Raw genomic sequence first — 143,174 nt, forward strand, 5'->3', positions numbered from 1 at the left:
TCTCCTGCCTCTCCTGTTCTTGTTCTTTTTACGGTCTCTGTGATTGTGGCCTCTTTCATTGCATTGTTTACACGGCGCCTCACAATCTCTAGCAAAATATCCTGGCTTGCCACAATTGAAACATTTGATTCCCCCTTTCTCTCCTCCCCTGCTAGTCCGTCATCCTCTGTCACCCATACCCTTCCCTGCAATCTCTCCTCGAGTAGCCTTTAGATACTCAGCTCCCTTCTGTTCCTTTTTTGCTCTCTCACTTTTCCCATGCTGCTCATAGTGAACAGCATATCTCTTCACCTCTCTCAGCTCTGCTAGCCCCCACCCTACCAGGTTCTGTTTTATGGCACGGCTTATCTCGGGACCCATTACACTGAGGATAGCAATTTTTAATTGCTGATGATACGGGACATTAAATCCCTCCTCTGCCTGGGGTTCTATTAAAACTTCTTATGGTTGCAATCTCGTTAATGGGAACGATATGACAACAGCTAGTCAAAGTGTAGGGCGCCATTTTCAAAACATCAAAAATCTCATAATTAACATTCCTCAAACATACGTGTATCTCATACCATTGGAAAGCTATTCTTGTTGTTAACCCTATTCTATTCTTGTTGTTGACATCTAATGGAAGCCATAGGAAGTGCAACTTGACCCCATAGACACTGTATTCGGTAGGCAAAGCTTTGAAAAACTACAAACCTCAGATTTCCTGTTTGGATTTTTCTCAGGTTTTCGCCTGCCATATGAGTTCTGTTATACTCACAGACATCATTCAAACGGTTTTAGAAACTTCAGAGTGTTTCATATCCAATACTAATAATAATATGCATTTTTTAGCATCTGGGACAGAGTAGGAGGCAGTTCACTCTGGGCACGCTATTCATCCAAAAGTGAAAATGCTGTCCCCTATCCCAAAAAAGTTAAAAGATTTTCAGTCTAGAGCACCAATAAAAGAGATTTCAAAATGGGAGAAGTTGGGAGCAATATATAGAAATGATATTTGGTATCATGATAAGTTGCCCATATTACCTAAGTCATTGTTTAGATATGCAGCAATATTGATACATGGGCAGAGCGATGGTGGAGGGATGGTGGGATGGTGGAGATAATAAGGAAGCACTTCATAGCATACGGGATCACAAATTACTTAAATGTGTTATTTGTGCACAGAATATTCACCAGGGTAGACAGAAAGTACCACAGGGAGAATATCCCCAGGCGAAATATCCTTTCCAACAACTAGAAATAGATTTTCTAGAACTCACTAAAAGTGAAGGAAAGAAGTGGTGTCTAACTATCATAGATAAATATACTAAATGGGTGGAAGCTTTTCCCACCTCCTCTGCAGATGCAATAAGAGTGGCTAAGGCATTATGCCAAGATATTATTCCTAGATTTGGTCTAGCAGAAACCATTTATTCAGACAGTGGGTCTCGTTTTTCTAATCAAATTATAGACAACATTGGACAGAAATTAGGTATAAATATGAAGAAACATTGTTCCTATCATCTGCGATCAGCAGGTCTGATAGAGCGCATGAAAAAAAGCAGGTTAAGAAAGACTCACATGAGCACAGGTAGAAATTGGGTGTAGTGCTTACCCATAGTGTTAATGACCATAAGGATAACCCCTGATAAAGATTGATTATCTCCATTCGAGAAAGTGTTCGGGAGGCCTTATAGGATGCCCGAGTCAGGAGAGCCCGAACAGGGTTATGCTGAATCAGAAAATACCATTACAGAACACATGAGGAAATTGTTTAGTAACCACACCCGTATGTCAAAGATTCTATGCCCAACAGGAGAGTTGCAGAGTAAGGTGACACACAAGATCCAACCAGGAGATTGGGTCTGGGTCCAATGCCTCAAGAAAAAAGACTGGAAACAGCCACGGTGGGAAGGACCATACCAGTTGCTACTTGTGAAAGCCTTTGCAGTACGAATAGCGGAAAGAGCCACCTGGGTCCATATTACACACTGCAAGAGGGTAAGACACGCTGACACTGTCGAACAAACCGAGTTAGGAGAAGAACCGAATACCAATAGGGTTCGGGGGTCACCTCTCAAACGGTGATTCCCTAACCCGCCCGATCCTCACTGTGTGCGTTCAATAGAAGTGGAAGTATGGGTTGGCCTCTAGCCAGTGACATGTTCTCTGGAAAGGGGTGGGGCTTTACAGGAGTACTGATCGGTCTGAGCTGTCTAATTGTGGGAGCCATTTTCCTAATACACCATGAACCACTCGAGAAGGTAGAAGGTGGTAACTTAACCCATAATGGGAAAGAAGAGGATTTAGCATTACCAAGATACCCGAGGTCACTTAATCTGGATAGAAAGGAGGTGAGAGTAGAGTTGGGGAAGGATGTGTCCATTGAGTTATATGTAGACCAAATAGGGTTCTTAACCTCCTGGCAGTCTAGGACTTTGACTTTTTGGGGAAGATATCTGTGTAGATCCCTGTGTAACTCCTGGAATCAGGTCATAGCTCACACAGAGAGAGAAGGCTAAGTAAATCCACATTCCCAATATACAAACAGATGGAGTATAGTGAAGGTCAGGGTTTTTGACTGCAATCCGGAGCAAGGGACGTATTGCATAAAGGTACAAATTACCATTAAAAATGTGAAGAAAGAGGATCTCGGGTTATGGTATGTTGGCTTTGACCAGAAAAGCATTGACACTAAGGTACCATTCCGGGTAGTGGAGGTTAGGGCTGGTGATAGATCTACAGCCAGCCAGGATACAAGCAATACCTCTAATAGAACGGACGTCACCCGTGGAGTCATCCAAAGTCAAGGACCGGTGAGGATAGTACAAACTAAAGATCTCAAAGAAGTTATAGAGGTAGAAACAGGGTTTGTGGATTCCAATTTGTGGATGGAGTGGATACAATATATAGCAAGGTCTATGGCTAAGGAAGAGTGTTATGCCTGTGGAACAGCTAAACCCCTGTTAACGACCATCCCGTTCCAACTTGATGGAACTAATTCACCTAGAGGGGTAGCGTGTATGGTAAAGCTTTTCATGAAAGTAGGAACGCCTGACAATGATAGCTGTACTGCTCTACATTATTTGTATCAAATCAAATCAAATTTATTTATATAGCCCTTCGTACATCAGCTGATATCTCAAAGTGCTGTACAGAAACCCAGCCTAAAACCCCAAACAGCAAGCAATGCAGGTGTAGAAGCATGGTGGCTAGGAAAAACTCCGTAGAAAGGCCAAAACCTAGGAAGAAACCTAGAGAGGAACCAGGCTATGTGGGGTGGCCAGTCCTCTTCTGGCTGTGCCGGGTGGAGATTATAACAGAACATGGCCAAGATGTTCAAATGTTCATAAATGACCAGCATGGTCGAATAATAATAAGGCAGAACAGTTGAAACTGGAGCAGCAGCACGGTCAGGTGGACTGGGGACAGCAAGGAATCATCATGACAGGTAGTCCTGGGGCATGGTCCTAGGGCTCAGGTCCTCCGAGAGAGAGAAAGAAAGAGAGAAGGAGAGAATTAGAGAACGCACACTTAGATTCACACAGGACACCGAATAGGACAGGAGAAGTACTCCAGATATAACAAACTGACCCTAGCCCCCCGAAACATAATCTACTGCAGCATAAATACTGGAGGCTGAGACAGGAGGGGTCAGGAGACACTGTGGACCCATCCGAGGACACCCCCAGACAGGGCCAAACAGGAAGGATATAACCCCACCCACTTTGCCAAAGCACAACCCCCACACCACTAGAGGGATATCTTCAAATACCAACTTACCATCCTGAGACAAGGCTGAGTATAGCCCACAAAGATCTCCGCCATGGCCCAACCCAAGGGGGGGTGCCAACCCAGACAGGATGACCACATCAGTGAATCAACCCACTCAGGTGACGCACCCCTTCCAGGGACGGCATGAGAGAGCCCCAGTAAGCCAGTGACTCAGCCCCTGTAATAGGGTTAGAGGCAGAGAATCCCAGTGGAAAGAGGGGAACCGGCCAGGCAGAGACAGCAAGGGCGGTTCGTTGCTCCAGAGCCTTTCCATTCACCTTCCCACTCCTGGGCCAGACTACACTCAATCATATGACCCACTGAAGAGATAAGTCTTCAGTAAAGACTTAAAGGTTGAGACCGAGTTTGCGTCTCTGACTTGGGTAGGCAGACCGTTCCATAAAAATGGAGCTCTATAGGAGAAAGCCCTGCCTCCAGCTGTTTGCTTAGAAATTCTAGGGACTATTAGGAGGCCTGCGTCTTGTGACCGTAGCGTACGTGTAGGTATGTACGGCAGGACCAAATCAGAGAGATAGGTAGGAGCAAGCCCATGTAATGCTTTGTAGGTTAGCAGTAAAACCTTGAAATCAGCTTTGAATTGGTTAGCAGTAAAACCTTGAAATCAGCTTTGAATTGCTTTGACAGGAAGCCAGTGTAGAGAGGCTAGCACTGGAGTAATATGATCACATTTTTTGGTTCTAGTCAGGATTCTAGCAGCCATATTTAGCACCAACTGAAGTTTATTTAGTACTTTATCCGGGTGCCGGAAAGTAGAGCATTGCAGTAGTCTAACCTAGAAGTGACAAAAGCATGGATTAATTTTTCTGCATAATTTTTGGACAGAAAGTTTCTGATTTTTGCAATGTTACGTAGATGGAAAAAAGCTGTCCTTGAAATGGTCTTGATATGTTCTTCAAAAGAGAGATCAGGGTCCAGAGTAACGCCGAGGTCCTTCACAGTTTTATTTGAGACGACTGTACAACCATTAAGATTAATTGTCAGATTCAACAGAAGATCTCTTTGTTTCTTGGGACCTAGAACAAGCATCTCTGTTTTGTCCGAGTTGTATCCCTATGTGTCTATTAGATCTAGGCTTCCCCCCTTCATAGTGGCAGGAGGAGACTATTATTGTTTGGCCCGGTACAATCCTCATGGGAAGGACTTAGGGGAGGTGGCTAGATGTAACAAGACTGAGAATGTCACAACTGATGTGACTATGAGGGATCTGACCGGGTGGTTGAGCTCCGAGGATTTCAGTCAAATAAAAAGACAGAGAGCTGATGTCTGGTGGTTATGTGGGTGAGTGGAATTATGGCCAATTCTACCTTCAAATTGGTCAGGCATATGTGCTCTTGTACTGTTAGGAATGCCTTTCACCCTCATCCAACATCATGACCTCATGCCAGTAAAGCGGGCAAGAAGAAGCTCTCCATCTGGGTCTTTTGAGGACAGAGTATACATTGACAATATTGGGGTTCCATGTGGGGTGCCAGATGAATTTAACTTCTTATTGCTGGGGGCAGTATTGAGTAGCTTAGATGAATAAGGTGCCTAGAGTAAACTGCCTGCTACTCAGGACCAGTTGCTAATATATGCATAGTATTAGTAGATTTGGATAGAAAACACTCTGAAGTTTCTAAAACTGTTTGAATGATGTCTGTGAGTATAACAGAACTCAAATGGCAGGCAAAAACCTGAGAAAAAAATCCAACCAGGAAGTGGGAAATCTGAGGTTTGTAGTTTTTCAAGTCATTGCCTATCGAATACACAGTGTCTATGGGGTAACATTGCACTTCCTAGGGCTTCCACTATATGTAAACAGTCTTTATAACCTTGTTTGAGGCTTCTACTGTGAAGGAGGGGGGAATGAGAGCTGATTGAGTCAGGGGTCTGGCAGAATGCCATGAGCTGATCACGTGCGCTCACGTGAGAGTTAGCTGCGTTCCATTGCATTTCTACAGACAAAGGAATTCTCCGGTTGAAACATTATTGAAGATTTATGATAAAAACATCCTAAAGATTGATTCTATACTTCGTTTGACATGTTTCAACAAACTGTAATATGACTTTTCGTCTGAACTATCGCCTGGACTTGCCCGCGCCTCGTGAGTTTGGATTGTGTACTAAACATGCAAAAAAAAGGAGGTATTTGGACATAAATGATGGACTTTATCGAACAAATCAAACATTTATTGTGGAACTGGGATTCCTGGGAGTGCATTCTGATGAAGATCATCAAAGGTAAGTGAATATTTACAATGCTATTTCTGACTTCTGTTGACTCCACAACATGGCGGATATCTGTATGGCTTTGTGCGCTTACTCAGATTATTGCATGGTGGGCTTTTTCGTTAAAGCTTTTTTGAAATCTGACACAGCGGTTGCATTAAGGAGAAGTTTATCTAAAGTTCCATGCATAAGACTTGTATTTTCATCAACATTTATGAGTATTTCTGTAAATTGATGTGGTTCTCTGCAAAATTAACAGATGTTTTGGAAGCAAAACATTACTGAACGTAACACGCCAATGTAAACTGAGATTTTTGGATATAAATATGAACTTTATCGAACAAAACATACATGTATTGTGGAACATGAAGTCCTATGAGTATCATCTGATGAAGATCACCAAAGGTTAGTGATTCATTCTATCTCTATTTCTGCTTTTTGTTACTTTTTGTGCATTCGTCGTAAAGCCTTTTAGAAAACAGACACTGTGGTGGGATTAACAACAAGTTTATCTTTAAATGGTGTAAAATATTTGTATGTTTGAGGAATTTTAATTATGAGATTTCTGTTGTTTTTAATTTGGCGCCCTGCACTTTCACTGACTGTTGTCATATCGATCCCGTTAGCGGGATCTAAAGCCATAAGAAGTTTTAAAGCTAGAAACCAGATATTAGCAGGGTTGGAGTCTAGCATTTTCTGGTGGTCAACTCTCAAAAATTAGATTATTTATATCTATTATAATCAACAGCGTTTCATCAACTACACCAGGGATGCGATAAAAGGGTTAGCAGAACAAACAGATGCACCTAGTGGCAAGGGGAACTCCTCCCCCCCATTCAGCTGAAAAGGTGGTGTGGGGAATTCAAAAATATTCTTTAGAAACATTTAACTTTCACACATTAACAAGTCCAATACAGCAAATGAAAGATAAACATCTTGTTAATCTACCTATCATGTCCGATTTTTTAAATGTTTTACAGCGAAAACACAACATATATTTATGTTAGACCACCACCACCACCAAAAAAAAACACATCCATGTTTCCCAGCCAAAGATAGAGTCACAAAAGCAGAATTAGAGATAAAATGAATCACTAACCTTTTGATAATCTTCATCAGATGACACTCATATGACATGTTACACAATACATTTATGTTTTGTTCGATAATATGCATATTTATATCCACAAATCTCGGTTTACATTGACGCCATGTTCAGAAATGCCTCCAAAATATCCGGAGTAATTACAGAGAGCTACGCCAGATAACAGAAATACTCATCATAAACTTTGACGAAAGATACATGTTCTACATATAATTAAAGATACACTCGTTCTTAATGCAACCGCTGTGTCAGATTTTTTTAAAACGTTACGAAAAAAGCCTACCATGCAATAATCTGAGACGGTGCTCAGACGTAAATATATTTCTCCGCCATGTTGGAGTCAACAGATATACGAAATTACATCATAAATATTCCCTACCTTTGATGATCTTTCATCAGAATGCAGTGCAAGGAGTCCTAGTTCCACAATAAATTATTGTTTTGTTCCATAATGTCCAATACTAGTGTCCAATTAGCTGCATTTGCTAGCACTTTCAGCTCACGTGCCCAAAAGCTGACGCTGGTCCAGGAGAACTCGTACGAAAACTTCAAAAATATATATTCCAGGTCGAATAAACTGGTCAAACTAAGTAGAGAATCAATCTTCAGGATGTTATTTTCATATATATCCAACAACCAGAGCATACGTTATCATCTGCAGCCAAATGGAACGATGGGGATATCTACAGACAAAGGCGCAACAGGGAAATTGCATTCTGCCAGGACAGTGACTCATTCCCCTCCCATTCGTTCAAAGTTCACACTAGAGGCTCCATTCCACGTTCTACTGAATGAGGACATCTAGTGAAAGGCGTAGGAGGTGCTAACAGATCCATATCTTATTTGGAAGTGAAGAGGCGATGACTTAAAATTAGACCCGCATTCAGAATTTCACTTCCTGTTTGGAAGATTGCCTGCCCTATGAGTTCTGTTATACTCACAGACATAATTCAAACAGTTTTAGAAACTTCAGAGTGTTTTCTATCCAATAGTAATAATAATATGCATATATTAGCAATCTAGGACACAGTAGGATGCAGTTCACTATGGGCACGCAATTCATCCAAAGTGAAAATACTGCCCCCTATCCCCAACAAGTTTTAATGACATGGCAGAATAGAATAGCATTGAATATGTTACTGGCCGAGAAGGGTGGTGTGTGTGTGATATTCGGATCAGCATGCTGTACTTACATTCTTAAAAACACACCTCCAGATGGATCAGTGACCAAGGCCCTGGCCGGTTTAACATTTGTAGGCAAACATATCAATGGAGCGTTATTCCTCTCTATGTTTGAATAATTCAACCATTTGGATCGCTAAAAGATTCTGTTCAAGTTTCATATCCAAGCTTAAACAATACTGTGGTGATCCTTGATCGAATACATGTCCGACTTTTACAGATGGAGCTGCCACCTCGACCAAAACTCTTTGACTTCCATGGAGTCTCCATGACCAACTACTTCACCGGCAACTGGGACAATGTACAGAACTTCCAGGCCAGACCAGATGACATTCTCATCGCTACCTACCCCAAAGCAGGTCTCTCTCAGTCTGAGGTTGATGTTTCATTAAAGATTGTGTTTGGGTTTGTGAATGACTGTGTACGTTTCCCCTATCTGTATTCCTCTCTTAGGAACCACATGGGTCTCCTACATTCTAGACCTGCTGTATTATGTCCAGACAGCCCCTGAGCGTCAGAGACCCATCTTTGAGAAAGTTCCTTTTCTGGAGTTGCTCATTCCTCTTTACCCTCCAGGTTAGAATAGAGCATTGTAAAACATAATCATACCACTCCCAATTTGTAATTCTTATGTAAAAAATGTATCTGATGTCTTCAAAGCAGTAACTAAAATCTTCAATATCATGACAGACACTGCTGAACAGTGATAATATCCATCCAACATTATTTTGCATTATTATATTGTTTGTCCTAGGGGTGGAGGTGCTGGACAAATTAACCACCTCTCCTCGGCTCATCAAGAGTCACCTCCCAGTCCAGTTGCTGCCCAAGTCCTTCTGGGAGCAGAACTGCAGGGTGCAGTATTTGCAACTTGTCCTCTGTTTCTCCACTATATAACCACTATATACACTGCTCAAAAAAATAAAGGGAACACTAAAATAACACATCCTAGATCTGAATGAATGAAATATTCTTCTTAAATATTTTTTTCTTTACATAGTTGAATGAGCTGACAACAAAATCACACAACAATTATCAATGGAAATCAAATTTATCAACCCATAGAGGTCTGGATTTGGAGTCACACTCAAAATTAAAGTGGAAAACCACACTACAGGCTGATCCAACTTTGATGTAATGTCCTTAAAACAAGTCAAAATGAGACTCAGTAGTGTGTGTGGCCTCCACGTGCCTGTATGACCTCCCTACAACGCCTGGGCATGCTCCTGATGGGGTGGCGGATGGTCTCCTGAGGGATCTCCTCCCAGACCTGGACTAAAGCATCTGCCAACTCCTGGACAGTCTGTGGTGCAACGTTGGTGGATGGAGCGAGACATGATGTCCCAGATGTGCTCAATTGGATTCAGGTCTGGGGAACGGGCGGGCCAGGCCATAGCATCAATGCCTTCCTCTTAGAAGGAACTGCTGACACACTCCAGCCACATGAGGTCTAGCATTGTCTTGCATTAGGAGGAACCCAGGGACAACCGCATCAGCAGATGGTCTCACAAGGGGTCTGAGGATCTCATCTCTGTTCCTAATGGCAGTCAGGCTACCTCTGGCGAGCAAAGAAATGCCACTCCACACCATGACTGACCCACCGCCAAACCGGTCATGCTGGATGATGTTGCAGGCAGCAGAACGTTCTCCACGGCGTCTCCAGACTCTGTCACGTCTGTCACGTGCTCAGTGTGAACCTGCTTTCATCTGTGAAGAGCACAGGGCGCCAGTGGCAAATTTGCCAATCTTGGTGTTCTCTGGCAAATGCCAAAACGTCCTGCACGGTGTTGGGCTGTAAGCACAACCCCCACCTGTGGACATTGGGCACTCATACCACCCTAATGGAGTCTGTTTCTGACCATTTGAGCAGACACATGCACATTTGTGGCCTGCTGGAGGTCATTTTGCAGGGCTCTGGCAGTGCTCCTCCTTGCACAAAGGCCGAGGTAGCGGTCCTGCTGCTGGGTTGTTGCCCTCCTACGGCCTCCTCCACGTCTCCTGATGTACTGGCCTGTCTCCTGGTAGCGCCTCCATGCTCTGCACACTACGCTGACAGACACAGCAAACCTTCTTGCCACAGCTCGCATTAATGTGCCATCCTGGATGAGCTGCACTACCGGAGCCACTTGTGTGGGTTGTAGACTCCGTCTCATGTTACCACTAGAGTGAAAGCACCGCCAGCATTCAAAAGTGACCAAAACATCAGCCAGGATGCATAGGAACTGAGAAGTTGTCTGTGGTCACCACCTGTAGAACCACTCCCTTATTGGGGGTGTCTTGCTAATTGCCTATAATTTCCACCTGTGGTCTATTCCATTTGCACAACAGCATGTGAAATGTATTGTCAATCAGTGTTGCTTCCTAAGTGGACATTTTGATTTCAAAGAAGTGTGATTGACTTGGAGTTACATTGTGTTGTTTAAGTGTTCCCTTTATTTTTTTGAGCAGTGTATAAATGCAATCTCTCTCTCTCTGCAGATAGTGTATGTGGCCCGTAATGCCAAGGACAGTGCTGTGTCTTATTTCCACTTTGACCGCATGAACAGGACACAGCCAGAGCCAGGAGACTGGAACAACTTCTTACAGAGATTCATGGATGGAAAGAGTGAGTAAATGAGAGAATAATGGAGTGATTGAATGAGCAAGTGATAATAGTCCCCATTCACACTATTAATTTGTCTACTCTGCACTTCCTCAGTGGTGTTTGGTTCATGGTACGACCATGTGACTGGCTGGTGGGAGAAGAAACAGACTCACTCAAAAATCCTCTACCTCTTCTATGAGGACATGGTTGAGGTGAGTAGAATACTGATGCTAGTTGTGTGTTACAGTAGTATTAAGATGCATCTAATGAGCTCAGTGCACACATATGCTCAAGAGCCATTTTAACTGCTGCTCTAGGAGGTTAGCTGTTTTTCCATCCAATGTGTATGTGATCCTACAGGATACGGGGAGAGAGCTGGACAGGCTGTGCTCCTACCTAGGTTTGTCTCCTTCAGCAGAGGAAAAGGAGAGGGTGAGAGGAGTAGTGCAGTTTGATAATATGAAGAAGAACAGCATGGCCAACTATTCCACCCTCCCAATCATGGATTTCAAGATCTCTCCATTCATGCGAAAAGGTAGACTTCTCCATTTCTCCCCTATACCTCTCTCTCTGTCAGTCGTTCCCTCCTCCCCTCTCTATATCCACCACCTTTTCTTTGCTCATGACTCTCTCTCTCTCCCAATCTCCCACTCTTCAGGAAAGGTTGGTGACTGGAAGAACCATTTCACTGTAGCCCAGAATGAACAGTTTGATGAAGACTATAAGATGAAGAACACCACCGTACAGTTCCGCACTGTAGTCTAGGGGTTGTGGTCAAGTTGATTGTCTGATTGTTTGCGGTCAGGTTGATTTATTGTTTATTTGGCGCATATGGACCTACGATAGGCTCGGCTGGGAGAATAGAATGGAGAAGAGCATTATTAAGCATCAAACATTGTTTTATGCTGTTTCAAAAATATACATACTTTGAAACTAACAATTCCTATTTGTATACTGTATACAGTACGACTAAACGTAATACATTAATGTTTGTTTGATTGTATTTATTTTTACAGGGACAGTGCACATGAATCAACGTTTGAGTAAAAGTTCTGGTTTCAGCCAGCCGGCTAATTTTCAACCGCAGTCCCTGGGCGGTTAAACACAATTACAATGCATACAATCAATGAGCACACGCAGAGCAACATAGGACAAGCAAGACATAGCATACAGATATTGCAACAATGCACAAAAAAGCAACAAGACCAAATCCATAAAAGCAACAAAGTGTTTCCACACCTCACAAGCTACAGACAACAGCCAAAATGGAAACCGGTAATACACAGCTTGTCATGGCCGTCGTTAAAGAAAGACCAAGGTGCAGCGTGGTGAGCATACTTTTTATTTTGTAAAATGTCATCAACAAAACAAGAAATAACAAAAAAAACAACCGTGAAGCTTACAAGGGCAATAGTGCCACTAACTCAAGTCAACTTCCCACAAAAGGAAAAAGGCTACCTAAGTATGATTCCCAATCAGAGACAACGAATGACAGCTGTCCCTGATTGAGAACCATACCCGGCCAAAACAAAGAAATACAAAAACATAGAAAATAGAACATACAATGCCCCCCCAAATCACACCCTGACAAAACCAAAAGAGACATAAAAATCTCTCTGAGGTCAGGCCGTGACACACCTAGGGATTATGTTCACAAATCTGATTGACCTTTAGCCATGTCTTCATGTTTTTTTGTGAAAGTGTGATACGTGAGAGTCAATACAGTAATGAATATGTAAATGGAGAAGAGCATTATTAAGCATCAAGCATTGTTTTATTCTGTTTCAAAAATATACATACTTTGAAACTGTAACAATTCCTACTCGTATACAGTATACAGTATGACTAAACACAATACATTGATGTTCATGTACTTGTACTTAAAATATTATGAAATGTCTATATGACCCAAAGCGGTCAAAGAGCCAGTAATTTGCACATACACACACCCTCCACGTTTCACAGCTGTATGTTCACTATGCCTGTCACTTGCACTGTAAAAAGTGGGATGGCGCTGTTGTTCATCTGAAGTGCTTCTACTGTTTAGAATGATAGAAAATTACACTTTGTATCTTCCAACCTACTTTATTCAATTTGCCTGAAATCAAATAATGTATTTTTTAGATCAGTGTGATTTTTGTTATTTAACGAAAGCTTCTAAATGGCTTCCAACAACTCATTCGCATGCACATTGAATAGCGGCAGGGGCAATGTAGTGGTGACAGCTTATCAGAAGAGTTGGAGGTGTGGCTAATGGGGGCTTTTTTTCCACACGTGAGAGTGAATGTCATTCCAGTAAATGTGGTCTATTGTATTTGATATTAAATGTTAAATTTCTACACTGCCAGCATCTGTAATGATACTTAAATAAATGCATATGGTACTATAAGTTCCTGATGAGGCTTTATGTTGGGGTAGCCAATGCTTGGTTATTATCTCCTCAACTACTGTATGAACATTTACCTGTGACATGACCTCCTCACCAGACCTCCTTACCAAGTAACATTACAGAGTATCTTTTTGTATTGATTGTGGTCGTCTAACAAGCAACCTGGCACTAAAAAAGGTTGATGCAGTAGGTGAAAGATGTGTACACGCCTCACACAGTGCCCAGGCACACACTCTGCAGCCTAGTCTCTGGTCAGGTTAGAGTTAGACACACATACACTGTTGAAATGTTATTTAGACAGTTTGTTGAAGACAATGTAATGCAGGATGTTTAAGGGCACAGAAAAGACAAATACACTATCTACCCCAGGACACTGCCCATTCAGTAGCCTATCAGGTGAGTGTGTGTGTGTGTGGTGTGTGTGTGTGTTTTGATGGAAGGTGGGGGATTGAATATGTTTGGGGTCAGGTTTGTAAACTCTTCATTCTTAGTGCTTGGTTTTATACAGTTTTACCCTTACATAACATCATCACTCCACTTTGTGAATCTTGTTGTCTTACTTAGTTTCCATTCTCTGATTAGCTAAAACATTGAGGCATAGATTCTATTGGTGGAGTGACATGCATACTCCTACTGGTGCCTAATCACTGATTAGCTAATGTTCCTGTCAAAGGTCTTCACATGTTCAGGCCGATGTTGTCTATGTATGATTAACCCATGTGCATGTCCAGTAGCCTTCATAAGATCAGACAAGGCCCAGACCAGTCACGTCTTGTTAGTCTACCTTGCCTCATCCACAAAGATTCTGCTTGCGTTTCAAGATCTCTACATTCATACGAAAAGGTATGAATGGGTATTTCTCCCCTATACCTCTCTCTCTGTCAGTCGTTCCCTCCTCCCCTCTCTATATCCACCACCTTTTCTTTGCTCATGACTCTCTCTCTCTCTCTCCCATTCTCCCACTCTTCAGGAAAGGTTGGTGACTGGAAGAACCATTTCACTGTGGCCCAGAGTGAACAGTTTGATGAAGACTATAAGAAGAAGATGAAGAACACCACCGTACAGTTCCGCACTGTAGTCTAGGAGTTGTGGTCAAGTTGACTGTCTGATTGTTTGTGGTCAGGTTGATTGATTGTGTATTTGGCGCACATAGACTTACGATAGGCTCGACTGGGGTGTCAGTCTTCCATTGGTCCACAGTTAACTGGATTATAGTGTTGAATATACAGGGTGAGGATCATATCGTATCATATCCTGGAGTGTGAATGAGAAAGATCATGAAGTGTCTTATAATATCATTTTTTGAGAATGATTGATGCTACTTTGAGATATGAGCTATAGGTTGAGAACTAAAAACAAAAGTAACATGAGGACATGCTGCACAGTACATTCTTAGCAATGTGAGCTATTTGTAAATCCTCTTGCCTGGTCTGTTTTTCAGTGTCTGAGAAAAAAACAGTGAGAGTCGATACAGTAATGAATATGTAAATGGAGAAGAGCATTGTTAAGCATCAAGCATTGTTTTATGCTGTTTCAAAAATATACATACTTTGAAACTGTAACAATTTTGTTTAACAAAAATACTGAGTGGAGGGGGAGCCAGGCCATTTAGGATCTTGAATACAAGACAAGCTTCGGTGTATTGCACAAGATTTTCCCAACTCAGGAGCTCATGCTTTCTGAGGATGTAACAGTAATGATAATGATTGGGCTTCCTATCAAGCACTTTGAGAGACTGTTTGTTATAGTCAGTTATAGGCAGTTATAGTCAATGAACTAATCACTGATCATAATCTTGATGTGATTGGCCTGACTGAAACATGGCTTAAGCCTGATGAATTTTACTGTGTTAAATGAGACCTCACCTCCTAGTTACAGTAGTGACCATATCCCCCGTGCATCCCGCAAAGGCGATAGCAAATTTCAATTTCCCCCCCCAAAAAATAAGTTTTCGTCTTTTGAGCTTCTAGTCATGACATCTATGCAGCCTACTCAATCACTTTTTATAGCTACTGTTTACAGGCCTCCTGGGCCATATACAGCGTTCCTCATTGAGTTCCCTGAATTCCTATTGGACCTTGTAGTCATAGCAGATAATATTCAAATTTTTGGTGACTTTACTATTCACATGGAAAAGTCCACAGACCCACTCCAAAAGGCTTTCTGAGCCATCATCGACTGAGTTTGTCCAACATGTCTCTGGACCTACTCACTGTCACAGTCATACTCTGGACCTAGTTTTGTCCCATGGAATAAATGTTGTGGATCTGAATGTTTTTCCTCATAATCCTGGACTATCGGACCACCATTTTATTACGTTTGCAATTGCAACAAATAATCTGCTCAGACCCCAACTAAGGAGCATCAAAAGTCGTGCTATAAATTCACAGACAACACAAAGATTCCTTGATGCCCTTCCAGACTCCCTCTGCCTACCCAAGGACGTCAAAGGACAAAAATCAGTTAACCACCTAACTGAGGAACACAATTTAACCTTGCGCAATACCCTAGATGCAGTTGCACCCCTAAAAACTAAAAATATTTCTCATAAGAAACTAGCTCCCTGGTATACAGAAAATACCCGAGCTCTGAAGCAAGCTTCCAGAAAATTGGAACGGAAATGTCGCCACACCAAACTGGAAGTCTTCCAACTAGCTTGGAAAGACAGTACAGTGCAGTATCGAAGAGCCCTCACTGCTGCTCAATCATCCTATTTTTCCAACTTAATTGAGGAAAAAAAGAACAATCCGAAATGTATTTTAGATACTGTCGCTAAGCTAACTAAAAAGCAGCATTTGTCACACCCTGACCATAGTTTGCTTTGTATGTTTCTATGTTTTGTTTGGTTAGGGTGTGATCTGAGTGGGCATTCTATGTTGGATGTCTTGTTTGTCTGTTTCTGTGTTTGGGCCTGATATGGTTCTCAATCAGAGGCAGGTGTTAGTCATTGTCTCTGATTGGGAGCAATATTTAGGTAGCCTGTTTTGTGTTGGGTTTTGTGGGTGGTTGTCTCCTGTGTCAGTGTTTGTACCACACGGGACTGTTTTGGGTTTTCACGGTTCTTGTTTTGTAGTTTATTCATGTATAGTTTCATTATTAAAGAACCATGAATTATAACCACGCTGCATTTTGGTCCGCCTCTCCTTCCCAGGAGGAATCCCGTTACAGCATTGCCCAAGTGAGGATGGCTTTCACTTCAGCAGTAATAAATTCATGAACTTCTTTGAGGAAAAGATCATGATAATTAGAAAGCAAATTACAGACTCCTCTTTAAATCTGTGTATTCCTTCCAAGCTCAGTTGTCCTGAGTCTGCACAACTCTGCCAGGACCTAGGATCAAGAGAGACACTCAAGTGTTTTAGTACGATATCTCGACACAATGACTTGACTTGCTGCACCCTCGACAACTACTGTGATTATTATTATTTGACCATGCTGGTCATTGTTGAACATTTGAACATCTTGGCCATGTTCTGTTATAATCTCCACCCGGCACAGCCAGAAGAGGACTGGCCACCCGTCATAGCCTGGTTCCTCTCTAGGTTTCTTCCTTGGTTTTGGCCTTTCTAGGGAGTTTTCCCTAACCACCGTGCTTCTACACCTGCATTGCTTGCTGTTTGTGATTTTAGGCTGGGTTTCTGTACAGAACTTTGAGATATCAGCTGATGTACGAAGGGCTATATAAATACATTTGATTTGATTTGATTTGTAGACAGACTGAATGAGTTTTAATGTTGTACAGCAAGCTTGGGCCCAACTAGACAAGCAGTATGTTAAGTGAGGGAGTATTATAGATTTGAAGTACAGTTTTGCTACCTCTGTAGTCAACCAATTTTGTATAAATCGGAAATGAGCTGGGTTGAATTTGGTTATTTGAATTACCTTTTTCATCTGCTTTTTAAAAGAGAGGTTGGAATAAAGTATGATGCCAAGCTACCTAAAATCAGATACCACCTGGAGCTTCTCCCCTGACACTTAGACGTCTGGCTCAGTAGGATCTGTTGCCCTCTTTGTGAAGAACATGCAGTTTTTTTTCACATTGATATGCAAACACAAGTCACTGAGCCAATTTGTAACCTGGACCATTACAGTAGTGAGTTCTTGTGCAGCTTGTTGTTTGCTCTTTGCATGCACATATATCACTGTATCATCTGCATATATTTGAACTTCAGACCCAGTACTGACAGAAGGCAGATCATTAATGTACAGGCTGAACAGGAGGGGCCCCAGTATTGACCCTTTGGGCACGCCCACATCATAGCTAAGAGTGGGCGACAGCTCATTGCTCACTCTGACACACTGAGTTCTGCCTTCAAGGTATGATTTCATCAATCTTAAGGCATCGGGGGCAAAGTTGAACTTGGACAATTTTGTGATGAGAATCTCATGGTTAGGCCTTCCTTAGGTCCAAAAACACAGCCCCAACAACGCCCCTTTTGTCCATCTTGGACTTCACATTTTCCAGAAGAAAGCATTTGGCCGTTTCCGTTGAGTGTTTCGCTCTGAAGCCAAACTGCATGGAGTGTAATGTGAAGGGGCTGTTGTTGAGGTGGGCAATCAGTTGTTCTGCTACACACTTTTCAACAACCTTCGACACCACAGGTAGTATACTAATGGGCCTGTAGTTACTCACGTCAGCAGGGTCACCCAATTTAAAGATAGGTGAAAGATATGTACACGCTTCACACAGTGCCCAGGCACACACTCTGCAGCCTAGTCTCTGGTCAGGTTAGAGTTAGACACACATACACTGTTGAAAAGTTATTTAGACAGTGTGTTGAAGACAATGTAGGAGGCACAGAAAAGACAAAGACACTATCTACCCCAGGACACTGCCCATTCAATAGCCTATCGTGTGTGTGTGTGTGTGTGTGTTCTTTGATGGAAGGTGGGAGATTGAGTATGTTTGGGGTCAGGTCAGGTTTATAACGGCATTCACAAACATAGGTTTGGTTTGTTCCTAGAAGAACTCGGCAAGGCGAAGCAAGCCTCGCATACTCCCTTAAAAAGCCATTCGCTTGAAAACAAGAAACAAGCAGAAATTCTACCGTCTGTCCTCTTGAGACGTCATATCAAAAACATAGCCAGTCTACTTCCTCAAGAAAGAATGTGTGCTTCAACAGCACACAAAAAAACATTGAATGCTGTCCAACACCAAAACGAACAAAAATTACACAAAATGTTGTCATAATATTTGCGCAAACTGTTTTGACTGGGAAGCATATGGTAAGCTTAAGGTAATAATAACTTCACTCAATTCTGTGTCCAGCTGCCACCTAGTGGTGAATTTCTGGTAATGTAAGTGCCCCTGGTAATGTAGTAGTGACACATGAGATACCGAGAGGGAGAGCAGAAATGCCCATCAGCTCTGTAGTAGATCCAGAACAAACCAGACCCTTTCCCTCAAGTGAAAAGAAAATGATGGAAGAGAGAATGGGGAGGAGATAGGAAAGGAGGAACACAGAGCACAAATTACCATTTGAAAGGAAACACTTTGAAGCTTGTGGGAATGTGAAATTAATGTAGGAGAATGTAACACATTAGATCTGGTAAAAGATTATACAAAGAAAAAAATATATATGTATTTTTGTTCTGTAACATCTTTGAAATGCAAGATAAAGGCCATAATGTATTATTCCAGATCAGGCACAATTTATATTTTGTCCACTACATGGCAGCAGTGTATGTGCAAAGAACCATTGCACATCTGTTCTAAACGTTGTATCAACACTCCCCAATTGTGCATAATTTGTTAATTAATACATTGTCAAGTTCATAATTGTGCACTCTCCTCAAACAATAGCATGTTATTATTTCACTGTAATAGCTACTGTAAATTGGACAGTGCAGTTAGATTAACAAGAATGTAAGCTTTCTGCCCATATCAGATATGTCTATGTCCTGGAATTTTGTTTGTGACTTACAACCTAATGCTAATCACGGTAGCCTACGTTAGTCTCGTGGAGGACACACCGATCCCGTAGAGGTTAACAGTGACAGGAACACCAATAAAAATGGTCTGGAGTTAGAGGCATTATCAGAAGCATGTCAGTTACCCAGTAAATTAACAGTGGGGAAATGTGAAGCTCATACTAGTCGTACAGATAAAATCGCCACAAGTCATCGTAAAGCAGACAAAATGACAAAGGCGGCTGCCTCTGTAAGAGAAAGTGTTAGAGAACCATATGTATATATTGTGGTTTCCTTACGATGAGAAATTGGCTAAATTTGCCACAGTAAAACATATTTTGGGTTGAAGATTCTTGGCGAAATGCCAGGGGAATGGATCCTAAAGGTAAAACATTTAAACTATTTGGCCAAACACTCCTTGAAAATGCAGAAGGCCTTAGGGTTTGTTTAAATCATTCAACATTTTATGTGGTTTTATTTTTAAATAAATTTATGTTTGATTGTGTCTTATTCTGGAATGGAATTCTACAATGTATAAAAGAGTGGAGGGGTCACGAGGAACTAGTATAGGGCTTACTAAACCTAAAATTAACTTTACATTTTTTATGTGGTGTGGTGGTTATGGAGAATCATGGGGAAAAGGAGACCAGTGAATCGTTAGACTCAGTGGAGAGATACTGTCGCCGTGTTGTGGGATGTATTGGATGGGGTCTTCTCAATGCAGTTAAATTGGGTATGCAGGAGGATGGAAATGTTTTGAAGAGGTATTTAAATGGTTTTCGGAGGACAAGGAAAGGAAGGCAGAGGAAACGTTTTAATGGTGTAGAAAGCCCTGTATACAAAAAAATCCTAATGAGAATTGATCACCCTCATTAGAAATTGACGGAACAGGGGGATTTCATTATAAAATTCATGAGAAACACCATTCTCTAGCCAAATTGTATCATTACTTTAGGAGATTATTATTAATTCCATAGGGAGTTATAAAGAGTTGCAATTCTAAGTTGATTAGTTATTCAAATGTGTTTATTTTTTATTTAACATGCTTTTGTTTAATCATGAGGTCCTTGGTCTTTGGGGTACTTATACAGTGGTACTGTGTTCAGGCTTCATATAGAAAGGAAAATATATGTTAACCTTTCTAGCGCAGGCGGAACCCCTCGACAACATTCCGCTGAAAAGGCAGCGTGCGAAATTCAATTTTTTTTTTAGAAATATGTAACTTTCACACATTAACAAGTCCAATACAGCAAATGACAGATAAACATCGTGTTAATTAATCTACCCATCGCAGAAAAAAGCACAACATAGATCAAATGAATCACTAACCTTTGATGATCTTCATCAGATGACACTCATAGGACTTGTTACACAATACATGTATGTTTTGTTCGATAATGTGCACATTTATATCCAAAAATCTCAGTTTACATTAGCGCCTTACGTGCAGTAATGTTTTGATTCCAAAACATCAAGTGATTTTGCAGAAATACTCATAATAAACATTGATAAAAGATACTAGGGTTATTCACAGAATTAAAGATAGACTTCTCCTTAATGCAACCGCTGTGTCAGATTTCAAATAAACTTTAAGGAAAAAGCATAATCTGAGAACGGCGCTCAGAACACAAGACAGTAAAAGGAATATCCTCCATTTTGGAATCAACAAAGTTAGAAACAACACCATTGTAATGATCTTCTTCATCTGATGAGGAGTATGAAAGATCGGACCAAAATGCAGCGTGGTACGTGTCCATGTTAATATTTATTTTAACTCAGAACACTAAGACAAAATAACGAAAATAGACCAACACGAAACAGTTCTGTCTGGTGCAGACAACTAACCACAAATCATAGTGGGAAAACAGGCTGCCTAAGCATGGTTCTCAGAGACAACGATTGACAGCTGTCTCTAATTGGGAACCATACCAGGCCAAAACCAGAAATACAAAACATAGAACAAAAACATAGAATTCCCACCCCAAATCACACCCTGACCAAACTAAAATAGAGTCATAAAAAAGGAACTAAGGTCAGGACGTGACAACCATAAATATTCACTTACCTTTGATGATCTTCATCAGAAGGCACTCCCAGGAATCCCATGTTGACAATAAATGACTGATTTGATCCATAAAGTTCCATCATTTATGTCCAAATAGCCACTTGTTGTTAGCGTGTCCAGCCCAGTAATCCATCTTCATGAGGCGCAGGCACTTCATCCAGACAAAAACTCGAAAAGTTTCATTACAGTCCTTTAGAAACATGTCAAACGATGTATGGAATCAATCATTAGGATGTTTTCAACATAAAACATCAATAATGTTCCAACCGGAGAATTCCTTTGTCTTCAGAAAAGCACTGGAACGAGAAGTAACACTGTCGGGAGCACGCGTCATGAGACCAAGGCTCTCTGCCAGACCACTGACTCAAAGAGGTCTCATGAGCCCTTCCTTTATAGTAGAATCCTCATTCAAGTTTCAAAAGACGGTTGACATCTAGTGGAAGCCCTGGGAAGTGCAACCTCATCCATATCTCAATGTGTATTTGGTAGGCCAAGCTTTGAAAAACTACAAACCTCAGATGTCCCACTTCCTGGTTGGATTTTTCTCAGGTTTTCGCCTGCCATATGAGTTCTGTTATACTCACAGACATCATTCAAACAGTTTTAGAAACTTCAGAGTGTTTTCTATCCAATAATAATAATAATCATATGCATATATTAGTATCTAGGACAGAGTAGGAGGCAGTTCACTCTGGGCACGCTATTCATCCAAAAGTGAAAATGCTGCCCCCTATCCCAAAAAGGTTAATTGAGGATAGGGGAGACGCTAGCGTCTCAACTGGCTAATTTCCAGGGGAAATGCAGAGCGCCAGATTCAAAATGCTATAAAAGTCAAACTTTCATTAAATCACACATGTAAGATACTCAATTAAAGCTACACTCGTTGTGAATCCAGCCAACATGTCAGATTTTTTAAATGCTTTTCGGCGAAAGCATATGAAGCTATTATCTGATAGCCTGCAACCATCCTCACTAAAAGGTAAACAAAGGGGCTAGCGTAGCAAGCGCTACACAAAACGCTGAAATAAAATATAAAATATGCATTACCTTTGACGAGCTTCTTTTGTTGGCACTCCAGTATGTCCCATAAACATCACAATTGGTCCTTTTGTACGATTAATTCCGTCCATATATATCGAAAATGTCAATTTATAAAGCGAGTTTGATCCATAAAAAACAGCTTAGAAAAACGCAACGTCACTACAAAATATTTCAAAAGTTGAAAACTATAATTTTTGCCAATATATTTGAAACTACTTTTGTAATACGTTAGGTATTTTTAAACGTTAATAATCCATCAAATTGTAGACGGGGCAATTTGTATTCAATACATGAACAAAAAGAAAAAGCTCTGCTCCCCACGTCTTGTGCAACTCACAAATGTGTCCCCTGTTCCGAGTTGGCCTACTTCCTGTTAAAACCTCTTAAAGCTAGGGGGCAGAATTTTCACTTTTGGATAAATAGCGTGCCCAATTTCAACTTCCTGCTACTCATGCCAAGAACATAAGATATGCATATTATTCATAGATTTGGATAGAAAACACTGAAGTTTCTAAAACTGTTTGAATCATGTCTGTGAGTATAACAGAACTTATGTAGCAGGCAAAACCCAGAGGACTAACTGTTCAGAATTATTATTATTTTTTCCCATCTCTCTTCCCTATATTGTCTTGCCATTGGAAATTTAATAGGAACATACTTGCAGTTCCTACCGCTTCTACACGATGTCGCCAGTGCATGGAATATGGCTGAGGATATTTCTTTGTCTTAATGCATGGTGGGAATAATTTGACCGTAGACAGTGTGTGTAAACCTCACAACCCTCCCTAACCAGCTGAAGAAATAGCGACAAAGGCGTGCAATGTGAGACAGTGACTTTTACCACTCCTATCTGAGTCCGAGCCATAAACCAGGGCCGGGGTGCTGAGAGCTCGTGTGGAGTGAGCGTGGAGAGAGAGAACAAGCTCAGGTGAGAGACTCGTGTATGTGGGAGAAACGGAGGTATCTACATGGATATTAAAATTGGGAGATTATCAAGGGCCATGAAATGTGTTTGGCAAAAGTTACATGTGCCGTTGGGAAAATGAACTGTATACGATACCTGAAGAATACACGCTGGAATGATGTGACGGGTGAAGGAAAGGAGGGGTGGGGTTATACGCCATGTTAACTCTTTTTTTCTTTGTATTGTTTTTGGTGAGTTGCATATTTATTAAACATGTGGAACACTAAGTACGCTGTGCCTAAGTACGCTGGCCCCACACACCAGGCTTCTGCGACGACCCCTAGTCCAGAGCCTCCTGCGAGGGTTCGCAGTCCAGAGCCTCCAGCGAGGGTTCGCAGTCCAGAGCCTTATGTTATATTTTGTGTGTCTTTTTGTTGCTTTCCAAATCTTGTGCTATCACTCTCTTAGGAACCAGAAGGGGAAAGTGGAGAAACTAAGGCTGCGCCATCTGCCATTGAATGAGACCGCAGCTTCAGCTGGAATGGCATTTCGTTGTGTGATCATAGTTCGGAGGCCATAAGTTTCTGAATTTGTACACCTCGCGGTGACTGTTCATTCTTTGTTCATTTGTTTGTTTGTTTAGTTAACGTTTTATAATAATTTGTTATTTTTTTATTCATGTTTTATTGTCATTGTTTATAGATTTATTAGTAATTTCCATGTTTATATGAATTGAACATTAGGATGCTATTGTTCAAGAGGAGGGACAGTTGGAATCAACACTTTGAACATTGAGATATTAAAGACATGATAGATCAGACGCATAGTATATTAAGTGGGATATATATATCTGGATGGGAGAAATGTTGAGTTGTCTGAATACAGCTGTACAGAACATTTGGGAAGAATTTAACTTGGTTAACAAAATGACATTTCCCTCTTGTTGTCCCTAGTGTTAGGTACTTATTTTTCTAAGTAAATAACTCACAAACACTAGAGAAGCTTTAAGCAAAACAAGTTTTTTTTACATTTTATAAAATGTATTACAAATAAAAAAAACTGAAATATCACATTTACATAAGTATTCAGACCCTTTACTCAGTACTTTGTAGAAGCACGTTTTAGCATCAATTACAGCCTCGAGTCTTCTTGGCAATCAAATCAAATTAGTCAACTGTGCCAAATACAACAAGTGTGGACCTTTCAGTGAAATGCTTACTTACGAGCCCCTAATCAACAGTGCAGTTTTAAAAAATATGGATAAGAATAAGAGATAAAAGTAACAAGTAATTAAAGAGCAGCAGTAAAAAATAACAATATATACAGGAGGGTGCCGATACAGAGTAAATGTGCGGGGGCAACGTTTAGTTGAGGTGGTACATGTAGGTAAAGTGACTATGCATCGATGACACCAGAGAGTGGCAGTGGTGTGGAGTGGGGGGGGGGCAATGCAAATAGTCTGGGTAGCCATTTGACTAGATGTTCAGGAGTCTTATGGCTTGGGGGTAGAAGCTGTTTAGAAGCCTCTTGGAACTAGACTTGGCGCTCCGGTACCGCTTGCCGTGTGTGGTAGCAGAGAGAACAGTCTATGACTGGGGTGGCTGGAGTCTGACAATTTTTAGGGCCTTCCCCTGACACCGCCTGGTATAGAGGTCCTGGATGGCAGGAAGCTTGGCCACAGTGACGTACTGGGCCATTCGCACGACCCTCTGTAGTGCCTTGCAGTCGGAGGCCGAGCAGTTACCATTCCAGGCAGTGATGCAACCAGTCAGGATGCTTTCAATGGTGCAGCTATAGAACCTGGATCTGAGGACCCAAATCTTTTCATTCTCCTGTGTGGGAATCGTTTTGTCGTGCCTGCTTCACGACTGTCATGGTGCGCTTGGACCATGTTAGTTTGCTGGTGATGTGGACACCAAGGATCTTGAAGCTCTAAACCTGCTCCACTGCCCCGTCGATGAGAATGGGGGCGTGCTCGGTCCTCTTTTTCCTGTAGTCCACAATCATCTCCTTTGTCTTGATCACGTTGACTGAGAGGTTGTTGTCCTGGCAGCACATGGCCAGGTCTCTGACCTCCCTATAGGCTGTCTGGTTGTTGTCGGTGATCAGGCCTACCACTGTTGAGTCATCGGCAAATTTAATGATGGTGTTGGAGTTGTGGCTGGCAGTGCAGTCATGAGTGAAAAGGAAGTACAGAGGGGGCTGAGCACGCACCCCTGAGGGGCCCCTGTGTTGAGGATCAGCGTGCCGGATGTGTTGTTACCTACCCTTACCAACCTGGGGGCAGCCCGTAAGGAAGTCCAGGATCCAGTTGCAGAGGGAGGTGTTTAGTCCCAGGGTCCTTAGCTTATTGATGAGCTTTGAGGGCACTATGGTGTTGAACGCTGAGCTGTAGTCAATGAATAGCATTCTCACATTGGTGTTCCTTTTGTCCAGGTGGGAAAGGGTGGTGTGGAGTGCAATAGAGGCTGCATCATCTGTGGATCTGTTGGTAGGGTATACATATTGGAGTGGGTCTAGGGATTCTGGGATGATGGTGTTGATGTGAGCCATGACCAGCCTTTCAAAGCACTTCATGGCTACAGACCTGAGTGCTACGGTTCTGAAGTAATTTAGGCAGGTTACCTTAGTGGGCACAGGCACTATGGTGGTCTGCTTAAAACATGTTGGTATTACAGACTCAGACAGGGAGAGGTTGAAAATGTCAGTGAAGACACTAATTAACCTGAAAGCGTTGCTGTATCTAAGTTAATGTGGAAAAGTTGAATTTTGTCTCATTGGTTGGAACAAATCAGTTTGTGTATTATCCCAATTAACGACCCAGAAAAGTAGGATGGCAATTTAACATATTTATTAGATTGAACGAGAAAATGATATCCAATCAGTTGAGATTGGGTGGATACCATACAGTGTAACCTGAAGTATTTAAAAACAATTACTGGTGATTCTTCACCACCAGAGGTCACTGATAGCACAAGCTGAAATCATACGGGATTTCCACCCGGCTCGCGATTTCACTTTCAACAAAGGGGAAAACAAACATGTCTGCTCCCCCTTTTGTTAGCTTAGCATTTGGTGCAATGCTTAGCTTCACTTGTGCGGGAATTCCACTTCCCAGCACAAGGAAATTTCCCTCCAACAATGGACCAGGTTTACTAGGTGACGTCTCACATTTCAACGATATGTTTCACGATGTTGACCGGAACGCGCAGAGAACAAAGAAATACACCGTTGGTCTGGAGAGATATTTAACTGCTTCGGTGAATCCATATATGGGGCGGCAGGAAGCGTAGTGTTTAGATCGTTGGTCTTGTAACAGAGAGGTTGCAAGATCGACTGCCTGAGCTGACAAGGTAAAAATCTGACACTCTGACCGGCAGTTAACAAGGCAGTTAACCCACTGTTCCCAGGCCGTCATTGGAAGTAAAAAGGTGTTCTTAACTGACTTGACTAGTTAAATAAAAGGTAAAAAAAATATATATAAAAAAAACTACTCATATTTCCATCGGCTCGCCCCATGTCCTCCCTTAAAATACTACTAGCGAAGACAGAAATAACACTACGTTGTGGCCCAACGCGTCTATTCCTTTAGAATACCTAAACATCGGCCGGTTCATATGCACTAGCTCGTAGTATTCGTTAAAACCCATACAAACTGACTTCCGTCAGATATACAACACAGGAGTGGTTCTCTCCCTACCAGTATCTGGGTGAAAAGGAAAAACCACACACATTACCCTCTCAACAATTATCCTGCCAAAAGCTTTTATTGGTGTAAACACATCTTGCTACCCAATTGCTATGGAATGAATTCAAAAGTGAGGCCTAGTTTTATCTTAGATTCCTCACAGGGGGCGCCAAATATGTTGTAAAGTAGTGTCATTAATGTGATGACTGCTGTTTATCGAATAATTAGCTATGATTAAATCATGTAATCAGGTAATCATTAACTCAGTAACCTGGGGCACCATGGGAAAAGTCTGTTTAATGAGTTTCCGTTTGCCAATATAACTCAAAGAATATCAGAATATTGATTTTACAGCCTAATTAATTATTTTCCTCTACAGTCTCATCCTGAACGTCGCATAATTTGTAAATCTGCACCAACCCGGGTCTGACTAAATCATTCCGTACCACAACAAGCTAAATGATAATATAAGATAGACAAACATACAGTCTAGACTATTGATTAGAACTTAGTACAATGAAACAGGTCCCTAACGGACCAACACAATATGACACGTTACACAAGATGGGGATTTAGAAAGAGACAGAGAGAGAGAGAGAGTGCACGAGAGAAAAGCACACTTGGATACATTTGTAAACTATGCTTAGTTTAGCTCGAACACCTTGCCCTGAACTGCCGCTCTTATGGGTCAGAATTATAATGATGTAATTACTTGTTGAAGGTCTCCATTGCATTTCTCTTCCTGGACTGAGTTCATCTTAGGAGGTATAGCCGAAGACCTCCTTCTCCTATTTTGGCACCTTCTTCGTTACTGGGTGTAAGTCTCTGATTGTCCACACAATGTCAGTGTCCTTTCTCTTAGTGGTCTGTTCCCTTGCACTCGTTCTGTGAGAGTGGACTTCTGAGGAGGCTAATCAGTCGTGTCGACCCTCCTAGCTTGAATAGGAGGACCGTGTAGACAACCGATGATTTGAAGAGAATAACTGGCTGGTTCGTCTTGAATTCCCCTTCTTAGATACAGTAATCAACCATAGCCTAGATTGTTAATAGGTTTCTTTGTCCTCTTCCTCGTGTTGCGTTTGTGGGGTCGCGACTATCTTAGATCACAATGCAGCTGTGGTCCGTTTTAGTGTGATATGTGGGTCACAAAGGGGTGTTTCCGTCTTTACGGCAAATTCTCTGGGGCACATTCCAATCCTCCACACTGAGAGGACAAAAGATGTGTCTGCTGTCTTAAGATTTAAAATGGGAGTGTGGTGTCATAACCCCCCCATCAATCCCTCTATACCTCTCTCCCTCTGCGGTGGTGAGAGATCTCTCTGTAGGACTGTGATCCACAGTAACCTGACCCGCACATGCCAGTCATGGCAGGTGGCAAGTACCAAATTTGCCCTGAACTCTGAGGATGCAGAGCCACTCTGTAAAATCCCTGGCCCAGGAGTACCCAGACAGGGATTCTTACACATGCCGTCACCCGTACAACTCAACTCTTTTATGGTCTGAGGTACGAATTGAGGGCTCCAATCAAAATGAGTGTATTATTTGGTATTTTATTCGGATCCCCATTAGCTGTTGGAAAAGCAGCAGCTACTCTTCCTGGGGTCCAACACAAAACATGATATAATACAGAGGACAGAACTATGTAAAACATTATTAAAATCACACAGCCTACATAGCAATGCATACGCACAAACTATCTAAGTCAGGGCTGCCCAACCCTCTTCCTGGAGATCTACAGTTCTGTGGGTTTTCAGTCCAACCCTAATTTAACACACTTGATTCTACTAATTAGCTGCTCAACAAGACCTTAGCTAACTGAATCAGAACTGCTAAATTAGGGTTGGACTGAAAACCTACAGGACAGTAGTTCTGTCACGTTCTGACCTTAGTTCCTTTGTTATGTCTTTGTTTTAGTATGGTCAGGGCGTGAGTTGTCTATGTTCGTTTTTCTATAATTTGGGATTTCTGTGTTCGGACCTAGTATGGTTCTCAATCAGAGGCAGCTGTCAATTGTTGTCCCTGATTGAGAATCATACTTAGGTAGCCTGGTTTCACTTTTGAGTTGTGGGTGTTTGTCTTCTGTGTCAGTGCTTGTTGCCACACGGGACTGTTTCATTTATTCACATTTATTGTTTTGTTCCAATGTTCTGTTGTGTTTTGAATAAACATTATGGACACTTACCACGCTGCGCATTAGTCCTCCGATCCTTCTCGCTACTCCTCAGAAGAGGACGATATCCGTTATAAGACTTCCAGGAAGAAGGTTGGGCAGCCCTGATCTAGGTCAAAGAGTGGTGAGGCATTGTGCTGTGAGGTGTTGCTTTATCTGTTTTTTGAAACCAGGTTTGTGGATTATTTGAGCAATATGAGATGGAATGTAGTTCCATGCAATAAAGGCTCTATGTAAGACTGTACGCTTTCTTGAATTTGTTCTGGATCTGTGGACTGTTAAAAGACCCCTGGTGGGGTAAGTGTGTGTGTCAGCTCTGTGTGTAATTTGACTATGCAAACAATTTGGAATTTGACTGTTTAAGATAAGTGATGCAGTCAGTCTCTCCTAAACTCTTAGCCAAGAGAGCCTGGAATGTATAGTATTTATCAGCCCTCTTACAACCTTCTTTGGAGGGCTTTTCAGCCCATCTCTTCCAAATCCCCAAACCAAAGCCAGGAGCTGCCCCAAATGTGTCCCCTCTGAAGTTGCCTGAAGATTTGCCAAAGCAGTAATAAAACTGCTGCTACATTTTCAGTACCATTTGGGAGATTTTTCAGCTGCAAGTCAGTCAAGATATACACTACCTTTATGTACGTGAGCTACATATGAGCTACATAATCTGCAAAGAGGTCAGAACCTTTATGGCACAGGAGGTAGTTCTACTCACCTCAACCATATCCTCATAGAAAACGTAGTGGAGTTTTGAGTGAGTCTGTTTCCTCTCCCACCAGCCAGTTACATGGTCGTACCAGGAACCAAACACCACTGAGGGAAAAAGCCATGTGGACATGAGATGTTAGAGAGATATACATAGTTAGGAAAGAATTACAGCATCAGTACTCTCCGTCTTATTCATTATAATGTATTTGTTCACTTATTCATTCACTAGTTCATTCTCTCCTTCACTCACTCTTTCCATCCATGAATCTCTGTAAGAAGTTGTTCCAGTCTCCTGGCTCTGGATGGGCCTGGTTCATACGGTCAAAGTGGAAATAAGACACTTCATTGTCCTTGGCATTACGGGCCACATACACTATCTGCAGAGAGAGAAATCATTGCAGTTACAACATGAATTGATGTAAGTGTATATTTAAAACAAACAGAATGAAATGGAAAAGCGAAAAATTAGGACAATAACTTTTTCTCTAAAGAGTCTTCAGTCCACAAGGAGTCCCAAGCTGGTTCTGGAAATGTTTGAGATCGTTAGTGTACTGTGTAATGCTATGCTGCCCTCCATTGGGTCATTAATTAAGTCCACTTACTGGTCAAAAAGCAGCACAGGAGGTTTGAGGATGCATAAATGTTAACCATATGCTACACCAGCAGACATGAGCAGAGTCAGATGATTCACAGACTACACAGACAACAAGCAGAGAGTTACATATAATGTACCCTGCAGTTCTGCTCCCAGAAGGACTTGGGTACCAACTGGACTGGGAGGTGAGTCTTGAGGCGAGGAGAGGTGGATAACTTGTCTGCCAACTCCGTTCCTATGTGTACAGAGGGGTGAGGATCTGGTTCGGTAATTTTTTGGAGTTAAGGATGACTTTACAGTAAAACTGCTTATTGTCATGTAGCTGGAATATGTGATTGGCACAACTAATCACAGTATACGATTTCAAGCCATGAAAATGAGCCTTCAACTTTGTGACAGTAAAAAGCCTGTTGATAAGGACTTTGGTATAGTGCATGGTGTTTTCCAGATTCTGTATTCAAGTATGTCAAAGATTTGATCTACACAGACACGGATGTGTCTTGTAAGTGCAGTCATTATCATCTGATCAGTTATTTATTTGGAGTACACAGTGCCCTTCACACTTTATTGATGTGTAATCAAGATAAAGGCTTCACAGTGTGTAGAGTTATATCAGGGTTGTATTCTAACCTGGAGGGAGAATATGGAAGTCACTCTCCAGGAAAGGCACCCTCTCATAGATAGGCAGTGAAGTCTGACGCTCAGGGGCTGTCTGACCAAAATACAGCAGGTCTAGAATGTAGGAGACCCATGTGGTACCTGGGAGAGAGAAAGAGGGGGAGAGAATATGGAGAAATGGTGAGAGAGAAAGAGGGAGAGAGGCATGTCAAAGAGCTGCATCTCTGGTCATCCATGTATCCCTACAAAATGTCGGCAACACACAAACACAGACCTGCTTTGGGGTAAGTGGCGATGAGGATATCATCTGGCCTGGCCTGGAAGTTTTGTATGTTCTCCCAGTTGTCAGTGAAATAGTGGGTCATGGAAACTCCATGGAAGTCAAAGAGTTTTGGTCGAGGTGGCAGCTCCATCTGTTACAACACAGTCCACCTCTGATCAGAGAGATATTATCAGGGAGAATTACAATAATCAACTATTCACTAATATTCTTGCTTCATTCAAGCATATTCTCCAGGTGACAAGAGATCCCAGTTTCCACATATAATTCCTTGCCAGTTCCCTTGTCAAAAGACAAAGTACAGAAAATTATAGACTGCATACAGTCATGATGACTTTGTAAACTACAACTAGCTGACTATGACCATAAGGTTCTATCTGCATTTGTTAAAATTAAGTTGCCATAGCTTTTGTTTTGTTCATTGTTCTCTTCCAAGATATTACTCTAAATACACCAATTCATGTTGTCATGTTCAAAAGAGTACTAGATAAAAATAGCTGACTGTACTGACAGACGAGAAACAGGTACAGGGTGTGGATTTAACAAATAGACATGAACAAACAAGAACAGCATCTGGACAGGAAAAACATAACATCAATGCTGACTCAGGAAAGAAACTGAGGAAGTGACAGATATAGGGGAGGTAAATGACGTGATGGAGTCCAGGTGAGTCCCATAATAAAGTGCACCAGGTGAGTCCCATAATAAAGCTCACGTAATGATGGTGGCAGGTGTGCATAGTCAGGAGTGAACTGGTGATCTCTAGCACCGGAGAGGTCAGACTTGACGCTGACACTATTTGGAACTTTAAAGCCAATTATTTCAGAATCATCCTTTTGCAGATAGAACCTCATAGTCCCAAGTTCTCACATTCTCAAATGTAATGTTCCTGACACGTGGTCCATAAAAATAGGTCTAAAACAGGCAATTTAATCCTGTCTCTGCAAAAGTAAGAAGCTTGATATGTTACATTAAGGGGAAAAGGCCTGCAGGTTTCCTGGCATAGCATATTGTCTTTACAGGTAGATCTTTTTTGGGTCAAGAATTTATCTGTACACACGTCAAAACGAGCACAAGCGCTATGGGGCCTATTTAGACTTGGGAAATTAGGCATTTCTTACACAAACCATTCCGACACATTTCTCAGTAGTTGGTATTCAGACTTACCTTATGCAGGTGTGTAACGGGCTTTGCAGGCCTGGTTACTTTGTGCGCGCTGAATAAACTTCTGTATGTAATGGAATGGAATGATGCAAAATATAAGGAAACTAACACTAAAGTGACAGCTATAAATGTAGGCTTATGGACATTGGACTATTTAACATGATACAAATTGCTCACAATACAATGAAAGGTCCTGGCATATAATGAAAACATTTTAGAAATCAAAAATCAACTCGGTAGGGTTGGCAATATACTATCATTTGTGTATGGCTACAGAAGCCTATAGGTTGGGTCTCCAAATGTCATCCTTGCAAGTTAATAAAGCCAGCATTTCATAAACTTCACTGTGGAAAAGGGGATGTGTTGATATGCTTCAGTTTGCTGCCATAAAACTAGTTTCACGTTTGTCTCCAGCAATCATATGGTAAAATAGATTTAAAACATTTGTTATTTATAATCTCCTTTCCCAAACGGCTTACCCATTTACCTAGCTCTTATCAGTAGCTCATACCAATTTGTAAATTACAGTGCATGGGGAATGGTGTTATTTCTATCAGGAAAAAAGGAAAGCAGATGTTGTTCTACTTATTAATCGTTTCATCGCGTAAAGGTGGTGGAATTATGAGGGAATTAAGTCAAGGTCAGAATACGGGTTGTGTGTAAACACACCTCAGCCACACCTTAATTTCTTTGATCTCCACCGCAAACCAATAGCGGGAGTTACAGTCTTGTCTCATCGCTGCAACTCCCGTACGGGTACGGACTCCTGAGAGGCGAAGGTCGAGAGCCGTACGTCCTCGGAAACACAACTCTCGTGCTTAAATTCAAGGTCAGAATGCACGTAGAGCGAAAAGTCGATAAAAAGGGAATTAGGTTCCATTTACAGGCGCTTAACTTAATTCCCTCCATTCAGACTTAGGCATGTAAAACTTTCGTCAGTCTCATTGAATAGTTGGAATAGGTCAGGCAACAATCTCTTCGATTCTATCGAATAGTAAAATGTACATTTGAATACATTTCATAATATTTGCATTGGTGTCAGTAAAAACTTTGAATAACAAACAACTTTCTGCTTTATAACAACTTCCTTTTGACCCTTAATGAACTTAATGTTCACCACAGTCACATTTATTCATGTTAAATTACAGAACCATCATGCACAAATAAACAATAGAAATCAATCTGCAGTAAGACAAACCAATTTGTGAGCAGAGAAATAAAAAATGTCACATTACACTCAAAATGTTGAAAGATGTAAATAAAATCATAAGATATATCAGCTACTGGCACAGAACATTTGACAAAAAAAAAAAGCTAGAGACTCACATTTTCCATGTTGAATGGAATTCAGTAGTGTCCTGTTTGGACAGTCTTCTCAGTCTCTTCTTGTCTCTGTCCAAGCGTTCCTTCTCTTTCTCCTTCCCCTGTTCCCTTCTCTTCCCTCACTAAAGGCAAAGTTTTTTCTCTCCTGCTTTGGTTTAGATTTTCCAACCCAGCTTCACATTCGTATCCTACCTCCACTTCTTGTTACATAAGTTCAGAACTCTCCCTCTATCTCTCTCTCTCTGGTTACTACAATCACAGTGACATCACAGATGTATTGTGTCAAGCCACCCCCTCCATATCCTTTTATTCCCCTGTTAGTGACCACCCTCCTTCTGCTTCACATGCACACATACACTCACTCTGATACTTCTTTCTTCTAATGGGTTCTAATTCTTCTTTCCAGTGTGTGGGTTGGATTTTCTTTTGTGAACACATGTATGTGTGTATTAGCACTCTCACGATTTATATCATGAAAGGGGTAAAGCAACTCACTTCAATAAACCCACATGACCCTGAAAACTGGTTTTCACATGAGGGTTTCTGTTCTTTCAAAGCTCCCTAGAAACAGAGCAATATGTTGTCAAAGACACTGAAGAATTAGCCATCCTCTCAGTCCTTGATTTATTCCATGCCGGCTCTGATTGGTCAGCATGCCTACCACTTTGAAGAGGCAAAATATTTTTTATTTTGAAACAAACAAGAAATAAGACAAAAAAAACAGAAAACTTGAGTGTGCTTAACTGTTCACCCAACATTTTGCTGCAATTGCAGCTGCAAGTCTCTTGGGGTATGTCTCTATAAGCTTGGCACATCTAGCCACTGGGATTTTTGTCCATTCTTCAAGGCAAAACTGCTCCAGCTCTTTCAAGTTCGCTGGGTTCTGCTGCTGTACAGCAACCTTTAAGTCATACCACAGATTCTCAATTGGATTGAGGTTTGGCCTTTACTAGGCCATTCCAAGACATTTAAATGTCTTAAACCACTCGAGTGTTGCTTTAGCTGTATGCTTAGGGTTATTGTCCTGCTGGAAGGTGAACCACCGTCCCAGTCTGAAATCTCTGGAAGACTGAAACAGGTTTCCCTGAAGAATTTCCCTGTATTTAGCACCATCCATAATTCCTTCAATTCTGACCAGTTTCCTAGTCCCTGCCGATGAAAAACATCCCCACAGCATGATGCTGCCACCACCGTCCTTCACTGTGGGGATGTTGTTCTCGGGTGATGATGGGTGTTGGGTTTGTGCCAGACATAGCATTTTCCTGACCAGAGACCTTCTTCCACATGTTTGGGGAGTCTCCCACATGCCTTTTGGTGAACACCGAACGTGTTTGCTTATTTTTGTTCTTCAGCAATGGCTGTTTTCTGGACATTCTTCCGTAAAGCCCAGCTCTGTGGAGTGTACGGCTTAAAGTGGTCCTATGGACAGATACTCCAATCTCCACTGTGGAGCTTTGCAGCTCCTTCAGGGTTATCTTTGGTCTCTTTGTTGCCTCTCTGATTAATGCCCTCCTTGCCTGGTCTGTGAGTTTTGGTGGGTGGCCCTCTCTTGGCAGGTTTGTTGTGGTGCCATATTCTTTCTATTTTTTAATAATGATTTAATGGTGCTCTGTGGGATGCTCAAAGTTTCGGATATTATCTTTGAGATCATTGTTGTTTTTTAAAATTTTCTGAAACAAGTCATTATTTTCATTTCACCAATTTGGACTATTTTGTGTATATCCATTACATGAAATCCAAATAAAATTATTTTAAATTACAGGTTGTAGTGCAACAAAATAGGACAATCGCCAAGGGGGATGAATACTTTTGCAAGGCACTGTAGCTCACAACTGGATTTCAGGGAACGAGGGAATGTAGACGACAGGAGATTTCACCTCTCTTAGGGGTCCCTCAGTCTCTTCCTCTTGGTTATTCAGCCCACAGTGACATGATGCCTCCTCGCCAACACAACCATAGCTTGGCTTTTCCTTTTGGCCTTTAGGCCCACAAGTCCCCACAGGAGGGTGCAGATGCTCCCCGCGCACTTGACGTGGAACGTCTTGACAAAATCGTCAAAAGCTTCCGCATCTTTGACCCCGTCCCAGTTAAGCTAAACAACACAGAGACATTCTTAGCAGACATTGAGGACGCCTTGGATTGTTACCCAAATGCTACGAATGCCGACAGGCTCTACCCGTTGAAGCGATTGTCGGGTAGATTGTTAGGAATTTTATGAATAATGACTAAACAATATCTACATTTAAATATAACTATAACTAATTGAACTCTACCCTGTTGTATTATATCTGATTAATACTGTTAATTCACAAGGAAGGGATTATGTAGCATGAAACAGGAGGTAATTAATTAATTAATTAATTAAACATAATAAACACCATTCCAACTAGGTTGGGGAGGAATGGGTTGTGGGTTTTTAAGTAAGCAAAAATGATCGTTAACCTATGGTTGAACTGACTCAACTTAGCTCTGGGATGTTTAGATAAGGCAGTCGAGTGCCTCCCCAGGTTTTCCATTATCTGGAGCTGTCTTCTGAATAGTGATAGATGAAGGTGAGACTTCAGAAGTTCATCTTGATATAGTGTGTGTCTGGAGTGAGCGAGCTAGGGGGTTGGAATAAACTTTTGAACCAGTTTTGTCTTGGTCGATAGGAGGAAGGATATGTTATAACCTATGACGTCATATTTTGTATATAAACTGTTGTTCGTGGTTCCATGGCAGCGAGCTCCGAGAATAAATACTATTATCTAATTTTGATAAGACTGGTCGCTGTCTATTTTATGCAAAAATAATCTTACACATTCTTATAAATAGACTGAGTGATTTAATTAATGTACACATATAGGAATTATGAAATTCCTGTGACAACGTCCAACAGACACATGACAGGGTTCATCCATCTACAAGAGAAACACGTGCAAAACAACTAGCCTAAACTTGCAACGATTGTGAAAATAGAATTCAGTGGTTCTGCGACTCTGGCTAACAATATCAAACAAGCTCGAAATGAACACCCACAAGCCTACTATCATAGGCTTTGTTCAGATCACTTTGGCATGCTCACTGAAACAGGAATGGAAGAGCTATTACCATTCAAACAACTGTTTCTGTCAAACATGTCTCCCAACTTCATTAACTACTTGGGCCCTACTGCTCATGTTGGTTTGCCGATCTCGACAGTCCAAGAGCTTGCGAGCACAGCTTTTGAAGCATCAAAAGCAAGCTGGGCTAAGAGCCCAGACAGCTCGATTTTCGAGCTTGGTGCCGTACCCTCCAATTGGAAGGTGCGGCATCAGGGACAGGTGCGGTAAAAGATGACGCACAAAAGTGGTGTGGTGGTTACCAAGTAACCACCACACCGATAACCACCGCAGTAAAGATAGCAAGACGTTTTTAACAGTAAAGATAGCTAGACGTTTTTAACGTCTGCCTAAGTTACTGCCTAGATCCACTAGCCGGCACAACCGGACAACTGGCCAGGATGCAGAGCCACAGCCAGACATCCCACGTCCATTCTGGTGGTGGTCTGCAGCTTGCTGAAATCCTACCAGGGTAAAGCACCAGGGGGGTGCTTCACTTCCGGCGCCGACAGAGATGGCCGCCTCGCTTCGCGTTCCTAGGAAACTATGCAGTTTTTTGTTTTTTTACGTGTTATTTCTTACACTAGTACCCCAGGTCATCTTAGGTTTCATTACATACAGCCGAGAAGAACTACTGAATATAAGATCAGCGTCAACTCACCATCAGTACGACCAAGAATATGTTTTTCGCGATGCGGATCCTGTGTTCTGCCTTACAAACAGGACAACGGAGTGGATCCCATGCAGCGACCCGAAAAACGACTCAGAAAAAGAGGGAAACGAAGCGGTCTTCTGGTCAGACTCCGGAGACGGGCACATCGTGCACCTCTCCCTAGCATTCTTCTCGCCAATGTCCAGTCTCTTGACAACAAGGTTGATGAAATCCGAGCAAGGGTAGCATTCCAGAGGGACATCAGAGACTGCAACGTTCTCTGCTTCACGGAAACATGGCTAACTGGAGAGACGCAATCCGAAGCGGTGCAGCCAGCGGGTTTCTCCACGCATCGCGCCGACAGAAACAAACATCTTTCTGGTAAGAAGAGGGGCGGGGCGTATGCCTTATGACTAACGTGACATGGTGTGATGAAAGAAACATACAGGAACTCAAATCCTTCTGTTCACCTGATTTAGAATTCCTCACAATCAAATGTAGACCGCATTATCTACCAAGAGAATTCTCTTCGATTATAATCACAGCCGTATATATCCCCCCAAGCAGACACATCGATGGCTCTGAACGAACTTTATTTAACTCTCTGCAAACTGGAAACGATTTATCCGGAGGCTGCATTCATTGTAGCTGGGGATTTTAACAAGGCTAATCTGAAAACAAGACTCCCTAAATTTTATCAGCATATCGATTGCGCAACCAGGGGTGGAAAGACCTTGGATCATTGTTACTCTAACTTCCGCGACGCATATAAGGCCCTGCCCCGCCCCCTTTCGGAAAAGCTGACCACGACTCCATTTTGTTGATCCCTGCCTACAGACAGAAACTAAAACAAGAAGCTCCCACGCTGAGGTCTGTCCAACGCTGGTCCGACCAAGCTGACTCCACACTCCAAGACTGCTTCCATCACGTGGACTGGGAGATGTTTCGTATTGCGTCAGACAACAACATTGACGAATACGCTGATTCGGTGTGCGAGTTCATTAGAACGTGCGTTGAAGATGTCGTTCCCATAGCAACGATTAAAACATTCCCTAACCAGAAACCTTGGATTGATGGCAGCATTCGTGTGAAACTGAAGGCACGAACCACTGCTTTTAATCAGGGCAAGGTGTCTGGTAACATGGCTGAATACAAACAGTGCAGCTATTCCCTCCGCAAGGCTATCAAACAAGCTAAGCGCCAGTACAGAGACAAAGTAGAATCTCAATTCAACGGCTCAGACACAAGAGGCATGTGGCAGGGTCTACAGTCAATCACGGACTACAGGAAGAAACCCAGCCCAGTCACGGACCAGGATGTCTTGCTCCCAGGCAGACTAAATAACTTTTTGCCCGCTTTGAGGACAATACAGTGCCACTGACACGGCCTGTAACGAAAACATGCGGTCTCTCCTTCACTGCAGCCGAAGTGAGTAAGACATTTAAACGTGTTAACCCTCGCAAGGCTGCAGGCCCAGACGGCATCCCCAGCCGCGCCCTCAGAGCATGCGCAGACCAGCTGGCCGGTGTGTTTACGGACATATTCAATCAATCCCTACACCAGTCTGCTGTTCCCACATGCTTCAAGAGGGCCACCATTGTTCCTGTTCCCAAGAAAGCTAAGGTAACTGAGCTAAACGACTACCGCCCGTAGCACTCACATCCGTCATCATGAAGTGCTTTGAGAGACTAGTCAAGGACCATATCACCTCCACCCTACCTGACACCCTAGACCCACTCCAATTTGCTTACCGCCCAAATAGGTCCACAGACGATGCAATCTCAACCACACTGCACACTGCCCTAACCCATCTGGACAAGAGGAATACCTATGTGAGAATGCTGTTCATCGACTACAGCTCGGCATTCAACACCATAGTACCCTCCAAGCTCGTCATCAAGCTCGAGACCCTGGGTCTCGACCCCGCCCTGTGCAACTGGGTTCTGGACTTCCTGACGGGCCACCCCCAGGTGGTGAGGGTAGGCAACAACATCTCCTCCCCGCTGATCCTCAACACTGGGGCCCCACAAGGGTGCGTTCTGAGCCCTCTCCTGTACTCCCTGTTCACCCACGACTGCGTGGCCATGCACGCCTCCAACTCAATCATCAAGTTTGCGGACGACACAACAGTGGTAGGCTTGATTACCAACAACGACGAGACGGCCTACAGGGAGGAGGTGAGGGCCCTCGGAGTGTGGTGTCAGGAAAATAACCTCACACTCAACGTCAACAAAACTAAGGAGATGATTGTGGACTTCAGGAAACAGCAGAGGGAACACCCCCATCCACATCGATGGAACAGTAGTGGAGAGGGTAGCAAGTTTTAAGTTCCTCGGCATACACATCACAGACAAACTGAATTGGTCCACTCACACAGACAGCATCGTGAGGAAGGCGCAGCAGCGCCTCTTCAACCTCAGGAGGCTGAAGAAATTCGGCTTGTCACCAAAAGCACTCACAAACTTCTACAGATGCACAATCGAGAGCATCCTGGCGGGCTGTATCACCGCCTGGTATGGCAACTGCACCGCCCTCAACCGTAAGGCTCTCCAGAGGGTAGTGAGGTCTGCACAATGCATCACTGGGGACAAACTACCTGCCCTCCAGGACACCTACACCACCTGATGCTACAGGAAGGCCATAAAGATCATCAAGGACATCAACCACCCGAGCCACTGCCTGTTCACCCCGCTGTCATCCAGAAGGCGAGGTCAGTACAGGTGCATCAAAGCTGGGACCGAGAGACTGAAAAACAGCTTCTATCTCAAGGCCATCAGACTGTTAAACAGCCACCACTAACATTGAGTGGCTACTGCCAACACACTGTCAATGACACTGACTCTACTCCAGCCACTTTAATAATGGGAATTGATGGGAAATGATGTAAATATATCACTAGCCACTTTAAACAATGCTACCTTATATAATGTTACTTACCCTACATTATTCATCTCATATGCATACGTAGATACTGTACTATATATCATCGACTGCATCCTTATGTAATACATGTATCACTAGCCACTTTAACTATGCCACTTGGTTTACATACTCATCTCATATGTATATACTGTACTCGATATCATCTACCGTATCTTGCCTATGCTGCTCTGTACCATCACTCATTCATATATCCTTATGTACATATTCTTTATCCCCTTACACTGTGTATAAGACAGTAGTTTTTTTTTTGGAATTGTTAGATTACTTGTTCGTTATTACTGCATTGTCGGAACTAGAAGCACAAGCATTTCGCTACACTCGCATTAACATCTGCTAACCATGTGTATGTGACAAATAAAATTTGATTTGATTTGATTTGATTTGATTTGCTTTGATTTGCTACGTTGGTCCACAAACCAGGACATCCGATGGTCATTCTTATGGTGGGTTGCAAAATGCAGAATCCTTCCAAGTTCAACCCACCAGAGGGGGACTGTCATGACTAACCTGTTCAGGTCAGGTTTCCATGGATTCCAGTCCTACAGAGACATCTCTCACCCCTGAGGGGTGAGAGAGGGGGAGAGGTATAAAGGGATTGATGGGGGGATTTATGACACCTCACGCCCATTGTAAATCTTAAGGCAGAAAACAAATCCTTTGTCTTCTCAGTGTGGAGGATTGGAATGTATGGTGGGCCTATGGAGAATCTACCTGCAACATGTAAAAAACTGACTTTGGGACATTATATTTCATCAGCCAAATGGTGGTAGCAATGATAGATGGAATCTGAAAATGTATGTAGTTTTTGTTATGTTATTAAAAGTTAAATGACGGAATTAAAACAAAAATATTGTAACTTGAAGAGTTTTCATAATATGTACATAAAATCTAATTAAAGTTTATTTGTCACATGCGCCGAATACAACAGTGAAATGCTTACTTACATTCTCCAACCAATAGTGCAAAAAAGGTATTATGTGAAAAATAGGTAAGTAAAGAAATAAAACAACAGTAAAAAGACAGGCTATATACAGTAACGAGGCTACATACAGACACCGGTTAGTCAGGCTAATTGAGGTAGTATGTACATGGAGATATGGTTAAAGTGACTATGCATATTTGATGAACAGAGAGTAGCAGTAGTGTAAAAGAGGGGGTGGTGGGTGGGACACAATGCAGATAGCGCGGTTGGGCAATGTGCGGGAGCACTGGTTGGTCGGCCCAATTAAGGTAGTATGTACATGAATGTATAGTTAAAGTGACTATGAATATATGATAAACAGAGAGTAGCAGCAGTGTAAAAAGAGGGGTTGGGGGGGCACACAATGCAAATACTCTGGGTAGCCATTTGATTATCTGTTAAGGAGTCTTATGGCTTGGAGGTAAAAACTGTTGAGAAGCCTTTTTGTCCTAGACATGGCACTCCGGTACGGCTTGCCGTGTGGTAGTAGAGAGAACAGTCTATGACTGGGGTGGCTAGGGTCTTTGACAATTTTTAGGACCTTCCTCTGACACCACCTGGTGTAGAGGTCCTGGTCTGGGGCAGCTTAGCTGTACTGGGCCATACGCACTACCCTCTGTAGCGCCTTGTGATCAGAGGCCGAGCAATTGCCCTACCAGGCAGTGATGCTCTCGATGGTGCAGCTGTAGAACCTTTTGAGGATCTCAGGACCCATGCCTAAAAATTTGTGTCTCCTGATGGGAATAGGCTTTGTCGTGCCCACTTCACGACTGTCATGGTGTGTTTGGACCATTCTAGTTTGTTGTTGATGTGGACACCAAGGAACTTGGTGAAGCTCTCAACCTGCTTCACTACAGCCCCGTCGATGAGTATGGGCCTCTATGAGATAGCACTGACAGAGGAGATTTACAATGTCATTAGGTGATAAAACCTAAAGAGCATTCCAGATAACATGAAGTAATGGTTCTGTGCTATGAAGTACCAGGAACGAGATTAGAACCTCGTCTTAGGGACCAAACTGAACGATAATTTATAGCGAATGTTATATGGCTAAGGGATACTCCTTTCTCAATTATAAAGTCCCTTTGTGAATTGTTCCTAAGATCTGTGGTTCGTCATGTAAGTTGAGAGGGGTGTATCTTGGCTATAAAAGATCTTTGTACTTTTCTGTTGGTACTTTCAATGGTTCATTAGAGATGGTGCATCATTGAAAGTCAAATTGCTATTGCAAAGCTCTTGTTATTACTAAAGATGTAGTTTAACTATAACTCTGACTGGTGTGTGAAGTGTGTAACTCTCCTCATTTGGTAAAGCAGAAATAAGACACCACACCAGCCATGTGGTCAAGTTCTGCCAAGAAATACCTAGTTAACCATATCAAAAAAATGAGAAAGCTGTAAATCCATTGAATTTAGCTTTGTCACAATTCTTTATATATATTTTTTTTTTTTACAAATGAGTTCAGAATAAAGTCCTCTTTCACCAAAGTGGCACCTAAATCACCACTTGTTATCACATGGGTGCAATAGTCTAGGACCAGCTTCTCTGACAAATAGTTTGCTAACTCAAGCTGATTGTTTTCCAGTGCATTTGCAATTTTCTGTGCCTGGCGAGCAAAACCAGAGTCAAGAGGGAAGTCAGTCCTCACAGATGATTATGTACCTGTAACGGTTTTCTTTAGGTGTTGTAGAGGCGGACCAAAATGCAGCGTGGTGGTTATTCATGTTCTTTCATTTATAAAGACACTACACATGAGATAACTAACAAAAACAACAAACGTGAGAAACCCTAAAACAGTCCTATCTGGTGCTGGTACAAAGACAGGAACAAGGACAATCACCCACAAAACCCAACACCAAACAGGCTACCTAAATATGGTTCCCAATCAGAGACAATGACGAACACCTGCCTCTGATTGAGAACCATATCAGGCCAAACATAGAACTAGACAAACTAGACATGTAACATAGAATGCCCACTCAGCTCACACCCTGACCAACCAAAACATAGAAACATACAAAGCAAACTATGGTCAGGGTGTGACAGTACCTAGGGAAAACAACAAAAGACCGAAATGTAATTTTGTTAATAAATTTTTGCATAACGCTTGTGCCACTTGTTAAATCTTACTTCACAATAAGCCTTCTTTACACTTGCTACATGCATTGTAATTATTATCAAAACAATGTATCAACCAATATACAGTGCCTTGCGAAAGTATTCGGCCCCCTTGAACTTTGAGACCTTTTTCCACATTTCAGGCTTCAAACATAAAGCATTCAGGTGATAAAGTTGTATTCACCTTTTTCCAAGGTTAGTGCAAATTCCCTTAATACAAATTTTGGTGCAGTTGTTTTCAACCTGGTTAAGCTTAATGTGTTGGTTGTCAATGGATACTTGGATACTTGGTCAGTGGACTCTGTGATTAGGTGAAATTCATCACCCGTCCCATGTAAATCACCTCCAATACCTGTTTGTCCAGCTTTGTGCGACACTCATGAAGCCCACCGTTGGAGCGGCCAAGGGGGTGAGGACCTGTCACGCCTTGATCTATTGCATCTGTATTGTGCTTGTCTCCACCCCCCAATGGCTGTCTCCCATTTGTCCCCATTATCCCCTGTGTATTTATACCAGTGTTAACTGTTTGTCTGTTGCCAGTTCGTCTTGTCCCGTCAAGTCCTACCAGCATGTTGTCTCATTTTCAAGTCTGTCTAGTTACTGTTTTCTAGTCTTCACGGTTCTGACCATTCTGCCTGCCCTGAGCCTGCCTGCCGTTCTGTACCTCATTGACTCTGCCCTGGACTACTGACCATTCTGCCTGCAATGAGCCTGCCTGCTGTTGTGTGCCTCTTTGACTCTGCCCTGGATTAATTACCTGCCTGACCTCGACCTGCCCTGGCCTGTCCCCTTGTACAATACATATTATGAGAACTGTACTATCCGCCTCCTGTGGCTGCAACTGGGTCATATCCTGAGTCTTGATAGGGCCACACACTTTGAGAAGCATAAGAAGAGTGACAATGAACAGATCCATGGCGTTAACATATATGAGTGCTATGAGCCAGCGTAAGACAATTTATATCAAACTCAGTCTGGGCAGTTGATGATAACATCTCTGGCATTTAAATAAAGATGATTGTTTGAAGAAATGACACAGTCTCTCTCAGTAGGAATTTCCACGACACTGGGGCAAAGGTTCACCTTTCAATAGGACAACGAACCTAAGCACACTGTTTTTGCTTCGTCATTATGGGGTATTGTGTGTGGATTGATGAGGGGGGGGGGGAACGATTTAATCAATTTTAGAATAAGGCTGTAACGTAACAAAATGTGGAAAAAGTTAAGGAGTCTGAATACTTTCCAAATGCACTGTATGGCAGAACCAAATCGGAGATAGGTAGGAGCAAGTCCATGAAATGTTTTGTAGGTTAGCAGTAAATCCTTAATCAGCCCAAGCTTAAACTGGAAGCCAGCATAGAGAGTCTAGCACTGAAGTAATATGATAACATTTTGGGGGTCTAGTCAAGATTCTAGCAGAGATACAGTATTTAGCAATAACTGAAGTGTATGTAGTGCTTTTCTCCAGGTAGCCGGAGAGTATAGCGTTGCAGTAGTCTAATCTAGAAGTGACAAAAGCATGAGCTTTTCTGCATCCTTTTGGGGCAAAAAGTTATGATTTTTGCAATGTTACAAAGACGGAAAAAATCTGCCCTTGATAGGTTCATCAAAACAGCGATCAGGGTTCAGATTAACGCTGAGGTCCTTCACAGTTTTATTTGAGACGACTGTACAACCATCAAGATTGTCAGATCCAACAGCAGATCCATTTGTTTCTTGGGACCTAGAAATAGCATCTTTGTTTTGTCTGAGTGTAAAAGTTAAACATTTGCTGCCATCCACTTCCTTTTGTCTGAAACACAGGATTCCAGGGTTGACAATTTTGTGGCTTCACAATATTTCATCGAAATGTACAGCTGTGTGTCGTCCACTTAGCAGTGAAAGTTGACATTGTGTTCCCGAATGACATCACCAAGGGGTGGAATATGTAGAATGTATAGAATATAATATCTCTCTCTTTCAGACAGATAAGATCTAAAACAGGCAATAACTTGTCCGTGTAGCCGTATTAGGGTTTTCAATCTCTCCAAAAGAACGTTGTGAATGATGGTGTCCACACACACACACACACACACACACACACACACACACACACACACACACACACACACACACACACACACACACACACACACACACACACAGTATTGTACAGCTAACCTTGTGGGGACACTAACCTTAACCCTAACCTTAACCCAAAAGCCTAACCCTAAAACTAACCGTAACTCCTGACCCTAAACCTTAACGTAATTCTAACCCTAACATTAATTTTAAACCCCATAGAACTAACATTTGATCTTGTGGGGACTTACATAATGTCCCATGTCACACACACACACACATACACACACACACACACACACACACACACACACACACACACACACACACACACACACACACACACACACACACACACACACACACACACACACACACACACACACGTTGTTCATTATGCCTGTGAGAACCTTAACACATACCTTACTAAAGGTGGATTTAATTTACTCTGGATCTCCTCAACTACTGTATGAACATTTACCTGTGACATCTGACCTCCTCACCAAACCTCCTTACCAAGTAACATTACAGAGTATATTTTTGTATTGATTGTGGTCGTCTAACAAGCAACTGGGTGATCAAAGGTTGGTGCAGTAGGTGAAAGATGTGTACACGCCTCACACATTGCACAGGCACACACTCTGCAGCCTAGTCTCTGGTCAGGTAAAAGTTAGACACACCCACACTGTTGAAAAGTGATTTAGACAGTGTGTTGAAGACTGTGCAGGAAGTTTGAGGTCAAAGAAAAGACAAAGACACTATCTACCCCAGGAAACTGCCCACTCAGTAGCCTATCAGGTGAGTATGTGTATGTGTGTGCTTTGATGGAAGGTGGGTGATTGAGTATGTTTGGGGTCCGGTCAGGTGTGTAAAGGCATCCGCATACACAGGTTGGGTTTGTTCCTAGCAGAACTTGGCAAGGTGAAGCAAACGCCATTCACATGAAAAACAAGAAAAACGTGGCATATTTACCGTTTGTATCTCTTGAGGCGGCTTGTCAACAACATAGCCAGTGCATTTCCTCAAAATAGTGAGAATTGATCTAAGCTCATTCAAGAAATCTGTAATTCATTTGGAAGTTTTTGCCGAGGAGGTCTTAGTTGAGTAATCTAACTAAGAGATTTGGTGCAGAATTTCTCAAGTGAAAATTTGCATGAAAACTAGTCTTCTGACATTGAATGACAACAAGACAACAAAAATCCCAACTGTTGACCAATCACAGAAAAACGTCTAACCTCAAGAAAAAATGTTTGCTTGAATAGCCGGGAAAAAAATCTGACGGTACGGTGTTGAACACCAAAACGTACAAAAACGTCACAAAATGTTGTCATAATATATGCGTGGATTGTTTCGACTGGGAAGCATATGGTAAACTTTAGGTAAAGTTTGTTTGCTCAAACCTGTGTCCAGCAGCCATTGCAATGGTCAGCTGCCACCCAGTGGTATATTTCTGGTAGTGTCAGTGCCCCCTGGTGATTTAGTATTGACATGAAATACTGTGAGGGAGAGCAGAAAAGCCCCTCAACTCTGGAGTAGATCCAGAACAAACCCGACCCTTAAAAGCAAAAGAATGAAGAGAGAATGGGGGAGGAGACAGGAAAGGAGGAGCACAGAGAATAAAAGAGGAGTCATTTTGTAAGCAGTGCATTCACCCTGAGGTAACTTACTCAGAGAGAACAGGGTAAGTAAATTATTTTGGTTTGTAGGAATTGCTTTCACGTGTAGTACGTGTAGTTTTAACTGTCATAATTTGAGAAATATTTAGACTTATTAGTCTTTGTTAATATTTGTAGGCGATCATATCAATGGAGCAATATTCCTCTCTATGTTTGAATAATACAACCATTCAGATCACTTAATATATCCAAGCATAAACAATACTGTGGTGATCCTTGATCAAATACATGTCCCACTTTTACAGATGGAGCTGCCACCTCGACCAAAACTCTTTGACTTCCATGGAGTCTCCATGACCAACTACTTCACTGACAACTGGGACAATGTACAGAACTTCCAGGCCAGACCAGATGACATTCTCATCGCTACCTACCCCAAAGCAGGTCTCTCTCAGTCTGAGGTTGATGTTTCATTAAAGATTGTGTTTGGGTTTGTGAATGACTGTGTACGTTTCCCCTATCTGTATTCCTCTCTTAGGAACCACATGGGTCTCCTACATTCTAGACCTGCTGTATTTTGTCCAGACAGCCCCTGAGCGTCAGAGACCCATCTTTGAGAAAGTTCCTTTTCTGGAGTTGCTCATTCCTCTTTACCCTCCAGGTTAGAATAGAGCACTGGAAAACTTAATCATACCTCTACTATTTTGTCATTTCTTTGTAAAAAAAATGTTGCTGATGTCTTCAAAGCAGTAACAAAAGTATTTAATATCATGACAGAATCTGCCGAACAGTGATAATATCCATCAAACATTATTTTGCATTATTATATTGTTTGTCCTAGGAGTGGAGGTGCTGGACAACTTAACCACCTCTCCTCGCCTCATCAAGACTCACCTCCCAGTCCAGTTGCTGCCCAAGTCCTTCTGGGAGCAGAACTGCAGGGTGCAGTATTTGTAACTTGTTCTCTATGTTCCTTCACTATATAACCACGATATATAAATGCAATCTCTCTCTCTCTCTCTGCAGATAGTGTATGTGGCCCGTAATGCCAAGGACAATGCAGTGTCTTATTTCCACTTTGACCGTATGAACCAGGCCGAGCCAGAGCCAGGAGACTGGAACAACTACTTACAGAGATTCATGGATGGAAAGAGTGAGTGAAGGAGAGAATGAACTAGTGAATGAATGAGCAAGTGATAATAGTCCCCATTCACACTATGAATTTGTCTACTCTGCACTTCCTCAGTGGTGTTTGGTTCGTGGTACGACCATGTGACTGGCTGGTGGGAGAAGAAACAGACTCACTCCAAAATCCTCTACCTCTTCTATGAGGACATGGTTGAGGTGAGTAGAATGCTGATGCTAGGTGTGTGTTACAGTAGTATTAAGATGCATCGAATGAGCTCAGTGCACACATATGCTCAAGAGCCATTCTAACTGCTGCTCTAGGAGGTTAGCTGTTTCTACATCCAGTGTATATGTGTTCCTACAGGATACAGGGAGAGAGCTGGACAGGCTGTGCTCCTTCCTGGGTTTGTCTCCTTCAGCAGAGGAGAAAGAGATGGTGAAAGGAGGAGTGCAGTTTGATATAATGAAGAAGAACAGCATGGCCAACTACTCCACCAACCCAGTCATGGACTTTAAGATATCCCCCTTTATGCGCAAAGGTGTGTGTGTGAGAGAGAGAATGAGAGAGAGAAATAAACATTAAACTGCTGGAGCTCAGCTCTTCCAGCTATCACAACAGACACACATGAACACACTGAGAGACACAACATCGTCACAGACACCAACACATACAGTGCCTTGCGAAAGTATTCGGCCCCCTTGAACTTTGCGACCTTTTGCCACATTTCAGGCTTCAAACATAAAGATATAAAACTGTATTTTTTTGTGAAGAATCAACAACAAGTGGGACACAATCATGAAGTGGAACGACATTTATTGGATATTTCAAACTTTTTTAACAAATCAAAAACTGAAAAATTGGGCGTGCAAAATTATTCAGCCCCCTTAAGTTAATACTTTGTAGCGCCACCTTTTGCTGCGATTACAGCTGTAAGTCGCTTGGGGTATGTCTCTATCAGTTTTTCACATCGAGAGACTGACATTTTTCCCATTCTTCCTTGCAAAACAGCTCGAGCTCAGTGAGGTTGGATGGAGAGCATTTGTGAACAGCAGTTTTCAGTTCTTTCCACAGATTCTCGATTGGATTCAGGTCTGGACTTTGACTTGGCCATTCTAACACCTGGATATGTTTATTTTTGAACCATTCCATTGTAGATTTTGCTTTATGTTTTGGATCATTGTCTTGTTGGAAGACAAATCTTCGTCCCAGTCTCAGGTCTTTTGCAGACTCCATCAGGTTTTCTTCCAGAATGGTCCTGTATTTGGCTCCATCCATCTTCCCATCAATTTTAACCATCTTCCCTGTCCCTGCTAAAGAAAAGCAGGCCCAAACTATGATGCTGCCACCACCATGCTTGACAGTGGGGATGGTGTGTTCAGGGTGATGAGCTGTGTTGCTTTTACGCCAAACATAACGTTTTGCATTGTTGCCAAAAAGTTCAATTTTGGTTTCATCTGACCAGAGCACCTTCTTCCACATGTTTGGTGTGTCTCCCAGTAGGCTTGTGGCAAACTTTAAACGACACTTTTTATGGATATCTTTAAGAAATGGCTTTCTTCTTGCCACTCTTCCATAAAGGCCAGATTTGTGCAATATACGACTGATTCTTGTCCTATGGACAGAGTCTCCCACCTCAGCTGTAGATCTCTGCAGTTCATCCAGAGTGATCATGGGCCTCTTGGCTGCATCTCTGATCAGTCTTCTTCTTGTATGAGCTGAAAGTTTAGAGGGACGGCCAGGTCTTGGTAGATTTGCAGTGGTCTGATACTCCTTCCATTTCAATATTATCGCTTGCACAGTGCTCCTTGGGATGTTTAAAGCTTGGGAAATCTTTTTGTATCCAAATCCGGCTTTAAACTTCTTCACAACAGTATCTCGGACCTGCCTGGTGTGTTCCTTGTTCTTCATGATGCTCTCTGCTCTTTTAACGGACCTCTGAGACGATCACAGTGCAGGTGCATTCATACGGAGACTTGATTACACACAGGTGGATTGTATTTATCATCATTAGTCATTTGGGTCAACATTGGATCATTCAGAGATCCTCACTGAACTTCTGGAGAGAGTTTGCTGCACTGAAAGTAAAGGGGCTGAATAATTTTGCACGCCCAATTTTTCAGTTTTTGATTTGTTAAAAAAGTTTGAAATATCCAATAAATGTCGTTCCACTTCATGATTGTGTCCCACTTGTTGTTGATTCTTCACAAAAAAATACAGTTTTATATCTTTATGTTTGAAGCCTGAAATGTGGCAAAAGGTCGCAAAGTTCAAGGGGGCTGAATACTTTCGCAAGGCACTGTATGTGCCTGTACCTGGTGTGGAGACATTGGAATACTTTACCCTGGATCTACTGAATGATCAAACTATCAATATATCTGTCTGTCTGTCTGTCTGTCTCCAGGAAAGGTTGGTGACTGGAAGAACCATTTCACTGTGGCCCAGAGTGAACAGTTTGATGAAGACTATAAGAAGAAGATGGAAAACACTCAGCTGCGGTTTCGCACAACAATTTAGGACTGTCTTCATTATCTAAACCACTCTGCAGGTCTTAAGAACGTGACTGCATGTAAAAATGTAATAACACATAATACTGTAAGTATGAGCAGCAAAGACATACTGTCTAACTACTGTAAATAAACAACACCTGATTTCAATGTTTATTTTATTTCTCATGTTTATTTGAAACCAGATAAGAGGCAGCAGCACAAAAATAATACAACTTCATATATAAACCGAGTAAATGAGCAAATGAATATTTAATATCTCTACTACTGTACCTCTGCACTGTCACTACTGTATGGAGAGGAGAACAAATTGGTTTACTGTAGTATGGCACATACCGCATTGGTGGAGGAAACACCACAAACATCCCCACAACTGTCAGTCACTGATGAAGGTTCTCCTCAAACCCATAATGAAATAAAGGAGGCAGAAGTTGCCCCAGATCACTGATACAGGGTCAAATATTCTTCACCCACCCTAATGGTTAAGGATAGAATTGGAGGTAGGGTAATCTGATCCTGGACCTGTGGTTATAAGGATGATTTCTACAGTACCTCGAGAGAAACAGCAAAGTACACTGAAATCAGACGGGGTCAATGAAATGTAGACAACAACAGAATCCCACTGGACTGTACTGTAAATACCACACAAGTCAACCATTTCACATCACAGGGAGAGACTGCACTGACCCTGAGGAAGGCAGGAAACAGGAAACACGAGATCCTGTCACACAAGGACCCGGGTTGTGTTCAGTAGGACACGTTTGGAAGGATTTTGAAACAGAAAAAAATGCATGAGTTTCTTATTGGACGGCTTCCGGTAGTACCTCCCCATTTCACACCGTTTCAAAACATGTTCTCTCATTTTGTGCCTATTTTACTCAACCCGGGTCTCAAGTGGAAATATGGGATTGACTTCTGAGCTCCGTTCAAGATCACTGAACAGTTTTGAAATGATGCAGCTCCAAATGAGGACATGCCATTGCCACTGCTCTTTAACCACTAAACATTAAACACTAACCCTTGTAGCAGTTCCAGGTACAGTTGTGAAACCTTTTTCAACACTTCTATCCCTGAACATCCTAAATTAGGGCTGGACAGTCACTGTTTCCAATATTCCTCCCCAAGCCAGCCCCATTTATCACTCTCTTAGTAGACAACTGTTCTATACTTCAGCAAGACCACTTTCGATTGTCCTCACAGTAAATACCTTTATTTACAAACAGAAAAAAAGAACCGCATTTACATACCTTCTTATGTCACATAATATACTTATGATTTTTTTCTGTAATAAAAATACTTCAGTCTAGAGTGCTCAGGTCTAGGCTTATAGACATCTGTAAAGTACTACTATAGTACAGGAGCATTGTGCTTCACAGTAGGTCAGCGTTGTGTAATGCAACACAGCTTAACTGTGTGATGCAATGAGTACAGCTAAAAATAACTCACGTCCACGGTATACACTGATATGCTGCAACTGATCAAATGTTGTGGATATGTTTACACTGTTGCCAGGATTATTGAATGTTAAAATGCAGTCTTATCCTTTGACGGGCCGTGATGATAGAATGTACCAGAATCAGCAGGCGAAATGTACCAGTGTCAGCGTTCAAACAAATATGTCTTAGAATGTCTAGTTTTAGCAGGAACTATTTTAGCTAGAGCTCCAGGCATCAGCCACAGCTACACAGGTCAACTTTCTTTCTGCAGTAGTATCTCTAGGCTGTTGCTTTCCTTATGTAATAAACATCACATTTACATACAAGGCAGACTGCACTGAAACAGCAACTCAATTATGAGCCGATAACTAGCAATCCTATGTTTTTGGAGTGTGGACTTCTACGCTACTTTCCTGCTAGAGGAACTACGGAAAGACACCATTGTCAGTCAGGTAATGCGTTATTAATGTATTTTGAAGCATAACATCAAAACAACCACCGACATTATCAATGTTTATGGCACATATCCTAAAAACACATTAACGTATGTATGCATCAAGTTGACATATCAAGGACAGCAGATTAATACTATCAACGCAAACAAAGTCAATAAATTGATATAAAGACATTTTCACAGGGAGCACCATGGCTTTCATAAAAGTAGGAGCTACCACGTTCATATTTGACATACATCCATAAAACATGGTATCTAAGAAATGGATCCTCAGAGGGAATTGTAGGGATGACCAATAGATATTTTAAGGAATCCCTGGTTTGTCATCAATATGAATCCTGTGCCCATTCCTCTGTTCTCTCAAGACCACCTTAAATAGAAGTGTTACAAAGAGTGAATGTATGCGCTGTAGTATGTGAGGCTTGAAATGTAGCGAGTGCATCAAAGGTACACAGGTGTGTATCTGTAGGCATGAGTGTGTGTGTGTTCTGTTGTTTGAACCCGTGCTCTATGCCGCAGAATCGGATTCCGGTTAGCAGCCATTGAACCACTCTGATTTAGAGCAAACACTGGATAATGTCCCATATAAGACAACTATTTTAGTCAGGGGAAGCTTTTCTGTATTTTCCCTCAGTTTCTTAAAATAAGTCCTCTGTCCATGATTCCCATGGCAGTTTGAATGTAGTTGAGTCAATGTTTATGATAAAGTCTATCTAGTTGACAAGATATAGTTAAAGTTATCACCTAAGAGTTAAGGTATTACGTAAGTTTGGTTCTTGATGGTTTTGTTTGGGGCTTGGTCATTGGTCCAGATATCCTGGGTTGGAGTTGAGGGTTCAGAGGTTAATAATCTCACTGCTGACGCTGGCAGAGTCATCCTGCCTGCTGACCTCCAGGTAGCTCTTCCCATCCTCCCTGCCTGCCCTCCCACTCTGTGTCTCAGAGTCTGGGGTGAGGAACGGCCTCGTGTCGTCTCCTCCCTCGTTCCCGAGATGTCCCGTGGAGGTTCTAGAGGGGCGCAGAGAAACGGGACAGGACACTGAGGAAGGGACACTGACCCCCCCATCCCCGGCCCAGCGATGCCCCTGGTTAGAGGGCGTGGGAGGAGCAGTGACCTGCCTGCTGGGAACACTGCTGAGCACACTACCCCCCAGTGGCACAGAGAACTCTGTACGGGCTGAGCGGTCCTCGCTGCTGTCAGAGATCTGGGGGTCGCTGTTCCTGCGGAGCCAGGGCCCCCCCTGGCTGACAGCTGAGCCTGGTGAAGGAGTGGGTGAGGGGGCACACAGGGGCTGGAACAAGCTGCCCCCATGGAGAAGGTGCTCACGGTGCAGGGCCTCATCGATGCTGCGGCCCAGATCGATGGGGGAGGGGGGTCGCAGGTCAAAATCATACAGAGACACCCCTGACTCTTTCTCCTGCTCCAGGCTGCCGCTCTGAGAGTGCTGTAGTGGCCGACCTAACGGCTGCAGCCGCAGCAGTGACCCTGTGGACCCGTCAGACATACCCCTTTCTGCAGACCTGCCCCTCTGGTTGCGGCCTCGGTTGCTGTCCTTGACACAGCGCGGCTGTGAGGGTGGAGCCTCACGGTTTCTGATCAGGCTCTTGCTGATGTCTGCCCCCGAGCGTTCCTGCCCTGCCCAGTTATTAGGCAGCTCCCCTGCCCCTCCTCCTACTGATCCTCCCACTCCGTTACTTTCTGACTTCCCACAGGGCTTTCCTGTCAGGCTCTGGACTATCTTGGCCCAGCAGGTGTGTTTGTGTGTCGACCCAGAGGACTGTCCAGGGGAGGGGAGATCTACTCCCGCCCTGCCCTCCCCTGCTCCTCCATCTCCTCTGTCTTGGGCCCCCCGGGGCCTCCAGAACACCCAGGATCCCAATAGGAGGAGAGAAAAGGCCCAGGCCAGCTCCAACAGTCGGGCCCAGAAGTGCACCAGCCACCAGCCCCAGCAGAAGCGCCTCCAGTCCCCCAACATCCCGTATAGCCACAGGGTGGAGTGGACATGGAGGCCACAGCACAGCACCCCCAGGAGGGCACACACTGCCAGCACACGACCCAGCACCAACCCTGCCCTCCTACGCCCCGGCCAGGCTTTAACGGCCCTCCCCTCCTCTAGGACAGGTGGCTGGGCAGTGGGATGGCGGAGGCGGGGGAAGATGTAGCACAGGTAGCCCAGACAGAGAGCCAGGCCCCAGCAGAGAGACAGGGACTGCAGGGTGACAGGCACGGCTGGGGACAGGGCTGGGGAGAGCAGGTCAGCAGCCAGAAGCAGGGTGCACTGTAACACAGCCAATACAGCTACCAGAGGAGGGCGCTCCAGAGCAGAGGGCAACAGACTCACTCCTGTCCCCTTCATGGCCAGCAGTGCCAGGGCAGCCTGCGTCCACACCAGTAACGGCAGAGGGAGGTTATAGAGAGCAGTCACCGCAGGCCGGGGAAGAATCTTCCTTGTTCCGTAGGGGTCAATCATGAACAGGGCTGCTCTTGCTGCGCCCACCAGGAGTAGGAGGGCATTAGCCAGGGTCAGGGCACCGCGGTGAGGGCAGTGCATGCTGGGGGATAGGGCCAGGCCCAGGGCGGCTCCAGCCAGGAGGAGCAGGAAGAGGCCAGCAGAGCCGTAGACATGGAGCTCCCAGGCGAAGGACAGCGTCCTGCTCAGGTCATCCCACAGCAGAGAGGTGCCGTTGGGGGAGGGGAAGGAGCTGGGAGAGGGGGAGGGAGTGGAGGATGGGGGGAGGCGAGGGCGGCCCACGGGGATGGAGTGGTTCCTCTGTGCTAGGCGGCTGTCATTTTTGGGGACGTACCGCCCTCTGACAATCTGTAGAGTAGGAGTGATGAGGAGAGGGGTCGTCCCTGGAGGCAGAGAGAGAAATTATGTTAATGAATCCTATTGAACTTACCCAAAACATCTGACTGAAATGATTGACAATAATAATAAAAAACATTTTCTTTAACAGAGCAGAACCTAGCTATAACAAGTGGACACATACAGTGGAAAATCTACCCCACTAGAGGAGGCTAATTTCCTATGAGAAGTGTATTGAGAGCGCAGCAGGCAGCAAATAACCCAAAGGGAGTTGATTATTTTGACCTTCTATTCTCATACCAGGCCAAAGGACAACTCAACAGTTGTTTTTCTCCAATGAGGGCAAAAATCACATAGAGCAATTGTGAAATAGTTTACCTCTCTCAACCCCACACAAGTCTCACCTACATTCCAAATAGTAAAGTATGTCTCTCTCTCTTGTTATCACCCCCTCTGCTCCTCCCCTTCACCCGATAGTGTGTGTGGCAGGTAGATAGTATGTCGATATACACTTCATATACAAAAGTATGTGAAAACCCCTTCAAATGAGTGGATTCGGCTATTTCAGCCACACTTGTTGCTTACAGGTGTATAAAATAAATCGAGCACACAGCGATGCAATCTCCAGCGATCTCCATAGACAAACATTGATAGTAGAATGGCCTTACTGAAGAGCTCAGTGACTTTCAACATGGCACAGTCATAGGATGCCACCTTTCCATCAAGTCAGTTCGTCAAATTTCTGCCCTGCTAGAGCTGCCCTGGTCAACTTTAAATTGTGAAGTAGAAACGGCTAGGAGCAACAACGGCTCAGCCGCGAAGTGGTAGGCCACACAAGCTCATAGAACAAGCGCTGAAGGGCATAGAGCTTAAAAATCCTCTGTCCTGGGTTGCAGCACTCACTACCGAGTTCCAAACTGCCTCTGAAAGCAAGTTCAGCACAATAACTGTTAGTCAGGAGCTTCATGGCCAAGCAGCTGCACACAAGCCTGAGATCATCATTCGCAATGCCAAGCGTCGGCTGGAGTGGTGTAAACCTCGCCGCCATTGGACTCTGGAGCAGTGGAAACGCGTTCTCTGGAGTGATGAATCACGCTTCACCATCTGGCAATCCAACAGACAAATCTGGGTTTAGTGGATACCCCAATGTACAGTACTGAAAGTAAAGTTTGGTGGAGGAGGAATCTAGACAATTCTGTGCTTCCAACTTTGTGACAACAGGCTTGGGAAGCCTGTTTCAGAATGACAATGCTTCCTGTGCACAAAGCAAGGTCCATAAAGAAATGGTTTGTCGAAATCGGTATGGAAGAACTTGACTGGCCTAGGCAGAGCCCTGACTTCAACCCCATTGAACACCTTTGGTATAAATTTGAATGCCAAATGCGTCCCCGTAGCAATGTTCCAAAATCTAGTGGAAAGCCTTCCCAGAATAGTGAAGGCTGTTATAGCAGTGTATGTTGGTCATGCAGTGTATGTGTGTGGAGGGTAGATTGTAGAGGTTGACCGATTATGATTTTTCAACGCCGATACCGATACCGATTATTGGAGGGCCAAAAAAAGCCGACGACACCGATCGTCCGATTTAAAAAAATAAAAATGTATTTGTAATAATGACAATTACAACAATACTGAATTAACACTTATTTTAACTTAATATAATACATCAATAAATTCAATTTAGCCTCAAGTAGATAATGAAACATGTTCAATTTGGTTTAAATAATGCAAAAACTAAGTGTTGGAGAAGAACATAAAAGTGCAATATGTGCTATGCAAGAAAGCTAACGTTTCAGTTCCTTGCTCAGGACATGAGAACATATGAAAGCTGGTGGTTCCTTTTAACATGAGTCTTCAATATTCCCAGGTAAGAAGTTTTAGGTTGTAGTTATTATAGGACTATTTCCCTCTATACCATTTGTATTTCATTAAACTTTGACTATTGGATGTTCTTATAGGCACTTTAGTATTGCCAGTGTAACAGTATAGCTTCCGTCCCTCTCCTCGCTCCTCCCTGGGATCGAACCAGCAACACAACGACAACAGCCACCACATCGAAGCAGCGTTACCCATGCAGTGCAAGGGGAACAACCACCCCAAGGCTCAGAGCGAGTGAAGTTGGAAACGCTATTAGCGCGCGCTAACTAGCCAGCCATTTCATTTCGGTCACACCAGCCTCATCTCGGGAGTTGATAGGTTTGAAGTCATAAACAGCGCAATGCTTGACGCACAAGGAAGAGCTGCTGGCAAAACGCACAAAAGTGCTGTTTGAATTAATGTTTACGCGCCTGCTTCTGCCTACCACCGCTCAGTCAGATACTTAGATACTTGTATGCTTGTATGCTCTGTCAGATTATATGCAACACAGGACACGCTAGATAATATCTAGTAATATCATCAACCATGTGTAGTTAACTAGTGATTATGATTGATTGTTTTTTAATAAGATAAGTTTAATGCTAGCTAGCAACTTACCTTGGCTTACTGCATTTGCGTAACAGGCAGTCTCCTTGTGGAGTGCAACTAGAGAGAGGCAGGTCGTTATTGCGTTGGACTAGTTAACTGTAAGGTTGCAAGATTGGTTCCCCTGAGTTGACAAGGTGAAAATCTGTCTTTCTGCCTCTGGACGAGGCAGTTAACCCACCGTTCCTAGGCCGTCATTGAAAATAAGAATGTGTTCTTAACTGACTCGCCTAGTTAAATAAAGGTGTAAAATAATAATAACAATAAAAATAAATCGGCGCCCAAAAATACCGACATCCGATTGTTATGAAAACTTGAAATCGGCCCTAATTAATCGGCCATTCCGATTAATCGGTCAACCTCTAGTAGATAGTAGGTGTTTGTTGACAGTCGTCAGCTCTTACATAAGGCACCTCCCGGCAGGGCCCAGCATGGGGCCTACCGACTTAACCTGGATACAGAGTGTCTTCTCCTCTCCACAGGTAGAGTCTGGACCACAGATTAGATAACACGCATCAAAGTGGTGCGCGCATCACACACACTAGCATGTCAGACGCACGCACACACACCGCACAATTAATTGGAGGTATCTTGAGGTAAAGACACACACACACAATACAAACTCAGAGTGACATTAAGCTGGTAAGGAGGGCTGAGTCATCAGCCATTTATATAATGTATTTTAATTGGAGCTTACTGCTCACTACTAGATGATGTAATTGATGAGAACATCTCTTTACATAATATAAAAAACATATAGTGCATTAATATATCTGTGGGAATGGAAAACTGCATGAAGCACGTGACACATACTGAGACCATCAAAGACCTGTCACGTGGAATAAATCAGTTATCTACATATGACTGTTCCTCCTCCCTTCTCTGTCAATCAATCTCACTCACTCTCTCACACACACGCACGCACACACACACACACACACACACACACACACACACACACACACACACACACACACACACACACACACACACACACACACACACACACACACACACACACACACACACACACACACACTCTGCATTTCAAGGCAAAACAATCAAATGAACAAAGATCCCAGAGCGCTCCACCTTAAAGCCAACAACACTCAAATCTCAATCCCATTCATCACCTCCAACAGCCAGAGCTTTAGCACTAAGATAACACTGAGAGGGTGAACTACTATAACATACCACAACTTATACTGTCCAAACTGGAAATGTATTGGGTTTGGTTAAACATTAATCCCAGACAATTTGTAACCGTACATTCTCTGTCTCCCCAACCCTCTTTAAAGACTAGCACACACGCACGCACGCACGCACGCAAACACACACACACACACACGCATACTTGGAGAAAGAAATGAATGGTGATCAATAGTGGAACAGGATCATCTGAAGTAAAAGTTTGACAGAAAACACTCCTAACTCACCCTGAAGAACACACCATAAACCTGATGTACTGACTGACTGAAGGCTGACTCCAACATGTGTTACACGTCCTGGCTCTCTCTCTCTCTCTGTGTCTCACTCTCTTTCAATTCAATTTAAATTTAAAAGCTTTATTGGCACGGGAAACATATGTTAACATTGCCAAATACAGTCTCTCTCTCTCTCTCTCGTCTATCAAACACAATATTTGAGGCACGTACATACGCTAACTCTCACACCTACTCAGGAAAAACCACACACACATGCGCAAACACACACTCACACACCCTCTCACATGTGTGTAACTTCCTTCTCCAAACTGCACTCCCTAAGCAGCAGGACTCAGAACGTCCCAGATGTGCTGATCACATTTCACAGCTGGAGGCACTTGGACGTCCCCACCCTGTAACACACAAACCCCAAGTGTTGCACACACACACACGCACACACGTGTTCTGACATACTAACGAGATCAACACACTTGCCAATACACACAAAATCGTTCAGTTTCAGTACACTCCTGGCAGACCAAATGGAGGGTTGTTTCAACGTGCTTCAAATGTTTGTCCCGATGGTATCTAAGAGACCAACTCCTGATGGCATATAAGAGACCGACTCCCGATGGTATCTAAGTGACCGACTCCCCATGGTATCTAAGAGACTGACTGCCGATGATATCTAAGAGACTGACTTCCGATGGTATCTAAGAGACCGACTCCCGATGGGATCTAAGTGACCGATTCATATACCCCATGTGACGCTTTTCCTTCTCTGTCTGCTTTCCCTCTCTCCCACTTCTCTCCTTCCTCCATCACTCTCTCCATCCATCTGGTTTACATTATTCACCCTGTGTACTTTATCTGCCTCACCTCTCCTCCTGCCTCACTTTCTCTTTCACTCACTACCTCCTTACTCTTCTCTGTCCTCCCTATTGCCTTCTATCGTTCAAACTTTCATCTTTTATCTATTTTTCTTCTTTCCTCTACTCTACATTGTCTCTATCCTATTCTCTCTGTCCTTCTCTTCCTTTCTCTACTCCTGTGCATATTTTCCTGCCTGAGTCTACCCTGCACACCTTCTCCTCCACTTTCTATCCCGCCCTCTCTCGCCCACTCTGTCTCTGCCTCTTCCCTCCTTTGAGCCTGTTCCAGGGACTTCCAGGAAAAACTCCAGCTGCATAAATAATTCCACTTTAAATCCTCACAGGAAAAGGAAACTTAGGCGCAGTCACAGCTGCCGTTGTTTTCCACCCAGGAAACTACAACATCCCAAAGCCTCCTCTCTCTACCTGTCTTGGTCGACTGTTTGGTGGTACTTGTTGTAGTTCTTTCTGGTTCAGTTTCCTTTTTCGGTTGATTGGTTGTACTTGAGGAAGTACTTCTGGGTTCTGCTTTTGTTGCCGTCTTATTGGTTGTAGTTGTGGTGGTCACTCCTAGTGTTGTGGTTCCTTGAGGCGTCACAGAATTTGGCTGTTGATTGGTGGATGCAGGGGTGATGGGTCTGGGTAACGGTGATGTCACAGTGGGGGTCTGTCCTGCTGTTGGTCTGTCTGTTGGCGTAGTGGCATTATCTGATATATTACCTGAAGAAAGAGTCAAAAGACATGAAGCAGCCTCTGCTGACAACAACACTAATGTCACTCAAATACTACTTAAGAGTTATAACAACATGATAAAGAACTCAGTGGTTATAGCATAGTACTCAAGCTTCAGTTGTGGATGAAGGCATATTACTCCACCACTCATAGATTGAAACATATTCCTCATAAACATCAAACATATTTTAGCTACCCTTTAGTTATTTCTCACCTGTAACTAAGAGGTTAAGAGTTATAACAACATGATAAAGAACTCAGTGGTTATAGAAGGTTGGCTGTGTCATATTCCACATCATATTAGCTACCCTTTAGTTACTCACCTGGCTGTCACCACAGGTCTGTCAGGTGACTGTGTGGAGAGGATCCTATTGGCTATTGTCAGCCCAGAGAGGCGGGGTTGAACAGTGAGGCTGACCATCGGGGTAGTCTGAGCTTCGGCCATCTTGGACACCAGACCTCTGCTGAACTCTGTCTGAGCCTGTGGCCGGAACTGTGGCATCTCATCTAGTGTAGTCAACGCAACCAGTGACTCCCCCTTCACAATCACTGTAGGGACAAGTTCACTTCCTGATCCAGTTGCCGGCCAGTCATCCAAATCCTCCGGTATGATTGGTCCATCAGAAGTCCTGCCCCTTGATGTTAATCGTTCATCACCTGAGGATTTGGTGGGTGGGAGAGCCGTTGGTCCCTTTGCAGATGAAACTCCACTTGGCTCTGCGGTTACCATAGTACCTGTCCAAGCCTCAACAGAAGTAGACTGGCTTTGGGTTGATCCACTGTTGAGTTTCTGAGAGGGGGAAAGGTGTTGACTTTGGTCTGTAGTTCTAGTGCCCATTTCCTCCCCAACCTGCCCCAGGTCAGAGCCCACTTGCCCCCCACCTGCTCTCTCTGTGGGCCAATCTCTGTTGTTGACTCTGACTGGCACATCACTCTGGCCTCTGGGACGAGAGGAGGGAAAGCTGGGTTTGAGGGGTGTACTGATGACAGGGTCTGGAAGAGAAGAGGATGAGGTGGAGGAGCTAACAATCACCTGGCTGGTAGAGGGATGGAGAGAGGAGAGGAGGAATGTGAGGGTGAGGAGGAGGGATGCATTGGCCATGGTCTGGCTGTTGAGGGTGGTGATTTATACGGTCCGTCTGTTTGTCCGTCTGTCACACCATCCTCTTACTGAGCTCTGTAGACACAGAGAGAACAGAGAGATATGGATGAGGTTCACTCAGTGAATATTTCAGCAATAATTTCTGAGAACCTGGGAATTATCTTGTGCCCACCCCCGACAAGGGTTGTTCTGAGGCCCGAGGCGAAGCTAAGGGCCGGGATACAGCCCTTGGAGGGAGTTGTCACACGATAATTAATGGGTTTGAAAGCATTATTGCTTTTATAAAATGGTTGCCAACATATGTATACAAATATGAATGGCATTTTTTTATAACAAATATTATTATGAGTACATTTGTTTTTGTTTTTTCTGAAGGTGCAATCCAAGTAGGCTGGTTGTTAGTTATTTTCTCATGTTTTGACCCCTTTTTTAATTTTAATAATTCTATTCATTCGACGTTGCTATGCTAAACAAATCAATGACATGTAGCTAGCTAGCAGAGATTCAATAATGGTGAGAGACAAGAACCTCAATAAATAACGATTTAATTAATATCCAATTGACCTACATAGACCGCACTGTGCTGTTTAATGAATGAATGGAATTCAGAGTGTTTAAGGTTTTTTCTTGGGTTAGCTAGCCTACTGGAATGAGAGCGATCACATTTGTAAAATGATACATTGTTGCACAGGTTGTAGAGCCAGACTGTTGCAAACAAAATAGTAGCATGGGAAAATAATGTGTAGATGCTTTTTTCCTGAGGGAGATGAGGTTTATGAATTTCCTGCCTGGGCTGCGAGACAGTGGATTGATGACATTAACACATGATGGTATTTTGCGGGATTTGTTGTCCTACAACTTCCGCATATCAATCAGAATCCAGGATGCAAACAACCAGTTTTATGATATCAAATCAAATAAACATGTGTATTGGATGCATACACATATTTAGCAGATGTTATTGCAGGTGTAGCGAAATGCTTGTGTTTCTAGCTCTAACAGTGCAGTAATATCTAACATTATACAATGGGTGGCTCTAATCCTGAATTGGTTAAAACCGCATTCCAGCCGGTGTCTATTTGACAATTTACCACCCGCTAAATCTTTGACGTTAAAATGCCTATTTACTCTGTTCCATCTGACTGCGCAATCGAAGGTGCCAAGATGGCGGCTTGAACAGACGCTTTTTTACCAAGCTCCGTACCAAACTTCAGAAAGATTGTGAAAAAAAACAAGTTTACAGTCATTACTATTTTTATTTGTTCAAGATATAAGACCTTTCCTGTTACTGGAGTAATAATTGGATAATTTATTTCGGCATGTCCATGCAAAGTCGTGACAAAAAAGGAAAGGAAGAAGTTAGCCGTTCTATTGCTAATCAACAAGAGAGAAACGTGCTTATACACAACTGCTATAACTACACTTGCCCTATGGATAATATCATGCTTTCGAATGCTGTTGAAGATGACGAATTCCCCTCTTTACCGGTTACTCCATGCAAACCTCCACCCTCCAAAAAACCCAACATGAACTGTGACAGCGTGGCTACCCTCTCCTTACTCATCAACTCCAGGTCTGACGCCATTGAGAAAATGGTTGGCACGAACACCATGGTTATCGAAGGCTTGAAAAAGACTGGAGTTTGCATGTGGTGAAATCAAGGATGTGAAAACGAGAGTGGCAAAAGTTGAAAAAAGTGTGGAAAAGAATAACAATGTCTACCAGCCAACCTCTCGGGGGAGGAGAAGATGGAACTAATTGAGTTACAAAATAAACTGGATAATATATATAGATTAAAAGCAGAAGGAGCCTTTATTAGATCTAGGAAAAAATTGATTGAGGAGGGAGAACAGAATTCATCCTATTTCGTTAGACTTGAGAAATTTCACTCTAAAAATAACACTATCCATAAGTTAAACATTGATGGTGTTATTAAAGATGAAATACTGTAGCAATTTTTACAGAACATAGAACATTACAGCTCTACGTTCTGTCAGGAATCCACAGATGTTTTTTTTAACTCACTGAATAATGTTCACTCTAACAGTGATATAGAATCTAAACAGTGTGATGAACAAAGTTGAAGAGATTATAGGATTATAGAGTCTATCAAACATCTAAAGAACAATAAATCACCAGGTGTTGATGGAATTACATCAGAATTTGACCAATGATTTTCTGAACAAGTAACTCCCTTCCTATTTGAAGTCTTTTTTAGAGAGTATTGTAAACAATGTTCTCCCTCCTACAATGAATCAGGGGTTAATAACACTGATACCTAAGCCTAAAAAAGAAGTGCTGCTCATCGATAACTGGCGTCCAATTTGTCATCTTAATAATGACTATAAGATATTAGCCTTACTACTTGCAAAAATAATTAAAGAAGTCCTGGATGCAATCATTGATGAAACACAGTCTAGCTTCATGAGGAACAGACATATTTATAACAATGTCAGACTAGTATTAGACATACTTGACTACTCAGACCTAATAACTGAGGATAGCTTCATATTATTTTTAGATTTTTAAAAAGCATTTGACACAGTAGAGCATCAGTTTCTCTTCCACTCCCTTGAGAGACTTGGCTTTGGGGATTTTTTCTGTAAGGCTATTAAGACTCGCTATGCAAATGGTAACAGCTCTATCAAATGGAAATATGGCACCTCACCTAGATTTGAGTTAAAGAGAGGAATTAGGCAAGGTTGTCCTATCTCTCCGTACCTGTTTTTATTAATCACCCAACTTCTTGCAAATTCTTTAAATAATAGTCCTGTACAAGGTATTTCCATAGCTGGTAAAGAAATTATAATAAGCCAGCTGGCTGATGATACTACACTTTTTCTGAAAGACGCTAACCAAATTCCCATATCGATCAGTGTGATACAATACTTTCCCAAAGCGTCTGGTCTATACCTTAACATTAATAAATGTGAACTCATAGCTGTCAAAGATTGTGTGACACCTTCATATTATGGTATTCCAGTAAAAGAAGAACTTACATATTTAGGCATAACCATTACAAAGGATCAAAAGTCTAGAAGCTTACTAAATTTGAACCCTCTTATTAAAAATACCCAGAAGAAGCTAAATCAATGGCTACAGAGGGACTTTAAAAGTTAGAGTCCTAATAACCAAGGCCGACGGTATCTCTAGACTAACATATGGTGCTCTTATCTTTATATCTTGACAGTAAAATAAGCAAGGAGATAGACCAGATGCTTTTCAACTTTCTTTGGAGAAACCGTACCCATTACGTTAGGAAAACTGTTGTAATGAACACTTATGAGAATGGTGGACTGAATTTTCTGGATTTATAAACACAATTTTTCTCCACACAGATATTATATATGGAATAATCAGGATATATTGTATAAAAATAATTATTTGTTTTTAGAATATTGGTTCCGAAATAATATCCTATTGGTGAGCCAACTGGTAAATGCAGAGGGTCTTTACTCAGTTATAAGGAATTCTTATCACTTTACAAGGTCCCTGTAACACCTAAAGATTTTGCAATTGTTTTAGATGCCATTCCCTCAGGTGTTGCTCTGTTATTCAGGAACGTGTCAAGACCTGACCCTCAGAGCCTACCTTCTATTGACCCTGTTGACTAATCAGTAGGAAAGATTTGTTTCTCTTTTGGTCCATTCAACAACAGAGCAATACGAACATTGTTTCAGCAGGATGTTGTATCTATACCTTATGTCATGCCTTATTGGAATGGATTTATTGATAATATCTGTTGGAAAAAAGTTTGGATGTTGCCACACACATACCTACTTGTTAACAAAATTAAGGAAGTTTCCTTTAAAATTATTCATAATTATTATCCTGCCAACCACTATATGAAGAAGTTTAAGGAAAACATCAACTCAAATAGCTCCTTTTGTAATGACCACCCAGAAATAGTGTTGCATCTTTTTTGGCATTGTATTCATGTAAGAAAACTGTGGCAAGACATCAGTAGATTAATAATTGAACACATTTATGAAGATTTTACACTATTGTGGAGAGATGTACTGTTTGGATTCTTTACATACAATAGAAATAAGCTGAAACATTTTTATGTAATTAATGTCATTATTCTTTGGCCAAATTTCATAGACACAAATGTAAATTTACAAACAAAAAAAACATTTTCTTACCCAACAAAAAGAAATTGATCTGTATTTTAAGACAGTTAAATACTCTACTAACAAAAAAGCTGTTAGAATTGTTGTAAGTGTATGTACAGTGCCTTGCGAAAGTATTCGGCCCCCTTGAACTTTGCGACCTTTTGCCACATTTCAGGCTTCAAACATAAAGATATAAAACTGTATTTTTTTGTGAAGAATCAACAACAAGTGGGACACAATCATGAAATGGAACGACATTTATTGGATATTTCAAACTTTTTAACAAATCAAAAACTGAAAAATTGGGCGTGCAAAATTATTCAGCCCCCTTAAGTTAATACTTTGTAGCGCCACCTTTTGCTGCGATTACAGCTGTAAGTCGCTTGGGGTATGTCTCTATCAGTTTTGCACATCGAGAGACTGACATTTTTTCCCATTCCTCCTTGCAAAACAGCTCGAGCTCAGTGAGGTTGGATGGAGAGCATTTGTGAACAGCAGTTTTCAGTTCTTTCCACAGATTCTCGATTGGATTCAGGTCTGGACTTTGACTTGGCCATTCTAACACCTGGATATGTTTATTTTTGAACCATTCCATTGTAGATTTTGCTTTATGTTTTGGATCATTGTCTTGTTGGAAGACAAATCTCCGTCCCAGTCTCAGGTCTTTTGCAGACTCCATCAGGTTTTCTTCCAGAATGGTCCTGTATTTGGCTCCATCCATCTTCCCATCAATTTTAACCATCTTCCCTGTCCCTGCTGAAGAAAAGCAGGCCCAAACCATGATGCTGCCACCACCATGTTTGACAGTGGGGATGGTGTGTTCAGGGTGATGAGCTGTGTTGCTTTTACGCCAAACATAACGTTTTGCATTGTTGCCAAAAAGTTCAATTTTGGTTTCATCTGACCAGAGCACCTTCTTCCACATGTTTGGTGTGTCTCCCAGGTGGCTTGTGGCAAACTTTAAACAACACTTTTTATGGATATCTTTAAGAAATGGCTTTCTTCTTGCCACTCTTCCATAAAGGCCAGATTTGTGCAATATACGACTGATTGTTGTCCTATGGACAGAGTCTCCCACCTCAGCTGTAGATCTCTGCAGTTCATCCAGAGTGATCATGGGCCTCTTGGCTGCATCTCTGATCAGTCTTCTCCTTGTATGAGCTGAAAGTTTAGAGGGACGGCCAGGTCTTGGTAGATTTGCAGTGGTCTGATACTCCTTCCATTTCAATATTATCGCTTGCACAGTGCTCCTTGGGATGTTTAAAGCTTGGGAAATCTTTTTGTATCCAAATCCGGCTTTAAACTTCTTCACAACAGTATCTCGGACCTGCCTGGTGTGTTCCTTGTTCTTCATGATGCTCTCTGCGCTTTTAACGGACCTCTGAGACTATCACAGTGCAGGTGCATTTATACGGAGACTTGATTACACACAGGTGGATTGTATTTATCATCATTAGTCATTTAGGTCAACATTGGATCATTCAGAGATCCTCACTGAACTTCTGGAGAGAGTTTGCTGCACTGAAAGTAAAGGGGCTGAATAATTTTGCACGCCCAATTTTTCAGTTTTTGATTTGTTAAAAAAGTTTGAAATATCCAATAAATGTCATTCCACTTCATGATTGTGTCCCACTTGTTGTTGATTCTTCACAAAAAAATACAGTTTTATATCTTTATGGTTGAAGCCTGAAATGTGGCAAAAGGTCGCAAAGTTCAAGGGGGCCGAATACTTTCGCAAGGCACTGTATGTCCCTTAAGGTCCTTGTGCAATTGTAATGTGATACTGTACCCCCTAGCTCGATTGTCCATTGTATATAATCTATATATACTTATGTTCCCTCATGTGCATTCTGTATTGATTTGTTGTTAATAAAACATTTTTTTAAATGTAAAAATATAAAAACTCTGACTGCGCAATCAACTGTCTCATCAGCCCAACCAAGCAATTTCTAAACTTGATCTAGACATTATCTTACATTTCTTTTAGACTAACATTTTGTTTTCAACAGCTAAGATTTGTATAAACCTTGCTGTCTGTCCCTCCGACATTTGCAACAGTTTAAATATTCAAATTTGATCTCCACCTGTCCCATAGTAATGAACATGTTGGGGGATGGGACGAGGCAGGCAGTCAGGCAGCGTTTCTCAGCCAGTCAAAATCATGAACCAGCTCACATAATTTTTATGGATATATACAAAGAAATGTAAATTGAAAAAAGGTACAACGAAACAAAGTGCAGCTAGTTTGCAGTCTTTCCAGCTTCAGTTTGAAGTTATTGTGTTAGCTGTGTTGTTGGCTAGCTCCTCTGAATAACAGAGTGTCCTGACGAGTGAGCACATGTTCTATGCCAGGCGAAATCGCGACTCGATAGCTCATTGTTATGGATGTATCCAAATAAATTTCTCTAGAAAACAACTTAAACAAATGCAAATGCAGCTGCTTTAGTGTTATTCTGGCTCAACCTTTTGACGTGACTGTAAGTTAGCAGTAGATGGTTAGCTAGCAAGCAAGGGATAAGAACATTGCCAGCCAGTATGGCAATGGAACATTTAGAACGAACGACTGGGTTGCATCCATAGATACAGAACAAAAAGACTGAACGACTGGGTCGCGTCTCTAGCAACCAAACTGGTAGAATGAACGACCAGCCGGCTTGGGTAGCAACCCTAGATTTGTGTCGGGACTATATCTTGTGGAAGGATAAAATCATTATTTGAATATGTTGGTTGCCCATTGTATAAAAGTGATAATGCCCTCGAAGCCGGTGTTTGGAGGATATATTGGCACAGTTTGCCGCCACTCGACTTTGTCTTAAGCCTAACAACAATATTTCCTCCAAACAAAGGCTTCTTTGGCATTATAAACACACAACAATACACACAAACCTAAAAGTAAGAAAATGGAATTTAGAAATATTAGTGCGAGCAATGTCTGAGTCTGGTATATATATACAGTTGAAGTCGGAAGTTTACATACACATAGATTGGAGTCATTAAAACTCGTTTTTCAACCACTCCACAAAGTTCTTGTTAACAAACTATAGTTTTGGCAAGCCGGTTAGGACATCTACTTTGTGCATGACACAAGTAACTTTTCCAACAATTGTTTACAGACAGATTATTTCACTTATAATTCACCGTATCACAATTCCAGTGGGTCAGAAGCTTACATACACTAAGTTGACTGTGCCTTTAAACAGCTTGGAACATTTCAGAAAATTATGTCTTTAGAAGCTTCTGATAGGCTAATTGACATAATTTGAGTCAATTGGAGGTGTACCTGTGGATGTATTTCAAGGCCTACCTTCAAACTCAGTGCCTCTTTGCTTGACATCATGGGAAAATTTTTAAAAATCAGCCAAGACCTCTGGTTCATCATTGGGACCAATTTCCAAACACCTGTAGGTACAATGTTCAGCTGTACAAACAACAGTACGCAAGTATAAACACTATGGGACCACGCAGCTGTCATACCGCTCAGGAAGGAGACACGTTCTGTCTTCTAGAGATTAACATACTTTGGTGTGAAAAGTGCAAATCAATCCCAGAACAACAGCAAAGGACCTTGTGAAGATGCTAGAGGAAACAGGTACAAAAGTATCTATATCCACAGTAAAACAAGTCCTATATCGACAAGGAAGAAGCCACTGCTCCAAAACCTGCCACAAAAAAGCCAGACTACGGTTTGCAACTGCACATGGGGACAAAGATCGCACTTTCTGGTCCTCTGGTCTGATGAAACAAAAATAGAACTGTTTGGCCAAAATGACCATCGTTATGTTTGGAGGAAAAATGGGGAGGCTTGCATGCTGAAAAACACCATCCCAACCGTGAAGCACGGGGGTGGTAGCATCATGTTGTGGGGGTGCTTGGCTGCAGGAGGGACTGGTGCACTTCACAAAATACACTGCTCAAAAAAATAAAGGGAACACTAAAATAACACATCCTAGATCTGAATGAATGAAATATTCTTATGAAATACTTTTTTCTTTACATAGTTGAATGTGCTGACAACAAAATCACACAAAAATTATCAATGGAATTCAAATTTATCAACCCATGGAGGTCTGGATTTGGAGTCACGCTCAAAATGAAAGTGGAAAACCACACTACAGGCTGATCCAACTTTGATGTAATGTCCTTAAAACAAGTCAAAATGAGGCTCAGTAGTGTGTGTGGCCTCCACGTGCCTGTATGACCTCCCTACAACGCCTGGGCATGCTCCTGATGAGGTGGCGGATGGTCTCCTGAGGGATCTCCTCCCAGACTTGGACTAAAGCATCCGCCAATTCCTGGACAGTCTGTGGTGCAACGTGGCGTTGGTGGCTGGAGCGAGACATGATGTCCCAGATGTGCTCAATTGGATTCAGGTCTGGGGAACGGGCGGGCCAGTCCATATCATCAATGCCTTCCTCTTGCAGGAACTGCTGACACACTCCAGCCACATGAGGTCTAGCATTGTCTTGCATTAGGAGGAACCCAGGGCCAACCGCATCAGCATCTGGTCTCACAAGGGGTCTGAGGATCTCATCTCTGTACCTAATGGCAGTCAGGCAACCTCTGACGAGCACATGGAGAGTTGTGCGGCCCCCCAAAGAAATGCCACCCCACACCATGACTGACCCACCGCCAAACCGGTCATGCTGGAGGATGTTGCAGGCAGCAGAACGTTCTCCACAGCATCTCCAGACTGTCACGTCTGTCACATGTTCTCAGTGTGAACCTGCTTTCATCTGTGAAGAGCACAGGGCGCCAGTGGCGAATTTGCCAATCTTGGTGTTCTCTGGCAAATGCCAAACATCCTGCACGGTGTTGGGCTGTAAGCACAACCCCCACCTGCGGACGTCGGGCCCTCATTACACCCTCATGGAGTCTGTTTCTGACCATTTGTGCAGACACATGCACATTTGTGGCCTGCTGGAGGTCATTTTGCAGGGCTCTGGCAGTGCTCCTCCTGCTCCTCCTTGCACAAAGGCGGAGGTAGCGGTCCTGCTGCTGGGTTGTTGCCCTCCTACGGCCTCCTCCACGTCTCCTGATGTACTGGCCTGTCTCCTGGTAGCGCCTCCATGCTCTGGACACTACACTGACAGACACAGCAAACCTTCTTGCCACAGCTCGCATTGATGTGCCATCCTGGATGAGCTGCACTACCTGAGCCACTTGTGTGGGTTGTAGACTCCGTCTCATGCAACCACTAGAGTGAAAGCACCGCCAGCATTCAAAAGTGACCAAAACATCAGCCAGGAAGCATAGGAACTGAGAAGTGGTCTGTGGTTATCACCTGCAGAACCACTCCTTTATTGGGGGTGTCTTGCTAATTGCCTATAATTTCCACCTGTTGTCTATTCCATTTGCACAACAGCATGAGAAATGTATTATCAATCAGTGTTGCTTCCTAAGTGGACAGTTTGATTTCACAGAAGTGTGATTGACTTGGAGTTACATTGTGTTGTTTAAGTGTTCCCTTTATTTTTTTGTGCATTGTAGATGGCTTCATGAGGAAGGAGAATTATGTGGATATATTGAAGCAACATCTCAAGACAATAGTCAGGATGTTAAAGCTTGGTCGCAAATGGGTCTTCCAAATGGACAATGACCCTAAGCATACTTCCAAAGTTGTGGCAAAATGGCTTATGGACAACAAAGTCAAGGTATTGGAGTGGCTATCACAAAGCCCTGACCTCAATCCTGAAAAAAGAACTGAAAAAGCGTGTGCGAGCAAGGAGGCCTACAAACCTGACTCAGTTACACCAGCTCTGTCAGGAGGAATGTTGCAAAATTCACCCAACTTTTTCTCCAAAAACCTTGTGGAAGGCTACCCGAAATGTTTGACCCAAGTTAAACAATTTAAAGGCAATGCTACAAAATACTAATTGAGTGTATGTAAACTTCTGACCCACTGGGAATGTGATGAAAGAAATAAAAGCTGAAATAAATCATTCTCTCTACTATTATTCTGACATTTCACATTCTTAAAATAAAGTGGTGATCCTAACTGACCTAAGACAGGGAATTTTTTACTAGGATTAAATGTCAGGAATTGTGAAAAACTAAGTTTAAATGTATTTGACTAAGGTGTATGTAAACTTCTGACTTCAACTGTATGTAAACATTATTAAAGTAACCAGTGTTTCATTATTAAAGTGACCAGTATTCCATGTCTATGAACATAGGGCAGCAGCCTCTAAGATGCAGGGATGAGTAGCCGGCTAGTGATTATGTTCAGGGCCTGGTAACATACACATCACTGTCTTTGGAATAAAATGTCACTTCCGCAGAGCACACATGATTACCTCTGCATATATCATTTACACATTAACTTGGTAGAGCAAAGCTAGAGGGGCCAATACAGCATCAGAGGTATAGGGATATGTTTGTATCTCTCTGGCGTACTTGGGTTCATAGATATGGTCTTTGTGTGAATCTCTCTCTTTCTTTATTGAGGAGTTTTTGTATAGCATGTGTGTGTGTATGTGTGTGTTTGTGTGCCTATATAGAGGGGTGTTTATAGCTGTTCTGCTGTGCTGACTCAGAGGGCATGTCACAGAATTCTCCCAGAGGTCCAAGCGGCATGACAGCAGCACGCACAGAGGGGTGTGGTGTCGTGTATAGTTACAGTGAGTCATTGACCCACACGTACATGCACACACACACACACACACACACACACACACATATGCACGCACACACACATTTGCACGCACACATATGCACACACTCATACACACACACACACACACACACACACACACACACACACACACACACACACACACACACACACACACACACACACACACACACACACACACACACACACACACCGGACTTAGGCCCACACCTTAAGCTGCATAATGCAGAAAGCCTGCAGAATGATCAGAGCAAAGGAGCACAGATGGTTTCACTCCTCCAAGGCAGATGAGCACTATCTCTCTATCTTTATTTTTCTCTTTCTCATTGGCTTCTTCTTCTATGTGGACTATCTCTTTTTATTTCTCCCAGCCTCTTTATACAGTTTCTCTATACCTATATTACTAACACCATCCTCTGTTCAACTGAACCACCTGGACAAGAGGAACTCCTACGTGAGAGTGCTGTTCATTGACTATAGCTCCGCGTTCAACACCATAGTGCTCTCCAAGCTCATCACTAAGCTCAGGACCCAAGGGACTGAACAACTCCCTCTGCAACTGGATCCTGGAATTCCTGACAGGTCGACACACTGACGCTCAACACAGGGGCCCCTCAGGGGTGCATGCTTAGTCCCCTCCTGTACTCCCTGTTCACCCACGACTGTGTGGCCGCGCATGATTCCAACACCATCATTAAGTTTGCTGACAAGACAACGGTGGTTGGCCTGATCACTGATGACGATGAGACAGCCTATAGAAAGGAGGTCAGTCACCTGGTAGTGTGTTGCCAGGACAACAATCTCTCCCTCAACGTCAGCAAGACAAAGGATCTGATCGTGGACTAGAGGAAACGGAGGGCCGAGCATGCACCCATCCACATCGACTAATCAAGTGGGTCGAGAGCTTCAAGTTCATCGGTGTCCACATCACTAAGGAATTTTCATCGTCCACACACACCAACACAGTCGTGAAGAAGGCACGACAACGCCTCTTCCCCCTCAGGAGGCTGAAAAGATTCACCATGGGCCCTCAAATCCTCAACAAGTTCTACAGCTGCAACATTGACAGCATCTTGCAGAATACAGTGTTTGGTTTTCACCCGACAAAATGGCACCGATCTCATCCAAAATTTGACTCAAGTTCGCCAAAAAGCACCTAGAAGCACCTGATGATCATCAAGACTCTTGGAAGAATGTTCTATGGACAGATGTCAAAAATATGACTTTGTGGGCGACAAGGGTCCCATTATGCCAGGCAAAAACCAAACACTGCATTCCACAATAAGAACCTTATACCAACGGTCAAGCATGGTGGTGGTAGTGTGATGGTTTGGGGATGCTTTGCTGCCTCAGGACCTGGACGACTTGCCTTAATAGAAGGAACCATGAATTCTGCTCTGTATCAGATAATTCTACAGGAGAATGTCAGGTCATCCGTCTGTGAGCTGAAGCTGAAGTGCAGCAGGGTCATGAAGCAAGTCAATGATCCAAAACACACAATCAAGTCCACATGAAAATGGTTCAAAAGTAAGACATTTGAAGTTTTGGAATGGCCTAGTCAAAGTCCAGACCTAATCCCAATTGAGATGTTGTGGCAGGACTTGAAGTGAGCAGTTCATGCTTGAAAACCCACAAATATCGCTGAGTTAAAGTAGTTCCACATTGAAGAGTGGGCCAAAATTCCACCACAGTGATGTGAGAGACCGATCAACAACTACAGGAAGTGTTTGGTTGCAGTCATTGCAGTTAAAGGTGGCACAATAAGTTATTGAGTGTAAGGGGGAATTACTTTTTCACACAGGGGAATAGGGTGTTGCATTAATATTGGGTGTTAATTAAATAAATAAAATAAGCATTCATTTATTTTGTTATTTGTAAACTCAGGTTCCCTTTATCTAATATACGGTTTTGGTTTAAGATCTGATAACATTCAGTATCACAAATATGCAAAAAAGAGAAAATCAGAAAGGTGGCAAATGCTTTTTCACAGCACTGTATAATATACATATCTGTCTCAATTACCTGCACATCCAAATAACAAATCAACTCGGTACTGGCACCCCATGTATACAGCCAAGTTATCGTTACTCATTGTGTATTTATTCCTTGTGTTATAATTTATGTATTATTTATCTTTTTTCCTCTGTGCATTCACTCCAGGTCTGAATCAACAGCAGTAACATTGGCTGAAGGTGATGCAGTAGAAGACAGTGAACTGGATGCTCCTACAGTACATGATCACACAATCCTATCAATCATAGTAAAACAGTCTGTCTAATCCTCATACAGTCATCATGTCTGTCTGTCTTAACCAGGTGTGGGCTATTGAGTCAGAGGATGAGGTAGTGACTGAGGGGGATGTTTTTCATAAGACCAGGGGTGAGCTTCTCTGGTACCAAGGACATCTGGGTGTGGAACACAGCACCAACACACCTGATCAAACTAATGGCTGGGTTTAAGCAGGTGTATTAAATTAGAGCTGGGCTGAAACAAAAGCATGCCCACCCTGCTGCTCTCCTGGATCAGAATAGCTCACCCCACAGGTCTTATCAAAAACACTCCCCTTCCTTCATTCTGGCATCCGCTAACTCAAAATCCCATCCCCTACCCACGCAACCAGTTACTGTAACTCAGACTAGGGAGAAACTACCCATGGCACAGATCTAGGACCAGCTTACCCTCACCAAATCCTAACGTTAACCCTTAGGGAAGAAAACAAAACAGGGATCAGTATCTCGGGCAACCTCATCCTACTCCTTATGAGTCATACATTCCCTATTCTATACCAATGGCTCATTCTCTTAAATCACATGTAGAAGAACAAACATATGTGTGCTAATCCTGACATGTGTGTGTTCTGCTCATGAACAATACGTGTTTGAAGTGCTTATGGGAGTGACATACGTGAGTAAGTATGTGTAAGGACACCGTGTGTATGTGCAGGTGTGTACACCATCATGGGTGAGTGAGCATGTGTGAGAAAATCTATGGGTACATGTGAGGAATTTAAAACGTAAAAGGGGCAATCTGCAGTTCAAACAATAACAAAGTCATCCTGCCACTGTTTCAGTAAATAGCTGAGGGATAGGGCTGGAGAAATGTAACCACTCTCAAATTCAAAGACTGAGCTATGGGCTCCCGAGTGGCGCAGCGGTCTAAGGCACTGCATGTCAGTGCTAGAGGCGTCACTACAGACTTTGGTTCGATTCCAGGCTGTATCACAACTGGCCATAGGGCAGAGCACAATTGGCCCAGCGTCGTCCGGGTTAGGGTTTGGCTGGGGTAGGCAGTCATTTTATATAATAATTTGTTCTTAACTGACTTGCCTAGTTAATTAAAGGTTACTTTTTTTAAATAAAAACATTTAAATGCAAGGACTAATCATTCATGATATCAAAATTATAATTTTGACCACATGGTGTTTGTTTACAATTACATTATTTAACAAAGAGTAAAACAAGTTCATAATTCTGGTTCTGATGGGGTATGACAGCTGAACTAAGCTCATGAGGCATTTATAAGTTATATTCTACAAGAATCTGTCACGTGTGCTGCCACTCCAGCCTCTAGGTCACCAGGCTGCTGATTATAGTGCACACCTGTCACAATCTTCCCGCGCACCAGCGCCTCATGACACTCACCTGGACTCCATCACCTCCTTGAATACCTGCCCTATTTATGTCACTCCCTTTGGTTCCTTCCCAAGGTGTTATTGTTTCTGTTTCAGTTTCATGTCTGTGCGTTGTTCGTGTGTTCTTGTTTTATGTTATTTTTCATTCATTTATTAAATGATTTACTCCCTGAACTTTCTTCCCAACTCCCAGGGCACACGTTATAAAATCAATGGCTATATTTCATGAATTGAAAAGTCACAAAACACATGTAGCAATCACAGATTGTCCCTGTAACTGAGATCTTGCTAATAGCTTGTGATGCTCAAATACTCCCATATAGATGTTAAAGAAAGCTGAGAAAACAGACTAAGAAAGACAGAGAAATTGATGGATTTAGGGCAGGATAGTGAGAGAGAAGCACAGAGAAAGAGAGCGTAAGTAAGAGGTATAAGTCTCCATCTCCACCTCGTCACAGTAGTTTTGCTGTTTATTTTCTTTCTCCCACTCAACCATCTCTTTCTCCCAGACTCCAGCCTTCTGTTGGCCAATCCACCTCCGATGAATCACTTTGTTTTACCCCCCCCCTTTCACCCCCTTCCCTCGTTCTGGCGGTGTTATTTCAACATGGTTGTATTGTACTCCTGCGGGAGGAGATATAGGGCAGTGAAGATAGAGAGATAAACAGAAGAAGAAAATGAGAGAGGGAGGAGGGTTGGGAGAGATGCATGGAAAAAGGTGATGATAGCTATATAACAAAGCAGACAGTGGAAGGTACAGAGAGGGGGAGTGGAAAGTATGGAGAAAGAAAGGAAAATAAACGATAGACAGAGAGAGGGAGAGGGTGAGGTGAGCATTAGGGGTATGATGAAGCAGAGAATGTGGGCGGCAGAGAGACACGGTTTCAGGGGAAACTGACTCAGTGATGCTGGTATGTCTTGACCATAGCAAATTAGTCTGTGTGTATGTGATTGAGTGAAAAATAAAGTAACAGAGACAGGAGGGGATAGAGAAACTGTGAGGGGGCTAGAAGTGTGTACAGTCTCTAAAGTTGTGATGAGGTGTGTGTCAAGATGTCACTCTGGGCAGCCTGGAACACAGTGGAACTGAGCCATCTCACCTTATCACAGGGTAAAACTAGCAACCTGGCAGTTGACTTTAAACAAACTGACAGATGAAAAATGGGCCTACAAAAAAAACATTGCCCCTCGATTGTAGTCTTACTACTGCAATCACAGTTCATCCAGTGTGAGTGTGTGTGCGTAGGTGGTGGTCCTGATTTAAGACACTGAGGGCCCTTAGCCAAATGGGATACATAGAGAGGAGAAACACCCTGCTGCTTTATCTGAATCACTGTCAACATTAATCTCTCTCTATCTCTCTCTCTGTCTCTTTCTCTGTCTCTTTCTCTGTCTCTCTCTCTGTCTGTCTCTCACTCACACACACACAATACTACAGCATCTATGAGTGTCTTGTGTCTTTCTGTGAATATCTGTAGAGGGCAAATGGGTGCAGGGAGGAGGAGGGTATTTATATCCTGAGATCTGCCCCTTGAGGCAGAAGAACACTAAGTGAGGGGCAATGGAATGGAGGAGGGGGGTATGCCGTCACTCTCACAATAACGTCTTTATCCATCTACAGGAAGGCCTGAGGACAATATAATATAGTAGAACAACATGCAACAAGCTGCGGATTGCCATATATACAGATATGTATATACTACTACTACCACTACTACTACTACAAGTAAAGTTACACTTCTCTCTGTTTGTAACACTTCTATTACCGTAACTGGACTGCTAATGATAATACTATTGATTCTACTAATATCAGGTGCAAAAATGAAACAGGTGCAAAGCAAACCCTTATTTCCAAAAAAGAATGGCTTCCAAAAACCACAGGCAAATATCAGGAACTGTAAATTTAATTCCTTAAGCTCAAACTAAACTGAACCTCAACCAAGCCACATAATCATAGCAAGCCAAAATACCTCTACAATTCTGAAAGAAATCTCTGTTCCAGATTCAACTGAAATGACCACATTTCATAGCCACTTTTGACCTACACATTGCCCAGACTGGCATACATACGCACATGCACACACACACACGCGCACACACACACAAACAAACTCTTTCTCTATATTTCTTGCACACACACACACACATTTATGCCAGATTCCAGAGAGTCTGAGCATCTTAATTTGAGTGAATATTTCCAGAAACAGACACTATCCTGTTTGTGGACAGAGGGATCGCTGAGTTCTCCCCAGCAAGCACCAGTCTGAACGGTGACATACTGGCCTTCATGCATGTGTGTCTGCATGTGTGTGTGTGAGCGTGTGAGTGAGTGAGTGAGTGGTGAGTGAGTGAGTGAGTGAGTGAGTGAGTGAGTGAGTGAGTGAGTGAGTGAGTGAGTGAGTGAGTGAGTGAGTGAGTGAGTGAGTGAGTGAGTGAGTGAATGGGAGTGACTGTGGGGTCTCAAATGTCACGGTGGCCCTCTAATAAACAGGATTAAAGAGTCAGACTGAATTACGTTAGAACCTTAGAACAGGAAAGCCGGAAGTGGAGAATGACAGAAAGAATGGAAGAAAGAGACAGAAAAATAAAGTTCAATCTGGAGAATGAGAGAGTGGGAAACAGAGGGGCAGAGAGAGAGGAGAGGTAAGAGAGAAATAATGATCAACGAACTGATAGCATACATGCAGAGAGAGGTTGAGAGAGTGAGAATAATAGGGGAGGTTTATAGCTCAGAAACAGATAGAGAAAGAGAGACAGAAATAGAGCACTCTAGAGAGATATGCCATGGAGGGACACTGAGCGGTTCCAAAGTCCAACAGACCAGTTAAAGCGGCAGTGCAGTCAAAAACTAAATTTTTCCTGTGTTTTATATATAATTCCACATTATGAGGTTGGAATAATACTGTGAAATTGTGAAAATTATGATAATGCACATTTAGTGTAAGATCTGTTTTAAAAGACTGCTTGAAATTTCAGCTTGTTTGGCTCAGTGGAGTTTTTGGATTTAGGTTAATAGACCAATAACAAAGAGTTAGCCCTCCTCTCTGCCAATAACAGCTAGTTACACATCTCTCCCATTCGGCTCCTCTAATTAGACCCCTTTCTCAGACCACTACCAGACAGTCCTAGCAAAATTCTTGCTTGATAAATTGCATTTAGTTATTTTTGTTTATTTTTGACCATTTTAATTGAAACAATCATAGTAATGTACTTTATTGTTACCCGGAAATGATTTGATATTTAGATAAAAATGGATGCAGTGGACCTTTAAAGTATTACTGCATTACCCTCAGCTTAAGGTACCTATGTATGGCCTATAAGAGTGCCATGTAGGGGAGAGGGGAGAGGTGAGTGTGTGTGTTTGTGGTATGTATGTATGTATGTATGTATGTATGTATGTATGTATGTATGTATGTATGTATGTATGTATGTATGTATGTATGTATGTATGTATGTATGTATGTATGTATGGGGTAAAAGAGGTTAGAGGGGGTCTATATGATCCTTAAGATTCCACCATCTTGCAGGAATGTAAACAAACCACTCACTATCAAACCAGACCATCCCTCCGACACACACACATACACACTAACTTACTAATTTATTCCCAACAACTCTGATTACCTGTAGCGCACTATCTCTGTCTCAATAACTTGATGAGAAAACATATAGTTATAAATACATTAAGTGTTTAAAGGATCCAATGATAAGCACAACATGCAGTATTTGTGATAACTGTCATGATAAGTTATCTCCAAAATGAGTTCATAAATACCTGGTGAAAGGAACTCCATTAAACCTATAAACACACCATCATGAAACCTCTATTCAGCCATGCACTAAAGGTCGTTGACCCCGACCCTCTGTCAGGGGCTATAACCCTGTCCAATGTGACTTGGACCACACAGAAGGGTCACATGAAAAGCCTTAGAGACGTGTCCATTGGTCCACTGAGTTGGGCTTGTTATTGTGGCTCCAGAACCAATCATCTGACTCCTGCCTTCATGTTTTGACCTCTGGATGAGGTGGACACCCAACTACATCGGAGGCAGACATCTTCTCTGATGTTCTGCCTCTTCTGAGACAGGCCACAGTTCAAAGGCCAAGATTGACTCTGACAGGGAGGTATTTTAACTGCAGTTAGACACCCACTCACGCATGAACACATGTACAGACACACAAAGGTCAAATACGGGTTGCCTTTGTAACACTAATGAGCAGAGCATACAGAGGATCATGGAACCCCAAAAACACATTTGTGAATACCAACACTATAGTTCAAGATGTAGATACAGACAGAGCAGAGACACACACAGAAAACACACCCTGATTGGCAGACTATTAACTGATGATAAGAGCTGAGAGTAGTGGAATAGTGAGGAGGCTGCCCATCCAAAGTACTCTTATAATCTCCACCGGTGCAGCCAGAAGAGGACTGGCCACCCCTCAGAGCCTGGTTCCTCTCTAGGTTTCTTCATAAATTCCTGCCTTTCTAGAGTTTTTCCTAACCACTGTGCTTCTACATCTGCATTGCTTGCTCTTTGGAGTTTTAGGCTGGGTTTCTGTATAAGCACTTGGTGACATCTGCTGATGTAAAAAGGGCTTTCTAAATACATTTGATTGATTGATGAGTCATCCATTTCCCTGTAGAATGTTACACTATCCACAGCATAATGTCAGATCACAAGTTCTGTGATCTACACAGTTTGCAGTCTTTTGTTTTTGGTTCTAGGTTTTGTTCTCTGTTCTGTCTGCTCTATGTTCTGCCTGCTCTGTGTTCTGTCTGTGCTCTGTTCTGCCTGCTCTGTGTTCTGTCTGTGCTCTGTTCTGTCTGCTCTGTGTTCTGTCTGTGCTCTGTTCTGTCTGTGGTGTGTCATAGTGCTTGGTCAGTAGGTTTTGGGGTTGGTTGTGAGTGATGTTTTCTGTCGGGTATCCTTTTTGTTCTTGAAGGTTTTGTCAGTCAGATATGGACAATTCAACAATTGTATGGTTTGGTTAAATTTTCAATCGTTAGTTTTTGTTTGACATCAATTTTAAAGTCTCAACATCATTCTTTTACCGTGGAATTTCCCATATGTGAACTATCTGTCCTGCTGTTGATCGGTGATCTGTCTGCCCTGTGCACTTTACTATCTGGAGAGGATTTCCCTCCCACTATCCTGCCAGCTTCACACCCTACTCTGGCCTAACCTATGACAGAACGATAAACTCTTAACAGATGAAACCATAAAAGTTTGCTTTGATATCCCATACCTTCAAGGTGGTCTGGAGTGTATGGTCTGCACGTGTCCCTTCTAAAAGCCTCTTTCTCTAAGATAAGAGTAGGTATCAAAGCAGGCAGTAAATCCTCCCTGAGAAAAATGCTGTTCTTGGGGTTGACATTCTGTTATTCTAGTCGGTGGATCGACGTGTTTTTGTTTCTCTTTGCAATCCAAGTGGTCTGGCAGGGCTCTGTGTTCAAGCCATTAGCTCTTTGGAGCAGTTTGCCGCCCGTTACGATCCAGATTCGCAGTGGCACGCCCCCCTCTCTCCCTCGCTCAGCTGGACTCAACTGCGGCTGCTGTTGAAGTCCTGATGAGAAACAGGTGAATCTAGATTCTCCAACGGCCCCATACGCCTACCATCTGCCTCGGGCCTTGGTTGGGCAACCCTTGTAAACACACTCACAAACACAACATGCGTGCCAGTTTGAGGACAGACCTCAGGCGCACTTGCAAATGAGCAGGCTAAACACACAGAAGCACTAATGGGGTTTGTTGTGTGCCCATGAACGTGTTGCTTGCTCTTTCAACGAACACTAAACTATTTGAATAATCGTAGTCAACGTCCAGAATCGAGATCTCAATAATCCTCTTATTGCGTGTGTCCAAATTGAACCCTTCTCCTCTTTCCGATTGTAAATTGGGGATCTGGGTATGCCATGTAATTAAACATGAGTAGGTCGTCGTGAGGAGAATAGTCTGGTGTTGTAGCCTATCTGGTATCATCGCATCATTGGGAAGAGAGGCTCGTCTTTCCTACCCGTTCTTTCCATACGACAGGCTACAGAATTGACGATGCTGCCAATCTTCGCAACTGGTTTAGAATTTCCGCAGCAGCCTGTGTCCCCACGGTCCCCGCCTGCTTTTTGCCTCTTTCACAGATTACCAACAATATAAAAACGACTGCATGCAGCAACCACATAAATATTTAAAGTTCGACTTTAATCATTCATATAGACAGGATATGGTATACATAGCGCACCATAGGCCAAAATGTATAATACATTTATAATAAAAACGCTATATGAATATGGTATATTTAAGCGCACAGGTCACATATGGATCATTCATAGCCTGCAGGCCTATCGCATCGTCTTCGTTCATACAGTTTTAATGTAGGCTATTCCCATACTCGCCTTTCTTCATTCAAAACCTACCTGCGCTCATATGTCCTGTCCTCAGATATGACGTCGTCTGCATCCGATTATGACTCGGGCATATAGCAGCGGGCACGGATGCGTATCCACACGGATGCGTATCCACAGCCTCCGGTCTCGCGCTTCCACCTCTGGTGAGCCGCAAACTATAGGCTAAAATACGGAAAGTCAGTCTTCTGTCGATATTGACTTAGACTACCTCAGCCAGTTCTCTCTACGATAAACCAAACCAGCAGGAGCAAGCACGGGAACTCACGCCCCTTTAAAATTGCTCCATCTCTCTCTCCCTCCCTTCCCTCTCTTTCTGGCTCACATGCGGATCAACACGATTACCTCCAACCGCCCGAAGCGGTTACTATTACACAACTGATCTGCTCAAGCACCGAGACCCCGGGCCCACCAACAAATTAGCCGAGATTTAGATTCCAGCCTTACATGATGGGATGAATACGGACGTTTTTATTCCACTCATAGTCAGAATATTGATTTTCACTCTCTCCCCCCTTCTTGTGCGCTCTCTTCTTGTGCGCTCTCTCTCAAAGAAACGATAAAATGTCAGGTCTTTCTTTTGTTATCTTTCAACCTTTTTTATTATTATTAATAATTACATTCTGTTTTTACGTATTTTATACTATCAGCATCTGGTAATGCGACTGTAAGACTGCATGATGAGGGTGATAATATTGACAAGGTGTGATAAAATAGTTCTGAAGCCAGCTATTTAACCTCTAGGATTGTCAGATTCTGACCTTCAGTTCAGAGAGGTTGTTGCAGTAAATGAAGTAGTTATGAGCTGCTGCTGCCACCCCAGTAGTTAGGAAGTCATAAAACATAATGTGAAAGCTGGCTTGACACCTAACTGTTCCAGCTACAAGGAGAAAGGCTTGTTTGTATACGAAGAGAACCCCAACCTGAGGTAATGTCTAACACCCAACTAAGGCAGGTTGAGAATGGTGCAGGCCAGGAGAGACAAAGGGGTTGGAACAAACTGCGTTCTCATAGTGAAACTCTACCCTCCTCCTCCCCTTTCTTTCAGTCATGGAGGGGAGAGAGGCAGGCAGGGCTGTTGGTATTTCCCTGTGCCAAGCTCTGCACCCTGGCTCCATGCCACCCTATCCCCCCCCAACCTTCTGAGGATGGGTGTGTCCAGGTGATTCAGGGAGAGCCTAGGGACTGCTTAAAGGAGCAGGGGAGTTACAGATGACACACACACACACTGTGTTTATCAGTGTTTATCTAAGCTGTCCATGGACTCTGTGTCAACAGTGTTCTATTCAGCGCAGGTTTTTTTTAACAGTGATAAGAGTAGACCCTCACCCTTCCTCTAGTCCTCCAGGCTGAACTACATTATCTGTCCTGCTGCACCCCGGATACAAGGCCTGTGTACATGTACTATCCACAATGCCAGGCAGTGTTCCACTGCCACATAGACTGTAAACAAGCAACCCATACACACAATGCTGAAGACTTCAGAAGGAAGTCACAGATAATCAATTGACTCCCATGTCTAAGTGATGCTCTCTCTCTCACACACACTACTGCTCCGAGAACAAGGACCTAAAATACCCTGTTTAGCTCTAAGGATTTTCCTAGGACCATTACATTAGTACTGAGCCAGCAACAGAGACAGAGAGGCTTGGGGTGAAGAGTGCAAATGACATTCAAAACGCAGAGAGACAGGAAACAAACAAACTCAGACAAATCCTCCATCAAGTCAAGCAGGTACAAAAGATTTCTCATAGCTTCACAGCTGCCCGGACAGACAAGGCAATCGCACGCATCATTTAGGCTGTTATAAAATACTTTGGAATAGTTACTATTTATTATATCCACAGAATTTTTAATCTCCAATCAAACACAAGAGTTGCATTTATGAATGTGTCTGTGAGACAATGACTGTGTGTGTTTCTGCCTCTTTGTCTCTGTCTTTCATTGACCCTCAATTATGTTGACAGTGTGGAAGATAGAGACAGAGTCAGAAAAAGTTCAATGGAACTGAATTTCTGATAAGATTTCTGCAAGCAAGCTACTTGAAAGTGATGCTTACGTCTTTTCAGGTTGTAAATGTGTAGTATGAAAACTTGTGACCATGTACAGTATGTGTTTTAATGTATGATTTAATTTGAATGACTCCTACAGCCTGCAATGCATGTGCTTGCTACGCTATAGGAATGACCACAGCACATAAAGGCTACGCTATAGGACTGACCACAGCACATAAAGGCTACGCTATAGGACTGACCACAGCACATAAAGGCTACGCTTTAGGAATGACCACAGCACATAAAGGAAACCCTTTAGGACTGACCACAGCACATAAAGGCTACGCTTTTGGAATGACCACAGCACATAAAGGCTACGCTTTAAGAATGACCACAGCACATAAAGGCTACGCTATAGGAATGACCACAGCACATAAAGGAAACCCTTTAGGACTGACCACAGCACATAAAGGCTACACTATAGGAATGACCACAGCACATAAAGGCTACGCTAATGACCACAGCACATAAAGGCTACGCTAAATGACCACAGCACATAAAGGAAACCCTTTAGCTAAAGGCTACGCTTTAGGAATGACCACAGCACATAAAGGCTACGCTTTAGAATGACCACAGCACATAAAGGCTACGCTATAGGAATGACCACAGCACATAAAGACCTACAGGAATGACCACAGCACAAAAGGCCCTTAGGAATGACCACAGCACATAAAGGCTACACTATGAATGACCACAGCACATAAAGGCTACACTATAGGAATGACCACAGCACATAAAGGCTATAATAGGAATGACCACAGCACATAAAGGCTACACTATAGGAATGACCACAGACCACAGCACATAAAGGCTACACTATAGGAATGACCACAGCACATAAAGGCTACGCTATAAAGGCTACGCTTTAGGAATGACCACAGCACATAAAGGAAACCCTTTAGGACTGACCACAGCACATAAAGGCTACGCTTTAGGAATGACCACAGCACATAAAGGCTACGCTTTAAGAATGACCACAGCACATAAAGGCTACTTGACCACAGCACATAAAGGAAACCCTTTAGAATGACCACAGCACATAAAGGCTAAAGGAATGACCACAGCACATAAAGGCTACACTATAGGAATGACCACAGCACATAAAGGCTACGCTTTAAGAATGACCACAGCACATAAAGGCTACACTATAGGAATGACCACAGCACATAAAGGACTGAACCACTTTAGGAAAACCCTGACCACAGCACATAAAGGCTACGCTATAGGACTGACCACAGCACATAAAGGAAACCCTATAGGAATGACCACAGCACATAAAGGCTACGCTATAGGAATGACCACAGCACATAAAGGAAACCCTTTAGGAATGACCACAGCACATAAAGGCTACGCTATAGGACTGACCACAGCACATAAAGGAAACCCTATAGGAATGACCACAGCACATAAAGGCTACGCTATAGGAATGACCACAGCACATAAAGGAAACCCTTTAGGAATGACCACAGCACATAAAGGCTACGCTATAGGACTGACCACAGCACATAAAGGCTACGCTATAGGAATGACCACAGCACATAAAGGCTACGCTATAGGAATGACCACAGCACATAAAGGAAACCCTTTAGGAATGACCACAGCACATAAAGGCTACGCTATAGGACTGACCACAGCACATAAAGGAAACCCTATAGGAATGACCACAGCACATAAAGGCTACGCTATAGGAATGACCACAGCACATAAAGGAAATCCTTTAGGAATGACCACAGCACATAAAGGCTACGCTATAGGAATGACCACAGCACATAAAGGAAACCCTATAGGAATGACCACAGCACATAAAGGAAACCCTTTAGGAATGACCACAGCACATAAAGGAAACCCTTTAGGAATGACCACAGCACATAAAGGCTACACTATAGGAATGACCACAGCACATAAAGGCTACACTATAGGAATGACCACAGCACATAAAGGCTATGCTATAGGAATGACCACAGCACATAAAGGCTATGCTATAGGAATGACCACAGCACATAAAGGCTACGCTATAGGACTGACCACAGCACATAAAGGAAACCCTATAGGAATGACCACAGGACATAAAGGCTACACTATGGGAATGACCACAGCACATAAAGGCTACGCTATAGGAATGACCACAGCACATAAAGGCTACGCTATAGGAATGACCACAGCACATAAAGGAAACCCTATAGGAATGACCACAGCACTTAAAGGAAACCCTTTAGGAATGACCACAGCACATAAAGGAAACCCTCTAGGAATGACCACAGCACATAAAGGCTACGCTATAGGAATGACCACAGGAATGTGTTTAGTGTGAATGGGAGAATGTGTTGCTGTGTGTTTAGCATATGACCGGGGAATTACCCAGCTACGTTCCCTGGCTAACGAGATTACAGTAATCTGGTCCTATCACTGGGCCTGTTTCAGCTGACAGCCTAAAATCACCCAAAAGGCCCCAATGAGTCACCAGCCCAACACAGGAGTCCATCTGTCTGCCTGTGCGATATACGAGAGAATATCTACACTGAGTGTGAAACATTTTAAGGACACCTGGGCTTTCCATTACATAGACTGACCAGGTGAATGCAGGTGAAAGCTATGATCGCTTATTGATGTCGTATGTTAAATCCACTTCAAATCAGTGTAGATGAAGGGGAGGAGACAGGTTAAAGTAGGATTTTAAAGCCTTGAAACAATTGAGACATGGATTGTGTATGTGTGCAATTCAGAGGGTGAATGGGCAAGGCAAAAATATTTAAGTGCCTTTGAATGAGGTATGGCAGTAGGTGCCAGGCGCACCGGTTTGTGTCAAGAACTGCAAAGCTGCTGGGTTTTTCATGCTCAACAGTTTCCCATGTGTATCAAGAATGGCCCACCACCCAACGTGTCCATGTGTCTCACATGGAAATGTATATCAGAGAGAGAGAGAGAAAGAGAGAGAGAGAGAGAGAGAGAGAGAGAGAGAGAGAGAGAGAGAGAGAGAGAGAGAGAGAGAGAGAGAGGGAGAAGGATTGACAGAGAACGAGAGGACCACTGGGAGAGACAGAAGGATAACCTAAGCCATATTATAGACACAGGGAGAGATAGAGAACATGACAGACAGATAGTTAGAGGGGTACAGTACATGCTTCAGGAGGTCTAGAAACAAACATGGTTTGCTTTCCGGCACACTTGAAGCCATAAGTGTTCTTTGAGAAATGTCCTTGAGCTGAGAGAGGGAGTTTGTCGGTCTGAAAACACAGAGACAAACAGTCACACAGAAATTCACAGCCTCATGTTAGCAAACATACCAGCAGTCAGACACAAACAGTCAGGCAGGCAGTAGATCACACACCTTCCTGGAACAATGAGGTAGATGCATACCATTAGGACTTCTAGACTGAAACCCAATGGAAAACACGCTGTCCTGCCAGGAAGCCAAACACATCTACCTCTAAATCAGAACAGATCTTTCCTTCCAAAAAAAAGGCACGTAAATAACACTGCAGCAGCAGGATAAAAGCAATCCGATTAAGACCCATATTAATTTCATTGACGTGATAAATCCTTGCTTATTAGCCCTAGCTCAGGCTTCTCATATGCTAATGTATAACCACAGAGGAGTCAGTGGGGAGATTAGCACCAAAATACCTCCACTGGCTCCGGCCTCTCTCTGGTTGTCTAGACACTCAGGGATAATCCCCCACTCTGGGCCCCGAAAAGAGAGATCTGTATAGGGGTCGCTCTCCCTCTCTCTCAGTCTCCCCCTCTCCCTCCACCAGCATTGGGTTTCATCAGATCTGGAAGGACAAGAGGGGTGTACCCCATTCCAGTCTCTGTACAGTATGATACTATCCACATCTCAGTGTCTATTTAACAGAGGAAAAAACTAATATTGCAGCTGTTATTGTTTAATAGAATAGCTATCATGTGTCTTGTATTATTAGACAGAGGGGAGAGGAACAGTAGGAGACAGACAGACCATGTTTGGTGTATGTGAAAGGAAGAGAGAGAGGGAAGAACAGAGCACATGTGTGTCAGAGAAAGTTGTGAAGAGGCAGATGTTCCATTGGCTTTCATGCTGTCTTTCCATTTAAGAAGAACACCAAAGCCATAACAATGAGAGCAACATGGAGGCATACTCATACAGATAAATCAACACACATACATTTCTAGCATAATTAAGACACTCGGTCTCTCTCTCACACACGCGTGCATTCAAGTACATGCGTGTGTATACACACACACACACACACACACACACACATGCCATACTCTTTCTCTGTAACACATCTCCACACACACAACCTCCTCTCACAAACCTCACATGTTTCTGCGCAGGGAGGCAAACACACCCCTACTGCTGCACATCTGGCAGGGGACACAAGCCCCTCTTTGTGCTGGGGATCTGGGAGTGTGCCCCCTGGTGGCTGAGGAGAGTAACACAACCGCTTCAGGGGACCAGCATCTTCTCCTTTCAGCATACACACTATAGACAGACAAGACACACACTGGGACATATCACTTACGCAACATACAGGGTTGTAGGGCTATTTTGGTCATAGCGAGCAAATGTGTTTGTGTTCACGTTGCAGATATCGCCTATTTAGTCGACCTATGTCAATCCCCCCTTTTCTCCTCTATCCATCCCGCTGTTTTTTCCCTCGCGTTCTTCCACTCCTATTTATATCTGTGTGCTCTCTCTCTCTCTCTGTGCCCTAAAGCTGGACCCCGGCTCCTGCCCAACTCAACTGGACTGGAGATGAAAGCTGACTCACTCACACATTAACACACACATGGCTGCACACACCCCTTATACACACATACACACCACACACACACCCCTTATATACACACACACCCTTTATACACACACACACACCACAAACACCCTTTACACACGCACACACACACCACAAACACCCCCTATACACACATCGCTTACGCACGCACGCACACACACACACACACACACACACACACACACAAAGAACCTATGGATGCAGACATACATACATATGCAAGTACACATACATGAATGTATGCTTACATAAGTAGCTTAGGCTACCCATTAATGAGCACACATATCCATTCAGTATAGATGACGAATGTTATGTACTTTAATTACAGTGTCTTGATCTATGAATGTCTTGATTTTTGAGTGACACACTCAAATCCATACACTCTAGCCATGTCTGTTTGTGCTGTAGCTAACTGCAAATGGTCTGACAACAAACATGACAGAGGAGTTGGCTAAAAAAAGATCTACGTTACATACAGGTTATATTACAGTCAAACTCTCCCAGTGACTCCCATATAGCCCACACTATCCTAGACACCAGTGGCAGCCCAGAGTGACATATACACACTTATAGCTCATAGCACTGAGGGCAGATAACTGCAATCCCAACTATAAACAGACATGCTGACGCACCTGACTAATGCCTATAGATACATGTACAGACACCATGGCATTTCATAGCTGGCCGGATATACTGCTTATTTTGGACAGACTCACAGATATGCACAGTAAACATATAGAATTGTCAAGAGAGATGGAGTGTGTATTGCACCAGCAATGGACAACATTTTTGGACATACGAACCTGCACACGTCAACACCACTAAATGCATTGGCACATAGGCTACCCTGAGGGTCATTGACTACTTAATATAAGCTAGCTCAGCAAACAATGAAGTATAAAGTAGAATCATCTTTTAACAGTGACTGACCTGGAAAAATCACATGATACTATGATGCAGAATCTTCCCATATCATATTGCCATCTAGAGGCCACCTCTGACGCTCTGCACCTTTTCTGTCTGAGAATAATAGGGATATAATATATGTCCCATTTATCCAACTAGAGTCCTCTAACTCTATGGTCTAAGCCTACTACACTGATGGAAAGACAAATATAGGGGATCAAAGGAGTGGGATTATCGACAAATAGGCTTATTCAAAATGTGTGCATAATCTCCAAACAACACTGACAAAGGAAAGTAGTCCAAAACCTGTTAATTTCAGTATAAAAATGAACTGTTACAGAGTCTGTGTAGTGGTCCATGAATCTAGAAAAGATAAGATAAACACACGGTTTCTATGTTTGTAGTTCATATGTAGAGACGGCAGTGGGAAATGACACATACCTATAGAGCTTCATTCACAGACAGAAATCGCAGTCAAATTAAACACCAGCCTTCAGTTTAGAGCTGAACATAAATGTATGACAGATAATGTGAGAAGTCTGGTTCAGAGTGAACTCTCTTTTATAACGTGTATCACATTTATAGCTCTGTCTTACATCATTCTACAAAGTGATCAGGAACAATCTCCACTGACAGCGACCTTGGTTTGCAGTTAATCATGTCATGAACCTGAAGAGAACAGGTAAAACAGTCAGACTCATAGCCTAGTTGCTCCAGAGAGGTGTGCAAAGAATGACACACATTCAGGTTAGCTTCCTGAAATAACATAAATCACCAACACATAACTTCTACTGACCTCACTCCACCTCCTCCTTCACAGACATTTTCACCTTTCTATTACACATTTTTATAATTTTCTTGTTTATTCCCTCTCCCTCCTCCTTTATCTTGACCTTCTCCTCCTCCTCCTGTTTCAGAGAGTGTGTTTCTTTCAGCTTCTGGAACTTCTTCAGGTCGGAACAGAACAACACCTGAGAGAGTGACAGTCAAGCTCCATTGACATCAATGCATGATTTATTGAAAGTTACCAGTGTCTCAAGTTGGATGGATAGATTAGAGAAAGAGAGTGAGAGAGAGCAGAGAGAGGAAGTGAACAGATGAGTGGATGGATTCTGACCACCAGTTATTTTTCTCACCGAGTGTGCCCAACCAGCATAAGGACCCCACAGCTGCCTGAAGAAGTCCCCTGTGCAGAAACAAAATCAGTCAATTAGTGATTGGTAATATTCAGAAGGACACTGTTAAAGCCTGTTAAACACATCCTTGTACCGTGAATCCTCACCTATTTGACGGTGGACCTTGTCTGTGAGGCTCTTCTGCCCGTTGCCCGCCGCACAACTGTAGTCTCGTTTTGCGATTTGCCACACGTGTGTATCCACAGGCACAACACAGGCCTTTTCCAGAGACATCAGACACACACAGTCTGCCACCTACAAGGGGAACCCAGGTAACACTTTCTATGCTTGTGAATAATACATGTGTAGTCAACCTGGCCTCAGAGCATTTAGTATTATTCTGTACGTAAATCCGAGACACTTTATTTAGTATGATACGTTAAGTTTCGTATGGATTGTATTCATTTGTGGATGTGAATCAGTCATTTCGTATATGTTACAAATTACAAACAATATTATGTTACAAATTTGCAAAACAGACAATATGTTGTGAATTTGGAAAATGTATGATATGTTACGAATTCTAGCTAGGTGGTTAGCGTCAGCGAGCTGGCTAAAGTTAGCTAGGCTAAGGGTTATGGTTAAGTTTAAGAGTTAGGTTAAAGGGTTAAGGTTAGGGGAAGGTTTAGCTAACATGCTGTGTACTGTCGGTGCAAATTAGCTAAAAAGTAGTAAGCTGTTGAAAAGTTGCTAATTAGATCAAATTCTAGAGTTGTCCGTGATCAGATTCAAACTTGCAACCTTTGGGTTGCTAGACGTTCACTATACATCCACCCCTACCAACCACCCTAAGTAACTATCCGTCTTATGTAACCATACCAGACGTAACATATCATACAAATTTGAGTGTCCCGGATTTAGTTTTACTATGTTATGCCTACATTTACTATGTTATGCACCCTTAATTGTCCTGAAGGGTTGAGGCATACCTTGGGGCCTACCCCGGGCAGGGTGCGCAGTGCGTCACGTGCCTGCAGGTAGGGGGCACTGCGGAGCCCCTGGAGCCAATGGGGCCCACCGTGAGAGTCCAGGATCTGTCTTGCACTCTGCTGCAGGAACCTGGCCCTGTACCCAAACCCCAGGTCCCTCAGACAAGCCTCCACACTGTTGTCTGTCAATCATATCATAGGACATGTCAGAGCCCAAAACATTTGATAAAACAAAGGATTTGAAAGAGAGAGATAGACAGATGTCAGACAATCAGACAGAGTAGTGTTGGTGGTAGTGGAGGTGGAACCTGCGAGTGCATGCAGGGAGGGGAAGTCGTGGTAGCTGGTCTGGTCCAGCTGACACAGAGGGGTGCCCAAGGACTGGCACAGCCTCTCCACCATGCCCTGGATACGAGAGATGTGGTTGTTAGAGGTGCAGATGAAGGAGAACAGGCACTCTGTGGGGTCCTGACGCAGCATACGCACACCTGGGGAAGAGACAGAACACACACACTGTAAAGTATGAAACGCACATGCACGCATACACACAAGAGACATAATAGATGCACAGTATTACAAACACAAACCAACTTACCTGTGAAGATCTTGGCAATGCTGTTAAAGTGTGGGTCGGCTGCTCCCCAATCTCTGTACAGATCCCCCAGCTTCACCTTCAGCTGGAAATAATCATTCAGCAGCTCTTCCTCCTTCCTGTCTGGGGTCACAGCCACTGGCTCCCCCTCTTCTTCCTCCTTCCCCTCTATCACTCCCTTGGATCTTTTCCCTGACCCCTTTGACCCCTGGAGCAAGGAACCTGCCCTCCGCTTCCTCCCATCCCCTCCTATGGTGTTGGGGCTATTGTATGTGTGGTACCATAGTGTGTCGTCTGTCTGGGTGAGAGTCCACACTCGTCCCCCCATCACTCCGGTCCAGTGGCCATCCCCTGTCTCTCGCCAGCTGGCAGGGAAAATGGGGAGGGACAACAGAGGGTTAGGATAAATGGTTTGAGAGGTAGTGAGTGAATTAGAGATCATTTCAATACTTGCTAATGCCTTTGGCAGAGCCTTGGGTCATGTAAGATGTGGCCTGCCATTGCTCTATAGAATCAGCGAAGCAGTGGTCAAAGGAACTCACCGGAAGCTCTGTCCGCAGCCTAGTGTGAGGTCCAAACGGAGCTCTGATCGTGAGCAGGCCAGGGAGCGCCATGACTTGGTCCCCGCCGACAGCAATGCATGCTGGGACATAGTGCTGGATCACTCACCACATACTGTAGTATCAGAGATATCTGATGAGATGAACAGTGGAGTATATCTGATGAGATGGATAGTGGAGGCAATGAACTCGAAATAAGGGTTCTTCGCCTGTTCCCATAGGAGAACAATTCTCCTATGGGGACAGCTGAAGAACCCCTTTAGGTCATAGATGGCACCTTTTTTCCTAATAGTGTAGCAACAAAATAAGATGTTATTTGTCACACTTTGTAAACAACAAACTAACAGTGAAAGGCTTACTCACAGGCCCTTCCAAACAATGCAGAGAAAAAGGATAAATAATAGAATAAATACACAATGAGTAAGGATAATATGGCTATATACACGGGGTATCAGTATAGTTAAACAGTTAACCAATAGCTACCTGGACTAAATATTTAGCAGTTTTATGGATTGGGGGTAGAAGTTGTTCAGGGTTCTGTTGGTTCTAGACTTGGTGCATCGGTATCGGTTGTCGTGCGGTAGCAGAGAGAACAGTCTGTGACTTCCTACACCGCCTGGTATAGAGGTCCTGGATGGCAGGGAGCTCTGCCCCAGTGATGTACTGGGCCATACGCACTACTCTCTGTAGCTCCTTGTGGTCCAATGCCAAGCAGCTGCAATACCAAGTCATGATGCAGCCAGTCAAGATGCTCTCGATAGTTCAGCTGTAGAACTTTGATGATCTAAAAGGCCATGCCGAATCTTTTTAGCCTCCTAAGGGGGAAGAGGATTTGTCATGCCTTCTTTACAACTGTGTTGGTATGTGTGGAACCATGATAATTCCTTAGTGATGTGGACACCGAGGAACTTGAAGCTCTCGAACCCGCTCCACTACAGATGAGTCGATGTGGATGGAGCCGTGCTCGACCCTCCGTTTCCTGTAGTCCACGATCAGCTCCTTTGTCTTGCTGACAGTGAGGGAGAGGTTGTTGTCCTGGCACCACACTGCCAGGTCACTGACCTCCTCCCTATAGGCTGTCTCATTGTCAGTGGTGATCAAGCCAACCACCGTTTGTTGTCAGCAAACTTAATGAACGTGCGTGGCCATGCAGTCATGGGTGAACAGGGAGTACAGGAGGGGACTAAGCATGCACCCTTGCAGGGCCCACATGTTGAGGGTTAGCATGGCGGATGTGTGTTGCCTACCATGATCACTGGCCACTAGGAGCGCCGCCTCTGGATGTACATTTTCTTGTTTGCTTTTGGCCCTATACAGCTCATTGAGTGCGGTCTTACTGCCAGCTTTGGTTTGTGGTGGTAAATAGAAAGCTACAAAAACTATAGATGAAAACTATTGGTAAATAGTGTGGTCTGCAGCTTATCATTAGTAAAACCTCAAGACTTCCATAACATTAGAGATTGCGCACCAGCTGTTGTTAACAAAGGGACACACAACTCCCCCTTAACCGAAGCTGCCATTCAGTCTTGACGATGCATAGAAAAAACAGCTAGGTGTGTCCATGTCCTTATTCAGCCACAACTCCCTACAGTCCTTCAGGTCTTGTTGATAGGATAGTCTTGAACTGAGCTCGTCAGTTGGTGCTCTAGTGATTGTGGCTACGTTCGCCAATATAATGGATGGCAGAGGCTAATTATTTACTCACCGACATAGTCTTGTCACATAGAGAAATCACAAGAGAACCATCCTTGACTCAATGCATACAAAGTGCACACCACCATCATCAGTTTTTCATACAATAAAAACAGTGGAGTTAAGATCAGAATTAATCTTGGATTGTTAGTCAATTAGTCAATTACTGCACCCACAATGCTCACACGCGCCAACGAGCATCTGCGTTGCCAAGGGCTAAACTATAAGTCTTTCCCATTTCTGACGCAGATCGCGCTGCAAGTTCTGCCTCTCCCATCTCATCATTGGTTTATAGAAGCAGGTACCCACTTGCCGTCTCCTCATTGGTTATACCCACTTGGGTGATTGAAAGACAAACTGTTTTACCGGTCGTCGTAGTAATACTATGAATGTTTCGATGCCAATCACCATATAAGTTCAAAGATGAAAAAGCCTGGAAGGCGGAGAGATGACTAGAAACAATTTGGTTGACCGTTTTATGTGTGGATTAATTGTCGGAGTAGAGGACCTAGTGCATTTCAGGTAAAATAACAATTTTAACAATAACAATAAAATTTCCATACATGTATGATGCTTTTCGACATGTCCCCAAATTAATGTAATTGGTTCAGAGTTTGTTTTGATATTTTAACCTGCATGTCATTGATCGTGTTTGGTGTGGGGGGGACAAAATAAATGTATGCACAATGGCGCACCCACGCAGCCAGTTTGGGTTCCGTGTAAGAATGAATCTGTCAGTAACGTTAGCCAGTTAACTTTTTTTTTTTTCACCAGTTAGGCCAGTTGAGAACAAGTTCTCATTTACAACTGCAACCTGGCCAAGATAAAGAAAAGCAGTGCGACACAAACAACAACACAGTGTTACACATGGAATAAACAAACGTACAGTCAATAATACAATAGAAAAAATCTATATACAGTGTGTGCAAATGAGGCAAGATTAGGTAGGTAAGGCAATAAAGTTGTATGGCATTGAAGCTCATCTGGAGGTTAGTTAACACAGTGTCCAAGGAAGGGCCAGAAGTATACAGAATGGTGTCGTCTTCGTAGAGGTGGAACAGAGAATCACCAGCAGCAGGAGCGACATCATTGATGAATAGAGAGAAAAGAGTCGGCCCGAGAATTGAACCCTGTGGCACCCCCATAGAGACTGCAAGAGGTCCAGACAACAGGCTCTCCAATTTGACACACTGAACTCCTTCTGAGTAGTTGGTGAACCAGGCGAGGCAGTCATTTGAGAAACCAAGGCTGTTGAGTCTGCCGATAAGAATGTGGTGATTGACAGAGTCGAAAGCCTTGGCCAGGTCGATGAAGACGGCTGCACAGTATTGTCTCTTATCAATAGCGGTTAAGATATTGTTTAGGACCTTGAGCGTGGCTGAGGTGCACCCATGAGCAGCTTGGAAACCAGATTGCATAGCGGAGAAGGTACGGTGGGATTCGAAATGGTCAGTGATCTGTTTGTTAACTTGGCTTTCGAAGACCTTAGAAAGGCAGGGTAGGATAGAGTGTCTCCACCTTTGAAGAGGGGGATGACCGCAGCAGTTTTCCAATCTTTGGGGATCTCAGACGATACGAAAGAGAGGCTGAACAGGCTAGTAAATAGGGGTTGCAACAATTGCAGCGGATAATTTTAGAAAGAGAGGGTCCAGATTGTCTAGCCCAGCTGATTTGTAGGGGTCCAGATTTTGCAACTCTTTCAGAACATCAGCTATCTGGATTTGGGTGAAGGAGAAATGGGGGAAGCTTGGGCAAGTTGCTGTGGGGGGTGCAGGGCTGTTGACTGGGGTAGGGGTAGACAGGTGGAAAGCATGGCCAGCCATAGAGAAATGCTTATTGAAATTCTTAATTATCATGGATTTATCGGTGGTGAGAGAGTTTCCTAGCCTCGGTGCAGTGGGCAGCTGGGAGGAGGTGCTCTTATTCTCCATGGACTTTACAGTATCCCAGGACTTTTTGGAGGTTGTGCTACAGGATGCACATTTCTGTTAGAAAAAGCTAGCCTTTGCTTTCCTAACTGCCTGTGTATACTGGTTCCTAACTTCAATGAAAAGTTGCGTATTGCGGGGGCTATTCGATGCTTATGCGGTACGCCACAGGATGTTTTTGTGCTGGTCAAGGGCAGTCAGGTCTGGAGTGAACCAAGGGCTATATCTATTCCTGGTTCTACATTTTTTGAATGGGGCATGCTTATTTAAGATGAGGAAAGCACTTTTAAAGAATATCCAGGCATCCTCTACTGACAGAATGAGGTCAATATCCTTCCAGGATACCTGGGCCAGGTCGATTAGAAAGGCCTGCTCGCTGAAGTGTTTTAGGGAGCGTTTGACAGTGATGAGGGATGGTAGTTTGACCGCAGACCCATTACGGACACAGGCAATAAGGCCGTGATCGCTGAGATCCTGGTTGAAGACAGCAGAGGTGTATTTAGAGGGCAAGTTGGTCAGGATGATGTCTATGAGGGTGTCTGTGTTTACGGATTTGAGATTGTACCTGGTAGGTTCAATGATAATTTGTGTGAGATTGAGGGCGTCTAGCTTAGATTGTTGGACGGCCGGGGTGTTAAGCATGTCCCAGTTTAGTTCACCTAACAGTACGAGCTCTGAAGATAAATGGGTGGCAATCAATTCACATATGGTGTCCAGGGCACAGCTTGGGGCTGAAGGTGGTCTATAACAAGCGCAACGGTGAGAGACTTGTTTCTAGAAAGGTGTATTTTTAGAAGTAGAAGCTTGAATTGTTTGGGCACAGACCTGGATAGTATGACAGAGCTCTGCAGTAGATTGCAACTCCGCCCCTTTGGCAGTTCTATCTTGTTGGGAAATGTTATAGTTAGGGACGAAAATTTCAGGATTTTTGGTGGCCTTCCTAAACCAGGTTTCAGACATGGCTAGGACATCCGGTTTGGCAGAGTGTGCTAAAGCAGTGAATAAAATAAACTTAGGGAGGAGGCTTCGTTGCCTAACGTTACCTGTCTAGCAACTTGTGTAATAACAATGATAGCTAACGTTAGTGGAATAACGTATTGTAATGAAACAGACAGGGAGCAGGCCTTGAACCCTCGACCTTCTAGCCCGAAGTCCAGCGCGCTATCGACTGTGCCCAAAAACATGCTCGACCCAGGGTCGTTACAGTATACTGATTACTTCGGCTCTTGCTCTGGTAATAACTAGTTAAGTTAGTAGTTAGCTAGCTAGTCTACAGGCTACTAATTAGGTTAGCTCGACATGCTGAGTCAACTCAAAATCATAGTAGAATAGCTAACATATTACGCAAATCTATGTTAAAACCAGCTTGTCATTACAAGAAGTTATAGCTTCTTACTTTGAGAGCAGATGTTTACACGTATCTTCACTCCCTGGATGTGTGTGGGCCTATAATGACTTTCCCGGTGTTTGACTCTTGTGAATGGAAAATAAAGATTACGCGGAGTGACTAACGTACTATATTTGTCACTACGTTCTTACATTAACAGCCAATTTGACTTCCTAGTTAATATTTCTAACATTATTCTGCGTATTAATGATTTTTCAGGAATTACTCAAACTTATAATTTCATTCGTCTAATGTCTGATGCAACCAACCAACACATTTGTGAAACCCACCCTCAGGAGCTTCCTGATATCAACACAACCAACGATTGGCTCGTTGAGAGAGCGTAATATAACGACTGCAACAAACACTATTCATGATTGGTCCAACAGACGCGACATGATTGGTTCATATGACTGTCCTTTCATTCTTTCCGTGATTATGAAGTACCCCCGCCCCTCCAGACAAATGATTTTTTGCAACGTGTTTGGCTGGTGTAAATTGTAAAAGATGGCGGATCCGTTGACACTATTCACTTCTATCGGGCTAAGTGAGCAGAAAGCGAAGGAGACTTTGAAAAATGATGCCTTATGTTCTGCCCTAAAGGATGCTATTACACAGGTATGACTTCAGAGATTGGGAAAAGTATTACATCTTGGCAGCTCGGGCGTGGGTGTATATGACTGTATTGACAGGATCATAAATCCTCTAACGTTAGCTAGTTTTAGTAGCGTTAGTCATTTCACTGACTCTTTTTGGCTGTGGCATTTATTTCAGTCAGACAAGTTCATCCTTTGATATGAGTCTGAGTGAATACATTCATTCAAACGTATTATTGACAAATCAAGAATAATAGTGACAAGAAAAGACCTGATAGTTCACTGTAAATTTTCACATACACATGTTATAGGCCTGCCCCTTTGAAATTTCTTTGGAGTCCTCTTTCTAGTGTACCCTGTCATTAGAACTCATCTTACCCTGACTTGACCAGCTAAAAATAACCCAGATCTCCACTGTACTGCACTTGTTCTTGAAAGTAGCAATCCAGACTATTCAATTGACAGCTTTCCTGTCAGTTCATCTGCAGGTCTAGTCGACTTGGTATTGGCCCAACACTGTTTTCAATAGTGTTAAGTGGTGTCGACATAAATAACACTATTTATTCCAACTGGTTGATTTCCACAGGCCCAGCGGGTGCTTGGGGCGGCAGGAGTGGACAAAGCGACAGGGACCCTCCTGTACACAATGACCTCTCGTCTTCGAGACCCCAAACGCCTGGGCTTCCTCACAGATCACATCGCTCAACGCAAGATCTGTACAGAGCTGCAACTGGCAGGTAGACAAACACACGTTTCCTGACATCACTGATTAATGTAGTTGACTGTATGTCATCAGCATTTTGTCTCGTGGCCATTTCTGTCTGTCTCTCTCTCTCTGACACACACACACACGACACTTTGATTTTGGCTCCTCTCGCCTCTAGCTGCTTTGGAGTTTGTGAAGAGCCATCCCCAGGACCCTATCAACCAGCAGGAGTTTGAGTCTTTGTGTGGAGTGGGAGTGGTCATAACACCAGAGCAGATAGAAGACAAGGTGAGGACATGAGCTTATTTTGACCTGGAAAAACATCTGGCTTTAGTCCTAACTAGAGGGCTCAGAGATTTCCTGTTTACCCATAATTCTGCATGCAATGTTGTTATGTTGTAAACATAGTCTCTGTCAAGTGATGATTATTAACAGTTGCTAGGTAGTGTGAGGGGTTTGACTAACAGTGGTATGTTACAGGTGGAAAAAGTGATCAAGAAGCACAAAGACCAGCTACTGCAGGAGAGGTACCGTTTTAACATGGGACTGCTCATGGGTAAGAATACAGCCCTGATAGAATATTGATTACCTCCTCTGGGACTGGAGGAAATTAATATCTGTGTTGTTAAGGAGGAGAGGATGTCAGTCTCATTGAGAATGCCTCTGTCTTCACAGGGGAGGCTCGTGGTGGCCTGATGTGGGCTGATGGGAAGATGATCAAAAACGAGGTGGACATGCAGGTGTGTGTAACAATCCATTTATGTTCGTCCTCTGAAGGCATTGCATATATCAACATAGATATACTGTACCTCAGATGTGTGCTTATATTGTGACCCCGTTCCCTCTCAGGTCCTCCATCTCCTTGGCCCAAAGACAGAGGCTGACCTGGAGAAGAAACCCAAGGTAACATTTCACACAGCTCAACATAGCTGTCTATAAAAGAAATGTGCAATCATATTTCACACACAAAAGCGCAGATCATTTTACTAATGGATTAATCCGTTATGTGACTGCATAATCACATAGAATTTACTAAATTAATAACTCCTATGTGCAGGCTCAGAAGGCTAAGGCTCCAGATGGTGAGGTGAAGGAGGAGCTCACAATGAATGGTAATGACCTGGGGACTCCACATAAAGCTGCTCTGGGTTAAGTGGTCAGGGGTGTTGACATACTTTTGTGTGTGTAGGGGAGATAAAGATTGAGGGCAGATCGCTGATGGATGAGCTGAGAGGAGTGGCCTTGAATTTCCACAAACCAGGTGAGATGGAGAGACACTTCATCCATGACCAATGTAAGTATACTAGCTTGTAACCCCTGGCCCCTGACCTGTTTCTCCAGGAGAGAACTATAAAACAGAGGGCTATGTGGTCACTCCTAAAACCATGGACCTGTTGAAGCAGCATCTGGAGTTCACTGGAGGACAGGTATGGAGATAAGGGAATGTCACAAGTGGGATGACCAGAATGCATTTAAGGTTCATACTGCCTGCAGGTGGAACTGTTGATCACTCACTAAATGATCTCTCTTGGTTTTTCTCTCGCCTGTCTATATTACTGTAGATTCGAACTCGTTTCCCTCCAGAGCCCAACGGTATTCTTCACATTGGTCATGCCAAAGCCATCAACTTTAATTTTGGCTACGCTAAGGTATGGCCCTGACACACACTCCACACACCAGCACCACTCTTAACCACTACCAGAAGGCTAAGTATAGCTTAGGCTACGTTTAGCTTATTGGTAAAGGCTAAGGGTTGATTTCATATGGGGTACTTGACAGAACCCAATTGTGTGTTGCCCTCTTTTCATATCTCCTTGTCCTCTCTCCCTCCTCAGGCTAACGATGGGATCTGCTACTTGAGGTATGATGACACTAACCCAGAAAAGGAAGAGGAGAAGTACTTCACTGCCATCAAAGACATGGTGGAGTGGCTGGGTGAGTGTCCGTTGTACAATTTTACCCTAACATCACAACAACACTGGCAAAGCATCCAGAGAATGGTTTAGCACTGACTGGTAATGCCATGCCATAGTCAACCATAACACACTGCAACATCTGTATGTGTGTGTCTCAGGTTATAAGCCTTATGAAATCACTCACGCCTCCGACAACTTCCAGAGACTTTACGACCTGGCAGTGGACCTCATCCGTAGGTGGGTGACGCTATCTGTGTTTCTCTTTATTCTCATATGTGTGGAACAATTTGCATGTGTGTGTCTGTGTGTTTGCTCATCTCTCTAGGGGCCATGCCTACGTGTGTCACCAGCGGGGGGAGGAGCTGAAGGGTCACAACCCGCCCCCGTCGCCATGGCGAGAGCGTCCTGCTGAGGAGTCATTGGTGCTGTTTGACAGGATGAGGCGGGGCCTGTTCGCTGAGGGAGAGGCCACAGTCAGGATGAAGATAGTGATGGAGGACGGCAAGATGGACCCCGTGGCCTACAGGATCAAATACACAGCCCACCATCGCACTGGGGACGCATGGTAACACACACACACACACACCACAGTGTTTCTTCTAACAGTTCAATATACTCATCACAGTTCTACCCCCACCTGCCTTTTTTCTTCACAGGTGTATCTATCCTACCTATGACTACACCCACTGTCTGTGTGACTCCATTGAAAACATCACCCACTCACTCTGCACCAAGGAGTTCCAGGCCAGGTATGCTGTGTGTTGTAGTTGTTTCTGGGTCAACTTTCCTTTTAAGTTGTTGGTTCTTTAGAACCTTTGATTCTCTTAATATGCTTGTGTGTGTCCTTCAGGCGGTCATCGTATTTCTGGCTGTGTAATGCTCTGGACGTGTACTGCCCTGTGCAGTGGGAATATGGCCGTCTGAACCTCACCTACACCGTGGTCTCCAAGAGGAAGATCATCAAACTGGTGGAGGAAGGAACTGTCAGGTCAGCATTACACACATGTACACAACTATTTGTTTCTATGGCCAAACTGTAGTCTTGGGCAATACACCGTATACCAGGGTATTTTGAAACGGTATGATCCAGCTCAGGGCTCCATCTATGCATTTGGTTTGCTAACTTGCTAGCTAAGTGGCTAGTTGTCAAGATCCCTGTTGCTTAAATTATTATTTTTTGTTGTTATAGCACCTTGCGTGCACATACGGTAATGGCGTATGATGGTATGAAAATCTGGATTTCTCCCAACCAAACTATTTGTTTCCAGAGCCAAACTACATTATTTGTGCCAAAGTAACTATCTGTGTGTGAGAGAGACTTCCACTGACGGTTTGTGTTTCGCAGGGACTGGGACGACCCTCGTCTCTTCACTCTGACTGCTCTGAGGAGGAGGGGCTTCCCATCTGAGGCCATCAACAACTTCTGTGCGAAGGTATGAGAGAGGGATAGGGAGATGGTGGAGTAAGCAATACTATTGTTTGAATGTTTTATTCCATCTTGCCAGGTTGGAGTGACTGTTGCCCAGGCAACGATGGAGCCCCACATGTTAGAGTCGTGTGTGAGGGATGTGCTGAATGACCACGCCCCCCGAGCCATGGCCGTCCTGGAGCCCCTCAAAGTCACCATCGCCAACCTGCCTGAGGGCATACGGGTATGAAAACACTCACACAATCACTTTTTCTTCAAGGATTAGTGCGAATGTGAACCATTTATTTATCTCCTCTCCTAGAATGATGTCCGTGTGCCTGACTTCCCAGCCAATGAGTTCATGGGCAGCCATGTTATTCCATTTACACGCACCATCTTCATCGAGCAGAGCGACTTTAGAGAGGTAGGTGACAAGTTGTGTGGGTCTTAGTGCCCATGCTCTCAATACAAGATCTGTGTACTTTGTAAGTGTGTGTGTGTTAACCCTGCTGCTCTCACACACAATCTCCCTCTGCAGGTGATGGAGAAGGGCTACAAGCGTCTGACCCCAGATCAGCCAGTAGGCCTGAGGCATGCTGGCTATGTCATATCTGTACAGAAGGTCATCAAGGTGAAATGCTTCTCTCAGATTGAAATACTACAAAAAACAAAGAACCATGTTAAGACTATGAACCTACAAACATGCCTGTTTGTCCTGGCAGGATGTTAGTCTTCTTTCTGTCCCCCACACCTTCTGTCTTCTCACTTTGCTATTATCTTCTGCTTTCTTACTCTGTTTCTCCCTCGCTCTCCATCTCTCTCAGGATGCCCAGGGCAGGGCGGTGGAGTTGGAGGTGCATTGCTGTAGTTCCAATGAGGCTGCAGAGAAACCTAAGGCCTTCATCCACTGGGTCAGCGAGCCCCAGAAGTGTGAAATCCGTCTATACGAAAGACTGTGAGTCACTGAAAAAGCTTTGCATGTGTGTCTGTGAGAGAGACACGTCTATAAATATATCTGTCTGCTAGGTGTGGAATGATTTCTCTCTCGCTGTCAATTTTTTTCCGTCTGTTACAGATTCCTTCACAAAAATCCTGAGGACCCGTCTGAGGTGCCCGGCGGCTTCCTAAGTGACATCAACCCTGTGAGTGTGTCTAAGTGTTACTGTCATGGACACACACAACCTCCGCACATACTGATTAAGGAAAGGAGACAAGGAGAGGATTCTTGAGTTGCACTCATGTCAAAATGTTTCCTATGTCCTCTCTGTCCCCCAGAACTCCCTGCAAGTGATTGACAGTGCCTTGGTGGACATCTCCGTGAGCAAGGCAAAAGTGTTTGATAAGTTCCAATTTGAGAGAGTGGGCTACTTTGCACTGGACCCAGACAGCACAGCAGACAAGGTACGGTCCAGAAACTGAATAGTTGATTGACACAGGTGGCAAAAAGGAGTGAGAACTGGGGTGTTATTAAATTGTTTACTTTGAAATGTAGAATGTAATCTTATGAAGTTGGTGACCTAAGAGAAATTTCCATAGAGCATGAGCCAGAGGGTAACGGCAGCTTTCCTCTCCCTGCAGCTCGTCTTCAACAGAACGGTCACCCTCAAAGAGGATCCCGGGAAGATGTGATTGGGCGGAATGAGATCAAGCTGGACTGCCTGCTTCCCATGAGCCCTCAAACATGTCTGAATCCCAAATCAACCCCTGTCCCCTACACCTGACATGATTTAGATCTGAAAGTATCAATGGGTGTAAGCAATGCTCCATCTTGATAGACCTCTGATAGGCTTGGACTTTTTGCCATATTGAATAGACTTATCCAATCCAGATCTACAGATGGGCTTAGGAGTCGATTTGAAATCCAGAATTGTGGTTTTCGGGCATCTTTCAGTTTAGCATTTGCACAGACTTGGAAACTGTCGCAAGGTACCTCCTTTTGAGGACCACAACTCATTTATAATTGGGGTAATAAGGGTCTTACTATAAGTTTGTATGATATGAACCCATCCTGTCAAGCTCTGAGTCCATAGTCAAACTTATCATCATCAAGCTTAGCTCTGCTGATCTCTCACAACATAGATGCTTACAAATGCAACATTTGGTGACACATTTGAGAGGAAACCATGAATAAAACCATGAAAAACAATTGTAAAATAGATATTACAATGTGTCTGAGTCAGTGTTTACCTTGGGTTAATGTAGGTGTGTTTCTTAATCAACTTTAACAGTGAAGGTTAAATACAACAATTCATTTTAAAAAGCAGTGAAAGGGATGACATCACTCACACTCATACTTCGACACAATCCACTTAAAGGCACACTTGCATTGTGGGAGGAACACAGACCACTTTTTGAGGAAGTAGAGTGCATGCAAATTAACTCTTGCCTGCCCAGAGCTGTTCCAGCTCCACAAGAATAATTGGCACATTTCCTGTGGTCTCCCTTAAGAGAACTAGGCAAGATACCAGTTAGAAGCTCTTTAAGGTGGACTGGGACAGATGCTGTTTCTAAAACACAGTACCCACAGTCATTATTACCCTGCTGCCAGGGTTCTTCACTAAAATGTTACCTATGTACAGTGCTGAGCAAAGGTTATTTTCAAGCTTTTGGATGTGGAAAAGATTTAAATGGAAAGTGAGATATTTATTGTAAGGTTGTTCCTCATGAGCAGCACACAGCCTTATGAACAATACATTTAATTCACACTTTAAAGCAATTAGATTGCTATTTAATCTTGAGTTATGCTTCATCTGGAAGCGTTTTTGTCACGAGGTTGTGATACGTGTGGCATGTTGCACTGCATGTCCCCTTTAAAATGACCGTCACATCAATTTATCGCGGCATCTGAAAAGGGTAATCTCGCGTTAGCAACACGCCGCAGTAGAACGCCATCTGATTGGACGAAAGGGGTGTAGTTGTAAGATGGCGCCCAGTGAAATCTGACTGCAAAATAAAAGGGAAAATAATAGACAAAATAGCAAGAAAACGTGAAAAATCCAAGTCTAAAAGATCACTGAGACCATTTGTATCTCTCTTATGCACAAGAAAAACGCTGCTACTGGCTTGTGGAGCTGCATTTCTGGGCGGATAGAGAGTGGATTTGGTCGGCCTGGGAGAAGAGAGGTAACAGTAAAGCCAAGCAGGGAGGAGAGGAGCGAGCTATACTGTTACTGAATTTAACACGTTTTATACTGACGTTCTATTCGCCACATTGTCTATTTTGTGCTTTCATTAACATGGCGTATTTGATTTGCTCAAGACCTGCATATTCTGTTTGTTTAGTAGGCCGGTAGGGAGGAGGGGACTCCACGGGAACGAGCAAAATACCGTAGTCCGCTAACGTCAGTTAGCTTGTAACGTTAACTAGTTACAGTAGATTTACAGCACCCGTATTTCGCCTTTAGCAACAGTAGCTAATGTACACTTGGCATTTGTTCAGTATCAATGACAATATGAACAATGACTTAATTCACACCCAGTCAAATGTGAGATTGTTTCATCTTCGTTCGGTGTTCTCGCAACCGACCTGCTCGAGCGAAGAACCAGGACAAGACCTACCTGGTGAGCGCTCGCCCTGACCTCGACTGTCACTGAACAGTTTTCATTGTTCCGACTTCCGAGTGGATTATTTAATTCCTCTGAGTTGATACAACGCTTTTGCAGCACCCCCCGAATCCCGATACCCCATGCTAGCAGAATGAACATTTAGCTTCTGTCAGATGTTGAAGGCAGGAATGTTTACCTCTGTCATAGTCCTGTCCGGACAGAACGGAGTCTAAGGCCACCTAATACCTATTGGTAGTGATTGAACGGCCACAAAAGTTACCCCCTTGTCTGTCAGCAAATATTCTTGTCCTAAAACGTTAAATTCCGTCAAAAATTAAAGCTATTTTTTTTTTGTGACAGACAACTGTAGTGTACCACAACCCTATTTACATATTCATTGTAACCTTTGTCTAAATATGTGAAAACGGCACGTTTCTATGATCTGTGATAAAAACATAAGGTCCTAAAAAATGCTTCTCTGACATCACTTTTAATCCTACCCTGTAAGAAACTGATTTTCAAACATCCCCACATCACCTTATATCTCAGTTTGAAAATCAGTTGTTTTTTAAAATGTTTTGGCATTTGATGTTTTCGGGTAGAACTTTTTAACTTGATTTATTTCTATAATATGTAGAAATGTGCTTTTTGCATATTTTGGAGTTGCCCTTTAAGCCTTCATGACAGTAAGTAGATTACTGCAGGTTTAAGGTAAATAACTGACATGTGTCTTGTCTATGACAAACACAGGCACCCCATCCTATCCCCCTGTAGAAGAGTAGCGTTGGGCTGTGATGAATAACATGGAGGGTTCGGGGGGCTCGTTTGAGGATCTGGTGAGGCTGAAGGCCCGCAGTGTCCCCCAGCATCGGATGAAGGAGTTCCTGGAGTCCCTGGCCAACAAGGGCCCCGAGGCACTGCAGGAGTTCAATCATCAGAGCGGTGCTACCGCCACAACCACTACCACCACTACGGTGTACCAGCAGGGAGCAAACTGCATATACACAGACAACACCGAGGTGGCTGGGTCACTGCTGGAACTGGCCTGTCCGGTAAGAGACATAGTGAGGAAAAGAGAATGTCTAGTTTGTGAAAAACGAGATGGATTTGGTGACATGATCCATATTATAATAAAACCACCCTGTGCTCTACCTTCAGCAACAGCAGGTACAGGTGTCCCAGCAACAGGTGATGGCAGCACAGCAGCAGCTCTCACCAAATATGACCACAGCCATGCACCAAGGCCAAGACATAATACAGGTATAATCATCTACTCTTTCTGTCTTTCTCTCTCGCTCTGTCCCTGCCACTCTCCTAAAAATGAGTGCCAATTATTGCTGAGAGCCTATGACTATCCTGGTTAACTGAAATGTATATGTCTCCTGTAGGTGCAGATCGGGGGGCAACATCAGGGCCAGGTGGTTGGGGTGGGGGGCCAGGTGCTGCAGCTGCCCTCCTCCTCCAATCAACAGCTACAGGGGGTCACCACAGCCCAGCTAATACAGTCCGGGGACCTCACAGAAGAACAGCACCAACAGGTAAACACACATTCCAGTTGGTGTACACATATACTTTACGGATAATGTATTTTAACATCTCTCCCTCAAAGCTGCAGGCCCAGTTGATGGCAGCGGTGGCGGGTGGTCAACAGATCCAGATACAGACGGTGGGAGCTCTCTCCCCCTCCCAGCAGCAGGGCTCTCCCCGGGGAAACACCATCCAGACCACCTCCCCCCTCCAGCCAGCCAAGAAGCGTAAGGTGGACATGCCCATCACAGTGTCCTACGCCCTGCCTGGTCAGCAGCTGGCCACTGTGCTAGCAATCCCCCAGGGTCAGGGACAGCAGCAGAGCTACGTATCTCTGAGGCCAGACGTGTTGACTGTAGATAGCAGCCACCTGTACAGTGCTACAGGCACCATCACCAGCCCCACTGGAGAGACCTGGACCATCCCAGTCTACTCTGCCCCGCCAGGGTCACGTGATCAGGGTGGTGTCACACACATCGCCATCCCCCAGGAAGCATACAGCGCTGTGCAGGTTGGTGGGGGGACTACAACGACAATGGCACACACTACGCCAACGCAAGTTACGATCGGCTCGAGTCATGCAGTTTCCACGATGACAGGGTCGTCGGTGGGTCATGAAGAAGTGCAATACCAGACAGTGGCGACCAACTCTCTATTCCCGGCCCAGTTCATGCACGGGAACATCCACATCCCTGTGGCGGTGCAAGGGTACGGCAACACCACGCAGTCGCTCATCTGGGACCCCCAGCAGCAGGTGCTGCACACACAGGGAGGGGTGCAGGTCCAGGACACACAGCAACTACAGGTCACTTTATTCAGCAGCTACAGATTATAATTCTACAAGTCCCAAACATCTATATCAAGATTGATATAATTTATAATCCTGATTTAATTTCTGTTTAGAGGTCTTAACTCGAATGGCCTGGCCTCTTGCTGCATTTGTTTTGCATACTGATAGCCCTGGTGTGTCTGCACAGGGTCAGACCATGGCAGTAGCAGAGATGGAGGGCCAGGGGCAGACAGAGATGATGCTTCCCTGTTCTCTGAAGCCTGAGGAGGGGCTTGACGTGTGGAAGCTCTGGGCCCAGAGGAAGAACGCCGAGCTGGACAAGGACGAGATCAACAAACTAGCTCCCATTGGCCGTAAGTACACTCACACTCACCTTTTTTTGTCGGACAGTATGTCTACCCCCTCGCTAGCCAGCGCCCCATTGACTGTTTATACTTGTGTGTGTGTGTAGGCCGGCAGGCACTGAGGTTCCAGGAGGACCTGGTGTCGTGTGCGGTTGCTGAGCTCAGTGTGGGGCTGTCTCACATGTGCCAGGAGGCCCGAGGGCTGGAGGGAGAGACTTATGGGGCTGACGTTCTCTATTACGTCTTCCTCTGCATACAGAAGGTGCCCCACACACACAGGAATATAGTAACTATAATGGAAGCTACTGCATATTCTCTAACTATCTTTTTACTCTCTTGTCTTTCCTGTCTTTCTCTGTAGTATCTGGTTGATAATGGTCGTGTGGATGACGTGTTTTCAGACCCATACTACGGGCGCTTCTCCCAGTGTCTGCATCGGATACTGGAGCCTTGGAGGCCAAGTGTCCATCCACTAGGTAAGAACAGAAATCGGTATAGTCCATTAGAGCCCAACCATACACATTGTAGATATATGAATTAGTGATGAATAAAATACGTCAGGTGTTTCATGTTTTTTGCTGTTTTATGACTTCCTGGCCCAGGTTACCTCATCGCCAGTCAGGTGACAGAGGAGATGCTGTGGGAGTGTAAACAGCTGGGTGCCCATTCCCCTGCAACGCTACTGACTACGCTGATGTTCTTCAACACCAAGTGAGTAAGTTACACACATATATATATATACACACACACACACACAAAATGCATGTATCTAACACCTCTTTGTCCCCCCTAGGTACTTCCAGCTGAAGACTGTGGAGCAGCATCTGAAGCTGGCCTTCTCCAAGGTCCTGAGACACACCAGGAAGAGCCCCAACAACCCCAAAGACAAGTGCACCAGCATCCGCTACCTGAAGCCTGTTGGCCAGCACCAGATAGGACAGAAAGGTGAGCGGTCACCCAGCCCCAGGACAGGAGAGCCAGGGGTCAAATACTGTACATGGCTCTTTGTGACATGCAGAAACTTGGTGGTAACCTTTAACCCCTCTCCCGTAGTGACAGATGACATGTATGCAGAGCAGTTGGAGCACCCAGAGAACCCTTTGCGCTGCCCCATCAAACTCTACGACTTCTACCTCTTCAAATGGTGAGATGAGGAACAAGGAGTAAGGGTGTGAAGGAAACAGTTGAAGGGTACATAATGCCTCTGAATCTAGCCTGATATTTGTAGAACACTAATATACAACTAGGGGTGTGAACGTTACATTTTTTTAAACTCAATTTTATCATTAACATTAAGAAAATCCCTAACGAATGAAATTTAAATCACAATTCAGTTATCACAAAACTACCAATAACAGGTCCTGATCATCGTCGTAATGGAATTTATTAGATTTTTTAAAACAAATTGGCCTACCTAACGCAACAATGCTGTGACGTTAAAAGGGGATATGCGTCTTTCAAATTATTTGTGACAGATATAAAGTGCTCCGCATGTAATCGTCCTTAAGTTGGAAAAGAAAGTGCTGATTACAGAAATGATTGCAGCCATTGCCAATGACCTATTTGAGTTGAGGTAATTTGCTAAATGCAAGCACCATTTGAGCCATCTTTCTCATCAATATCACTGTTCGACATTTACTCCCATTTCAACATGGTGTTATTTACTTTATAATGGGAGTTGGGGCATAAATTTAGCAGCATTAGAATGCTAAAATTCTTCTCCTTTAATCAGTAAATGGAAGGCCCTAAAAATTGTCAAAATTCCAGCCACACAAGTCAGACTGTTCTCTCTGCTACCGCACGGCAAACAGTGCTTGATGCACCAATTCTGATGCAACAGGACAGTGAACAGCGTCTATCCCCAAGCCATAAGACTGCTAAATAGTTAACCAAATAGCTACCCGGACTACTGCGGTAGAACTTCATTGCCCCTAGCAGTCATACCACGCAGTAGGATTTCCCATTATATTTTATAATGGAAAACTGATAAATGGCAGTTAACAGGGACTTTTTTTTCCATTTGTCACATAATACTAACCTCTCTCTCCTTCCTTCTCTCAGTCCACAGAGTGCTAAAGGCCGCAACGACGCCTTCTACCTGAACCCTGAACCCGTGGTGGCGCCCAACAGCCCCCTGTGGTACTCCACCCAGCCAATCAACAGAGAGCAGATGGAGCACATCCTCGCTCGCTGCCTTATCGTGAGAGAGATCCAGGAAGCTGTTGCCAACATACACTAGCAGGACTGGAGGGGAATGACCATTGACTTAGACATCGCATCATTATGGCGTCGGTGAGAGCATGGGCAGGGCCATTGAGGCCATCTCTATTTTGAAGTAGTACATTTTCTTCTTCTACTTCTGAGTTGGCAAACAAACTGAAAGGGTTCCTACTGCCACCCGGAGTGTGGTGTTTGAACAGTATAAAGCCAAGGTTGGCGATTTACTGCCAACTGCAGTTATGGAATGTTTTTTCACGAGTAGGCCTATAATTCATTGGTCCATCCCTCCTGACGGCTCAAAAATAATTATAACTTCACACATTATCCAAGGGATTGTGATAATTTTCTGGTAAAAACATTAGTTTGCTCCCCTTATCTTAATTTGCTCCGTGGCAAGGTGGCCAAGTGTAGGGTCGTCACTAGTTAACACAGCCACAAAGTCATAAACCCTTTCTATTTCAACATGATCTTAAAATCTGATTTTAAACCCAACTCTCACCTTAACCACACTGCTAACCTTAGCCTATCCTTACGGTAAAAAAAATAAGCTACTTTTTGTTTTCATGAATTTGTATGTATGATATAGCCAATGTTGACTTTGTGACTGTTTTTATCTAGTGGAAACTCAAGTGTAGGCTACAGAGAAAAGCTGTTTGTTTCTCAGATGACTCTCGATTAGGAAGAACTTTGCAGCAGGTGTTTCTGATTTAATAAATATTGCCATGTTGGTGGGTGATAACATTTAAATAAAGCCCAGAACCGAACGAAACAGGGGGAAAATAATTTGCAGAAAAGGGCATGTAAGCCTCATGGAAACGTCCGAAGTTACACATTTGGATTTGTCACTTCAAGCCCAAATATCATACTTTGACTAAAACGATTTATTGATTCACATCGTTGTGCAACGTCATGGGTAAGCTCTGGTAATTGTCTTTCACCCCGAAAAAGTGGATTTCTATTGGTGTGGGCGTTTTTAAATGTATGTATATGTTAATTGTCTGTGTATAGCAGGATTTCCCAACCCTCTCCTTGGGGACGAACAAATGTTTCAGATTTGTTGTAGCCTTAAACTGGCACACCCGATTCAATTAGTCTGCTAATCATCAACTCCTTGTCTAATTGAATCAGTTGTACAAGTTTCTGGCTAAAATCAAAAGTTGAAACTTCTGGTGGTCCCTGAGAAGAGGGTTGGGAAGTACTAGTGTATAGCGCATGCAGTGTACAAAACATTAGCAACACCTTCCTAATATTGAGTGGCATTCCACAGGGATGCTGGCCCATGTTGACTCCAATGCTTCCCATTATTTTGTCAAGTTGGCAAGATTTTCTTGATACACATGGGAAACTGTTGAGCATGGAAAAACCCAGCAGCGTTGCAGATCTTGACACATTCAAACTCATGTGCCTGGCACCATACTGCCCTATACTGTTCAAAGGCACTAAAATCTGTTTTGCCCAATGACCCTCTGAATGGCACACAATCCATGTCTTAAGACTTATAAATCCTTCTTTAACCTGTGTTTCTACACTGATTTGAAGTGGATGTAACAGGTGACATCAATAAGGGATCCTAGCTGTCACCTGGATTCACCTGGTCACTCTGTCATGAAAAGAGCGGATGTTCCTAAAGTTTTGTACACTGCACATCCCAAGATGCATACCTAACTTTCATCCATACAGAGAATACCGCTTGCGAGCCTTAAGTTGCTCTTTTGCCAATTATTGGGCAGAACATCAGAATAGGGCTGCCTTTGTAAGTAAACTCAGCCTTAGATACAACCTTTCCATCAAATATTTTTGCCAAAGGAAGTAGTTGCAGGTTAATGCGTCATGAGTCTTGTCCTGTAGGCTAACTTTGTTTTCCCCTTAGAAATGCCAGCTACAGTCAAAATTGGCTATATTGTCATAATTTTTTATTTTCTTTTGGTCTAATTTGAGTGTTGGTTAGGTTTAAAATCAGATGTTATGCCTTTGTGGTTGTGCCAGCAAGTAACCACTACAGAGCTGCATCCAGAACAAGATTCATTATGAAAAACTAACCTGTGAATTTTTTTTCCTTTTTTTTTTCTCCATTTAAGCATTACTGTTGTAATTATTCTGTTCACTAACAGACTGAGGGATATGCATTTCTCCTGTTTTATTCTGTAAAATATGTTTTTTTTATGTTGCTGTTGTTAACTAGACACTGCTGCTTCTTTGTCATTGTCATGAGTACCCCTCTGTTGCATTTCCTCTTAATAGTTTTCCTGATCTCATTGTTGCCCAGCTGTGAACAGGTGTGTGTGTGTGTATATATGGACTCACCTGCAAGTTCACAACCTTTACTCTTTTGTTTTCCTCTCCTTCTCTGTGTGATACTGGACTGAACAGACCTGTGATGACCTTATTGAACTGTCTGGAGGCACAGTGAACTGACTGAATGGTGCTCGGGCTTTTGTGGCCCCTAATGGATTATGGCAGGCAGTGAATGAAAGTGTTCCACATAAACTTGTCATAAGAACAGACTTTTTCTTTCTGTTAAATGTTTTGCTACGTTGTGAGCTTCTGAATGCGACCCAGGCTTAGTCATTGTTGACTATTAAAACACTTTCTTATATGGACCTCATCCATAGAGCAAGATGGAGGACTCCTCTTTGCATCTGTGCCATTACAATCTCCATTTTGAAATAGTTCATTTTCTTCTTTACTGATCCCTCCTGATGACTGGGTAGGACATGACTCTAACAGAGTCAACAACCAATGAAATTGGAGGTCCCACCCAGTTGACTACATTAAAGTGGTGGAAGCTCTCAATGATTCTGCCTATGCTAATACAGCCTGTTAGCACCTAGAGGTCTTTGTTATTCTCTGACCTCAATACAGTGCATTACAGCCTGCAGCTACCGTATGATGGAGTCTAACAGCATTAATAGTACTTGATAAAGTAGTACACTTGGTAGCATCATAGAACCAGGAGTTTTCCCTGGCCAGGATATAGGGTCTGATAACTCCTGGCTCTAATTAGTGGCCCCAGTGTACTGTTCATGATGAATGAAACAGATGTGGGTTTTCATCCACTGTTGTTTATTTTCTATATTTCAAGGTCTACTTTATGTTATGACAGTGCCTCTGCGATTTTCAAACATTACCTTTTGTGCAGTGATTCACCACGTGTTTGTGTTTTTCTCTGGAGATAACGTGAACAATAGTGCTTAGTTTCTGCACAAAGTAGTTTAATGTTTTTCATAGTTTTCTAATATAAATCAAGGGTCTAAATTGTGGTAGAGGTTGTTTTTTACCGAGAAGATAGACAAGCAGTGAGAGACACATGTAACAATGTTGTACTACGTCATACAACATACAAATCTTGTTCCAGCACACTACTATGCTTTTTAAATGCATTTCAACATTGCTGCAACCTTATACATAGGGACAATCTTGGTTTTGCAGTCAGGCATTCATGAGAATAGATGTGTCTCAGCACCATTTGTGATCAAGTACATATCTCCCCCATTACCTCAGGCCTTAGTTCTTCATGGTTGGTAATCCAGTCTGGAGGAACAGGTTCAACCGGAGAGGCATGTTCCTCCGTATGTCTGTCGGACTGATCCAGGAAGTAGATGGATCCGTTGTTGCGGCTGCCTCCTTTGTGTGTTTTGTCACACACACACACAGTCATCTCATAGGGCAAGTCCCCTTCCCACTCAGTCAAAGGCCTTGTTATATGTAATCACACAACGTACAGTAGTCCCTAGGTCGGGACATCTTCCCTCAACCCCAGGTGTGTTGGAGAGGAATAAATCAGCCCATTCCCACTTGGCAAAGTTTGGATGTGTGGTTTCACTTGTAGATACATGTTTGTGTGTACTATTGTTTGTTCAGATGGAGTTAGCCCCTCCAGGTGTGTGACTGAGTGAAGATGAGGGTGTGGCTATAGATTGGTGTGTAAATGCGGATTAAGGTGTTGGGTGTGTGCGCATTTGTGCAATTAGTCCTCAAGTGTGTTTTTGTGGATTAATATGCATAGAGGGGGGCAGCAGTCTTCTTAGCAAGTTCCTAGGGTTGAGCAGCTGTTGCACGGAGCTCTGGGTTTGTGGTTGGGTTTGGACTGGATGGGGTGTGTGCTGTTCCTGTTGCCGCCTGGGCCTCCCCCTCGATGAGTTTCCCTGACCTGATCGCCCTGAGGTTGTAAGGGGGTGATCCTTCCCCCGATCAACATGAGCAGGGCCAGCATGACTCTGTACTCTGCTGAGATATTGAGAGTTTTGATAGCCAGCTGAATCAAATAGCAGTGTAATATGATACTGTCGGTTTCAATAGACATTGCGACCATCTGAAACATTAACATTTGCAAAAAAGATAATACTTGAGTGTTTGCTTTGTGTTCTCACCTTAGAGGTCCCACACTCCCTCCACTCAGCCAGTGCATTAGACACTGATGAACCAGTATATACTGCTCCTGGGTACATGCAGTGAGGGAACACAACACTGAGAACATTCTGCAGCTAATGAAGATGACATGAACATTGTGACAAGCTGAGCTCTTGACCTGGGGGGGTCTTAGACTAACTTGCCAGCAGAGAGGAGCCTTCAGCTGCCCTATCCTTTTCTGAAGGGTTAATACACATTGTATTAGTAGGTCATCAGGAACCATTATCACAACTTAATAAATGGGGAGGCTAGAGACAAACTACTTTCAATGCAGCATCAAAAGAAGTTTGTCTCCAGGCCTTCAGTTATCTATTGATGATGATGTGTAACAAGGATCCTAATGAATCACTGTCCTGGGGCAGGGTTTCTATCTATGGGGGTGCACATTTGTGTTTATATCCCAACACAACTGATTCAGATAATCATCAATATTCTCAGTAGTTGTGGACTGACCAGGTTCTGGACCATCATGACTCTGTGCCGTCTCAGGTCCTCCACGGCGGCTCTAACATCAGGCATGATGCCACGCACACACAGCTGCATCAGCCATAGCAGAGCGACAAACGTCCCAGACCGCCCCACACCTGCACTGAGAGAGATGCCAGCAGCATTTAAGAGGTGTAATCGGCACAGAGAGATACAAACAGCATTTACAAGAGGTGTAATCGGCACACATACTTTATATAGAGATATTGTCTCGACTGAGATTCATACACATAGATATCTGCAAATATTAAGGAACCACCACCAACACAATGACTATGATTTAAATGTTTTACAGTGATGGAAATGTGACTCTGGCATTCAGCTATTTTCAGTTAATAAACAAAAAAAGACAGTGCTGCACACTGTATACTTGCAAATGTAACATTTTATTAATGTTTCTGTCACAGAAATATCAAGGCCAAAAATCTAAGATCTAAAATAATGACACAGAAAACAAAAAGTGAGAGACAGTTTGCAAGCTAGGCGAGTTTGGGTCAGAGGTGAGAGGTCATACCTGCAGTGCACCACTGCAGGCCCCAGAAGGGGTAGAGTGTCCAGATGCTGCCTCACATACTCAGTGAAAGCACAGAGAGAGGAGAGGTCGTTGGGTACACCCTGGTCTGGCCAGGCAGCGTAGTAGTAGTGTGTTACTGTCCTCTCTACGAGAAAACCGTGCTGAAACGACACACACTATCAGCACAACCACACTACCAGAACAACCACACACACCAGACAAACTTACTATCTGTACCACTCAGACACACAATTCATCTTGGAAATAGCCTACATCTATTGACCAGTGGCTGAAACTCATAGTCTTTGTTACAATAAAATAGGACAACTAGGAAATGACAGGACCTAGGCCTCACCTGTCGTAAGTGAATGGTGGTGATGAAATAATCTGGACGCCGTTTACGAGACACTGTGGTAACCTGGACCGCTCCGTACGACACTGTCCCTTGCTCCATTGGCCAGTACTCATCACACAGCACCTGGAGAAACACGGTCAACACGTTGTCTAACTAATAAAAAGTATAGACACTACTGTGTGCACAGCAGGAAATGTGACACTATGACAAATTCATAGTAGATACACCAACTCTGTGCAGCACCCACATCAAAGGGGCAGGAATATGCTTACGAAGACTTTTCCATAACTTCATGGGTGGCAACGAGGGCAATATAAAACCAGAAGAACTATGCAAGTTTACGGGTCAAACTTGATGCTGTGAATGTAGTCAACATGTTACCCATGAACGTTTAATACCACCATCAAATCCCTCACTCACCATGTCCTTCTGTTTCAGGGCGGTCACCATGACGATGATCTTAACGTTCTGCTCCCATACCATCCTCCAGAAGTCAGCGATAGTGCTGCGCAAAGGACCCTGGGTACAAATGAAGTCTCGCTCCGTACATCCACCCTGAGGAGCAGACAGACAGACTGCAGACTTGATGAATGAATAGACAGACAGACATACAGCGACAGATGGACAGACAGAGTACTCACAGGGACATAACTAGCGTTGATATAATCTGAGTGTAGCTGGGAGTCTAGCAGGGACAGCCTCACTCGACTGTGGTCATCTGAAACCACAGGGACCATTAATCAAAGTGATCAGAAAATGGGAAGCATTACCACACATGGGATAGATGTGAAGATAATGTTTATGTGCTTAGATACAGCAGGTCATATTATCATGGTAATAAACTATTACTCAGAGGTAGCATGTGGTGGTGCCCTGATATGGTATGTACCATAATACTCACAAGGCAGTATGTAGGGGTATCTGTTCTTCTCTCTGTTGGCCTCCAGGTTTCCAGCCCTGGTAGTGAACTCTTTACCAACATCATTCAGCTCCTGAACAATGAAAAAACAGCAACTGAAGGGACACTATGAAAGTGGGACTTTACTGCCACAGCAGACACTGCACAAAGTCTCCAAGGCTCAACAGTCTGATGTTTCTCAACTCCAGTCCTCCAGGACCCCCAACAGTATACATTTTTGTTGTAACCTTGGACAAACTCACCTGATTCAACTCTTTGAAGGCTTGATGATTAGTTAACAAGTTGAATCAGGTGTGCTTGTCTGGGGCTACAACAAAAATGTGTGTTGGGGATACTGGAGTTTGGAAACACTTCTGGATTACAGAGCCAGGGTATTACTCAATAGAAGACTGGTTGAGATTGGTTTACCTCAAACTTCTGCCAGAAACCACTGTTGCCCTTGGCAGCGAGTGATTGACAGTGCAGATGGAATTCCTGTAGTATATGTGCCCGTGAGAACACCCGTACCCTATATGGAAATATGGCAACAATACTCAGTCAATCAACACTCTTTAAACAACTCTTTAAATTGAGCTCCAATTTTACTCAGTGGCATTTTTCCAAGTGACTACACCCAGAATGTTCTTAATGCCATCAAGCCATTAGACTTGAGGAAGCAACAATAGGCTAAAACAGTTCTAACAGCATTCAATCAGCCAATCAATAGTTACTTTTCTCTTTAATCCATTTCAACAAAGACTCAAGTTATTCAATCCAGTCGCTCAATGACATTCAAAGTTCCTCACCTCATGTTTTGTTACAGGTGCAGAGATTAGGCTTTAAGCTTCCTCTGGTAACCAATAACAGGAGTATGTAGCGTAGAGGGCTTCAGACTTGTGGGGTTTTGTTGGGTAGTTGTAGAACAACAGACCAGATGATTGCAGTGCCCAATCCTGGATGAGAGGCTTCTGTATCACTGATCATGTGGAAGAAATAGCAAAGCCTCTGTGATTACTTTGCCTTGGTCAAAAAAGTGTGACTTGAATGTAGAACTAAACTGAAGTTACTGACCCTTCCCTCGCTAGTTAGAGGAATTTGGCTCACCAAAAAGACCATGTCACACCAAACACAAACACACAACAAATACTTTCATAAAAACATACAAATATACAGATGTGCATTAATATAGAAAACAAATGTTGGACGGCACCGGAAGCCTAACATTCTTACACAAGATGGTTTGAATTTGTTCAAGGAGCTCAAAGGCAGTAAGAATGTCTCATATTACACCATTTAATATATATATATATATATATATATATATATATATATATATATATAACACTATAGAACAAAGTCAAATATAGCCTACAGAATAAGGTTGCAGAATCAACTGCTAGCACCCAAAACATTTTCTGTTGAACACTGTCTGACACAAACAAAAGACGCATTCATCACCAACCTGAGAACACTAGAAAAACCTACACCAACAGGTCTACAACACAAAACAAGTGTACAACCCAGAAGGGGTGAGCAACACCAACATATTATTTCTTATTTTACTATTACCTTTGTAAGTGTTCCTTTAAGTGAGAAAGAGTTTAGAGAGCAACCAGGGGCTCCCTTCCCTTCAATGTGTTCTATCTTGTCAAGTTACCTTGCCCCAGTTATCCGAACCACCACATTTTCTTTCTCTCTCGCTCTCTCTCTGAAAGTGGCAGGGAGAGAGGGGTGGGTTGAGACAGAGACTAAAGGGGCGGAGAGAAAGAAACAAATACTTAAGGAAGGTATGTGGCTGTGGATAATGTGTTTATTTGATATTCTTTAAGACGATGTATTGTAATACTGCCACATTTAATCCCACTCGTTGCTCATGAATGATACCTATAAAATGTAATAATACTTCAAATCCTGCTAGGTAACCTGTCTTTACCACTCCTACACAGTAGACTTGAAAAACAGATACCACTGGTCTTAGCAATATTCTTATTAATTATATACTTATATCACTTATACAAATACTAAAACAACTTCTAAGAATTCTTACAAGAAAGACATCTAAAATGTATGGTGTAGCGTTAAGATTTCCTTTCACTGGAACTAAGTGGCCTAGCCCGAACCATGAAACACAGCCCCATACCATTATTCCTCCTCCACCAAACTTTACAGTTGGTACTATGCATTGGGGCAGGTAGTGTTCTCCTGGCATCCACCAAACCGAGATTCATCTGTCAGACTGCCAGATGGTGAAGAGTGGTTCATCACACTAGAGAACGTGTTTCCACTGCTCCAGGGTCCAATAGCAGCGAGCTTTACACCACTCCAGTCAACACTTGGCATTGTGATCTTAGGCTTCTGTGCAGCTGCTCGGCCATGGAAACACATTTAATGAAGCTCCTGACGAACAGTTATTGCGCTGATTTTGCCTCCAGAGGCAGTTTGGAACTCGGCAGTGAGTGTTACAACCGAGGACAGACAAGTTTTATGCGTTACGTGCTTCAGTACTCGGCGGTCCCGTTCTGTGAGCTTGGCCTATCACTTCACAGCTGAGCTGTTGTTGCTCCTAGACTTTCCACTTCACAATAACAGCACTTACAGTTGACCGGGGCAGCTCTAGCAGTGCAGAAATGTGACAAACTGACTTGTTGGAAAGGTGGCATCCTAGGATGGTGCCACAGTGAAAGTCACTGAGCTCTTCAGTAAGGCCATTCCATTGCCAATGTTTGTCTATGGAGATTGCATGACCGTGTGCTCGATTTATATACACCTGTCAGCATTAGGTGTGGCTAAAATAGCCAAATCCACTCATTTGAAGGGTTGTCCACATACTTTTGTATATATAGTGTATCTCCCCTATTGCATCATAGTATAGTAAGTGCTGTGCACAAAAATCTAGACTTTGTGAGGTGTTTTTTTTTCTTCACCTTTATTTAACCAGGTAGGCCAGTTGTGAACAAGTTCTCATTTACAACTGTGACCTGTGAATGCCTATGTTCTTCCAGCCTCAGTTACAAATTAAGTCAAATGGGTAGATTCAACAGTGCCAACAATGTCAAAGAAACACACTGATTAATAATCAGATTAATAACCATTTATTACACTCAACATTGCATCATCAGACAAATGATCTACAGTAAGAGCTCACAGTGTGTTACATGTTGCAACAGGTTGACTCATAACAACACTTGTGTTCCACTGCCTAGAGAGAATTAAGGGCAGTGAGGAAAAGTAGAGGTCCTGGGGAAGGGGCCATCCTCCCAACCTGCCCAGAAGTAATATATATAAGTAATATAATATATGTCATTTTGCAGACGTTTTTATCCAAAGCGATTTACAGACACGCATGCATATACAGTTGAAGCCGGAGGTTTACATACACTTAGGTTGGAGACATTACAACTCGTTTTTCAACCACTCCACACATTTCTAGATATCAAACTATAGTTTTGGCAAGTCGGTTAGGACATCTACTTTGTGCATGACACTAGTAATTAATCCAACAACTGTTTACAGACAGATTACTTCACTGTCTCACAATTCCTGTGGGTCAGAAATATACATACACAAAGTTGACTGTGCCTTTAAACAGAAAATTATGTCATGGCTTTAGAAGCTTCTGATAGGCTAATTGACATAATTTGTGTCAATTGGAGGTGTACCTGTGGATGTATTTCAAGGCCTACCTTCAAACTGCCTCTTTGCTTGACATCATGGGAAAATGAAAAGAAATCAGCCAAGACTTCGGAAAAAATTGTGTAGACCTCCACAAGTCTACTTCATCCTTGGGAGCAATTTCCAAACGCCTGAAGGTATCACATTCATCTGTACAAACAATTGTACGCAAGTATAAACACCATGGGACCACACAGCCATCATACCGCTCAGGAAGGAGACGCGTTCTGTCTCCTAGAGATTAACGTACTTTGGTGCGAAAAGTGCAAATCAATCCCAGAACAACAACAAAGGACCTTGTGAAGATGCAGGAGGAAACAAGTACAAAGTATCTATATCCACAGTAAAACGAGTCCTATATCGACATAACCTGAAAGGGCTCTCAGCATGGAAGAAGCCACAGCTCCAAAACCACCATAAAAAAGCCAGACTATGGTTTGCAAATGCACATGAGGACGAAGATCGTACTTCTAGGAGAAATATCCTTTGTTCTGATGAAACAAATATAGAACTGTTTGGCCATAATGACCATCGTTATGTTTGGAGGAAAAAGGGGGAGGCTTGCAAGCCGAAGAACACCATCCCAACCGTGATGCACGGGGGTGGCAGCATCATGTTGTGGGGGTGCTTCGCTGCAAGAGGGACTGGTGCACTTCACAAAATAGATGGCATCATGAGATAGGAATATTATGTGGATATATTGAAGCAACATCTCAAGACATCAGTCAGGAAGTTAAAGCTTGGTCGCAAATGGTTATTCCATATGGACAATGACCCCAAGCACACTGCCAAAGTTGTGGCAAAATGGTTTAAGGACAACAAAGTCAAGGTATTGGAGTGGCCATCACAACGCCCTGACCTCAATCCCATAGAACATTTGTGGGCAGAACTGAAAAAGCATGTTCGAGCAAGGAGGCCTACAAACCTGACTCAGTTACACCAGCTCTGTCAGGAGGAATGTGCCAAAATTCACCCAACTTATTGTAGGAAGCTTGTGGAAGGCTACCCGAAACGTTTGACCCAAGTTAAACAATTTAAAGGCAATGCTACCAAATACTAATTGAGTGTATGTAAACTTCTGACCCACTGGGAATGTGATGAAGTAAATTAAAGCTGAAATAAAACAATCATTCTCTCTACTATTATTCTGACATGTCACATTCTTAAAATAAAGTGGTGATCCTAACTGACCTAAAACAGGGAATTTTTACTAGGATTAAATGTCAGGAATTGTGAAAAACTGAGTTTAAATGTAATTGGCTAAGGTGTATGTAAACTTCCGACTTCAACTGTAAATAGTTATCGTTCTCTCAATCTGTGAACACACACAACCTCTTTTATTACTGCGCACTTACCCTGACTTTTTATTGTTTTCTGGCTTACTTTCCACCATTTCCTCCTTCTGCTGCACCTGACTGTCTTTCTCCTCCTTCGCTTGATTATTGTAGTGTCTGATATCTAGATGTCCAGGTTGTTAAAAGTGTACATACAGTCTCTTATACTTCCGCCTCGTAAACATAATCTTGTTTCCTAACTACGTTTCAGTTATAGTTTCACAAACATATTCCCTTTACATAACTCAACTCTATTTATCATCAAGGCCGCATCATCACCCACCTGTTGGGCCTCTCCTGCCTCTCCCCGGAGGAGCTTCCTGCCGGCTGCTGTCAGGTGGGTGATGGGGGCCAGACGGGAGCTGTGGCGAAAATGGAGGTACTCTGGCTGTGATGCTGTACTAACCAGCGGAGAAAGGCCGGTCCGGGCAGACAGTGACATCTGGACTGTTCTCCTTCCATGGAGGTCCTGGAGAATGTTGTTGATCATGATGTCCCACAGAATCCCTATATTGTCCAGTATCTCCTCAATATGTCTCTGATAGACCAACTCCAAGCCTTAAAGCAGGCCCTAAACATCTTCTGGTCCTGGGCTTCCCTATTCCTGTTCTGCTCAAAGTCGTTCTTCATATCTCGCTCAATATCAGCCATCATCAAGCACATCTGCATCTTCACCTCCTTCTGTAGCTGTGGTGCCAGGATAACAACCTTGCCCTCAACGTGATCAAGACAAAGGAGATGATTGTGGACTACAGGAAAAGGAGGGCCGAGCTCGCCCTCATTCACATCGACTGGGCTGTAGTGGAGCAGGTTTAGAGCTTCAAGTTCCTTGGTGTCCACATCACCAATGAACTATCATGATCCAAACACACCAAGACGGTTGTGAAAATGGCACGAAAAAGCCTATTCCCCCTCAGGAGACTGAAGAGATTTGGCATTGTTCCTCAGATCCTCAAGTTCTACAGCTGCACCATCGAGCTGAATCACCGCCTGGTATGGCAACTGCTCAGCCTCCGACCACAAGGCACTCTTGACGGTAGTGCACATAGCCCAGTACATCACTGGGGCCAACTTTCCTGCCATCCAGGTCTTATATACTAGGAGATGTCAGAGGAAGGCCCTAAAAATGGTCAAAGATTCCAGCCACCCTAGTCATAGATTCTCTGCTACCGCACAGCAAGCGATACCGGAGCACCAACTCTAGGTCCAAACGGCTTCTTAACAGCTTCTACCCCCAATCCATAAGACTCCTGAACAGCTAATCTGCTAGGCTGCTGGGGTTTTCATGCTCAACAGTTTCCCATGTGCATAGCCACGTGACATAGGGGTGCTGCAGGACCCCCTGATGAATCTGAAAAATAGCAGTGATTACAGCCTTGAGTATTCTTGGGTATGACGCTACAAGCTTGGCACACCTGTATTTTGGGAGTTTCTCCCATTCTTCCTGCAGATCATCTAAAGCTCTGTGAGGTTGGATGGTTAGCGTCGCTTCACCGCTGTTTTCAGTTCTTTCCGGAGATGTTCAATCGGGTTCAAGTCCGACATCTGTCTGGGCCATTCAAGGACATTGAGACTTGTCCGGAAGCCACTCATGGGTTGTCTTGGCTGTGTGCTTAGGGTGGTTGTCCTTTTGGAAGGTGAACCTTCACCCCAGTCTGAGGTCCCGAGCGCTCTGGAGCAGGTTTTCATCAAGGATCTCTCTGTACTTTGCTCCATTTATCTTTCCTCAGATCCTGACTGTGCATGATGCTGCCACCACCATGCTTCACCGTAGGGATGGTGACAGGTTTCCTCGAGACGTGACGCTTGGCATTCAGACCAAAGAGTTCAACTTGGTTTTATCAGACCAGAGAATCTTGTTTCTCATGGTCTGAGAGTCCTTTAGGTGCCTTTTGGCAAATTTCAAGCGGACTGTCATGTGCTTTTTTCTGAGGAGTGGCTTCCGTCTGGCCAGTCTACCATAAAGTCCTGAATGGTGGAGAGCTGCAGAGATGGTTGTCCTTCTGGAAGGTTCTCCCATCTCCACTGAGGAACTCTGGAGCTCTGTCAGAGTGACCATCGGGTCACCTCCCTGACCAAGGCCCTTCTTCCCCAATTGCTCAGTTTGGACAGGCAGCCAGCTCTAGGTTGAGTCTTGGTGGTTCCAAACTTCTTCCATTTAAGAATTATGGAGGCCACTGTGTTCTTGGGGACCTTCAATCCTGCAGACATTTTTTGGTACCCTTCCCCAGATCTGTGCCTTGACAAAATCCTGTCTCAGAGCTCTACGGACAATTTCTTCGACCTCATGGCTTGGTTTTTGCTCTGACATGCACTGTCAGCTGCGAGACCTTATATACAAAGGTGTGTGCCTTTCCAAATCATGTCCAATCAATTGAATTTACCACAAGTGGATTCAAGTTGTAGAAACATCTCATGGATGATCCATGGAAACAGGATGCACCTGAGCTCAATTTTGAGTCTCATAGCAAAGGGCCTGAATAATTATGTAAATAAGGTATCTGTTTTTTAATTTTTTAATACATTTGCAAACATTTCAAAAAAACTGTATTTGCTTTGTCATTATGGGTTATTGTGTGTAGATTGCTGAGATTTGTATTTATTTATCCATTTTAGAATAAGGCTGTAATGAAATGTGGAAAAAGTTAAGTGGTCTCAATACTTTCCGAATGCACTGTATGACTTTGGATGTTTCCGTGAGGCTTACGTGCCTTTTCTATTAAATGATGTACAACAGATTTTAAGATCATGTTGAAATAGAAAGGTTTGACTTTGTGGCTGTGTTAACTAGTGACAACCCTACACCTGGCCATGGAGCAAATTAAAATAGGGGGAGCAAACAAATGTTTTTACTAGCAAATTTTCATAATCCATTGGATAATTTGTCAAGTTTCAAAAAATGGTTAGCTGTCAGGAGAGATGGGCCAATGAATTATAGGCCTACTCATGAATAAACATTCCATAACTGCAGGTGGCAGTAAATCGCCAACCTTGGCTTTATACTGTTCAAACACCAGTGTGAACCCTTTCTGTTTTTTGCCAATTCATAGAGATAGAAAATGTACTACCTCAATATAGAGATAGCCTCAATGGCCCTGCCCATGCTCTCACCGACGCCGTAATGATACGATGTCTAAGTTAATGGTCTTTCCCCACCTCTTCCAGTCCTACTAGTGTACGTTGGCGGTTGGCAACAACTTCCTGGATCTCTCTCTCACTATGAGGCAGCGAGCGAGGATCTACTCTCTGTTGATTGGCTGGATGGAGTACAATGGGGCTGTTGGGGGCCACCACGGGTTCAGGTAGAAGGCGTCATTACGACTTTTAGCACTCAGTGGACTGAGAGAGAAGGAAAGAGAGGTTAGTAATTATGTGACAAATTGAAAAAAATGTTTTAGTGTTTAAACTGCCATTTATCGGTATAACATTTTTATCATAAAAATCCATGTGAAAATCATATTGCGTGGTATGACTGCTAGGGGCAATGAAGTTCTACCGCAATCATACAGTAGGCTTAGGCTATTGCTTTGTGGCTGCTCAAATGAGTAGGTGAAATTTTGTCCCTAAGACAACCGTTCATTCACGTTTACTCCGATGATCCTCTGCGGCATTAGCGACTCATAACAAAAAATGAACTTAGCCAAGTAATCAATATTCTTTTCACTATATTCTCTTTTCCCTCCTTGGAGCTGTATGAGCAAACAAAAATACTCGTCAGCACGCCCAACCTAGAACATTTCCCCGCAGCCATACCCGTGTGTATCAAGAATAGTCCACCACACAAAGGACATCCAGCCAACTTGACACATCTGAGGGTGGCAATGGCTTCAACATGGGCTAGTATCTCAGGGCTCTATGGGGGGTGATTCATGCCAGAATTAAGCCACGTGAAGCTACTGATACCTCACCTAGTCACCTAACGTCTTCCTAGCTCCATAAAATAACGCCATGACTTAACATGGATTATCAAAGGAGACAAGTTTGTTTCAAAGGAGTCAAACTGCCGACTCGTTCACGTCACACGTACACGTCATGTAAACGTAGTGTTCATGTGGTGTTCACATTGCTAATGTGTGTTTGCGTGTAAGTTTATTATGATGTTATGTCTACATGTGTTACGTGTTAGTTTAAGTGTCTGTTTAGTTCATACATTTCATTTGTCAATTTAGCTAAAATAGGCCTATCACCGCAATGCTAAAATGATTAGGCTAGTTGATATGGCAGCCACCATTACTGTGTAGATATGCCTATTTCTTGCATCAATACAAACCCCAAGGGCTTCTTAGTAGCCTAGTGGTTTGAGTGTTAGGCCAGTAACTGAAAGGTTGCAAGATCAAAGCTGACAAGGTAGACTTTTTTTTGTCATTTTGCCCGAGCAAGGCAGTTAACCAACTATTCCCCAGGCGCCGAATATTGGATTTCAATTAAGAGAGGTTGGGTTAAATGTATTTTTTGTTGGTCCTGTCAATGTTGAGTGATCACACATGCCTCAGCACACAGGTTACTTTGCCTGCTTGCAAATGTGTGCTAAAAGTGGGGATGCTTCATAGTATTTCTGATTATCTTAACTCACCACCATCAATTAATTTTATTTTTCACAGATATCCATGGAACCACGACTGCAATATAGGCCTACACTCAGATAAAAAGGTGCTATCTACAAACTAACAGGATTCTTCCACCGTCCCCATGGGAGAACCCTTTTTGGTTCCTGGTAGAACCCCTTCTGTCTCTAAGTAGAACCCTTTTGGGCTCCATTCCACAGAAGGTTCTACCTGGAACCAGAAAGTTTTCTCCTTTGGTGACAGCCAAAGAACCCTGTTGGAACCCTTTTCTCAAAGAGTATACTTAACAATTTTAGCCTGTTAAGTTCACACCATTTGATTCTGTACTCAAACATCTGCCTGGTATTCAAGATAACATGCAACATAGCACCACCACCGTTGAAGGTTTTTGTCAACCTCTGCTCACACTTAAATCACAGTGCTCCGAGAACCTCCACCAGGGTAGTATCCTGTAGTATCCTCAAACGGTCAAAAAGGAGACACGAGGCACCACACACTCATTTTAGATCCCAAATGGGTCTTTATTTTCATACTGTATGCTCTCACTCTCATTACTGTCTCCTTTGCCATCTTCTCAAGTCTTTACTTGGAACTCCATCCATACACACACACACACATACTATAGCATCTTGCTTACATTTCTCACATTTTAGGCATCCAGCTGAGGCCTTGGATGGACCATGTTACACTGAGATGGGCACAGGGGTATATGTACAGTCATTTTTAGTGTGGTGGCAAAGTAGTTGAACAGGAGAAGATGATGTGGTTACTTGTGGAGGGAGAACAGTGAGGGTGGTGGGTTGAGCACCTGCAGTGAAGCTGATTGGTTCACATCTTGACTAAAAGAGAGGTTTAGAAATTCACATCTTGGCTCAAAGAGATTTAGAAATTAGTTTGACATTGCCATATTTCAACAGCTGAAAAGCCATCATTAACATTTTCCCAGAGATAGCAAGACATTCAGTATTCACTGAATGAAGTAGCCTACCCATCCCCATTTGCAATTATATTCATCAGTGAAATAAATGATACTATAACACATTCAATTAAATTATTAATGTAGACTACTCCTGTATCTACTTGGTACAATAACGTAATCATTGAATGAAATAGAGTACCCATCCACATTTACAATTGAATTGATCAATTAAATAAATAAATAATCATAGCACACACAGTTACATTGTTGTAAAATAGGCTACTACTGTATCCACACTATATTAGGATACCGTTGTGATATTGTCAGGCCTGATTTTAGGTCTTCGATCGAAGTAGCATGTTATACCTTGTTTCTCTTCTTCAGTGAAAAGTAGTTATTTCATTTACTATTGAATTAATCCATTAAATAAATAATACTAGCACATCAAATTACGTTATTGTACACTAGCCTACTCCGCTATCGACACAGTAAATAAGATTTCCTATGTGCTTTTTAAAATACGTTATCAACAAAAAATTATTATTTTCAAATAAACCACATTTGCCTTAACACGGTATACCTAAATATTTCCTAACGATATCACAACTTAAATATAGCCTACTTACTCCTCAACTGGATCAAGGACATCTTGGTAATTATTTTAATCGTCTCTAATAAGGAAATTATCTGGGTCAGACACTCGAAAATAACTTCTGCCACTTAGAAAAGAAAATGTATGTCTGTTTTGCCACCTAGCTCTCAAATACCGTGCCAGTCTCTCACTCTATGAATGGTCACTGCTATCTGGATTCCTTGGGGCGTCCTTACCCTGAACCCTAAACTAACACAACTTAACCATTTTATATATTTATACTTGATAGAGAGAGGGACATCCCAAGGATCCTGAATAGCACGGACCTAGCACGTTGGAATGTCTGCTTACACGGGAACAATTGTACGTTTCTAACATTTATGGTTGAGATTGAATTAATATAAATATAAACTATGCACATTATGACTTTCATTAACACGCGATGCAGGCGTCACACAGACGTTAGTAAGGCGTTGGTATCATGTCATGTCAGGTGGTACGGTTGCCTAGGCTTATATATGTCCCTTATCACCCCCCATGGAGGGCAAAAGGGGGTGTGACTCAACATTAGGAAGGTGTTCCTAATGATTTCTACACTATGTAACTTATTGTATTTTAAATCACAGGTTTTGCCAATGGCTGCTGCTAAAACTGACATGCATTCATTGATGAAAAAATAAAGTTTTAAACAAGCTTTGGTTTTTTCCATTTGTCTGATTTGTGGCTTATCTGGGGTGCACCACTATAAAACAAGTGGGTAACATCAAGATGTGATTTGATTTCACACTCATCTTCTGGGCAAGACACACCCCACTGAAGTGCTGCGATTGGCTTCTTAAGGTCCTTAGTCTCAAGAATCCTCCTGATTTGTCAGCTGAAGGGCACACCAGGCAGGGTTCCACGCACACCGTGATGGCTTGCTAGCTAGTAGAGAGACAGACTACTAATGAACTGAGGGGACAGGCAGACTTATTTTTATCACCACCGACAGACTCAATGTCTGCGTCTTATAATAAGCATACCATAGCCATTTATTGACTTATCTGAAAGATCAATGGCACTCATGAAACAGATTTAGCATGTAAAATAAATTATTTTATTCCATCAAACTCTGACAAAACATTGACATTCAAAATAGTAATTGGATCAATCTACTGTAATCACACAATAATAATTAAATACATACTGTACATTCATTATTTGGATCAACTGTACAATGTTACATTAATGATAAAATAAATAAGGCTGTGAAGTTAAATATTTACACCAAAACTCTGCTTTCACCAGGGTCTGGAATCCCTGGCTCATTTCTGTCCCTAAATAAACCATTCTGTGAGCTTCTGGTAGATGTGTAGCATTGGTCAGTTGCAACGGGTCTTTTCTGTGGAGTCGGGGTTGTCTTTCACCTTGTGAAAACAAGTTTGACAATACAGACAACTCCTGAACAACTATTACATTAAAGTGTATGTAATCTCACCAGGTCAGGCCCTGATATTTTTGTGGTTCGTCCTGCAGCCGGATTTGTCGTCCACCCAACCTGTCCTTCCTGTGTGCGACCGATGTTTGGTTGCGCTGAGATTTGAGGCACTGTGTGCCTGGAGGCTCACTGGATGGCACTGGATCTCTTAGCGCAGTTCACCCTGCCACATCGGCCAAACATGCATCACATTTTTGAAGGGATGTCTTACACAATAAATCTCAACTGATTATATATATTTTCGATTTACAACATTTTAATTTGTGCCTATATGCAACATTTTTGCTCTCATTTCAGATGTTAGTGGCAAGAAGCTGCTGCTCTGGCACTGGTGATGGATGATAATGGCAGTCTGGTGCTTGCATGGATCACCTTTTCATCCCACTGGACAATTGCACATCTCCATATACATGTCCACTATGTAGATCTGGCCAGGTGAGGACGAGCGCTTCACTTCAAAGTGCATGTCATTGATCTGTGAATAGACCACCCATACATAAAATGTATGCACGCATGTCTAAGCCGCTTTGGCTTCATAGTAAGCTGACAGACGAGTGGTCAAGAAGTCAAAGAGCTGGGGGACGTTATAAGCATTTGTTCCAGGCAGAATTTTATCCTTTAAGATCCTCTTGGCCGATTCTGCAAAGTTGTTAGTGCCATTTCCTCTCACTGGCATGGTTTTTCAGTAGCACAGGGCACAATATTCTCTGCGGTAGTAGAGCTTTTCCAGGTCGTTCTTGAGGTGCTGATACCTGCAAAGTTGAACACAAGATTAAATTAAAGGATAATTTGATGTATAAAATGAATGTACATTAAACATAATGAATTATTATTATTATTATAATATACACATACCAAGATAATGCCCAAACCCCTGTCAGGAAATGAACCAAAATTAAATGAATTGTATATGCATTCAAACATCCTTTGTAACCCATAAGGCATATGCTAAACTGAAGTACTGTGCACGTGTGGTCCAATGAGTAAAAAACAGTAGTACAACATTTCCTGTGGCAGTCCTCATGAGAGCCAGTTTCATCATAGCGCTTGATGGTTTTTGCGACTGCACATGAAGACACTTTCAAAGTTCTTAATGTTCTAGATTGACTGACCTTCATGTCTTAAAGTAATAATGGACTGTTGTTTCTCTTTGCTTATTTGAGCTGTTCTTGCCATTATATGGACTTGGTCTTTTACCAAATAGGGCTATCTTCTGTATACCACTCCTACCTTGTCACAACACTGATTGGCTCAAACACATTAAGAAGGAAAGAAATTCCACAAATTAACTTTTAACCAAGGCACACCTGTTAATTGAAATACATTCCAGGTGACTACCTCAAAGCTGGTTGAGAGAATGCCAAGTGTGCAAAGCTGTCATCAATGCAAAGGGTGGCTACTTTGAAGAATCTCAAATATAAAATATATTTTGATTTGTTTAACACTTTTTTGGCTACTACATGATTCCATATGTGTTATTTCATTGTTTTGATGTATTCACGATTTTTCTACAATGTAGGAAATAGTAAAAATAAATAAAAACTCTTGAATGAGTAGGTGTGTGCAAACGTTTGACTGGCACTGTATATCTGAGGATACATCATCAATTATTACCTTTTCTTGATCCTATCTGAGTTCGCCATCTTCAACAGCTGCCCGGGATACAATCTGGCGTAACTGTCGCAGTTTTGCTCTTTTATTTCGCTTCACCTTAGTCAAAACAAAGCGCTCGAGGTAAAATATGGATCGGCACCGTAGTCAAAACCGCTCACAAGACTCGAACCTAACGACCAGCAGCCAATTGCAACACTTCAGCGGAGGCGTGTCTTGCCCAGAAGACGAGTGTGAAATCAAATATCGCCATCTTGTGTCCATCATTGGACAGTGTTTGCTGGTTTCCACTAGTTACCACAGCCACAAAGTATAGGTGTATGATTTATTTTTTGGAGGTCTTAATTTAAGTTTAGGGTTAGGCATAAGTATAGCAGTGTGGTTAATGTTAGGTTTAAAATCAGACATTAAGATAATTTGAAATAGACAGGGCTTATGACTTTGTGACTGTTGTAACTAGTGATGACCGCGTTTACAGGCGTTGTGCCAAAAATCTCCCCCGACAGAATTCCCCCTTCGCTTGAACGCGCACGCACTCAAATCTTCACTGCTGCGATTTGCTTGCTAGTTGAGATTTCTGATCACGTTAGGCTGCGTTTCATTTTTTTGTTTTTTTTTCGGTTTGATCGTGGGGGAGACACTAATATCTGCAGTTTTCCCATGTCCTATTCATCTAGTACACACATACATTAATGATTAATTTCGGTTGCCTATCCTGAAGTGAAGTTTGTTCTATAGAAAGTATTAAAGAAATTAGAAGGGGGGAATTTCGGCAGGCCAAAAAATGGCCTTGCCGAAATCCCCCACCCCCCTTCTAATTTCCTTAATTCTGTGGCTAAAGTCAAATACTTTCTATAGAACAAACTTCAACATTAACAATTAATCTGTGTGTTACATTAAACATAGAGAAAGGAGTAAAATTTAGGCAAGCAATAAACATTTCAGAATAATTACTAGTCGAATAAGACATGGGAGAGATGACGAATTTGGGCAAATATATTTATTTATAGACTAATACACAAATAGCCAAACCGAAAACTGCAGACATTACTAGTGCCTCCCCTGCACCAAACCAAATGAAATGCAGTCCAAATGAAATGCAGTCTAACGTGATCAGAAATCTCAACAAGCAAGTAAGTCGCAGCAATGAAGTATTGCGTGCGTGCGCGTTCACGCGAAGGGAGGGGGAGATTTTCGCCACAACACCGGAAACCTCACAAGTCGCAGGCAGGTTTGATGGCAACGCAAGTCACAGGTGACAACGCCACGCGGTTGAGACAGACCTTTATGGGCATTCATTTGTTTATTGTTTTTCTCAAATGAGTTTTTAAGGGAACCTGGTGATAGGACAGGCACATTTGTACATAGGCCTTTGTGTGCTGTCTCTTGAAAGTGTTCCTACATAGACTTTTACAACAAGAAGTTGAATGCCCCGGACGGACGGCTTTCTACATTGTTCGCATAGGAATCGAAAGTTAAATGACGCTGTCACGAAATACATAAGGTAGGTGGTGATAATGAAACGAGCCTGACAGAGCAACACAAGAAGCCCACACCTAATCAGACGTGTGTTGCTAGTAACGACTGAATGAAAACAACAATTTCACTGGAACTTCTAAATAAAATAAATGGATACACGGCCATACGAGACAACGCAGGGCAAGGTAAATATACCCGCTATTCTTAAGACCGACTGACCTGTGTGATCATTCCTACTCTGGTTTGTCTTATTGAAGGAAAAACATCCGTCAAGCTGTCAGCTAGCTTATTTTGTCAACGAAGTGTTTTCTCAAAGAAGTGCACCATGATCATGTAATCCCCTACTCAAATCCACTTCCTGATTGTTTCATTGTGAAGGAAGTGTCCAACCAATGCACTGTGTTGTTTACAACTGAAACAAAAAGGCATAGTTGTGGCTCGGCTAAAACTATTGTTATAAGACATATTACTAAATAATTGGTCATCATAGCACAATCACACATTGCACATTCTTTTTGTACTAGCAGTCCCAATCCAGACACAAATGCATGAGTTACACCTCCACTAAAACACTAAAGTCTGAAGTATGATTCAACTTTCACTTTCCAGAGCTCCACCATGCCACACAGAGAATGCAATGAAGAGTCACGTGACAAGAGGCCACGCGAGGGACCTATCAAACATGTCACTGCGGTATCAGATATATAATGACTCAATCAATTTAACTGAAGTTACATGTGAGTCATTTTGTGTAATGCCAGGTTCAGCATGGTCCCAGTCCCAGATTTGTAGTTGTTTGCTTTAGCCAACTCTTCTGCCATATTCATTCTATGGCTTTTGCTGCATACAGATCTGGATACCAGACTACAGCGAGTGGATACAATTTCTCATCATGAGCACTAATTAGCTTACTCTAACATTTTCAGGAGGAGAAACGACCTTTGAGAAGAATGAGAAGTCCGCCTAGACACAGAATAACTGGTTCGTTTAGGCAGAGGTTTGGAGGGAGATTCAACAGACCACGGTAAGACTTAAGGACATTTCAGAGCAACCTTGTGTAGCCTAAGGTTTGTTCTTGGTCATTTCAACATTTCCACACATTCACTGACTCACAATACTCTCACTCACTCATTCACGCTTTTTATTTTCTGCTGTTTTCCTTACTGTACAGATTCATAAGGGACGATCATTCATTCCGGAAGCCCCGCTTCAGTTTTGGGTTCCAGAGATACCACTCCTTTACCCCCCGCCCACGGTTTCACTGGAGAGACCAGTCCGGCCCCCCTGGGCCCCTAGGCCCACCACAAGACCCATCAGGCCCCAACAGCCAGTACAGTGACCAGAGGAACATGGACAGGAACTCCCCTGCCAAGTCCTCACCTAAAGGACACACCAGTAGGTTTACACTCATGTTGTGTTTAAGGGGAGTTTTGACCAAATTAATTAACCAGTGGCTACAGGGTAAGCGTATTACCGTCTATGCCAACATGAACCAGATCTCTTGGCAGAGTTCATAGTAGGGGCTAGGGCTGCACAATTAATCAGATTCACATCGAAATGTCAATATTGACATGTGAAATATTCACATCGCAATGAATATTTTGAAACGCATCTCAGCCGTGTAATGGCCCCCTTTTTTTTTCCCGTTTTCAATTTTTTTGTTCTCTTGTGGCTGTTTCCCGCACCAAGACCGCCCCCGTCAATCAAGCAGGGCAGTTCCTCTTCCTCGCTGTTAGATCATTAAAAGTTTGTGTGCTGTTCTCTTAGATCAAATGCAGTCAACCGATTGTTCAAAACAAAAACGATGCTGCTTTCTACTTAGCTTCTCAATATGTCATCCTATTTCTAGGATTCCAACAGTTCACCCAAGTGTTTTGATCTATATCACACGAAAAATCTAACATTTGGTTTTTAAAAAATCAGATCTTACCCTTATCGGGCAGCCCTAGTACATGCAAAAATATATATATATTCCTAAAATACCTATATCACTTTACTCGTGTGAACACTAGAGTGCAGTATGAGCAAACGGTGTTCATGTCAACTCAGACAGTGAATATATTAGCTACATTTGGAATGTGTTTTGCTCATCAGTATTCCTGGTGGTTGATAGTCACCAAGCAACAACCTGACAATGTTGTATAATACTGTCTGCACACAGCATTGGTAGATATTATAATGACAGTATTATGTATACAATGAAATGGCAAAGAATAGTATCCTACTGAAAAGTGCCAATCATTCCAACCTTCATTAAACACCAGTGTATTTATGTCACCTCTTATGTAGAATACATAAGATAACAGCTGCTGAGCATCAAATTATAATATCATTTATTAAATACAGTACTCTATTGGGCATATATTTAAAGGAATACTTTGGGGTTTTGGCAAAGAGGCCCTTTATCTACTTCCCAGGAGCCAGATAAAACTGGATACCATTTTTATCTCTCTGTGTCCAGTATGAAGGAAGTTAGAGGTAGTTTTGAGAGCTAATGCCAACTAGCGTTAGACTTCCTGTCAATGCGCTATCTGCTAGTATGGTAGTAGATACACATAGACTTCCAGTCATTGCTCTAATATGAGTTAGAATTGACTCGTGAAACTACATCTAACTTCCTCATTGCCAAAACCCCGAAGTATCCCTTTAAGTACTGTACTGTAAATATTTCTGATCATCAAAGTTCGCCTCATCACGTTAGCATTAGTATCATGAAGAATAAAAGTGGTTTAGTAAGACCGCAATCGGTGTGCCTAAGTCATCAATTAGTTCTTATGCTTAAGCCTCATTCTCTATCATGTTTGAAAGTGTTTTCTTGAATAACTTTGCATTGCCTGAAGACGACCCAGGTCATATCTGCAATAGAAACCATCATTTCATCTTTCATCTCCTTGCTTTTGTTTAAATTAGCTGTATCGCTATTCTCAACCGTGGTAGTGGTGGTGCTAGCTTTTTCTCCTATTTTAATCAGCTGCTATGTCTGCGCAGACTGCAGTACTGTGGAGGTGTGTGGGTGTGGGTGAGTGTGTGAGGAACAGGTTGCTCTATGTGCCTGAGAGATCTGCTATGATGGTGACTCATTTCTATAGTGTGTGTGTTAGAGATGGAAAAGGAGAGAGATATAGCTAAAGAAAACAAGGAGAAAGAGGGAGTGAGGTACCAGGCAGACAGCCAGCTCTGTATACAGGTAATGAACCATAACAAAGCTATCGCCTCACATACCCACACTGCAGTCAAACGTTGCGAGGCAGACTTCGCAAATCACACCCAATGCTGAAAGAATGCTTAACGAAACATTAATTTTAGCCCCTGCGTGCTGCCTATAAACAATAACTCTCCCGCTGATGGCAGATTGCAGCCAGAGAGATGGAGATGGGGATGCTTAGTCCTGAATTATACCTTCAGCTAGAGGCGCTAATGGGATGTTAGTTTGGCCCTGAGGACACTGGGTAGATTGAGTAGTCCCAGCATCAATCACAGATATTAGAGTTAATTGAGAGATATCAACTGGGCCAATCAAGGATATTAGAGTTCATCACAGATGTCAGCTGCTGTAGTTTAGCTCTAAGTTATCTCCCATCTGTTCTGAGTTGTAGTTGTCTGTTATGTTGAGTGGGGGCTTGTGTTGTATTGTTGTTTGAAGATGTGATTTGTCTGTGATGTTGCAGGTGCTCTCAGGTCTTCTGCAGGTGCCAGCAGAGAGGAGAAGCAGCCTGTGTCGTTCACAGTAAGTCCACATTCCACCACTCCTCAGCCTCGTTTGGGATCTGGGGAGTCTGTGCTGTTTAAAGTAGGGAGGGCACACATCCTGTATTTGTTGTCATGCTCCGCTAGTGTATTGCGGTGACTGAACTTGTAAATCATCCCCTCTCTCTTTCAAAACTACGTGTAGGTAGGCCTCCTTCATAAAACTTTTTTTTAAAGTTTATCCAGCAGGGTTTGAGTAGGTTCCTTTCTAAATGTAATCCGTTACAGTTACCTGTCAAATTGTAATCAACAATGTAACTTTTGGATTACCAAAACTCAGTAATGTTATCTGATTACTTTCCCCTTAAGAGGTGCGGGTTCGTGGCTGTCACAGCCACAAAGTCATAACATCTGATTTTAAACCTAACCTTAAGCACAGTGCTAACCCTAATGCCTAACCTTAACTTTTTGTTTTCATAAGTTTTTACAATATAGTCAATTTTGAGGTTATGGTTAGGCATTAGTGTTAGCAGTGTAGTTAAGGTTATGTTTAAAAACAGATTTGAATGACTTTGTGGCTGTGCCAGCCACTAACCTGGGCGTTACAATTTTGAAGACAAAATTACCATTTGAACAACATCAATAGCAGGTTAATTCAATCTTATAGTTTACATAGTTCGCCATAAATGGATGTTGCATTTTACTTTATGAGTTGGTTATGAAGGTTTCCCCTAACCCATTGCTTTTTACTACAGATAATAATACGATTAGGCTATATCTTCACATTTTTAAAAAACTGTACATTTCCAGTCATTCCAATTCATTAAATACTCCTTGATCCTCAAGAATAGGACTTGGAAATGTATACTGATCAAAAATATAAATGCAAAATGTAAAGTGTTGGTCCCATGTTTCATGCGCTGAAATAGAACATTTCTGGGATCTTTCATGTGCACATAAAGCTTATGTGCGGAGATGTGTTTACATCCCCATTTCTTCTCTGCCAAGATAATCCATCCACCTGACAGGTGTGGCAGATCAAGAAGCTGATTGAACAGCATGATCATTACACAGGTGCACCTTGTGCTGGGGACAATAAAAGACCACTCTAAAATGTGCAGCTTTGTTACACAACACAATGCCATGCAATTGGCATGCTGACTGCAGGAATGTCCACCAGAGCTCTTGCCAGAGAATTGAATGTTCATTTCTCTACCATACACTGCCTCCAACATTGTTTTAGAGAATTTGGCAGTACCTCCAACCAGCCTCAAAACCGCAGACCATGTGTATGGCATCGTGCAGGTGAGCGGTTTGCTGATGTCAATGTTGTGAACAGAGTGCCCTATTGTGGTGGTTGGGTTATGGTATGCTCAGACATAAGCTACAGACAACAAACACAATTGCATTTTATTGATGGCAATTTGAATGCACAGAGATACCATGATGAGATCCTGAGGCCCATTGCTGTACCATTTACCCGCCGCCGTCACCTCACGTTTCAGCATGATAATGCACGGCCCCATGACACAAAGATCTATACACAATTCCTGGAAGCTGAATATGTCCTTGTTCTTCCATGGCCTGCATTCTCACAGACATGCCATCCATTGAGCATGTTTGGGATGGTCTAGATCGACGTGTACAACAGCGTGTTCCAATATCCAGTCACTTCTTACAGCCATTGAAGAGGAGTGGAACAACATTCCACAGACCACATATCACATACCCAGACCACATATCCCAAAAACTAAGGACTAATTAGCTTAATTTATTTTGTCATGGAGGACTGATTGGGCTCATTTCTTCAAGTTGAAAAATAAACAGAATCAAACTGAGTAGTCCCTTATGTAACTGATTACATATAATCCATGACCCCCCTTGCTTGACTGCTGCTTCAATTTCTCAGAAGTCACATGTACCACACTGGGAGGTATGCACTGCAACAAATGTACTTATATTGAATTTAAGTCTGAGTGCATCTCTTTGCCCATGATGCTCGCTGTCAAAATGTTTATTACACACACACACACACACACACACACACACACACAGCGTCTTTCAAGGTCCTTCAAATCAAATATATAAAAAAAGAAAACCTCAAACATTTGAGTAATCTTGGCTAGTCTGCTCGGTAAGATTATTTATATGTGTGTGTGTGTGTCCTCTGCGCTCTTGGCTATGATGGGAATTGGAAGGACAGAGAGAGCACAGGTGCAGCATAAAGAATGGAATTGAAAGTTGGATGGTCTGACTTAGAGAAAGGAGCAGAGCGAAGCACAAGGTTGTCTCCTTCCGTTTTACCATGCTGATGATTCAAACGGAGGCTTGCTGCCTGCTAACCTTGAGAAGATACAGTAGAGGGGGAGAGAGAGGCTCATAATGAACTCAACAACAATCAGGTGGGCTCCTGTTCACTCATGACTATATGGCCAGGCACAACTCCAACACCATCATTAAGTTTGCTGATGAGACAACAGTGGTAGGCCTGATCACCGACAACAATAAGAAAGCCTATAGGGAGGAGGTCAGAGACATGGCTGTTTTTTTGGTATGGGTCCTCAGATCCTCAAAGTTCTACAGCTGCACCATCGAGAGCATCCTGACTGGTTGCATGACTGCTTGGTATGGCAACTGCTCGGCCTCTGACCGCATGGCGCTACAGATGATAGTGCGTACGACCCAGTACATCACTGGGACCAACCTTCCTGCCATCCAGGACTTCTATACCAGGTGGTGTCAGAGGAAGGCCCTAAAAATTGTCAAAGACTCCCGCCACCCTAGTCATAGACTTTTCTCTCTGCTACCATATGGCAAGTGTCACCAGAGCTCCCAAGTCTAGGTCCAAAAGGCTTCTCAACAGCTTCTACCCCCAAGCCATAAGACTCCCGAACTGCTAATAAAATGGCTACCCAGACTATTTGCATTACCCCCCCCCCCTCTTTTAAACTGTAAATATTATCTATGCATAGTCACTTTATCTCTACCTACATGTAAATATTACCTCAATTGCAGATTTTTTTTATTTGAAACAATTTTACTGTTCAGAAGTAGTGCTTTGCTTATAACTGCTTGTAACTCTCTCTCCCCTGTGTCTGTAGGTGGCTCAAAAGAAGGAGAGATCCCACAGCAGAGAGGGAGAAAGAGAGAGGGATAGAGAGCTCCCCTCCACCGTGAGCAGGGCCGCAGCACGAAATAGAGCCATCCAACAGAAGAGGAAAGAAATAGAACAGGTATAGTACAGTGAGCTCCTCTTAATATCTAGTATTGTATATCATATTTCAAATGATTTGGAGGAAGAGTACATTTGAGAAAAACAAATGAGTGAAAGATGAAGGACTAAGAATATAACATCAGAAGAATACAATAAAGTACATCAGAAAACAACTTTCATCCTGATTACTCAACTGGATACTAACACGCTAAGAGAGTTTCTAGCTACTAGCTACTGTTAGCTAACAAAAATGACAATAAAAAACAGCAAAGGACAGGACAAAAGACAGCAAAACAAGTACCTAAACTTACACAAGCACGAGAAAACAATTCAGACATAAAACAAGAAAGGTGGGCTTTGTTTACATTGAGAAATGCCTAGCTACAACTAGCAAAGTGAAAACATCTACTGTATCCAGCTGTAATTAACTAAGATGGATACATTTGTGACTCGTTTCAGGAAACTAGATGTATGTCGTGTGTCACTACTCCACAGGCGAGGCATTTGAATGCATCTTTTGGCACAAATGCCTTCTGGAATGTGAACTTTCATGTGCCTTAAATACAAAAGTGTATGCCATCTGTAAATACAAATAAAATGGGTAAATTACGAGCCTAATTGGTTTAGCTATGGATAAAAACAGGAACCTTCTCACTAGCTGGGATAATGGATGGGCTGGATATGCCTAGAGATGAGTTCGGATTGCACTTGCCATGTAGCACGCTTTTGTCTATAACATGAGCTTAGTATGTGTAGGTGATCCTTTCTAAAGTGGCTTTTTTGAAAGATATCATAGAGAACCACGCAAATGTTGCTACGGCTCTCCACTTTCTGGAGGACCGAGTTATGAAATCAGTGGAATCTCCGGGAGAAGCAGAGTATGTAGATCTTTTGTTTCGGCTTTACTTAGGCTGTCCTGTCTGACTAAAGAGAGAACACAGAAGGCTGTTGTATAAAACACCTGTCTGGATTACATCTTCAAACTAAGGGCAACCATGGCATCAGTGACAGAAGCAAACATTCATGTAAGAGAGTCTAGCTAGCTACATTTTCAGATATTATACGTTTCTAATTGGCTCGCTAGCTAATGTTACGTGTCTGATCTTTGTAGTAATGTTATTCGTGTCTCAGAGCCATTTGCATTGCTAGTTATAGCATAGTGTTAGCTAGGTAGCTAACATTGAACCTAGCTATTAGCTTTAGCTACCTGTAGATTCATGCAGGGTAGTAACTGATGTCATGCAGCCTATCATTTTTGTGTTTATACTTTTTCACAATGACAATTTTGATGTCGGACGACAAAGAATGCTCATGATGTTGCTGCGACAACTGTATTCAGACATGTCGATACAAGTAATATAAACCAGCCTTTAGTCTTGAAATCTTTGGTTGTACACTACCGTACTCATCATTTAGCACATGGCCCCACGTGAATCCTTAAAGGGATGGGTGGGGCTGGGGCTTAAAGAGGGTGTGAACGATGCTGAATGGGTGTAGATAAAGAAGAGCTCTCCAGTAGGTGTCCCAAAACATTCAAGGGCCATTTTCTCAAAAGTGGGGTTACAAGTTTGTCAACTTTCAAAGCAGAATTACTTCACATTTGTTACTCAACTGCAGTGTATGATGTACCATGTTATTATCCAATGTGAAAAACACAATTTCAAATGTTGCCCCATAAGACCTAATTGAGTCGGTCAGTCACATTTACCCAGCTCAGCAACCTTGCATCAAATATGCAGAAGGTATTGCCAGTGAAGCAGGGAGGAAAAAATATAAAGCAAAGGTTTTAAAAGAGCACCCTGAGAGCAGACTATATGCAAAAAAAATACAAAGATATCAATGTGGAGCTTCTTTTTTCACAGAACATCCAAATACTTGACAAACAAACATCTTAAAATGTCTGGAAACAAGACAACCCCAAGATTTGATATTAATATATACAGTTGAAGTCGGAGGTTTACATACACTTAGGTTGGAGTCATTAAAACTTGTTTTTCAACCACTCCACAAATTTCTTGTTAACAAACTATAGTTTTGGCAAGTCGGTTAGAACATCTACTTTGTGCAGGACACG

The 143,174-nt window shown here is 43.0% G+C and overlaps 9 protein-coding genes across 33 annotated transcripts in view; 5 read left to right on the plus strand and 4 right to left on the minus strand.

Moving 5' to 3' along the window:
* The first annotated feature begins 820 nt into the window (after positions 1-820).
* Positions 821-14,508, plus strand: LOC112222249 (cytosolic sulfotransferase 2). Of its 2 annotated transcripts, none has more exons than XM_024384977.2 (8): positions 821-1,980; positions 8,490-8,628; positions 8,723-8,845; positions 9,024-9,124; positions 10,748-10,874; positions 10,968-11,065; positions 11,214-11,388; positions 14,213-14,508. In XM_024384977.2, exons 1-8 carry the CDS (start codon positions 1,678-1,680, stop codon positions 14,323-14,325), a joined length of 1,179 nt encoding a protein of 392 aa, XP_024240745.1. In that variant the 5' UTR covers positions 821-1,677; the 3' UTR covers positions 14,326-14,508. The 2 variants fall into 2 exon arrangements, with proteins under 2 accessions (XP_024240745.1, XP_024240744.1); XM_024384976.2 differs by lacking the exon at positions 14,213-14,508 and adding an exon at positions 11,512-11,840.
* Positions 12,180-33,952, minus strand: LOC112222250 (cytosolic sulfotransferase 2). 7 transcript variants are annotated; one of them, XM_024384981.2, is made up of 10 exons: positions 33,706-33,952; positions 33,060-33,196; positions 32,383-32,443; positions 31,210-31,348; positions 30,948-31,076; positions 30,455-30,552; positions 29,973-30,099; positions 29,730-29,827; positions 29,033-29,129; positions 27,128-28,054 (listed from the first exon to the last, which is right to left on the minus strand). In XM_024384981.2, exons 4-10 carry the CDS (start codon positions 31,346-31,348, stop codon positions 27,954-27,956), a joined length of 789 nt encoding a protein of 262 aa, XP_024240749.1. In that variant the 5' UTR covers positions 32,383-32,443; positions 33,060-33,196; positions 33,706-33,952; the 3' UTR covers positions 27,128-27,953. The 7 variants fall into 7 exon arrangements, with proteins under 7 accessions (XP_024240750.1, XP_024240749.1, XP_024240747.1 ...); XM_024384979.2 differs by lacking the exon at positions 33,060-33,196; XM_024384980.2 differs by lacking the exon at positions 33,060-33,196 and having other exon boundaries at positions 31,210-31,369.
* A 12,205-nt stretch (positions 33,953-46,157) lies between these two features.
* LOC112222253 (cytosolic sulfotransferase 2) lies at positions 46,158-50,920 on the plus strand. Of its 2 annotated transcripts, none has more exons than XM_024384987.2 (8): positions 46,158-46,315; positions 47,439-47,577; positions 47,672-47,794; positions 47,975-48,075; positions 48,160-48,286; positions 48,380-48,477; positions 48,626-48,800; positions 50,664-50,920. In XM_024384987.2, the coding sequence occupies exons 2-8, from the start codon at positions 47,439-47,441 to the stop codon at positions 50,774-50,776; spliced, it is 876 nt and encodes a 291-aa protein (XP_024240755.2). In that variant the 5' UTR covers positions 46,158-46,315; the 3' UTR covers positions 50,777-50,920. The 2 variants fall into 2 exon arrangements, with proteins under 2 accessions (XP_024240755.2, XP_024240756.2); XM_024384988.2 differs by lacking the exon at positions 46,158-46,315 and adding an exon at positions 46,665-47,198.
* Positions 50,921-51,960: 1,040 nt separating this feature from the next.
* On the minus strand, positions 51,961-60,986 carry LOC112222252 (proline-rich transmembrane protein 3). Its single transcript, XM_042304022.1, has 2 exons — positions 60,646-60,986; positions 51,961-55,510 (listed from the first exon to the last, which is right to left on the minus strand). The coding sequence occupies exon 2, from the start codon at positions 55,206-55,208 to the stop codon at positions 53,493-53,495; it is 1,716 nt and encodes a 571-aa protein (XP_042159956.1). The 5' UTR covers positions 55,209-55,510; positions 60,646-60,986; the 3' UTR covers positions 51,961-53,492.
* Positions 60,987-89,959: 28,973 nt separating this feature from the next.
* On the minus strand, positions 89,960-99,119 carry ogg1 (8-oxoguanine DNA glycosylase). Of its 2 annotated transcripts, none has more exons than XM_024384991.2 (8): positions 98,844-99,119; positions 93,810-93,942; positions 93,271-93,632; positions 92,984-93,163; positions 92,676-92,857; positions 91,854-92,001; positions 91,708-91,757; positions 89,960-91,542 (listed from the first exon to the last, which is right to left on the minus strand). In XM_024384991.2, exons 2-8 carry the CDS (start codon positions 93,917-93,919, stop codon positions 91,369-91,371), a joined length of 1,206 nt encoding a protein of 401 aa, XP_024240759.1. In that variant the 5' UTR covers positions 93,920-93,942; positions 98,844-99,119; the 3' UTR covers positions 89,960-91,368. The 2 variants fall into 2 exon arrangements, with proteins under 2 accessions (XP_024240759.1, XP_024240758.1); XM_024384990.2 differs by having other exon boundaries at positions 93,810-93,960.
* Positions 99,120-99,294: 175 nt separating this feature from the next.
* On the plus strand, positions 99,295-105,618 carry qars1 (glutaminyl-tRNA synthetase 1). Its single transcript, XM_024384989.2, has 23 exons — positions 99,295-99,452; positions 100,017-100,167; positions 100,315-100,424; positions 100,617-100,692; positions 100,812-100,876; positions 100,986-101,039; positions 101,194-101,248; positions 101,326-101,397; positions 101,478-101,563; positions 101,699-101,785; positions 101,972-102,071; positions 102,211-102,289; positions 102,378-102,617; positions 102,709-102,801; positions 102,903-103,040; positions 103,398-103,485; positions 103,558-103,704; positions 103,783-103,884; positions 103,999-104,091; positions 104,285-104,415; positions 104,536-104,602; positions 104,736-104,861; positions 105,039-105,618. Exons 1-23 carry the CDS (start codon positions 99,342-99,344, stop codon positions 105,087-105,089), a joined length of 2,322 nt encoding a protein of 773 aa, XP_024240757.1. The 5' UTR covers positions 99,295-99,341; the 3' UTR covers positions 105,090-105,618.
* Positions 105,619-106,323: 705 nt separating this feature from the next.
* LOC112222256 (transcriptional regulator QRICH1) lies at positions 106,324-114,506 on the plus strand. 5 transcript variants are annotated; one of them, XM_024384992.2, is made up of 12 exons: positions 106,327-106,583; positions 107,757-108,058; positions 108,165-108,266; positions 108,395-108,544; positions 108,616-109,338; positions 109,511-109,676; positions 109,775-109,929; positions 110,029-110,143; positions 110,264-110,378; positions 110,461-110,612; positions 110,721-110,811; positions 111,729-114,506. In XM_024384992.2, exons 2-12 carry the CDS (start codon positions 107,801-107,803, stop codon positions 111,904-111,906), a joined length of 2,205 nt encoding a protein of 734 aa, XP_024240760.1. In that variant the 5' UTR covers positions 106,327-106,583; positions 107,757-107,800; the 3' UTR covers positions 111,907-114,506. The 5 variants fall into 5 exon arrangements, with proteins under 5 accessions (XP_042159958.1, XP_024240763.1, XP_024240760.1 ...); XM_024384994.2 differs by having other exon boundaries at positions 110,270-110,378; XM_024384993.2 differs by lacking the exon at positions 106,327-106,583 and adding an exon at positions 106,590-107,021.
* Positions 114,507-115,078: 572 nt separating this feature from the next.
* LOC112222258 (receptor-type tyrosine-protein phosphatase V) lies at positions 115,079-120,278 on the minus strand. 6 transcript variants are annotated; one of them, XM_024384997.2, is made up of 11 exons: positions 120,208-120,278; positions 119,357-119,526; positions 118,980-119,079; positions 118,554-118,644; positions 118,294-118,370; positions 118,073-118,207; positions 117,653-117,775; positions 117,298-117,458; positions 116,751-116,886; positions 116,258-116,325; positions 115,079-116,114 (listed from the first exon to the last, which is right to left on the minus strand). In XM_024384997.2, the coding sequence occupies exons 2-11, from the start codon at positions 119,359-119,361 to the stop codon at positions 115,862-115,864; spliced, it is 1,149 nt and encodes a 382-aa protein (XP_024240765.1). In that variant the 5' UTR covers positions 119,362-119,526; positions 120,208-120,278; the 3' UTR covers positions 115,079-115,861. The 6 variants fall into 6 exon arrangements, 4 of the variants coding, with proteins under 4 accessions (XP_024240765.1, XP_024240766.1, XP_024240764.1 ...); XM_024384998.2 differs by having other exon boundaries at positions 115,079-116,111; positions 120,120-120,276; XM_024384996.2 differs by having other exon boundaries at positions 120,120-120,276.
* A 7,913-nt stretch (positions 120,279-128,191) lies between these two features.
* LOC112222260 (periphilin-1) overlaps positions 128,192-143,174 on the plus strand; it is a 19,406-nt gene continuing 4,423 nt past the window's right edge. The window contains exons 1-6 of one of the 7 annotated variants that reach the window (XM_042304027.1): positions 128,192-128,206; positions 131,148-131,544; positions 135,126-135,223; positions 135,371-135,594; positions 137,868-137,926; positions 140,988-141,119. In XM_042304027.1, coding sequence (XP_042159961.1) covers positions 131,473-131,544; positions 135,126-135,223; positions 135,371-135,594; positions 137,868-137,926; positions 140,988-141,119 — 585 coding nt within the window. In that variant the 5' untranslated portion in view covers positions 128,192-128,206; positions 131,148-131,472. Of the gene's footprint in view, positions 128,207-130,731; positions 131,545-133,900; positions 134,385-134,808; positions 134,937-135,125; positions 135,224-135,370; positions 135,595-137,867; positions 137,927-140,987; positions 141,120-143,174 lie in introns of those variants that run through there. The other 6 variants (XM_024384999.2, XM_024385000.2, XM_042304028.1 and 3 more) reach the window with 6 other exon arrangements.

This window comes from Oncorhynchus tshawytscha, linkage group LG22, assembly GCF_018296145.1.
Source record: "Oncorhynchus tshawytscha isolate Ot180627B linkage group LG22, Otsh_v2.0, whole genome shotgun sequence".
Classification (NCBI taxonomy): Eukaryota; Metazoa; Chordata; class Actinopteri; order Salmoniformes; family Salmonidae; genus Oncorhynchus; species Oncorhynchus tshawytscha.

Bases quoted from the DNA above. Each gene is read 5' to 3' on its own strand.
- qars1 (XM_024384989.2), top strand. From the start codon at position 99,342: ATGGCGGATCCGTTGACACTATTCACTTCTATCGGGCTAAGTGAGCAG. The intron at 103,705-103,782 runs GTATGAAAACAC...CTCCTCTCCTAG, and splicing joins ACCTGCCTGAGGGCATACGG to AATGATGTCCGTGTGCCTGA. The intron at 104,416-104,535 runs GTGAGTCACTGA...CGTCTGTTACAG, and splicing joins ATCCGTCTATACGAAAGACT to ATTCCTTCACAAAAATCCTG.
- LOC112222256 (XM_024384992.2), top strand. From the start codon at position 107,801: ATGAATAACATGGAGGGTTCGGGGGGCTCGTTTGAGGATCTGGTGAGG. The intron at 108,059-108,164 runs GTAAGAGACATA...CTCTACCTTCAG, and splicing joins TGCTGGAACTGGCCTGTCCG to CAACAGCAGGTACAGGTGTC. The intron at 109,339-109,510 runs GTCACTTTATTC...GTGTCTGCACAG, and splicing joins AGGACACACAGCAACTACAG to GGTCAGACCATGGCAGTAGC.
- LOC112222249 (XM_024384977.2), top strand. From the start codon at position 1,678: ATGCCCGAGTCAGGAGAGCCCGAACAGGGTTATGCTGAATCAGAAAAT. The intron at 1,981-8,489 runs GTAAGACACGCT...CGACTTTTACAG, and splicing joins ATATTACACACTGCAAGAGG to ATGGAGCTGCCACCTCGACC. The intron at 11,066-11,213 runs GTGAGTAGAATA...GTGATCCTACAG, and splicing joins TCTATGAGGACATGGTTGAG to GATACGGGGAGAGAGCTGGA.
- LOC112222258 (XM_024384997.2), bottom strand. The intron at 118,371-118,553 runs GTGAGTATTATG...CTGTGGTTTCAG, and splicing joins ATACCCCTACATACTGCCTT to ATGACCACAGTCGAGTGAGG. The intron at 116,887-117,297 runs GTATGACCTCTC...CATCTCTCTCAG, and splicing joins CCTGCAGTGGTGCACTGCAG to TGCAGGTGTGGGGCGGTCTG.
- LOC112222250 (XM_024384978.2), bottom strand. The intron at 29,130-29,729 runs GTGAGTAGAACT...TCTTTGACCTAG, and splicing joins TCTATGAGGATATGGTTGAG to ATCAGGGCTGCCCAACCTTC. The intron at 28,055-29,032 runs GTAAGTGTCCAT...TTGTCCTCTCAG, and splicing joins GAGGACTAATGCGCAGCGTG to TGTGGAGGATTGGAATGTGC.
- ogg1 (XM_024384991.2), bottom strand. From the start codon at position 93,919: ATGTCCCAGCATGCATTGCTGTCGGCGGGGACCAAGTCATGGCGCTCC. The intron at 93,164-93,270 runs GTAAGTTGGTTT...TCTCTTCCCCAG, and splicing joins CATTGCCAAGATCTTCACAG to GTGTGCGTATGCTGCGTCAG. The intron at 92,002-92,675 runs GTATGCCTCAAC...TTCCCCTTGTAG, and splicing joins TGCCCGGGGTAGGCCCCAAG to GTGGCAGACTGTGTGTGTCT.
- LOC112222252 (XM_042304022.1), bottom strand. From the start codon at position 55,208: ATGCACTGCCCTCACCGCGGTGCCCTGACCCTGGCTAATGCCCTCCTA.
- LOC112222253 (XM_024384987.2), top strand. From the start codon at position 47,439: ATGGAGCTGCCACCTCGACCAAAACTCTTTGACTTCCATGGAGTCTCC. The intron at 47,578-47,671 runs GTCTCTCTCAGT...TTCCTCTCTTAG, and splicing joins CGCTACCTACCCCAAAGCAG to GAACCACATGGGTCTCCTAC. The intron at 47,795-47,974 runs GTTAGAATAGAG...TGTTTGTCCTAG, and splicing joins CATTCCTCTTTACCCTCCAG to GAGTGGAGGTGCTGGACAAC.